General features: G+C 38.4%; 3 protein-coding genes across 3 annotated transcripts in view; 2 read left to right on the top strand and 1 right to left on the bottom strand.

Moving 5' to 3' along the window:
* Positions 1-56,543, top strand: part of LOC115220250 (cleavage stimulation factor subunit 3) — a 139,716-nt gene extending 83,173 nt beyond the window's left edge. Inside the window, exons 4-21 of the mRNA XM_029790342.2 lie at positions 32,837-32,869; positions 33,518-33,615; positions 35,319-35,420; positions 36,051-36,177; positions 36,793-36,951; positions 37,786-37,867; positions 39,564-39,673; positions 43,359-43,475; positions 43,784-43,858; positions 44,898-45,041; positions 46,383-46,485; positions 48,755-48,824; positions 50,280-50,376; positions 50,622-50,726; positions 51,827-51,977; positions 53,293-53,387; positions 54,883-54,943; positions 55,708-56,543. Of these exons, the coding sequence (XP_029646202.1) occupies positions 32,837-32,869; positions 33,518-33,615; positions 35,319-35,420; positions 36,051-36,177; positions 36,793-36,951; positions 37,786-37,867; positions 39,564-39,673; positions 43,359-43,475; positions 43,784-43,858; positions 44,898-45,041; positions 46,383-46,485; positions 48,755-48,824; positions 50,280-50,376; positions 50,622-50,726; positions 51,827-51,977; positions 53,293-53,387; positions 54,883-54,943; positions 55,708-55,913 (1,935 nt within the window). The 3' untranslated portion in view covers positions 55,914-56,543. The remainder of the gene's footprint in view (positions 1-32,836; positions 32,870-33,517; positions 33,616-35,318; positions 35,421-36,050; positions 36,178-36,792; positions 36,952-37,785; positions 37,868-39,563; positions 39,674-43,358; positions 43,476-43,783; positions 43,859-44,897; positions 45,042-46,382; positions 46,486-48,754; positions 48,825-50,279; positions 50,377-50,621; positions 50,727-51,826; positions 51,978-53,292; positions 53,388-54,882; positions 54,944-55,707) is intronic.
* Positions 56,544-63,585: 7,042 nt separating this feature from the next.
* Positions 63,586-70,259, bottom strand: LOC115220467 (WASH complex subunit 3). The gene is made up of 6 exons (XM_029790596.2): positions 70,096-70,259; positions 67,802-67,966; positions 66,831-66,950; positions 65,954-66,088; positions 64,592-64,656; positions 63,586-64,454 (listed from the first exon to the last, which is right to left on the bottom strand). The coding sequence occupies exons 1-6, from the start codon at positions 70,144-70,146 to the stop codon at positions 64,358-64,360; spliced, it is 633 nt and encodes a 210-aa protein (XP_029646456.1). The 5' UTR covers positions 70,147-70,259; the 3' UTR covers positions 63,586-64,357.
* Positions 70,260-70,846: 587 nt separating this feature from the next.
* LOC115220352 (transportin-3) lies at positions 70,847-135,730 on the top strand. The gene is made up of 28 exons (XM_029790460.2): positions 70,847-71,282; positions 96,860-96,949; positions 98,391-98,432; positions 99,863-99,934; positions 100,683-100,756; positions 103,974-104,037; positions 106,173-106,265; positions 108,213-108,356; positions 109,688-109,762; positions 111,594-111,694; positions 113,836-113,911; positions 114,512-114,574; positions 114,728-114,874; positions 115,931-116,038; positions 117,327-117,424; positions 119,644-119,780; positions 120,788-120,979; positions 122,317-122,408; positions 123,292-123,377; positions 125,529-125,589; positions 127,535-127,675; positions 128,259-128,375; positions 128,737-128,831; positions 129,650-129,806; positions 131,146-131,313; positions 132,311-132,423; positions 133,878-133,934; positions 135,430-135,730. The coding sequence occupies exons 1-28, from the start codon at positions 71,166-71,168 to the stop codon at positions 135,434-135,436; spliced, it is 2,787 nt and encodes a 928-aa protein (XP_029646320.1). The 5' UTR covers positions 70,847-71,165; the 3' UTR covers positions 135,437-135,730.
* Positions 135,731-136,349: the final 619 nt, after the last annotated feature.

Raw genomic sequence — 136,349 nt, 5'->3', positions numbered from 1 at the left:
GCGCCTTGTTTCCCTGGGCATGGATTCACTGAAGCTCCGGCGTTTGGCGACGGACTTGGTAAACACCCACAAAGTTATCAACCGCCTCACCAACAACAACACTGAACACCTTTTTGATCTCCATGTGTCTAACACACGTGGACATGCCTACAAAGTCAGAAAACAATACAGCTCCCATGACTTTCGGAAACATTTTTTCACGCTCAGAGTTGCTGAAGCATGGAATAAACTGCCTGCGTCAGTTGTTGACTGCCATGACACTGCATCTTTTAAGGCCCTCATGCTTTCCGAAATCCGCCGAAACTACACCTGATTATATATACACTTTAGATGAGTTGTAGTGCACCTGAGCACTGTACACAATTATTATTATTATTATTATTTAATCCATATAAATAAATGCCTATGTACAGACTAGTATAGCTTTGAACATGCCATATTGCCAATAGGAAAAAATGGTTAAGCAAGTGATGTTTCCATTATTGTGTTCAACCCAAGCCTGTATATATGTGTGTGTGTGTGCGCGTGCATGCGTCTAATCATAATTTAATGTCCATCTTCCATGCTGGTATAGGTCGGACGGTTTGGTTGGATGGTTTGACAAGATTCAACAAACTAGATGGCTGCATCAAGCCCTTGTTTTAGCATGTTTCGACAGTATAATATTTTGTTCCTAACACTGATAATTTTACCTTCTGAGTTCAAATTCTGCCATGGTCAACACTGATCATTTTAGGTGTTTTTTTCTATGGTAGTGAGGTCGCTAAGTAACTGAGGACAAAGAAAAGCTATAGAGAGGCAGGTGTCTTGCTATTAAGGAGATACATCGCCACACCATATATTGGGTTCGGTGGGAGTAGTTGGAAGGAAGATGAAAGTGGTGGTGACAAGATGTCAGAGCATCCCCACATGATAAACAAAGATGAGCATAAGAGAGGATCAGGAAGGGTAGGTAGGGAATTTCACAGGAGTGGTTAGAGAAGGGGGTTGAGGGGAATCTAATGAATGATGAACAAGAGTGAAGGTTTTGGTTAATGGTAAATATTAGTATGGAGGAAGGTGGCGAGCTGGCAGAAACGTTAGCACGCCGGGCAAAATGCCCAGCCGTATTTTGTCTGCTGCTACGTTCAAATTGCTGGGTTCAAATTCCACCAAAGCCGACTTTGCCTTTCATCCTTTCTGGGTCGATTAACTAAGTACCAGTTACGCACTGGGGTCGATGTAATCGACTTAATCCCTTTGTCTGTCCTTGTTTGTCCCCTCTATGTTTAGCCCCTTGTGGGTAGCAAAGAAATAGGTACATATTAGTATGGGGAGATAAGGTAAAAGATATCGGAGCAGCTCAGAAAGAAGGAGGTGATAAGTGGCAGGACAGGAACACTGGTGAATAGTAGTATAAAGAGCCTGTAGATAGATGAGAAAATACGAAGATAATGTGAATGGTGAGAGAGTGGAGCGAAATAGATGTCAGATGTACATAGAAATCGCTAGGGTGAGTGGAGGGCCAAGGTTTGTGTGTGTCAGGGCATTCAGTGGACTGCAGATATGAAAGGGTATTGAGAATGACAGCAGATAAGGGAGTGTATTAGAAATGGGGTATGACAGTCCTGAGATGTAACTCAGAGGAGAGGAAGAGATAACTGGAGGTAGAGAAAGGAGAGGCTGAAGGCCGATAGAGTGGGAAGGGAGGATAGTGAGAATGGGAGATGGATTTTGAAAGGGAGTAGTTCTAGGGATAATGGGAGGTAACTGGTAGGGGAGTGAAATGTGTACAACAGATTCTGTTCTCATATTACTGCAGCTAAATAGTGCTGTGGTTAGAAGGGTGGAGGGATCGGTGTTTGGAAAATTAGAGTTGGGGAAGGAGGCTTGGCAGGGATAGATAGAGTGCAAGGCCTGGTGAGTGTATGGACTTAAACATAATGTATATAGGATCTTTCACTGTGGTGGATGGCTCTTCTTTAGCACAAGGAATCACCAATCCTCTTAGTCTTCTGTCATTTCTCCACAAGGCTCAATATGTTCAGATCAGCCTTCACTACTTTGTCACATGTCTCCCTGGGTCTCCCTCTTTCACAAGTCCTATCCACTAAGTTATTGGCTTTTTATACAACTATCTGCATCTATATGCATTACATAACCATACCAATGCAGTCTTCTCTTTTGCACACTACATTTGATCCCTCTCATGCCTGATTTTTCTCTCAGCACATTTGCACTGTCATGCATGCACACAGGTATTGCACATCCAACTGAGCATACTAGCTGTGTTCCTTTCCAGTCTTTGTATGTTTTCTGCAATTCAGAATCTATGTCTTTCTGCTATTTATATGCAAGCAGCATACCATGTCTTTCACTGAGAGAGAGAGAGAGAAACATTTTATTACCAACAAAAGTAACTGCTCTCTGAACTTTCTCCTGCTGGTTTTTATTATAGTAACTATACTTTCAGCATATCCTCCTCCTCTGCTAATTAGGTCACTTAATTTGCAATATATTCTTAATATGTATTGCTCTTGCACTTCTGCCACATACAAAATCCATGTTCTCTGTTAACCTGCTTATGATTCCACTTCACCTCTCTGTGTACACCATATGGAATTTCTATCTATGTTTTTCCTTTCTATCGAGGTGGGCCATTTTTGAAAAGTAGGTAGTCCACTGAGGCAGTGAGCTGGCAGAAACGTTACCACACCGGGCGGAATGCTTAGCGGTATTTCGTCTGTCGTTGCATTGTGAGTTCAAATTCCGCCGAGGTCGACTTTGCCTTTTATCCTTTCGGGGATGATTAAATAAGTACCAGTTACGCACTGGGGTCAATGTAATCGACTTAATCCGTTTGTCTGTCCTTGTTTGTCCCCTCTGTGTTTAGCCCCTTGTGGGCAATAAAGAAATAGGTAGTCCTCTATATTTTTCTGTTTACTAGAATTTTGGTCCTTGCTGAGTTAACTTTTGATTTCAGTTTTTGCTTTCACATCTGGAATTTTTTCCTCTGTTTCTACTTCAGATTCCACTATAAGAATGGCATCATCAGCATATAGCATTTCCTAAGAGTATCAAAGCTTAAATTCCTCTGTCATGGCATGGAGAACTATGATCAGTAGGAGGGAACTGAGAACTGAACTTTGGTGAACTCCTACCTGTACAGTTAATTCATTACTGTACTCATTGTTAACTCGCCTTGCAGACATCACTCCTGTACATGGCTTGTATGGTTCTCACAACCTTCCTCAGAGACCACCAGACCAAGGAGTGAAGGACCCTGAGAAGGTTTTCTTCTGGTCAACAAATGCTTAGTACAGTGGCTTACTTTCAACTAGATACTTATCTTGCAGTTGTTTCACTAGAAAGAGAGTATCAGTAATACTTCTTCCTGGTACCGAACCAAACGGTGTCTCATCTAGTCTAATTCTTTTTATTGTTAATTAGGTTATAACTCTTTCTGTAACTTCGCTCAAAATCAATGGAAATTGTAGTTGTGATACCAGTGCCGGTGGCACATAAAAGAACTATCCGAATGTGGCCATTGCCAGCGCCGCCCCGACTGGCCTCCGTGCCAGTGGCACATAAAAAGCACCAACCGATCGTGGCCATTGCCAGCCTTGCCTGGCACCTGTGCTGGTGGCACATAAAAAGCACCCACTACACTCTCAGAGTGGTTGGCGTTAGGAAGGGCATGAAACACTGCCAGATCAAGATTGGAGCCTGGTGCAGCCTTCTGGCTTCCCAGACCCCAGTTGAACCATCCAACCCATGCCAGCATGGAAAGCGGATGTTAAACGATGATGATGATGATGATAATAATACACAAACATGCGCGCACACACACACTGTTTTATTCTTTTACTGGACTAAAGTATTGTAATGATACAATGGATTATGTAGTCTTAGGTACACTAAATATTTGACAGGATGGTCATTAGTGGAACGTCTTTGATCAGACTTATGATCTATGGCTGAAACATCAATTATTTGATATTCACTGAATGCTATTATACATCATTTCATTGTTGTTGTTTAGCCTAAGGTTAACCTTGTACAGACCTGTGTTCAAAAACATCCTAGTTGTGAGTATTCTACACCATTTTTCTGTCCAGGCATCTGTGACAACATTATCTGCTGTGCCATTTCCTTCTTTCAAGATTGTAGGTTGCGCTTTCAGAGAAATTTGGTTGCTATTTCAAGCAGATTTAATGGCCACATAAAGCATTTACTTTGTTGGATACTAAAGTATTTTTAATGCATTTTGCACTTCACTCATGCATGTGTATTGTTTTATGGCTGAGTAGAATAAATGTGCATCCATTTTATTTTAAAACAAATTCATTGTTCAATTTTTATGTAATAAAACTGTTAAGAAAACTGATGATTGTGTTGTAAGATATTTAACACTTTCTTTAAGTATGTCAGCCATGGAGTAGAACAGTTTGAAAATTGTTGATGAAGAGACTCCCTTGTTGGCTCATGGTTTCTATTGTAGATTAAATTGATGCCAAGAGCAGAGGTTTTAGCATGATATTTAACAGATGTGTTACTCTTGAGTCAGCGGGTAAGTGTAGTGTTGTGGGTACATTGGGGGGTGCAGACAACTAATGGTAGTAGTAAACTGCAAGTATGTTGGGCAGACAGTAACAGAGAAAGCATGAAATTAGAGAAATCCACAAAAACTTCCACACTTCCTAAAAATGCTAAGTTTTACTATTATTTCTAATGGAATCTCATGGTGGCTCTCTCTCTCTCTCTCTCTCTCTCTCCTCTCTCTCTCTCTCTATATATATATATATATATATATATATATATATATATATATATACTGTGTCAATGAGTGTGGGTGGGGCTGAAAATTAATGGAATCAAGACGAAGTAACTGGTATAAGCCAGGAAGGACTATGAATGTAGAGGGGAAGTGACTAGAGTTGGTTGAGGATGTCCTGTATCTGGGAGCAAAAATTGGGAACACAGAGGGTGATATGATTGAGAGGGAAGAGCAAAGCCTGTGTGGCATGCCACAGTTTGAGATCCGTATGGACCTGAAGATCTGTGTCTTCATTGCTGCTGCTGTGGAGTCGGTGCTGTTGTATGGGTCTGAGACTTGGACACTGACCAAGAAACTCACTCAGATGGTGGATGGGTGCTACTCGAGAATGTTGAGGACGGCTCTGAACATGAGGATGAAGAACTCAGAGCTGTACAAGAGCCTCTCAATAGTTACCTAAAAAATAACACGGAGGAGACTGAGGTTAGCTGGACATGCTCACCATCATCCAGAGTTGATATTGCACTCACTGCTTCTGTGTGGGCCTATGCATGGACACACTAGAAGAGGTGGCTGAGGATGACATATGTTGATGCCCTAAGGACAGACACTGGTCTCTGGGAGACACAGGACGTGGCAGTGATGATGAGGAACAAAGACCGCTGGAGAGAACTCGTCCATGGATCTCGGAAATTTTACCTACCTGTTTTTTCATAAGCAACACCCACCAGTTGATGAGGATTTCTGCTTTTTTTGTTTTTTGTCTCTCTTTGGCTAGTCATAAGTTACATCCACCAATGGAATGAAATTATTTGATTGGTGTAAAATGGTGTGTGTCCTTAAGGTCAGTGGATCTGGCTAATAGTACTTTAGTAATGTCCTGCCTGAAGAAGCATCCGCCCAAGCAATAGATCTAAAACTGTATTCAAATACATAATTATTGAGGCTAATCTTAAATAATGTTATATGAATATGAAAATAGCAACCTAATGATGGTGTGTGGTGTAGAAACTTACATTGCAATGCATAATTCAAACCTATGAATTTCCATCCGTGTGACCGTTGCCAGCTTCGCCTTACTGGTTCTTGTGCCCCGTGCTAGTAGGGTGCTAAGAGCACCATCCAAGCGTGATCGTTGCCAGAGTGGCTAATCGGCTTCCATGCCAGTGGAACATAAAAGGGCACCATTCGAGCGTGATCCTTACCAGCATCGCCTTATTGGCACCTGTGCCGTTGGCATGTTTAATGTGCCAGTGGCACATAAAAGCACTCACTACACTCTCGGAGTGGTTGGCGTTAGGAAGGGCATCCAGCTGTAGAAACTCTCCCAGATCAAGATTGGTGCAGCCATCTGGTTTGCCAGCCCTCAGTCAAATCGTCCTACCTATGCTAGCATGGAAAGCGGACGTTAAACGACGACGACGATGATGATATGTTATTATTATATATATCCTAAACTAAAAGGAGTTCCACATGTATACCCATACCATTGGATTACCCCAAAAGATGGAGTTAACATGTGGTAACTGACAAGAAGCATAGGAGCTTTTAAGAGCACATTACAAAGCAAACTCTGTGTGGATGGAAATTTTTTGACTTTATTAATGTCCTGTGTCATATGTTTCTGCATGTTTGTGAGGACATTTTCACACCCATAGGATATTATTAGATATCATTTATAATATCTGTGAATTTTGAGTATGCCACCATTACATGTGTATGCTTCCTCAGAAATTTGCATTCATATCTTTTTACTAGTCATGTAGACCAGTGCTTTTCAAACTTTTTGCTGGAGCGGAACCCCAAGGAAACATTCCACTGGCTCGAGGAACCCCTGTGCAATAATTTAATAGTCTTATGCACACATATCTGCACAGGAGAATTAAAAATTACTGCCGATTTTAGCAGTTTTGTAACTTCTTGCGGAACCCCTGGACTGTATTGGCGGAACCCTGGTTGAAAACCACTGATGTAGACAATTACCATTTTACACCAATCAGGAAGCTCCATTAAATTTTTTAGGTTGTTACTTGTGAATTGTCACAACTTATCAAAAGGGGGGACAAAAACAAAAGGGAAAAAGAAAAAGAAAAAACTTTGGGCATTACTTGTGGTTCGTCAAATCATGGGGAGAATATGCATGTATGTATGTAAATAAATACATGCATATGCATAAATGCACATATGTGGAGGTGCAATGGCCCAGTGGTTAGAGCAGTGGACATGCGGTTGTAGGATCGCGGTTTCGATTCCCAGACCGGGCGTTGTGAGTGTTTATTGAGCGAAAACATCTAAAGCTCCCCGAGGCTTTGGCAGGGGGTGGTGGCGATCCCTCCTGTACTCTTTCGCCACAACTTTCTCTCACTCTTTCTTCTGTTGGCCTGCTCGCTTAGCCAGCGGAGCGGTGTCATTTGAGCGTGATGCAGTCCTTCGACTCATCATGTCCTTGTCAAACTGTGCAACCCATGCCAGCATGGAACTTGTATATTGTGATTGTGTACCAGTCATTTATTGTCAATTAAAATGTTGTTTAATTACTTTAAGAATTTGACATTTTTTCTTGTGAGCTTATTTCCATTCACCAGTTTCTTAAAGTGAATGGTTGAAGAATGAGAAAAATCTCACATTTCTTTGAAATACCATAAATAACAAAGTAATTAAACAATATTTTAAGTTATTAATTAACTATCAGCATATGATGGTAATATTATTTCATGTAGACAAAGAGAATTTATCCAATACCTTCAGAGAATTTCCTGCTAAATTAGTCATTTATAACTTGTTTTTACTGGTCTGTCATTAGAGGACATAGACAGCAGTACATTTAACCCATTTGTTACTGTATTTATTTTGAGATGCTCTGTGTTTCTTTCAATTACTTTAAATATAACAAAGAATTTAGTAAAATAACTTAGTTATCATTAAGCCAGTGTTAGGGACATAAATTGTGACTAAGGTTTGGTGGAAGATTTTAAATCAAAACTTATGAAAACACGACATTTATACTCAAAGCCAGAGCCGGTTTCAGCCGGGTTGGTAATGAAAGGGTTAAGTAAAAATAGAGAAAAGATTTAATTTTGTTTCCTATTAACCTTCTGGTATATTTTGTTTGGGGTTTTACATTTGACCAATAAAAGATTTGAAGGTCACAGCTATGGCTTCACAATTTTGGGTCCAGTCTTACGCCATGTGTCTTCTATTAATAGTTCTGGACCAAACAATGCCTTGTGAGTGGATTTAGTAGAGAGAAACTGTGCAGAAGCCCATCGTGTGTGCGTGTGTGTGTGCACGCCTTTGTGTTTATGTTTGTCTCCCTACCATTTGACATTCAGTGTTGGTTTGTTTATGTCCCCATATCTTAGTGGTTTGGCAAAGTACTGGAATTGGTTTGCTTGATTAACCTAACTAGGCTGTGCTCCGGCATAACCAAAGCCCAGTGAGTGAAATGACTAAAAGCGTAAATTCATTAGGTTACATAAGTTGCCAACGTATTCCTTTAATATGTCAATATAATTAGGTATAATTTATATAAATATCTAATTAGATATGATTTGTGTAAATATCTAATTAGATATATTTTATATAAATATCTATTTAATTAGATATGACTTTGTAAATATCTATTTAATTAGATATAATTTATGTAGATATTTATTTAATTAGATAGTTTTGTAAATATCTATTTAAATTATAGAATTTAGTAAGTTTTAGTAAGTCAATACCTCTTAACCTCTTTTCTGTCCTTGACTCCCTCCATTCCAGACTGACCAAATTAATTCTGAATTTTCTGACATATTTATCACCGGCCCCTTGGGGGGTAAATTTACTCCTGTGTATGAGGCTCACTCTCTTTGGTTATTTCAAGATAAAATGTTGATTGAAGAATTTTGATAATTTATTAAAATATCTAAATTGTTAATTTAGCTGAAAGAAATTAATTTTGTCAGGAAAAACACATTTTTTTTTAGTCAAATTTATAGAAATGACTTTTGTCTCTGACTTGTAAATAAAATGAGATTTTATTTAAATTTTTACTTTAGTTTGATTTCATTTTATCTTTCATTATTGAGGTGGTGGGTATGATAAACTGACTGAAGGAAAGTTATTTGAGATAGTACACCACCACCACCACCACCACCACCACCATCATCATCATAATGATGGTTTCAAATTTTGGAGCAAGGCCAGCAATGGCTCTCATGGCTTCTGATCTTAATTGATTGGAAGTGTTATCATGTACATATTTTGTTTTGGTATAAAAGATGGGCCACAGCAAATATTCTGCCCAATACTACAGATTTACTTGTCAGTTGCTTGACCATAACCAGTTGAACATGTCCCTTAGTGGCTGACAATATGTGCATCTCTGATCACAAGCACGAGTATTAGCAGAGCATCATAGCCATGCGTTGAGAGGAAATTTTGGGAGATTTGAATAATTGACCTCTGGAAACATAGGAGCTTCATTCAACATCCTTTAACCACCCTTATTCAGAGGCCTTTTGAGCAGGATGGGCTACTCAACCTGAAGAAAATTCCAACTGGGCCCCCACCTGCAAGGTCATGCACTGCATATCTTGATATGAGATCACCATGTTGTGCACATATGGTTGTGATGCATGTGCCTGGTGTACCCTTATCAGGTATGTAATCATGGTGGGTATATTGGGTTTTGTATATTTGTACCCCAGTATCATTTTGATGGCATGCGCTGCTCTCTAACTCAATAATAATAATAATAATGGTTTTAAATTTTGGCACAAAGCCAACAAGTTCAGTGGATGGTAGTAAGTCAATTCCATCAACCCCAGTGTTTAACTGGTACTTATCATATCAACCCCAAAAGGATAAAAGGCAAAGTTGACTTTGGTGGAATTTGAACTCAGAAGTTAAAAACAGGCAAAAAATGCTGCTTACCATTTTGTTTGGTATGCTAACAATTCTGCCAGCTTGCTGCCTTTATTTTTATTATTATTATTATTATTATTATAATAATAATAATAACAACAATAATAATAATAATAATATAAATAATAATAGTTTCCAATTTTAGCAGAAGAAAGGATATTTTTTGAACCCTGAAGGAATCAAAGGAAACTTGACGCCAGTTAAATTTGAACTCGGAAAATATAGAGCCAAAACAAATACTGTGGAGTATTTTTCTGAAGTTCTAATGATTCTGCTAATTTACTGTTCTGATGATGATGACGATGGCTACTGCTGCTTCTGCCAACATGAAAATCTGTTTCTAAAAATATATTTATCAGTGGTTCTGTGCTGTGTGTTGTGTTTAGACTTTGAGTGAAAGTACATAAATCTGTTGTTTGAAATAATTTGGAATTATTGAGAATGGTTTGGCCAGATTTACAACTTAACATCATTGATATCATCATCATCATCATCATTTAACATCCGCTTTCCATGCTAGCATGGGTTGGACGATTTTGACTGAGGGCTGGCGAAGCAGGCTCCAATCTTGATCTGGCAAAGTTTCTACAGCTGCATGGCCTTCCTAACACCAACCACTCCGAGAGTGTAGTGGGTGCTTTTTACGTGCCACCAGCACAGGGGCCAGTCAGGCGGTACTGGCAATGCCCTCGCTCGAATCTTTTTACACCGGCACAGGTGCCAGTAAGGCGATATTGGTAACGATCACGCTCGAATGGTGCCCTTTTATGTGCCATGGCATGGAAGCCAGTTGGCTACTCTGGCAACGATCATGCTCGGATGTTGCTCTTGGCACCCTACTAGAATGGGCAAATAATGTATATTACTAATATATGTTAATATACAGTACTGATGGCATTGGAATTAAAAAGCATTACAAGTGAAGAGTTGCTTATTTAGTGGCATCAAATCCACATGGCAATGCTATAGAATATCAAAAAATCTTCAATGGACTTTTTGTATGTTGGTGGTGTAGGTGTTGTCATCATCATCATCGTTTAGCGTCCGCTTTCCATGCTAGCATGGGTTGGACCTCAAAATAGCTATTTATTTCTTCTCGCCTCTGAGCTGACATATAAAAAGGAAGTCTTTATGTGCCATTGCCCAACGTTTTAGAAAGAGTAGCTAAATCATCCTCAAATAACACTCTTCTGTCTTAAAAATTGGTAAGAAGATAATTAAGCAGGTAACACATATATAGGTGTAGGAGTGGCTGTGTGGTAAGTAGCTTGCTTATGAACCACATGGTTCTGGGTTCAGTCCCACTGTGTGGCACCTTGGGCAAGTGTCTTCTACTATAGCCTCGTGCTGACCAAAGCCTTGTGAGTGGATTTGGTAGACGGAAACTGAAAGAAGCCTGTATGTGTATGTATGTATATATATATATATATATATATATATTATATATATATATATGTATATGTATGTATGTGTGTGTATATGTTTGTGTGTCTGTGTTTGTCCCCCCAATATCACTTGACAACTGATGCTGGTGTGTTTACATCCCTGTCACTTAGCGGTTTGGCAAAAGAGCCTGATAGAATAAGTACTAGGCTTACAAAGAATAAGTCCTGGGGTTGATTAGCTCAACTAAAGGCGGTGCTCCAGCATGGCCACAGTCAAATGACTGAAACAAGTAAAATAAAATATATGTATAAACAAATAGATAAATAAAAGAGAAAACTTGGATATTTCTAAAAAGAAACAAAATCTTTTGTTTTTCTGTATTTGTCTCTGATTGCCTGGCCTTACATTAAGAGTTCATGTGTTAATTATATTTTAGCTTTAATTAAAAAAGAAAGAAGTTATTTGTTTACAATATTTGTGTTTCTTTGTTAGATCAGTTACAGCTCTTGCATTTTCTCAATACAATTGAAAGAATTTGGTGGGCGTTTGATTTGTCCTGACCAGAAAATATTCAAATGAAACAATGTGGAATTTCCATTCTTGTGAGTGTGGAACAGTTGAAATCTTGGTCACTTTCAGCTTGCTTGAACATTACCATTTCCTTTGTTTCAATGATTTGTAAAATAGAAAAATATGCAAGATTGTGTGAAACAGGAAAAATTTGATTATTGAAATAATAATAATAATAGTATTAATAGTAATAATAATAATTAATAATAATAATAGGCACAGGAAAAGCACCATCCGAACGTGGCTGATGCCAGCGCCGCCTTGACTGTCTTCCATGCCGGTGGCACGTAAAAGCACCAACTGATTGTGGCCATTACCAACCTCCCCTGGCACCTGTGCTGGTGGCATGTAAAAAGCACCCACTATACTCATGGAATGGTTGGCGTTAGGAAGGGCATCCAGCTGTAAAAACACTGCTAAATCAGACTGGAGCCTAGTGCAGCCTCTTGGCTTCCCAGACCCAGTCGAACCACCCAACCCATGCTAGCATGGAAAACGGACATTAAACGAGGAACAATAATAATAATACTAAAGACCAAGATTAGGTGCCTGGCATCTGGAATATCATCAGACACTCACTGCCCTCTACTAGTCGGGCAATACAGTTGGTGAAGGTTCTTTTCTAGTAATATATAGAGATTTTGTGGTGGGTAAGAGCAATTTTGGAAGACTTTTGGGCCTGGTACTGCTATGGATAACTGGCCTGGCAGTGCTACCAAGGAACATGACCAGTTTGAGATAAATTCTACAGGCAGGAAATGCTGTCAGGTAGGATTGTCTGAGTTGCATACAGAATGACAAAACCATTCTGCATGCACTCATGCAATGCCTGAGTATTGCTGACTTGTGGAGTTGTGTCAAACAGTTGTTATCATGTGTTGGAAGAATCTGACTATTGGTCGAATCCATTGTGAGGATTGCCTAACCACTCACCTTTAACAAGGCAGGGCAGGCAGTGTTTCTCAGTCAAGTGGCTGTGGTGAAAGAGATTTTGTGGTGGGTGAGGTTGAAAGGATTGAGGAAAGATAACTTCCTCTTTGGTCAAGCTCTTATCAACCTTTTTACGTTCTACTTGGAAAGTGAAAGTGGAGAGAGAAATGCTACCTCCCAGTAAATTTGTGAGAGGAGTGACTGTGGCAGAAATGGTTAAAGTGAATTGTATGCTCCTATAGATTGAAGAACAGCAGGTGGGAGAGGGGCTGATGCCTTTGGTGGTCAGGTTAATCCTGGGTCTGTGGGGTTCTTTGATTGGCCCTAGTTGGAGTTTCTCTTGTATCAGGTGGACTGCATCATTCATGTTATCACATACTTTATATACTGTGTATTCTTTTATCGCATTTCATTATCTTTTCCATTTCTTTCTCCCCATTCTTTATATAAATCCCCACACAAATTTCCTATCTATTTGAAGCCCCCCTCATCTATATAAAAGAAATAATAATGATTTTATGGTTAGAACAAAGAACACTTGTATTTTATGGTCTCCCCAAAACTCACAGAAAGTTTGAAAAATTTCCTCCAATGCGCCCGATTTGCAGCAGATATGAATGTTGTACAGTCAAAATTTTGGAGTGGCTGGATGGCTTCTACTCTTTGTAGCAAAAAGATCAAGTTCCTATATTCAAGATACTTTTGGTTTTGTGTCCAAAATTAACAACTTTTCTAAGAACTGAAGTAATCGTAAACTGTTTTTTGGTAACCATAGATGTTTCTTCACTATATCCCAATATTGACCACGATGAAGGGGTTGAAACATGCATTAATGCCTTCGAAAAACTGTAAAACAAAGGTATTTCATCTAATTTTCTCTGTAGGCTATTGAGGTTTGTGTAACAAAGTAACATAATGAAGTTTGGACTAAAATTTTACCACCAGTTGAGTGGTTGAGCTATGGGTACCTCCATGGCTGTTAATTTCGCTAATGTTTACATGACGAAATTCAAGACAGTTACTGAAGACATTCAAATCCTTTCATGGTCATGAACCAATACTCTGGTCACAGTTCAGTGATGATGTCTTTTTGGTCTGGGAACGATCACCGGATAGTTTAATTGACTTCTTGCATTTCTGTGACTGTTATGCTAAAAACTATGGCTTTAAGTCTAGCATAAAATTTACTTCTAGTTTTTCAAAAACTAGCATTGAATTTTTGGATACAAAAGTTAAGTTTTCTGGAGGAAGAATAACGACAGTTATTTTGCAAGCCCATGTCATCTCACATTTACCTCCACCACCACTTCGATCATCCACGTCATATAATTCAGTAAAATTCGAAATCCCAGTTTTTGCGGATGAAACGTATTTGTACTGATACAGGAGATTACTGGAAACATGCAAATGCTTTTGTATACCATTATGTCAAACGTGGTTACAGTGAATCATGATTAAAAGAAATTGCAAATGACATAGTGCTAGTGCATGCATATACAGCTGCATGCGTGCGCACATACACGTGAGTACTGTCCAAATCTCTGACTAATCACATACAGCTAGCTGGCATTCAATTGGCGTATCAAGTTTTACGCTTTTTGATTGGGTTTTGGATAGAAAATTCACAAAAGGTCACTTCTATTGATTTTTTAATGGCTTTGCGTGGTGACTGGGGAAATGTAAAGATGTGCACGACCACCCTTGGACGGTTTTGAATGACCATAGAAAGTGCGAGCCCTCTAACTAAAAAATTGTGGATTTGTATAAAGGACACGCACATAGACATTTTGCCGTTTATATATAGAGATTAGCTAGGAAAGTCAAACTTCCATGCATAATTTTTGCAACCAAAGTAAAATTTGTGATAGAATTCCTTAAGTGATTAATTGGCACTGAAATTTTGCTGGTATTTCAAAAGTGTTACATGAAGGTTAACAGCATATTGCAGAAAATATCTTCATTTTAAGCAAATATTCTCTCAGCTGCCTATTGTAGCCTTTAGACAGAATAAAATATAATAGAAATATTAACCATTACCTCTAACTCCAAGAAAATTACCATTGGAGTTTCTGAACACTGTACCTTGAAAAACAGCTGCAAGAGAAGTAAGCTCTGTTCATTGTTAAACAACATGAGTCAAGTAAATTCCATCATGAATCAAAACAGAAATGTTATGAATTATATGGAAGGTGGAATGTGTAAAGATTCACATTTGGTGTACACAGCAGAATGCACCATACACACCTTGATTTATGTTATTTGTACAACAGAACAATTAAACAAAAGATTCTATGGGAACAGGTATGACATCAGGCACAATAGCAGTAGTTTGACAGAACTTGCCAAACATTTCACATCAAGCGGCTGCAATTTTGAGGAACACCCGAAAGTACACATTCTCAGAGAATATTCTGAATCTACTACACTTCCAATTTTCAAAATGTATGAGGACAAATATATTTGTGAATTACTAACATCATCACACCCTGGAGGAATGAATAAAACGACAGGTGAATTTCATCACATTTACACCAAACTGTTTAACTAAATATTCTTCTTTTTTCTTTCTTTTTCCTTTTACCAGTTACAAAACTGAAAACTGATGATGTCATTCTATCAAAATAAGAATGCAGGATTTCCTGTTTAGATTTTGAATTTCTGTGTTTCTACAGTTGTTCTTCATTTTATATTTTGAACTTGAAGACAGACAGACAATCTGTTGAAATATCGTTCAAACCATTAAATAAAACAATCTATTTCAAATCACATCATGCTCTTCTTATTTTCTATTATTATTATTTTTATTGGCTTTTCTTCTTTCAATTTTGTTTCCATTTCTTGCTGAGCCCCTTTTTATGACTTCTAGGGCGGAGAGATTCGCTATATACATTGATAGGTCATTAAACTAGCCACACCAGGTTGTTCATTTCCAAAATGAAAAGAAGTTATGTGAAAAGAAAAAAATTATAATACATGGGCGGTAATTATTCTCACATCAACAATGCTTTTCTCAAAACATGTGATGTGCCAGTTAAAACAATGCTTTGTACTTCTTGCCAAGATAGTAAGCCAGGGATCACTCGCAAATAATTTTCACTTCCTTTTCTGATCATTCTTAGTGCTCCCACAATCACTCGCATTGTAACTTCCTTGAGATGCCACATTTTTTTCAATTTCAATGAGCAAATCTTCATATTTTCTAAGCCTGACAAATTCTTTTGCTGAGATATAATAATCACAAGGAATACTCATGTTGATAAAATAAACAGACTTTATTGTTTTTGGCATTTACAGCAATGTCCAGTTTATTAGCTTTGATGGTTTGGTCTGTATGTACTGGAAAGTTCCAAGGAGTTGTTACATTTTCTCCCTCAGTTACAACCCCAGGGTGGTGATTATACCACTCGTTGGTAGTTTGATCTTATAATCTTGACATATTAACCAGTGTAGATATTGGTTAACTGTCATGTCTTGATTTGTACTCCACTGGTGCTAAGCCTTTACATACACAAAATTAGGGGGTCCACTGTTTCAATCACATCATTGCAGAATTAGCATTTTGGATCTACTCCATTTTTCATCACATTGGCTTGGTCAGTAAGCTTTGATCTTGAGCAGCTATGATGCTGCCTTCGGTCTCTGCCTTTAACCCTAAGCTCCATAGCCACTGGTGGGTGTGCTTCTGGTCTACATTTGCTTGTTTGCTACAGGCCACATATTTGCCATGCAGAGGTTTCTGTTTCCAGCCGTCCCATTTGCTTTTGCACTTTTTTTCTTTGCCATTGATTTCATCTTCTTTGCAACAACAGTTGCTGCACATCTATCAGGTTCTTTAGCAAGGGTATCATGCATGGGGTCAATAACAAATTTTTTGCTCTCCTTTATGACAGAATGCATCTTCTTATGCCTCTTGTGATTTTCAATGAGTCTTAGCATCCAGTCGTTTGTTTTGTAAGATATTAGGCCAGTTCAGTTGTAGTGATTTTGTAAGAGATTTGAGAAGGTAAAGATGATCTGTGTTTGTCTTTGGGTGGTGCATCTTTTTACAATTCAGCAGCTTGTGTATTTTTCTGTCAATTTCTTTACTTCACCTATATTCCAGTTCAACACATTGTCGCTTTAAGTAATAACTGGAACTGCTAAGGAATTTATGGCTTACATATTATTATTATTGTTTGGCTTTTGCACATGTTGACTTCAAGTCTCACCATGAGACCTCAAGAGACAACAAGTTAGAAGTTCGGGTTATGACTAGGGTATCATATTTTGGGTTTTACACAGAGTATTGTTCTAGAGAATGTCTCTCAAATCATAAGTAAATTATAAATTTGTTTTATATATATATATATATATATATATATATATATATATATATATATATATAAAACAAAAAGTTAAATTCTGAGCATGGAGTGACCAATGGTTTCATATCCATAAAAGCTACAGCCTTGTGGACAGCTCATCAGACTCTATATGTATTTTAATACTTACTGCTCTATTCTTAAGAGTGTGTTTTTCTGATATATGTTATATTGACTATATATACAGTGCAGGAGTGGCTGTGTGGTAAGTAGCTTGCTCACCAATCACATGGTTCCAGGTTCAGTCCCACTGCATGACACATTGGGCAAGTGTCTTCTACTATAGCCTTGAGCCAACCAAAGCCTTGTGAGTGGATTTGGTAGATGGAAACTGAACTGAAAGAAGCCCATCGTATATATGTATGTATATAAATAAATATATATATATATATGTATGTATATATATGTATGTATGTGTGTGTATATGTTTGTGTGTCTGTGCTTGTCTCTCCAACATTGCTTGACAACCAATGCTGATGTGTTTACATCCCCGTAACTTAGCGGTTCGGCAAAAGAGAGTCCTATAGAATAAGCACTAGGCTTACATAGAATAAGTCCTGGGGTCGATTTGCTCGACTAAAGGCAGTGCTCCAGCATGGCCGCAGTCAGGTGACTGAAGCAAATAAAAGAATATATATATATATATGATGATGATGACATATATGTATATATATATATATATATGTATGTATGTATATATATATATATATATACATGAGGAGGTATCGAAAAGTTCCTGGACTAGTAATGTTTAATAAAAAATAATCTTTTTTACACAAGTTATAACATCATCTCTTTCAAAATAGTCACTTTACGCAACAATGCACCAGTTGCAGCATTCCTGCCACTTTTAGAATCTGGCCTGGATATCATTTTCTGTAAACAAGTTGAGGACCTTCTGTGATTTGCTCATGATCTTCACGATGGTGTTAAAACGGTGACCTTTGAGCTGCCTTTTCATCTTGGAGAAGAGTTGGAAGTCTGCAGGTGCTAAATTTGGTGAATTGTTTTTTGGCTAGAAAGAAGTGAAGAGAATATGATGATAGGGTGCATGGGGTCATCATGAAGAATTTAATTCTTCATGATCCACAGATCTGGTTGCCTTTGCCAACTGTCCTCCTTCAAACACTTCAAAACGTTGTTGGTTGTCCTCTGACAGTCCTCAGGCACCAGCTGATGAATTTTCTCCACATTTCTGGGGGTGATGCTTGTGGCAAGTCTTCCAGGTCACTCACCGCCTTCCAGATCACTCTTTGTCTTCCAGATTGCTCATTGTCTTTCAGGGATGTTCTTCTGCTTTTGAAATGCCCATTCCACTCAAAACATTGCGTATGACCTATTGCCTCGTCACTGTAAGCTTGCCAATCTATGCTCAATGTCTCCGCAGCAGACTTCCCAAGTTTAACACTAAATTTGAATTTACTCTCTGCTCCAACTTCCTGTCTATGACAAAAATTGCAGACTAAAGCCTACATGTGATCACAAAAACACAAACTTCACAACTTGTGAAGTAAATACAGTGATGTCACTCAGCACACTGCCTGATGAGGTCACTGCTAGCTCTCACTGCACACGGAATCTTGTGCTGCCATCTATTGGCATGCTACAGAACTAGTCTGGGAACCTTTTGATACCGCCTCATGAATATATATATATATATATATATATATATATATATATATATATATATATATATATAGTTTAAACACAGACCTCGAATCTGCTACTTTCTATATAAATTCCCTACTGGGAATGACCAACTTTAAGAAAATCTTACATTGCTTATAAACTTTACATTTGGATGGACTCATATTAAACTCCTGTTGGACTTTTGGATTTTACTCAAAGGAGATTGGAATATTACATATATATACCATTATGCCTATAAAACGGATTTATGAACTCAATAACCATACATGTCTTACGTCTATTTTCTTTCCTCCACCTCACTCTCTATTTGTATCATATCCAAACTAACTATGACTTAACTTTTCCTCTCACACCGTCTCCGATGAAGGGATATTATTATTAATTAATATTCTAGAAACAGCTGTAAGACCTTCTATCTATAAATGCCCTAATAGCTGTACAGCCTTGGTTTTTTTTATCTCATTACGAAAAAGTTCATATATACACACACTGACATAGAACCAACGTTGAACCCTTTATTCGCAAATTACCGAATCTGGAACTTATTCAGCATTACCTGACACCTTTGGGTCTCATTGACACCATTATCTCTTTTATATATATATATATATATATATATATATATATATATATATATATATACACACGCACACACATGCTTGAAAATATTTGAAAGATAAGAAAGCTGTAAATAAAGGTATCAAAAGATAAAAAAGCAAACCAGCAACTTTTCTTTTTGAGGAGGGCTTGGTGGGAGCACAGCATTTGTGCCACCACCCAACAGAGAAGAGAAATGGTTTAATCAACATCAGTAGAAAATGTGAGTGAAATATGGCTCCAGCTGGCCATTGCATATTGTCAAATCACATTTTTAGTGAGTATTTTACAACTATATAACATTAACATTTACTATCATGTAGTAGTAGTAGTAGTAGTAGTAGAAATAGTAGTAGTAGTAGTAGAAATAGTAGTAGTAGTATTAGAAATAGTAGTTTAACCCCAAATTACCCTTAATTGTGCAAACTTATCAAAAATCTCATTCATAAACTAATCATTTTCTCTGAGGTTCTCTTGGACTATATTTTGTAATATGACCTTCTTTGTATGAGATGGTTGAATGTTACTTGGGGAAGATTTGGCTATTGTTTCTAACCGGTTGAATGGCAACCTTATTGATTCATATTTACTGCTATGTTTTAGTATACTTAGCTTATTATAGAGATTGCACACTGGTCAGCAAGTGATTTTTAGATGGGAATGTTAAGTTAAAAAACTGGTTTAATATTGGGAAAGGAGTTTGACAAAGGAATGTTTTTTTCTCTTGTCTGCTTTAATCTGAAAAGTTGATAGAGAGTTAAGTAGATGATCTTGGCAGGACAGGTGTATGGATCAACAGCTAGTAATTAAATAAACTTCATTACACACTCAAGCAGATTATTCTATCAAATCTAACGCTTATTTATTCACATTATTTTGAATTTATCCTGCATTGTGTTGTAGCCTTGAGATTTTGATTATGTGGTTGTATATTTTTTAAACTAACATTGTAGGGTAAGTGTGAGAGGCAGGATCTGGCTAGTTTAAACATATAACAGGTAGAATATTTTGGTTGGATATGGCTGGTTGAAATGCTAAAGGAATATACATGTGTATGTATGTATAATGTGCATACATGTATGCTCTTTTACTTGTTTCAGTCATTTGACTGTGGCCATGCTGGAGCACCGCCTTTAGCCGAGCAAATCGGCCCCAGGACTTATTCTTTGTATGCCTAGTACTTAATCTATCGGTCTCTTTTGCCGATCTGCTAAGTTACGGGGACGTAAACACACCAGCATTGGTTGTCAAGTGATATTGGGGGGATAAACACAGACATACATACATACATACATATATATGACGGGCTTCTTTCAGTTTCCGTCTACCAAATCCACTCACAAGGCTTTGGTTGGCCTGAAGCTATAGTAGAAGACACTTGCCCAAGGTGTCACGCAGTGGGACTGAACCCAGAACCATGTGGTTGGTAAGCAAGCTACTTACCACACAGCCACTCCTACACCTGTTTATATATTTCACTAATGTATATCAGCAAAAAAAGTAAATTTGTGATAAGAAAACTGAAAAACCATTGCTCTTTGAGGTAAAGTTCATTACCATACTTGTTCCATACTGTGTTACAGCTACTCCCCCGTTACTGTCACCATCAGATGGTTTGTTTTTCACCTGTAATTTACTCTGCTTTTATTCACTCTTAGCAATATAAAAATAAAAACTATACAAAAATAATATTTTTCAGGTTTTTGTTTTTCATTATAATTAGGTTTTCTTGGGTAAAAACAACAATCTCTTCCTTGTTTTTTTTTTTTTTTGTCTTTTAGTTGAATGAAAAATATTTCCTGATTGAGTAGCAATCAGTTTGGTTTATTTTGAATGCTATGTTGCTATATTTTCGGTGTAGGAAACTGTCAAAAGAAACAAGATATGAAGAACTCTGTGTGTGTGTGTGTGATCTGCCTACAGGTTGTCGTAGGTGGTGGTGGTGGTGGTGGTTGTGCTGCTGGCAAAGAAAGAGCAAGTATCTGCTGTTGCATATAAAATATCTGACCTTCCAACAGTATTCCTGTTGAAAGGTTTCAGTATTCATGACATTATTTCTTGCTTTTTCAAGAGGAAATAAATATTTTGATAAATGATGTAATAACTGAGTGAAAGGAAGAATGTGTTTGTGTCCATCCAAGTTGTTGTGTTCAGAACGTCATCGTCAATGAAAGCCGAGGATGGAATTAAGATTTGCATTTTATGCATGACAAGTTATTATTGTCCTGTTGATGACAATGATGATGATGATGATGATTATGGACATTACAGCGTTGACCTCTGCTGCTTGGATACAGTTATATCTTTGTTACCATAGTTACAAACCACAGGGAATATTATATTTCATTATTTTGGGAGTCTTTGAATTAAATAGAAACAAACTTAATTAATCAATGTGTCAGTGAGGGAGACTATTTGGTTATGTGATCTGCTAGAAATAGCAGTCAAATCTTTAATTCAGATCCTGTTTATTGTCTTTAAGAAAATGCCATAATGTATTTAGGACTACACTGGATAATGTAGTCCTAGATATATATATCTGAAAAGACGTTTAATCTGTCTTTATTTTATTATGAAATCCAGCAAAATCTCTGAAATAGTTTAGTTGTAAAGTAGTTTGATATTAGTGAGTAGTGGGAGATAGATCTGTTGTTTTTAATTAAGATTTAGATAAGAAGGTGAGGTGGGATGGGGAAGAGGGTTGGTAGTTTAATTATATGTGTATATCATCATCATCATTCTTTAACATTCATTTTCCAATGGGTTAGGTGGCTTGACCAGAGCTGGTCAGCTGCACCAGGTTGCTTTTTCCAGCTGGAAACCCTTCCAGATCTTTTCACTTTGACCGGCAGATTTTAAAAATAATTTCTTTGTAACTAAAGACATTTAAGCTCCATATACTGGTAGAATGTGTTACATAAAACATCTTTTTCTCTTGGCTTTCTTGAGAAAATTCTGTAGTTTGTAAGCTATTGTTTACACACTACAGCAGAAATTGTATTCACCTCAATAGACGTCATTGATTGGTTGAAATTGCTGAAATGCAAGAAATTAAACAACAAATATCTTACAAACTACAGAATTTTCTCAAGAAAGCCAAGAGAAAAAGATGTTTTATGTAACACATTTTACCAGTATACGAAGTTTAAAAGTGTTTAGTTACAAAGAGATTATTTTAAAAATCTGCCGGTCAAAGCAAAAAGATTCACCCTTCCTAACACCAACCACTTTACAGTGTGCTTTGTGCTTTTTATGTGGCTTTTTGTAACTTTATTTAATGCCCCCATACAAGTACATACATTTGTGTGCCTGTGCGTATATTAATCATCTTAAGTTGACTGGGACTCTCAAGTTTCACCTCAGTGGCATCATCAGCCTATTGTTTGGGGAAACTATAGCGGTGTAACTAGAACTCCCAGTGAACTGGACTAGACAACACAAAAATATATCTACCAACAGTAATTTTGCTCTATCAATCATCATCATCATCATCATTGTTTAACGTCCGTTTTCTATGCTAGCATGGGTTGGACAGTTTGACCGGGGTCTGGGTAGCCAGGAGGCTGCACCAGGCACCAATCTTGATTTGGCAGTGTTTCTACAACTTGATGCCCTTCCTAATGCCAACCACTCCGTGAGTATAGTGGGTGCTTTTTACGTGCCAGGGGAGGCTGGCAACAGCCACGATTGGTTGGTGCTTTTTTCGTGCCACCGGCACAGAAGCTAGTCAAGGCGGCACTGGCATCGGCCACGTACGGATGGTGCATTTTACGTACCACCGGCAGGTATGACAATGTTTGTCATAAAAGTAACTGAGAAATGGTCTGGATTGGATTAACAGACTACATGGTAGGAATGTGGAGCAACCAAATATATATATATAAACAGAGTTGTGTAGTGAGTAAATATGCTTTGTCTTGTAGTCCAGGGTTTAGTTTCACTGTACAGCTCCCTGAGCAAGTGCCTTTTACTATAGCCTACAGTTGACCAATATCTTGTGAGTGGAATTGAAAGGAAATTGTGAAAAAAACCTGTTGTATGTATGTATGTATGTGCATGTATATATATATATATATATATATATATATATATATATATATACATAGGCATAGGAGTGGCTGTGTGGTAAGTAGCTTGCTTCGGGTTCAGTCCCACTGCATGGCACCTTGGGTAAGTGTCTTCTACTATAGCCTCGGGCTGACCAAAGCCTTGTGAGTGGATTTGGTATACGGAAACTGAAAGAAGCCCGTCGTATATATATATATGTTTGTGTGTTGTGTTTGTCCCCCCCCCCAATCGCTTGACAACCGATGCTGGTGTGTTTACATCCCCGTAACTTAGCGGTTCGGCAAAAAGAGACCGATAGAATAAGTACTGGGCTTACAAAGAATAAGTTCCGGGGTCGAGTTGCTCGACTAAAGGCGGTGCTCCAGCATGGCCGCAGTCAACTGACTGAAACAAGTAAAAGAGTAAAAAGAGAGTATATATATGTATGTATGTGTGTGTGTGTGTGTGTGTGTATAGATAGATAGATAGATAGCAATAAGAAAATGGAGGGGATCAAGAGGTGGTTCGTCAACTTTTAGACATATTATGTCAACTTATTTATTTATTTACTAAAATGACAATTACAAGACTATACATACATGCATAACATATGCTTTACATATAATATATATTAATATATAAAGATACCAGTAATTATTAAAATATAACATACAGGAATATAAATTGGGAAAATAACTTACAGCTGTTTCAGCCAAGAGGCAAAAATACCTCATTCTACTTTTATTCCTCCAGTAGACTGAAGTAATAAGTAGATGAAATTGAGGTACTTGGGTATTTCTCTAGGTTTCGTCAGAGATTTTATAAAGTACATAAGGTTAAGTTATAAAAAAATGTAAATAATGAATAAATACACATTTACATACTTATACGTATACATATATAAATATATATAAATACATATATCTACACTTAAATGTACATACATATTTACATTTATAAGCATACACAATAATCAATTATTATTATTATTATTATTATTATTATTATTATTAGATGAAACACCTAAGTACCTCAATTTCATTTACATATTTACTTCAGTCTACTGGAAGAATAAAGGTAGAATGAGGTATTTTTGCCTCTTGGCTGAAACAGCTGTAAGATATTTTCCCAATTTATATTCCTGTATGTTATATTTATATATTAATATATTTTATATGTTATACATGTATGTATATTTCCAGTTTATCTCCCAAATTTTTCTCGGACAGTACTGATGGTATAGGACAACGGGAAAACTGTTCAATATCAAAAGACTCTGTGCCAACACAAAAGTTCTGCATTCTCACCACGTTGAGTTCCTGTATGCAGATGATTGTGACCTGTTGGCACATTCCCAGAAAGATATGCAGCACATGCTGAATGCGATTTCTGCAGCATGTGCAGCATTGGGTCTAATGACCAATCTAAAAAAAAGGCTGTTAGAATGTTCCAGCCTGTTCCTTCCAAGATGTATGTGGAACCTTTTATAACTCTGAATGGTCAAAGGTTGGAGACTGTGCCTAGATTTATTTATATATATGTGCCGGTGGCACATAAAAAGCACCATCCGAACATGGCCGATGCCAGCACCGCATTGACTGGCTTCTGTGCTGGTGACATGTAAAAAGCACCAACTGATCGTGGCCGCTGCCAGCCTCCCCTGGCACCTGTGCCGGTGGCATGTAAAAAGCACCCACTGCACTCATGGAGTGGTTGGCGTTAGGAAGGGCATCCAGCTGTAGAAACACTGCCAGATCAGACTGGAGCCTGGTGCAGCCTCCTGACTTCCCAGACCCCAGTCGAACCGTCCAACCCATGCTTGCATGGAAAGCGGACGTTAAACGATGATGATGATGATGATGTACACACATACATACATACACATCAGTGAGAAAACTGAAAAACTTGTTCTTTACAAAGTCCACTGGAATGGTTGTTCTGTTGTAAGTTACAGCCATTTCCATGTTTGTTTCTGTTAGAAATGCGGTGAACCAGTGAGTGTACTCTAACAAATGGTTTGTGTGTGTGTGTGTGTGGAGTTGTTCTTGCTAATGATTAATTTTAATTAACGAGAAATGTTTTTTGTAAAGCATGTGGCATAGCTTCCATCTAAATAAACACATGAATAGTTTTGAAAGATAACATGTCACACAAGTATATTTCCACTTGATACTAAATTAGGACAAATAGAAATTAAAAAACAAAAACTAGGCAAGAGAAAAGTGCTAATGGTCATGTAATTTAGAACAATAATCAACCTCTCTATCCATGCCCATCCCCCACTAAGACTGCATTGTCTAGTGTGTCATACATTATGATTTGAAGAAGTTATGACTAGTGTTTCCAACAGAATATACAGCAACTGTCTCAGCTTCATCGTTTAATGTCCGCTTTCCATGCTAGCATGGGTTGGACTATTTTGACTGAGGGCTGGCGAACCAGATGGCTGCACCAGGCTCCAGTCTTGATTTGGCAGAGTTTCTACAGCTGGATGCCCTTCCTAACACCAACCACTCCGAGAGTGTAGTAGGTGCTTTTTACATGCCACTGGCATGGGGGCCAGTCAAGCGGTACTGGCAATGACCTTGCTCGAATCCTAATACCAAAAACAGTTTCCTACAGATTGTGTGGTTGTTAGAGAGACACAAAGAGAGAGAGAGAGAGAGGAGAGAGAGAGAGAGAGCAATAATGACGTGTTATGCTTAGTGTTATTATATCATCAAAGACTGACAATCTATGTTTACGTGTACCAGACATGTGTCAACAAATTCTGTTCATTCTCTTTCCTGGTTTTCTTTTAACTAGCGTTCAGCCTATGGAGTAAAGTATTAGCTTCTGTTTTTCATGTCAGATTATGAAAATGATATTGCTATGAGAGGCAGCAGCTGTTTCAAATAATGCAGTGTGTGTGTGTCTATCTACTTACCTGTCTACCTACCTACCTTTCTTACTTCCTAGGTGTGGATGTATGGTAAGAAGTTTGCTTTGCCACCACATTGTCTAAGATTCAGTCCCACTGTTGGCACCTTGCGCAAATGTCTGCCACTGTGGCTCTGGGCCAACCAAAGCCTTGTGAGTGGATTTGTTGAATGGAAACAGAAAGAAGCCTCTCATACGTATATGTGTGTGTGTGTGTGTGTAGATGTGTTTGTTTGTCATCCACTTTTGCTTGATAACTGATGTTGGTTTGTTTACATCCTTGTGACATAGTGGTTTAACAAAAGAGACTGATAGAATAAATGCCAGGCTTTAAACGAAAATAAGCACCAAGACTGGTTTGTTCGACTAAACCCTTCAAGGTGGGGCACAAGCATGGCTGCAGTCCAATGATTGAAGAAGTAAAAGATAAAAGACATCTACAAAGGTGGGGGGACTATGAAAGAGGGATACTAGAGCTGTAAGGTCGACTTTGCCTTTCACCCTTTTGGGGTCGATAAATTAAGTACCAGTGATGCACTGGGGTCGATGTAATCGACTTAATCTGTTTGTCTGTCCTTGTTTGTCCCCTCTGTGTTTAGCCCCTTGTGGGTAGTAAAGAAATAGATACTAGAGCTGTGAAATCTTGCAAGCAATAATTTCAACTCTTCTCATTAATAACTGTATTGTTTCTTTCCAGGTATACTAACGTCTGACTGTTCAAAGAAGACTACAAAATTTACTAGTAGTCTTAGAAATGGACAAAATTTCACATTGTGGTGTTATCAAGTCACTGCAGAAAAAGGGTTTAGCCCACAAAGGCATTCCTACTAATATGCTTGCTATATTAGGGGATGATATTCCTGCTTTATCAATAGTGCAAAAGTGGGCTGCTGAATTTAGGAGGGGAATGGAAAATCTTGAAGATGACCCAAGGTCGGATGTCCTGTGACAGCCACCATTGAGGAAAACATCAATCATGTTCACTACATGCTGATGGATGACAAGTGATTGACTATAAATCAAATAGTCAATGTCATTAGCATATCCTGTGAGAGAGTTGAGAACATTCTGCACAATGAACTTGGCATGACTAAAGTCTCTCTGCTCAGTGAGTGCCACATCTTGTGACACCTGTTCAAAAGAGCATCAGGTTGACCACATCTTGGGAAAATCTGACATTGTTTGACGCGGATGCAGTTGATTTCCTTGAACATTTCCTAAGCCAGGATGAGTGTTGGCTTCATTACTTAGAGTCAGAGAGAAAGAGACAATCCATGCAGTGGACACACACCCCTCACGCACCTGCTCTGAAAAAAAACCCAAGGTCGTTTCATCTGCAGAGAAGGTGATGGTCTCGGTTTTGGGGGATGCAAAAAACATTGTGCTACACCATCAATATTATATAATTTACTGAGGCAATTATGAAAAGCTATCAAGATCAGATGCCCAGGAAACCTGATGAAAGGAGTCTCATTCCACCAGGACAATGCTCCAGCACACAAGTCACTGGTTTCAATGGATGTGGTGTGTGGCTGTGGCGTTGAACTGGTTGATCAGCCTCTCTATTCTCCTGATTTGGTCCCATCTGATTATCATCTGTTCCCTAACATGAAAATACACTTGGCTGGGAACCAATATTGCAGTGATAATGATGTCATATCTGGTGTTAACGACTTTTTTGATCAACAGGATGGAAGAAGTGTGTGGACTGCAAAGGGGACTATGTTGAAAATAAAACCACATTTGGTCGCATAACATAAGAGTATCTTAGTCAGCCTATGAACTTTAAGCTAAGCGCCACCTTGACTGGCCTCCGTGCCGGTGGCACGTAAAAAGCATCAACTGATCGTGGCCATTGCCAGCCTCGCCTGGCGCCTGTGCTGGTGGCTCATAAAAAGCACCCACTACACTCACGGCGTGGTTAGTGTTAGGAAGGGCATCCAGCTATAGAAACACTGCCAGATCAGACTGGGCCTGGTGCAGCCTCCTGGTTTCCCAGACCCCAGTTGAACCGTCCAACCCATGCTAGCATGGAAAGCGGACGTTAAACGATGATGATGATATATCTGCATTTATATCTGTCTGTCTGTCTAAGAAACCTATTCTTCTCTGGCCGTTTTCTCTTGCACTTTACTCCACATCCCCTAAAATGAAGTTGCTCTTCATGGGGTTTGTAATTTTGCAAGCTGCATGAACCTCACTGGTGCTGGTGGTGTGAAATAAAGCACCCACTACAATCTGTAAAAGGGTTGACGTTAGGTAGGGCATCCAGCTAATGCAGACACTAAAGCATGATGCAGTCCTTAGACCCATTAGATCTTGTCAAACTGTCCAATCTTTGCCAGCATGGAACATGGATGCTAATTGATGATATTTATCTATATATGTGTGTGTGTGTGTGTGTATATATTGGGTTGGTGCATAATTATTGCAGCTTTTTTTCATCAAATTTTATTTGACAATAACAGTATTTAACAAAAACATCATTTAATGACGGTCTGGCCGTCTGCCAAGCAAATGGGAAGCAGTAATTGAAGGAGATGGTGAATATGCTCCGGAATAATCATTTAAAGACGGTTTTGTTACATGCTGTTATTGTTTTTGTTGAATAAAATTTGTTGAAAAAAAAGCCGCAATAATTATGTACCAACCTTATTTATATATATATATAGGCGCAGGAGTGGCTGTGTGGTAAGTAGCTTGTTTATCAACCACATGGTTCCGGGTTCAGTCCCACTGCGTGACACCTTGGGCAAGTGTCTTCTACTATAGCCTCGGATTTGGTAGATAGAAACTGAAAGAAGCCCGTCGTATATATTTATATATATATGTGTGTGTGTGTGTGTGTGTTTGTCCCCTTAGCATTGCTTGACAACTGATGCTGGTGTGTTTATGTCCCTGTTACTTAGCGGTTCGGCAAAAGAGACCGATAGAATAAGTACTGGGCTTACAAAAGAATAAATCCCGGGCTCGAGTTGCCCGATTAAAGGCGGTGCTCCAGCATGGCCGCAGTCAAATGACTGAAACAAGTAAAAGAGTATATATATATATGAGCTGTTTCCCAATGCTTGCATAGGTCCAGACTCCTGCGATCAACCTCCACCTCATCTTCCTTTGTCTTTCTTGGCTTTCCATTTTTGGAGCTTCCTTTCTCTCAAATAATTTGGCATTTCTTTACCCAATCATCCTCTACACACGTTCATGCTAGTGGAGTTTTGTCCCTTGTGAACACATCTCTCTCTCTCTTGCACGCGCACACACACGTGCTAGGTTTTTGATGGGGAAATTATATTTCTGAAATTTGGCAGACGTTCAATGGTATGCACAGAATTAACTCCCTTTGATCCAGTCACGCCATTGTTTTCCCCAAAACTTTTGCTTAACTGAAACAAATATTTATGTAAAACACACAAATAAAGAGTTAAACATTAATCGAAATGTATGTCAAAGACAGGATTTTCTTGCTTCAGCTCCATTTCAGCATCCACACATACATTATGCATGCATGCACCCATCTCTCCATCCATTACACATTAACAGTATTTTACAAGATTTTTCTTTCATATCTGCTAAGAAGTGTTGGTTGTGTTTATTTTAACAATCGTTTTTATATTTGGCTGCTCTTTCTATTGAAGTAGAGCCAAACTGAGCAAAGTTCACACTAGAGCGGCTAGAGTAATATTTGAACCTATGATCATGTGGTTTGCAGTCCTTCACACCTTAGTTCTACATTTACTGTTTCCCATTTCACTTTGTCTCTCTAATCATTAACTTTCACGATGAAAATATGAAAAAATACTTTACACTTTGTGTACGAATTATACACTGTTATGGTGCACTTGTCTTCACAGTACAAAATTTGCCTAGCATGTAGTGCATTTGTTTTCACTGTACAAGTCTGCACTGCAGTGGCACATCTATCATGTATACATGGAGTGTGTACAAGTCTGCACTATTGTGGTGCATCTGTCTTCATAGTGCTTTCACAGTTCAAGACATGCACTAAAGTGATACAGTTATCACATACATGCAGACTGTGCATAAGTATGCACTGTAGTGACGTAGCCATCCTGTACACACATTCTAGATTATACTTTTCTTATACAACAAACCGTTCCCATCTGTCTTTTCTACTAACACAGTCTCTATTTTCCTAGATTTGTCTATTCTGTACCACATCCATCTAAACTGTTTGATATATCCATCCAGCACTCATCAGTTCCTGCTATGAACCCTCCCCAGACTTATTGCTTGTCATGTAACCCAATCTTTCCTCCTCAGAACTGCACATCCCACTGGAGCACTTTCTCTCCTCATGTTATACATCATCAACTAATATTCTGCAGAAATTCAAAGTGGAAGTATTGGTTATATCATTGTCACCAAGTTATCCATTCAAATAATACCTCTTCATACTATGACACCTGCTCCATATTTTTGGATTGATTAAACAGGAGAGAAGGTATTTTGTTGCTAACTTTTCATTGTGTCACATAACTTCAGTTTAAAAACTAGCTGCATTATATGAAATTTGATTGTGTTAATCTAGCATCATATCCCAAGGTATGTTTGTTTCATATTCATTTTAAGATTCTGGAGCATTCACCTTTTGTTTTAAGTTTTAACTGTTTTTGTATAACCACAGATCAGCTCTAACTGAATAAATCACAATATCCAAAGAGCCCTTTCTTTACTATGATAGTAAGGTAGAATTTTCAGGAAAAGTTGCCTACTGGTTTATCAAGATCTCATGAAGTACTTAATGCTCTATTGTACTCTTAATCACAAATGTGTTAATTGTTAAGTGATAGGCACAAGTGTTCCCTACTACATGGTTCTGGATTCATCCCCACTGCATGCCACCTTGGGCAAGTGCCTTCTACTACAGCCTTGGATTTGGTAGACAGAAACTGAAAGAAGTCCATCACACATGCATGCACACAAACACCAACACACACACACGTGTGTGTGTTTTTGTGTCTGTGTTTGTCCCCCACCACTGCTTGACAACAGCCACTGGCATGTTTACATCCCCATAACATAACAGTTCAACAAAAGAGACCAATAGAACAAGTGCCAGGCTTAAAAGAAAAAGCAAAACAAAGATAAATACTGGGGTTAATTTGTTTGACTAAAATTCTTCCTCGTTGGTGCCCCAGCATGGCTGTAGTCTGGTGACTGAAACAAGTAAAAGATTATTAAATGTCGAGAGACTCAAATGGTTAATTAGAAAGAATTAATTGGTGAGACAGATGGACAATTAAGTTAGCGTTATTAACAAACTAAATGAAGGGAGTATTATGTGGTGAGATAAGATTGTGTTAGTCATTGACTGATATTGTTTAGGTTCTAATCACACTAAAGTTAACTTCCCCCTTTCACAGTACCAGTCACATACCAGGGGTCAATATAATTGTTTTAACAGGTGGGAAACAACTTTGGTTATTTTTCAGTCTTATTGAACTTCATTCATTTTGCTACCCCAGTCAGTTTCTGGCAGTTTGGTAGATGGTTGCGGAGTAGACATGCTGATGCTGTGTTGTTAAGTCAACCCTAAATGAACAGACCTATGATCAGTGACATTCCACCCATGGCCACCTCATACTTTATTTAAGTGTACATTAGACTACATAATCCACTATCTTTTTATCTTTTACTTGTTTCAGTCATTAGTCTGTGGTCATACTGGGGCACTGCCTTGAAGAATTTTTAGCTGATCGAATTTACCCCAAGGTGTTATTTTTTCTTTTAAAGCCTGGTACTTATTCTGTTAGTTTCTTTTTGCTGAACTGCTAAGTTATGGTGATGTAAACACTGACACCAGTTGTCAAGCAGTGATGGACAACAAACACAGACACAAAAACACACATATACAATGGGCTTCTTTCAGTTTCCGTCTACCAAATCCACTCAAGACTTTAGTTGGCCCGAGGCTATAGTAGAAGACATTTGCCCAAGGTGTCACGCAGTGGGACTGAACCCGGAACCTTGTGGTAGGGAAGCAAGCTTCTTGCCACACATCCATCTTAAGTGTGGTGTAGTTTAAGAGAGATTTCATTGCTATCTCTAGCAGATTGAGCAACCTAGTTTGAGGTTGGAACAGAAGGATTTACACTAATTGTCTTCATTTACTAATTACTGGCAACTACCTCATTAGATATGATAGGCTTAATTACTGGCAACTATTTTATTATATATGATTATCTTAATTACAAGAATTACTTCATTAAATGTGATCATTTTAATTAGTGGTGATTTCCACATGAAATATGCTTGTGAATCTTAACAGCTCCTAAGCCTTCCACCAAAAAGTGTGATGGGTGGCTGGAGGGGCTTTTAGGGGGTTGCTTACATTTTTCTATAGTTTTGAAATTTAAAGAATTAAGTAAACCTGGTCGAAGAAATACATAAAAATTATTTTAACATGAATCCTTTAAACTATTTGTCCAATACAAATGCACTTGGTTATTTTTGATTCTATTATGTTGTTTAAGCCACAGACCAATTTGAATGGAGTTGACAGGATTTCTTGTAAAGAGGAATCACTAAAGGGAAATAACTCAAAGTTCTTTCAGGTTGCTACTGTTTGCCTGGTGTCTTTGGACTCAGTCTAGAAGTTAAGAATAATCCAATTATTTCCTCCAGGCAGCTGTTTTTATACTTTTTATATCTTCATCAGTCCATTTATTTTCCTTTTTCATGTATTTTTCAGATGAAGGCTAAAAATTATGAAAGAGTTGAAAAAGTAAGTAACATTTCATTTTTCCATATTTGGAATTGGTAAACACTTAGAATATTCCTGCTTATAAGTTTCTGTCGGGTCAATCACTGGTTCCTTGTATTTACAATGGAACCACAACTGAATGTCTGTGTAATATATGTGCAACAAATACTGCACAGCTCTTTTTATGTGAAGACATTAGATTTTCAATTTACTTGTCAATATTTATCATCATCATCATCATCGTTTAACGTCCGATTGATATCCTCAAATGTTAACATTGATCAAATAGATTTATTGATCTGAGGTCTTCACTGCCTTTCCTCCTTTTAGGGTTGATAAAATAAAGTACCAGTCAAGTACTGGGATTAATGTAATCAACTTGTTCTCTCCTCTCAAAATTGTTGGCATTGAATCTTGCAACAGACTGGTCACTTATACATCATAAATCTTGGTCACTCATACACCACAGAAGCTAAGTATCTGGCCTTCTGAGTGATAGGGATTGAGAAAATATAAAAAAAAGACACACATGATGTTGGTATCTCAAAAGTTATCAAAAGATTAAATAGATCTTTTGATATCTCAGAGGTTAATATTGATGTCTCAACTTTGCTTTGTATGTTTTTTAAAACAACTCGTTTTTATTTTTTGTTTCCCTTTCTGTTGTAGCTTTTCCAGCGCTGTTTAATAAAGGTTCTGAATATAGATCTGTGGAAGCTCTACCTCTCATATATAAAGGAAACCAAGGGAAAGTTGCCTTCTTACAGGTAAGAAACAAAAATAATTAACAAGTGATTCATAATGAAGTCAATATTATATTTCAAATGAAGGTAGTGAACTAACAATATCATTAGCATGGCAGGCAAAATGCTTAGCAACATTTTGTTTGCCTCCGTGTTCTGAGTTCAAATTCTGCTGAGGTTGACTTTGCCTTTCATCCTTTTGGGGTTGATAAAATATGCACCAGTTGAACACTGTGGTTGATTTAATTGACTCAGCCACTCCTTCAACTTGCTGGCCTTGTGCCAAAATTTGCCATCATGATACGTAGAAACTCCAAGCAATGTAAGATATGGCCTGGACCGTGATTACCAGCATGAACGTTTACTAAAACCATTAAATGGTTAACTACTTTTTGAAGTCTGACATCCATGTTGGTAATCACGGTCCGGGCCATATTTTACTATTGCAATGGAGCCCAGCAATTTCCTTAAAGAGATCAGTTTTTCTCCACTTACGAAGTCTAGCTTGTATTTGCCTCCAGGAAGCTATTGTTCGATTTCTCCACATTAGGACAATGAAATTCATCACCACTGACATTGCCACTACCAGCTCTTACTGCATCTAACACCGACAACAACATAATTCATCCTTGCTCATGTCAACTCACTAAGTGAATATGACTTAGCGTTCCTACAGAAACCTTCATTTACCTTATACGATGTTTAATGTTGTTTCACATTCATGTTAAATTATGCAGCAATCTTATGTTCTCTTCATAAAGCACTTGTATGAACTGGTATGTATTACCAGTTCTTTTGGTAGAGTAGATTTTTGCTATTCTTGTTTATGTCTCTTCAAAGACATGTATATTCTAATAAGTCACTTCTTAAATTTCGCACCTCTCTTGTTCAATAAGCAACAAGTTCAACTTGCAAAGCTGTTTATTTTCTCCTTTCGGTTTTTAATGTTTATTTTAGTGGGTTACCAAACTATCAGTTTGGTCTCCTGGCTAAAACGGTAATGACAAGTTTTAAAGTTTGTTTGACATTTTATAAGTGTGAAAGGGATTAAAATTTCAATACCCTGTATCAAAGGTTCTGACAAGAATAGGCAGAAAATCAGAGCTTGAGACGAGAAGACACTTTCGACCAATCAGAATTCTGTTTACGTAATTAGTTTGATCGGTCACCTTCCTCTGTCGGTTGAGTAAAGTGTCATCCAAGCTGATCTTTATTGGTAATTAAACTTATTTTGCAACACTTATGCATATTTATCAGCTTTGTTTCTGTTGATCAGAATTATCAACAACTTTTCCTGTGATTGTGATTTGAGAAGACATACAGAAGTATGCTAAAGATTGGACATAATCTCTTGTGGGCAAGAAACGTAAAATAAAGTTTATTATAAACAACACAAACTCTTTGTAATTTAATAGCTTTCAATGTGGTACCTGTTAAACAGAAATTATTTTATTTAATGAAAATTTAATAAAATCTAATCATAAGTAAGTGAAATTATACTAAATACAACTAATTTGAAAACCTTTTCCCTCTGGCCATATCAGCAATTCTGAAAACTTTTGGGTGCGAATTTTACACAAGTAGAAGCTTTCTTTTTTTATAATTTTTATCCTGAAAATCACCTGTGTATATTACACAGGTGTGCAAATTACATGGGTTTTTATGGTAATTAAATTAATGTATTAACTTGTCATCATGTATTGTCAATTAATATTTGTATATTTCAGAGAAAAGATGGCCCAAGCCTATGATTTTGCCTTAGATAAAGTAGGAATGGATATTATGTCATACCAGATTTGGGTTGATTATATAAACTTCTTAAAATCTGTGTAAGTACCCAACTTCTTAAACTACATAATTTTCATCAAACTTCTTTTTCCAAGTTAATGCTTCTTACATATATTTTTATATCAGTATAATATTATATACTCCAGTACCCTAGGAGTACACTCCTAGGGTTGATGTAATTCTCTAATGCCTCCGTGTTAAATTAGAAACAAGTACGTGTTCAAATTCTGCTAAGTTCAACTTTACCTTTCATCCTTTTGGGGTCGATAAAATAAGTACCAGTTGAGCACTGGGGTTAATACAATTGATTAAACTCTTCCCACTAATATTACTGGTGATGTGCCAACATTTGAAACTGTTACTATTAATTTTATTGAGGCAGCAGAACTATCAACCATTGTAACCAATCAGTTAATTCAATAAAAACAAGTTAATTAAAATTATAACTAGGAACAACATAGAGTGGTTCCTCTTGTGAGGGACAAGTTTGGTGAAAATTGTAGTTTCTTTTTTAGTGTGTTGTCACCAATAACATTACTAACAACTTAACTGTTTATCAGAAATACAGCCTATTAGTCAGCCAGGCACACTGTTGTAACCAAGTTATGTACTTTGAAATATTCTTCAATCCAGTTAGTACTGATAAAGGTGTGTCTGTTTTTTTATTTCAGTGAAGCTGTCGGGTCGTATGCCGAAAACCAACGTATAACAGCAGTTAGGAAAGTCTATCAACGAGGTGTCGTTAATCCAATGATCAATATTGAATTGTTATGGAAAGACTATAATCAATATGAAACAGTAAGTTTAAAGTTTGATAAAATAAAGAAGATACTTCCCATTGGACATGTCAGGCTCTTCAAGAGTTCTTGACCATAACAATTGAAACTAATGAAACATAATGTTTAAAAAAGTTCATGGAATCTGTTTACAGTCGAGGAGGACTTAGCCGGTGGGAATCAAGTGGGTTTTTTTCCTCTCATTGACACAGCAGACAATGAAATACTTATCTATTGTATTAATGTATTAACGGTGGGATGGAGGTGAGGTGGATCGTAAATAATCAAACTCTTTACGTCAGTAGTTGTGGTTTCATCGCTTGTATGGAGCATCATTGTTTAATCGTTTAATGTCTGCTTTCCATGCTAGCATGGGTTGGACGAATGACTGAGGGCTGGCAAACTAGATGGCTGCACCAGGCCCCAGTCTTGATCTGGCAGAGTTTCTACAGCTGGATGCCCTTCCTAACGCCAACCACTCCGAGAGTGTAGTGGAGTAACTGGAAAACAGTTTTTTTAAGAAAATTAACAGTTATCACACAAAATATTCTGTTCAGCTGTATCCTTAGAAGTTTTTCTCTTTTTTGCTTATAAATTTATTTAAAATTAAACTTGATTTCTTTTCATTTAATTTCAGAATATAAATCCTTTAATTGCTAAAAAGATGTCAGAGGACAGAGGCCGTGATTATATGAATGCGCGACGAGTTGCCAAAGAGTATGAAGCAGTTACGAGAGGGTTGAACAGGAATTCCCCCTCGGTACCCCCACAAAATACCCCTGAAGAAGCAAAACAGGCAAGTTGTCTAATTTAGTCCATCATAGCTGAGAAAGTCATCTGGTTTGTTTCATATGAAGAGGAAAATGTGGATTACCCTATGAAATTTAATGGAAATAGTATAAGCAAGACTATTTTTGAGCCACTGAGGATCTTTATACATAGGTGCAGGAGTGGCTGTGTGGTAAGTAGCTTGTTTACCAACCACATGGTTCCGGGTTCAGTCCCACTGCGTGGCACCTTGGGCAAGTGTCTTCTACTATAGCCTCGGGCCGACCAAAGCCTTGTGAGTGGATTTTGGTAGACAGAAACTGAAAGAAGCCCGTCGTATATATGTATGCGTGTGTGTGTTTGTTCCCCTAGCATTGCTTGACAGGCGATGGTGGTGTGTTTATGTCCCCGTTACTTAGCAGTTCGGCAAAAGAGACCGATAGAATAAGTACTGGGCTTACAAAAGAATAAGTCCCGGGGTTGAGTTGCTTGATTAAAGGCGGTGCTCCAGCATGGCCGCAGTCAAATGACTGAAACAAGTAAAAGAGTAAAAGAGTATAGTTTATATGGCTTTCACAAACCGTTCACCTTCTTGTTATCTTAAAAAAGAATATCAGAAAATCTAGTCCTGAATATACTGTATCTAACAAAAATCTAGCGTCCGTGCTAGCAGGGTGCGAAGAGCACCATACGAGTATGATTATTGACAGAGCGGCTAACCAGCTTCCCTATCTGCTCCCAATTGACCTCACCCAGCACCAAGTCCACACTGAAGTAAAGAGGAATAAATATCTTTCTTCTATCTTTTTTGTTAATTTTTTTCATTTTGTTCTATTGTGATATATTTTTTTCCCTATTTTAGGTTGAACTCTGGAAACGTTATATAGCTTGGGAGAAAAGTAATCCTTTGCGGACTGAGGATCATGCATTAATTACAAGACGCGGTAGGCAGCTTTGAGTCATTTTATGATAAAATTGAAAGAATTTTAATATTTACATCATTACGTGTCATTTCCATATATTTGATCTGTGAAGGCCAGAACTGGTCTTATTCCTGGCTCTGTTTAAAGTACCACCCTGAGTTGGAACTAGTCATCTTTAGAATGTGCATTAATGGTAGTAAGGCTTTTATTCACCTTGTCCACAGACTTATCTACTAGGTTCTTAGTTCAAATCCAGCCTGGTATTGTGTACATCTAGGATAAGATACCTGTTGATGACTAGGGATCAAACTGAAACACACCTCCTCTTCTACTTCCTCCTCTACCTCCTCCTGTACTGCCTCCCTTCCTCCTTCCCTCTGGAGGGATTGCTTTAAACTTAACAAGATTAAAGGGCTCTGTAGAGCCCTATGTCTCTACTCACTTGCCAACCATTTTACTGAATCTCAAACCTGGGTGGACTTTAGGTGTAAATCTTTTATAAAATTGTTCACACCATTATCTATCATGTTTACAGCTGTAGGTTCAAGTCCTCCAGGCAGCCTTCAACTTTTCCTATCCAAGATAGTTCTTCAGCTCAATATTTACTTGCAATTATTTATATCAAGTTTCACTGTTAAAAATGGTTTTAAAAAATTATAACTTAGTAACAAAATAAACAAGAAGTTTTTTTCTTCAATTTTTAAAAATATTGTTTTCTTTAAATTTATGAATGTATTTTTTTGTATCCAAAAGCTGTTTTTAATTGGTTGAGTTAATAGAATGTCGATCAAAAAACTGAACTGTTTTATCCTGCCCCTGGTTCCTTCCACTCACATCATATCACTTCCCATATTTACTGTCCCTCTTTCAGACCCTTGATTTTCTCATCATAGATTTGCTCAATGAGAACAACAATCCTATCTCTTTCTGTCTGTTTGTCCCTGTCTCTCTGTGCTTCTTTCACATTACTGATCTGGGACTTAATAATACCAGTTGTGTCTCACATCCCGAACTCTACACCAGTGTTTCCTTCCCAGAACTAGGTATGATGACCTACAGTTGTTAAAACTGAACATTTCTACATTGGTCTCACCAATGCAGGAAAATTTGTAAAACTCATGGACACCCCTCCACCCTCATCATCATCATCATTTAACATTTGCTTTCCATGCTAGCATGAGTTAGACGGTTTGACTGAGGGCTGGCGAACCAGATGGTTGCACCAGGCTTCAGTCTTGATCTGGCAGAGTTTCTACAGCTGGACACCCTTCCTAATGCCAACCATTCTGAGAGTGTAGTGGGTGCTTTTATGTGCCACCGGCACGGGGCCAGTCAGGCGGTACTGGCAAAGACCTTGCTCGAATCTTTTACACATGCCACCGGCATGGGTGCCAGTAAGGCGATGCTGGTAAACAATCACGCTCGAATGGTGCCCTTTTACGTGCCACCGGCATGGAGGCCAGATAGCCGCTCTGGCAATGATCACGCTTGGATGGTGCTCTTAGCACACTACTAGCACAGGGCTCGAGTGCCAATTCCTATATACCTCTATTTCTATATGTTCTTACAGTGTTTTTTCCCTTTCTCTTTCTCTCTCACTGTTCCATCACTCGTGTTTGCCTCTGAGCATTGTCCTTTGTGCCTGTATACCTATATTCCTATATACCTGTTTTCTTTTATGCACCTATATTCCTCTCTTCTTTCTTTGTTCCTCCAGTAATGTTTGCCTACGAGCAATGTCTTTTATGCCTTGGCCATCACCCAGACATTTGGTATGAAGCTGCATCTTTTCTGGAACAAAGCAGTAAGCTCCTCACAGAAAAGGGGGTAAGTTTTTAATTGGTTATTTAATTAATATAAAAAGACCTTAATTAGATTGAGGTGTCAATGCCAGTCATTGACATTTTAATCTCTCATTTAGTCTCCATATTTACACTGTCACTTTATTCCAATGCTAACATAGATTATTACTAATGTAGCTCTCTGCTGTTAACAGAGATTATTATTAATATATCCTTCTGCTGTCATAGATTATTACTAATGTAGCTCTCTGCTGTTAACAGAGATTATTATTAATATATCCTTCTGCTGTCATAGATTATTACTAATGTAGCTCTCTGCTGTTAACAGAGATTATTATTAATATATCCTTCTGCTGTTAACAGAGATTATTATTAATATATCCTTCTGCTGTCATAGATTATTACTAATGTAGCTCTCTGCTGTTAACAGAGATTATTATTAATATATCCTTCTGCTGTTAACAGAGATTATTATTAATATATCCTTCTGCTGTCATAGATTATTACTAATGTAGCTCTCTGCTGTTAACAGAGATTATTATTAATATATCCTTCTGCTGTTAACAGAGATTATTATTAATATATCCTTCTGCTGTCATAGATTATTACTAATGTAGCTCTCTGCTGTTAACAGAGATTATTATTAATATATCCTTCTGCTGTTAACAGAGATTATTATTAATATATCCTTCTGCTGTCATAGATTATTACTAATGTAGCTCTCTGCTGTTAACAGAGATTATTATTAATATATCCTTCTGCTGTCATAGATTATTACTAATGTAGCTCTCTGCTGTTAACAGAGATTATTATTAATATATCCTTCTGCTGTTAACAGAGATTATTATTAATATATCCTTCTGCTGTCATAGATTTTTACTAATGTAGCTCTCTGCTGTTAACAGAGATTATTATTAATATATCCTTCTGCTGTCATAGATTTTTACTAATGTATCCATACATGAGAGAAATTTTTAACTGAAATTCCTTCAGTCTGCAGAGAAATATTTCTTATGACAAATGAATTCCAGTAAGAGCACATAGTAAGTAAAACTTGCGGCATGGTTTCAATACATCATCATCATTATCATCGTTTAACGTCCGCTTTCCATGCTGGCATGGGTTGGACGATTTTGACTGAGGGCTGGCAAACCAGACGGCTGCACCAGGCTCCAATCTTGATCTGGCAGAGTTTCTACATCTGGATGCCCTTCCTAACACCAACCACTCCGAGAGTGTAGTGGGTGCTTTTTACGTGCCACCAGCACGGGGCCAGTCAGGCGCTACTGGCAATGACCTCAATCGAATCTTTTTACACATGCCACCGGCACAAGTGCCAGTAAGGCGACGTTGGTAACGATCATGCTTGGATATATATTAGTTTATCATTTGCGTAGGAAGCTCTGAAATTCTTACTTTTTCTCAATTTCCTGTAAGTCAGACTGCCTCATAGTCCCAGCAGACTGAATGGGAAAGTTGCTGCCCTGGACAAAGGTGAGGGAGATGCACTGGAACAACCACTCTGACTCACAGGGCTTTGCACTTTGGATAGCTATTCCTACCCAGATAGCAGTGAGCAGGGATATGGCCCAGGGTCCATATTGTGTCCTTCAGCAAGATACTTTATTTTCTGTTGCTCCAGTCCACTCAGCTGGTGACAAATGAGTAGTAACTATATTTCAGAGGGCCAGCCTTGTCACATCGTGTGTAATGCCAAATCTCCCTGAAAACTACAAGAAGAGTATGCATGTCTGTGGTGTACTCAGCCACTTTCATGTTAATTTCATGTTGTAATCAATGGAGTGCCAATTTTTTCTTTAAATTTTTCTTTTTATCAAGATAAATAAATGTGAAGAAAGGTAACCCAGCGACAGATAAGGGAGAAGCCACCAACTGGATTTGATCCAGGCATGCCTTAATCCAGACTACCATCTTCCATGTATTCTATTGGATCCATAATAATAATGTATATGAATGACAGAGCACAATAATCGAATATAAGAGAAATCTGATGTGGAATTCATGAGAGGTGACTGCACTGGGTTGTGAATGTGATGTGTGGTGGAGGATAATGGATTAATAAAGAAGAGCCCGTCTTCTTCCTCTCTTTCTCTTCCTTTCTAGTTCCTCCTAAGAAAGACCCTTTCATTAGCCCTCCTAACAAAGAACCTTTCATCAGCCCTCCTGACAAAGACCCTTTCATTAGCCCTTCCTGCATGTAACAGTGCAACTTCCTGTCTCTCCCAGCCAGTGTTATCAATTTTCTCTCTTCACCACAATGAGAAAAACTGTGAGGGCTTGTAAGTAGCTGCTATCATTATAGAAATGGTAGGAGCATTCACGGAAGTAACTGGAGGAAACGGTGAAATACTTCACTGTTTCAGCAAACTGTATTTGTGTCTTGTACTAGTTCCTCTCTGAATATAACCACAATATTGATAATATAACGACAACAATAATTGATGCAGTACCAAGCAGTGGCTCTCATGGCTTCTGCTCTTAACTGACTGGAAGTGTTATCATGTACATGTTTTGTCTTGATGTAAAACATGGGCTACAACAAATATCCTGCTACATACCACAGATTTGCTTAACCAGTTAAGCATGTCCTTTAACCCTTTCGTTACCAACCCGGCTGAAACCGGCTCTGGTTCTGTAGTATAAATGTCTTGTTTTCATAGGTTTTGAATTAAAATCTTCCACCAAACCTCAGTCACAATTAATGTTCCTAACACTAACTTAACGATAACTAAGTTATTTTGCTAAATTCTTTGTTAGCGCCGCCCCGACTGGCCTCGTGCCGGTGGCACGTAAAAAGCACCATCCGTCCGTGGCCGTTTGCCAGCTCCGTCTGGCACCTGTGCGGGTGGCACGTTAAAAGCACCCACTACACTCACGGAGTGGTTGGCGTTAAGAAGGGCATCCAGCCGTAGAAACACTGCCAGATCAGACTGGGCCTGATGCAGCCTTCTGGCTTCACAGACCCCAGTTGAACCGTCCAACACATGCTAGCATGGAAAGCGGACGCTAAATGATGATGATGATGATGATGATTTAAAATAATTGAAAGAAACATAGAGAATCTCAAAATAAATTCAGTAATGAAAGGGTTAATGGCTGACAATATATACCTCTCTGATCATGAGCAGGACTAGTGGGGGAGTATCATAGCCATATGTTGAGAGGAATTCTTTGAGATTTGAATAATTCACCTCTGGAATCATGGGCACTTCGTTCATCATCCCTCAACAACCCTTATTCAGGGATCATTTGAGTGAGATGAGCTACTCAACTTGAAGAAATTCTAATTGGGCTCCACCTGTAAGGTCATGTACTGTTTATCTTGATACGAGATCACCATGTTATGCACATATGACTGCGATGTATGTGCCTGGTGTACCCTTATCAGACAGGTAGTCCTGATGGGTATATTGGGCTTTGTATATTTGTACCCAGTGTCACTTTGATGACATGCTGTTCTCAGATCCATCCCAACAATAAAGGCATTATGAATAGCTGTAAATAACAATGACCAAATAGAACAATGATAACAACAACAAAATGGGTTCCAAACATGATGGTGGGACAACCACTTCAGATGATTTGGGTATACTGCACCCAACCCAAAATTACCCTGATATACAAAAAAAAATAACAATGATAATAATAATTATAAAATGTTCTTTATTTTTTGTGATTTTAAATTCAAGGACCAAAATGCTGGGAAAATCTTTGCTGATGAAGCTGCTGCCATCTATGAACGAGCAATCACAACACTCTTGAAGACAAATATGTTGCTGTATTTTGCATATGCAGATTTTGAAGAGGTATTCATCTAAATTGCTTGCTTTAACTCTTTTAATACCATCTGTCTCTGTTTTAATGATACACATCTGCCAAATTTAAATCTTACACCATTACACTGCTAGAAAGACTCTCCTCCAGACGCTTTTCTGCTAGCCACTTGATAATGACAATAATGACAGGATGGTCATGGCTAGAATACCTTCAGTCATAGGTTTGCTCCATCAGTATTGACCTGGAGTTAAACAGCAATAATTCTTTATCAAATATTTTAACTTTTTAAATAACATTCATCAATAATTTCTTTCATAATAAATGTTTTTCCTTTCAGAGTCGTATGAAAAATGACAAGGTCCATTCAATATACAAACGTCTACTGGCTATTCAAGAAATTGATCCAACACTGGTAGGATTCCTTTTGTTTATATTATTGTTTACTGTTTTATATTGTTTGTCTTTTCATATTGTGCATGGGAAAATTTTAAAATATGGCGATGTACCCCTCCCCACTGTGATGAAAGTTCACAATTGCACTCAAATTTCATGGCATTGAATGAAAGAATGAAGGCGGTGAGCTGGCAGAAACGATAGCACGCCGGGTGAAATGCATAGCGGTATTTTGTTTGTCGTTACGTTGTGAGTTCAAGAAATAGGTATTGAATGAAAGAGAGGCAAATTTTCTTCCTGGCAGCTTGTTACTTGTTTAAATATTAAGAATGAAATACTTGCTGTGGAATTGAACTCAACATGGAAGACTTTGCAGTCTGGTACAAACATTCAACTGTTTCAAACATATCTGAAATAATACAGTTCTATATTTAAGAGATGAGGAATTATTTACATTATTTACATTTGACGGATATTTGTCCTCATCTTGTTTGTTGTTAACACAATGTTTTGGCTGATATATCCTCCAGCCTTCATCAGGTGTCTTGGGGAAAATTTCGACCCTGGGGCATATGGTGTAGTGGTTAAGAGTGCGGGCTATTAACTCCAAGATCCCGAGTTTGATTCCAGGCAGTGACCTGAATGATGACGGTGGTGGTGGCAGTGGCGGCGGCGATGATGATGTCAACAACAATAACAACAACAGCAACATTGAAAAATACCTTAGGAATGAGAACCCAGGTTTGAAATTTCCCCAAGACACCTGATGAAGGCTGGAGGGTATATTAGCTGAAACGTGTTAACAACAAACAAGATAAGGACAAATATCTGTCAATTGTATATAATGTATATCTGAAGAAGGAGAAAATTATTTTCATTGTCATTCCCACATCCCTTTCATTTTGATGTTGATTTTTTTATTGTTTTTTTTTTTTTCACATACCTTTGTTACATGTCTAATTTTATTGTGACCTTTTGTTGAAATTAGTGTTCTTCGTAATTACGAGAAAACAGAAACTTTTATTTTTCTCTCTTGATTTTTGTGTTGTATTAAACAGGCCTACATTCAATACATGAAGTTTGCTCGAAGAGCAGAAGGAATTAAAGCTGCTCGCCTTGTCTTTAAAATGGCTCGTGATGACACTCGGACTCGCTTCCATGTCTATGTATCGGCTGCACTAACGGAATATTATTGTAGTAAGGTCAGTGGTTTTCTGATATTCCATCAGTTCAGAATATTTTAAAAATCATTTTTAAACAACAATAGACTAGGACCTCCATCTGTTCCTGTGTTTTAGACTCTGTTTCACTGAGTATCTCCAGATTTTCTACTGCTTCCTATACTTAATTTACTAGCCAAGTTTGAACTCAGAATCTTGAAAGGAAAAAATGTGTGTGTGTGTGTTTGAATCATCATCATCATTTAACATCCGTTTTCCATGCTAGCATGGGTTAGACGATTTGACTGAGGACTGGCAAACCAGATGGCTGCACCAGGCTCCAATCTTGATTTGGCAGAGTTTAAGATTGGAGCCTGGTGCAGCCATCTGGTTTGCCAGCCCTCAGTCAAAATCGTCCAACCCATGCTAGCATGGAAAACGGACGTTAAACGATGATGATGATGATGATGAGTCACTGAAAAATAATCTGGGGATCATCTAATTGTAAAGTAACAATTGCAAAACTATTTATGATGCGGTTAATGTCTTGAAATTGCAAAATATTATTATTGAAGAATTCCTTCAGCCAAGACTTCAAGACAATATGAAGAGGTGCCCCAGCATGGCCACCATAAAATAATAGAAATCAAATGCAGTTTCAACTAAATTTCAATTCTACATTTATATACATTCTGGAATATATTTATTAATTACTTCCATAGCTTTCTCTGACAATTGAGGACAGTTTAATAGCATTACCATACTCTCATAAATTGTTGGAGCTAATGTATCTGGGCGCAGATAGAGACCCTACTCCCAATCCTTTCACTGTTGACTGAGAGGAGCACCCAGAGTATGACAGCTGGTGGTGGAGGGAGGACTACACCAACGCTCAGCTGGTACTCATTAAAGTTCACCAGACTGGAGCAATGTAAAACGAACACATGCACTGCCTTGCCTAGGCATTGAACCAACCAGGTTGTACACCTTCACTGTTAGATTATGAAAAGCCTCAATAAAAATATTTGACTTTTATCCAGCTATAATGGATTTAATTCATTGCAGTGTATCTAGAATAATGGTATTTTTGTTTGAGTCATCGATTTATCAGCCATTCCTTATGACACATATGCACATGAATACATGCACACACACACACACACTCACTCACAAGAACAAACCCAAACACATACACATAGACACAAATACATGCACATACATACCCCGCTCTCACACGTACAACAAGCTTCTGTACAGCCTCTGTCTCCTGAATTCTATTCATAAGTTATATTACCTAGTTTGTTGTCAGTTTTAATTTTTAATCTTTTATGAAACATGTTTGTTACAGTTCTGTGTAATTTGTAAGATAATATTTATTTATAGGAAAAAACTGTGGCTCTGAGAATATTTGAACTAGGCTTGAAGAAATATGGAGAAATCCCAGATTATGTTCTTGGCTATGTTGATTTTATGTCACATTTAAACGGTAAATACTTTCATTGTAGCACATTGCAATTCACATTTTTATTGTCTCTCATTGTATTTCAATAATATCTCTTACATTGTACACACACACACACACTCACATACTGTATTTGCTGACATAAAACACATAGCAGCATTAGAGGGGAACCCTATTTTACAAGTATATTTTGTAGAGAAAAAAAAATTTGGTATGTTTCATTTTACAGCTATTGAAAGATATTCTAAAATAGTTTTAGTGTGTAACAAAGTCTAGAATTGAAACCTTACAGTTTTAGTAACTAGGTTCAGACTACACTTAGATTAGGTAATGTGCCCTCAATACCAACCAATCAGCTTGCAATTAACCAAAGCCACAGTAGAAGAAAATGTATGATTTCTGTGAGCACTTGCACTGGTGGCACATGAAACATTCAAACAAGGTCGTTGCCAGTGCCGCTGGATTGGCTCCTGTGCAGGTGGCACATAAAAAGCACCATTTGGGTGTGGCCATTGCCAGTACCACCAAACTGGCTTTCGTGCCAGTGGCACATAAAAGCACCCACTATACTCTCGGAGTGGTTGGCATTAGGAAGGGTATCCAGCTTTAGAAACTCTGCCAGATCAGATTGGAGTCTGGTTTGCCAGACCTCAGTTAAATCGTCCAACCCATACTATTATGGAAATGATGATGATGATATACTGGAATGATGCATGAAACCATAAGTTTGTCTTTAATAAACTACATTATACAAGTACCGTATTTCAACAGAATCTTCTTTCAGTTCAGCTGAATAGTTGTTTATATTTTGGTCATGAGAATTTCTATACAAGATGTAAAACTCGTATTTCTGGCTGTGATGCTTTGTGATGCAGCAATCAGCTGCCAGAAAGGTGCACCACTGCCATGGTTCTGTTGCCATTCCCTCATTGTGAAATGGCTGATAAGCAGAGGAAAATTTAACAATTCTTTCACCTTTTTAGGAGAAATTTCATTTAGATAATTAGAAAAATATTTCTTGAAGGTAACACAGTCATTAAATAATAAAAGACGCATGTGTGGGTTATGTATGCCCAGGGAAGGAGGTATAGATGGGGTGATGTGACCTTTCCACATAACTGCCAAAATACTATAAGCAATTTTTCATAAGTTTGTGCTGACAGGCTGTGATATCTTGGCTGGTTTTCAATATTCTATTATCAGTAATAGTTATTGTATCTAGTGGAGTTATGTTTATACAGTTCCCTATCCTACAACATCTGTAATATGGCCACGTTAGATGCAGGGCAATTTTTTTTTATACATTTAAAAATAAAAAATAAATGCAAGCAAATATGTTATACACACCCACATACAAACACATATAGTGGAAGTACAACGGATTACCAGAGGAGGTTGTGGCTCTGAATAGTAAACATAAATAAATTTCTGCTGCTGCATTCCATCTGAAAATCTGATCCATGATCAATCTGATCAATTATAATTTTTAGTTTAATATTTGTAATTTTTCATTGATCTGATAATCATACAGAATTTCTACCTACTCTTTTTCTACGTGTCAAGCAAGGCCATTTTCTTGCAGGATATCCTGTCTTCTTCCCTCTTTTAGTCTTTGCTAAATTAATTTTGAAACCCTTCAGTTCCAGGTTTTGTTCTTTATATCTGGAATTTCTTTTCTAATATATATATATATATATATATATATATATATATATAATTAATCAAAGGACATACTAAGTATGTCTACCTGCTTGAAACAACAGTCAAAACCCTTATTAAATCGCCAAAAATACACTGGTGAAAACTACAGAAATCAAACGAAGGCAAAATCAGGTTAAGAAAATCTACTAACATACATTTAAGTATTTGGACTCACGTGGACTGGTTTCTGCACTGGTAAAAAACCTTAGCTAAGAAGCTAAGGTTTTATTTTACCATTTTTTGGCGATTTAATAAGGGTTTTGACTGTTATTTCAAGCAGGTAGACATACTTAGTATGTCCTTTGATTAATTTTAATCCCTCGGCTATTTAATGCTATTTTTTGGCCTGCTATCACCTGTGTCATTGATTCTGTTATTATCATTTTAAAAATAGTTATATTGGATAATAATAGAATTAATGACACCTTCGTAAATTAATATATATATATATATATGTATGTATCTGTGTGTGTATGTGTACATATATACATATGTATATGGGGATATATATGTATGTGTGTGTTTAATGTATGCCTCGTTTCCAGAGTTTTTTGTAATTTCTATTTCTTTTATTATTATTTTTTATTCACAGAGGATAACAATACTCGAGTGCTGTACGAAAGAGTTTTGTCTTCCGGTCAGATCCCTCCAGAAAGATCTAGGTAATACTTTCTGACCTTCTCTCTCCCTCTATACACACACCATGCATACATGTGTGTGCATGTACACACACACACTATTATCACTTATTTGTTTTCCTTTTCTGTGCTGACATAAGTCAGGCAAGTCGATTCTAACACAGTTTGCATGGCTGTCTGTTGTGCTTGTTTGTCATGTGACATAGCAACCAAAAAAACCCTCTGTGTGTGTGTGTGTGTTTACCAGTGTGAACAGGTGTGTTGTGTCTCGTCAAGTGAAAAATGATAATTTAGGAAGAATGAGAGGTAGATTGTAGAATGAAGAATCAATCTTGGTAAGATTTGAAACCAGGAATGTGTGATATAGAACCAAATATGTTGAAGTTTACAGTTTTAGTGAACATAGGGCATCCAGCTGTAGAAACTCTGCCAGATCAAGACTGGAGCTTGGTGCAGCCATCTGGTTCGCCAGACCTCAGTCAAAATCGTCCAACCCATGCTAGCATGGAAAGCAGATGTAAAGCGATGATGATGATGATAATGATGAAGGTGATTGGTTTTGGTTGAATTATGTTCTTGTCTTTCTCAGCATGGCTAACTGGAATGTCAATTGTTACACAGGGAAGTGTTGTTATTTGATTCTAATATTATATTAATAATTTAAGTTACCATAATTAGTTTTGGTGAGATGGCAGAATCGTTAGCACACTGGGCAAAATGTCTAGCAGCATTTTGTCCGTCTTGATGTTCTGAGTTCAGATTCTGCTGAGGTTGACTCTGTCTTGCCTCCTTTTGGGGTTGATAAGTACCAGATGAACACTACGGTTGAGGTAATCAACTTAAAACTCTCTCCGAAATTGCTGGCCTTGTGCCAAAATTTGAATGCAGTGCTGTGAGAACTCATTATGGTAGTAAACAATTAACTTGACTATTGTGTTTCATGCATATACCATCCCTGAGTAATTTCTCTCAGTAATTTATTCCCTAAGCCCCCACCTCCCCATCATCATCATCATCATAGAAATCTTCATCATTTTATGTTTATTTTTCTATGCAGACATGGGTTGGCTAGGTCTTACCACTCATCACAGTTCACAGTACAGATCAATGGCCAACTTTGTTGCTGTTTTACCATGTGGACTTAGTGTATATTATAGCATTATCATTGCAGCTGGGTTAAACAGCTCCTCCTACTCTCTGTCAGTTCTTATTCAGAGTTACTATTGTCTTTGACAATCCACTTGTGTGTGGTGACCATGTTTCATGTATGTTTTTTTATTAAAAAAAATTTTTTTTTGAACTTTGGAATAAAAGAAGACAAATTTCTTCTTGTTGCATTTGAAACTCACAACTGAAACTAAAAACCATAAGATATTTGGTCTGATATTCTTTAACTCAACTCTCTGCCCCTGGGGGTAATGTAATGTATTTCAAGCATTTATTTAAATATTTTTATTATTATTTTTCTTTTATCAACAGTGAAATCTGGAGTCGATTTCTTTCTTTTGAGTCTGAAGTTGGAGATTTATCAAGTATTTTAAAAGTAGAAAAGAGAAGAGCCGCAGCTACAAATCAGGTATTTATCAGTGTCAAGTTGTAAACTTCTTTGTGTCATCAAAAATTCTTGTGTTTGAGATTCTTGTGAACCTTCTTTCTTCTATGAATATTATTTTGATCAAACCATCCAATTGAATTGATGTTTCACAGCAGAATACCTGTTGTAGAAGAGACTCGTTAAGTGTGTGTATGTGTGTGTGTGAGCTTTGGAAATGTTTCAATAGGAACCCTGTTGACGCTGTGTTAATGTGGTTATGATTTCAGCTCCAAGAATTTGAAGGGAAAGAAACGGCCCTGTTGATTGATCGCTACAAATACATGGATCTCTACCCTTGTTCACAGATGGAGTTGAAGGCTTTGGGTTACAGAGTAAGTGTCAGTTTTTAAACTTTTGTCGCTCATCATCATCATCTTCATTATCATCACATCACCACCAACACCACCACTTAATGAAAACCACACTAACCAATATCACCATCAGCACCCTCACCACCACCACAACCACCATCACTGGCACCGCCTCCTCCTCCTCACCCTAGTTTCTGCTCACTTTCTTATATGTAGACGGATTATTTCTGATCCACCAGCTTACCTCAAATGTGCTCGTATAGCATTAAAAATGAAGGAAGTTGTGTAGAATATACTCCATAGTTTATGGAGTATACGCCATAGAGATCCTGGAATTAAGTTCATTTTGTAGACATAAACCCTCATTTCTTTTGAAGAATTAGAAACCTTGATGCCTCTGTTAATTAATTGTATATTATTAATTATATGCTAACATCTTCCTTTCTTCCATTCATCAAGCATTTACACATCAATAATTGATTTTGTAATTAATTTTTATATTTAAATATGGAGAGAAATTTCTGTGTCAGCCCTTTTCTCTTCTTTTCAGGCATTTTTTGCTATTGTGTGTGTGTGTCTGTCTAAAACCAAGGTACTACATAAAAAGTGCTTGTGATGGTGTTACATAAAAAGTCCCTGGTGCACTCTGTAAAGTTGTTGGCATTAGGAAGGGCATCCAGCCATAGAAACCAAGTCAAAACAGACTGTGGAACCTGGTGCAACCCCAGGCCTCGCTAGTTCCTGTCAAGCTGTCCAACCCATGCCAGCATGGAAAACGGATGTTAAATGATGATGATGATGATGATATATATCATCATCATCAAAAGGCAGTGAGCTGGCAGAAACGTTAGCACGCCGGGCGAAATGCTTATCAGTATTTCGTCTGCTGCTACGTTCTGAGTTCAAATTCCGCCGAGGTTGATTTTGCCTTTTATCCTTTCGGGGGTCGATTAAATAAGTACCAGTTACACACTGGGGTTGATGTAATTGGCTTAATCCGTTTGTCTGTCCTTGTTTGTCCTCTCTGTGTTTAGCCCCTTGTGGGTAGTAAAGAAATAGGTATATCATCATCATCATCGTCATCATCATCATTATTATGTATATACCTCTTTGTTTTGTAGAACTTTTCTTCAATGCACGTAGCTCAAGTCCCTTCAACTGGTGAATGTATTCCTCGGAACTGGAATGATGAAGAAGATAACAGAAAGAGACCAGAATACCCCAAACCTGACCTTGAACAAATGCTGCCTTATAAACCTCGACTTTTACCTCGTAAGTTGATTAGGGAAATTGAAATTCCTTCTTTGAAAATTGCCCTTTTTTTCCCCCTTTTCTTTGCATGAGTCTTCATTGAAATCCACAAAATTGTTTTGTTTTAATGATTGTCTCTTGGTTGTTGCTGCTCAACCCCAGGTCAGTTCTCATTTGAGTATATATAAGGATCTATTCCAGAACTTGAAATTTTTCTTTTTTGTTTTCACACATAAGTGTATCTAAGACTATATTATCAAATGTGTTCTTATTTATGTGATGTGAAAAATTGGTTAAGCTCCTTCATTTATTTTTATTATTGTTTTTGTATTACCAAGTGAACTCAAATTGAAGAGATATATCACCGAGGCACTGAGAAAGGGTGTGAGTGAAATGATAGACTACTGAACACATTGTTGGTCTTGAGTTCAAATTATGACCTAACTTTGAGCCGTGGACCTAATTTAGTTTAGGCTTCTTGGCCGTACAACAGCAACAATAGGTTCCACTTCTATTAACCCTTTAGCATTTAAACTGGCCATATCTGGCCAAAATATTCTCTGCTTGTTTTATGCTCAAACTGGCCAGCAATGATATTCTAAAATTACACTTACCCTGCAATGATATTCTAAAATTAAGCAATCACATCATCAAAATCTTGAAGCTTTGAAATAATGCTTGATCAATTCAATATCATCATCATCATCATCATCGTTTAACGTCCGCTTTCCATGCTAGCATGGGTTGGACGGTTTGACTGAGGGCTGGCGAACCAGATGGCTGCACCAGGCTCCAGTCTTGATCTGGCAGAGTTGCTACAGCTGGATGCCCTTCCTAATGCCAACCACTCCGAGAGTGTAGTGGGTGCTTTTACGTGCCACCGGCACAGGGACCAGTCAGGCGGTACTGGCAACGTTGAATTTTTTTTTTTGTACATGCCAATGGCACAGTTGCCAGTAAGGTGATGCTGGTAACAATCCCGCACGAATGGTGCCTCCTACATGCCACCGGCACGGAACCCAGTTAGCTGCTCTGGCAAGTTAGCTGCTCTGGCAAAGTTAGCCGCTCTGGCAATAATATGAATGAATAAGCATAAAAATGTTAAAGGGTTAAACTGTGGTTTAATTTTTGGCTGTAGGAACAGCATCTAATTACTCCAGTGAACTTATAAATCACTGTAACGAACCTCCATACTATTTTGCTTAACTGTGTCAGATGGTTGTTGGCAGATGTCTGTCAAAAAAAATTAAGAAAAAAATATATATCAAACCAAAAAGCAACAATAAGAATCCTGCTGCTTTCTGTTGACTTTTGAACTGTTCTCTTTGTTCTTCAGCTTCAGGTGCTCATCCCATGCCAGGTGGAGTTTTCCCTCCCCCACCAGCGGCTGCACACCTCCTTACCTTGTTACCGCCACCAAATTGTTTCCATGTAAGTTGCTGATCTTATTTGTTCTTGTGACGTTCTTAACGATATATATTCACCGAGTCTCTAACCTCAATAGTCGTCAACTTTTACTCCACTTGCAATAGAAAACAACTAAGATTATTGTCAATGAAGGCCAACATAAGATTACTCTGATGACGACGATGACGGCAGTGATGCTGCTGCTGCAGCTGTCATTATCCCCTTATAGCAAATGAAGAAATTATTTACTATTATTTTAATGAATGCTTTCATTACACTTTACCATTTCGTGTACTTTAGGTAGTTTGGTATGTGCAATGTTTTGTTTTTACCATACCAAAGATAGACTGTGTCAAGCAGTGCTGTTATATAATTAATGAGGTATTGTATGTAATATACGTATATATGTATGCATACATACTTGCATGCATATATATATATATATATATATATATATATATGTATGTATGTAATCAACTAGCCTCCTCCCCTGACTTGCTGGCCTTGTGCCAAAATTTGAAACCAGTGGATTGACAGAATCAGAAAAAGCAAAAGACAAAGTTCCTTGTAATATCCGACTTGGCCTCTTTACATTATAAGTCCACATCCGACAAAAGGAAACCTTACTTTTTTCATCCTTCTGAGTTTGATAAAATAAATTAAAGACAAGTGGTCCCTCCTGCTTCCCAAGCCGTGTAGGACCTGCTGTAGACATGCGTTCAGTTATTGTTGACCAATTCACTTAAATGATTTGGGTTGAGCCAAAATGATAGTAGAGGATATGTAATCTGGAATTAAACCCCGATTCTGTTATATTACAAAGTGAACTTCTTAACCTAAGGGGTCTCTGTCTACAAACTGTATCTCTCCTCCTTCACATTCATGTTTTATGTCTTTCTGTCTCTCTCACATGTCAATTCTTATAACTCTATTTCAGTATGTATATATGTGTATATAATATATATATATATATATATATATATATATATATGAGGGGGTGTTGAAAACTTCCTGGCTTTGGGTAAAAGAAAGTACAGGAGGATCAGTTAATTATGATTTTATTCAACATATTCCCCTCTCAGATTTGTACACTTATTGCAACGGTCCAGTTTTTCTCAGCCCTGCAAAAGAACTCAGAACGTTGGGTCTCCAGAGGCCTTTCATGATACCTTTAAAACCAGGAAATTTTCAGTGCATATGAGTAAAGGTACGGCAAAGGAATGAACAATCATTTTATGAACTTCACTTGCTTATGTCTGAAACTGTAAGGTGTAACTCAGGCACTCAGCTATGAGTCCACCACATCTCATAGCAGAAACAACTGTAAGCTAATGAAGTTCATAAAAGGATTGTTTATTCCTTTGTCATCTCTTTTCTTATTACCAAACTGCACTTGACTATCACTTTGTATATTGAGTTCTACACCAGGTTATCAATATCACAGCACCTAAGCAAAATATTAAAACACAGTATATATATATATTTCATATATAAATCTATAAATGTTTCTATATTTCAGGGTCCCTTTGTTATGATAGATCAGTTTATCAAACACATCACAAATGTCACTTTACCTGACGGTAAGTTCCATTATAATTCTTCATTTTTATATTTCTTTATCTTTTTTGCTTTATTTGTTTCTTATTAAATTATTTCTACATTTTATTCTGTTGCATTGTTAGACTGTAATTATTGTATTTCATTAATTATTAATTAGCAAGATTCAGCTCCCATCCAAATTCTTGGTTGAGTGGTTTAAAATATTTCGTTTTTATAAGTAAGCCTGAGAAGGCAAATATGATGATAATGCCACAGCATGGCTACAGTCCACTCAATAAATCAGTGGTCAATCGGTGGAATTTATCACCTTTGACATTTAGTTCCATCGGTCAGTGTTTTCTTCATCCTCCTGTGCCCCTCTTCAATCCCTCTATATATAAACGGCAAAATGTCTGTCTGTGTGTGTGTCCTTTATACAAATCCAGTTTGACCAGGTTGGCCAGCTGGGAGGCTGCACCAGACTCCAGTCTGACTTGGCATGTTTCCACAGCTGGATGCCTTCCCTAGTGCCAACCACTCTGAGAATGTAATGGGTGCTTTTATGTACCACTGGCACAGGTGCCATCTGCATGATGCCAGTGTCTGCCATGACTGCGGTTTTACTGGACTTGGTGGGTCTTCTTCTCAAGCCTGACATAATGCCAAAGGTCTCGGTCATTTGTCATTGCCTCCATGAGGCCCAACACTTGAAAGGAGCTTTTCATGTGCCTCTGGTTTTGGCTACTTTGCTTCCTTTGCCTTTTTATTTTTATATTAAAAAAATTTTTTATGTTTATCTTTGCAGAACCTGTTGTTATAGAAAATGGAATGGAATCTTCCAAGATTGACCCTGGAACCTTAATATCAATAGAGATTGCTACAGGTGTGAGGAAACGCAAAGCAGAAATAACCACAGAGGTTGGGGAAGAAAGCGATGAAGAAAATTCTGAGATGTTGGAACCCCCACTTCATGACATTTATCGCAGTCGACAGCAGAAACGAGTGAAATGAGAACCTCCCTCCTGCTAGCCATCACTTCATCTCTTGTAAACTTTATTGGCAACTTGCTAAATTCTATCTCATTATTGCTGGCAACTCACCTGCTCACTTCACCCTCATTAACAACTCATGTCATTTCCAGCTTAGCCTTTTCTAAACATCTCCTAAAACTCCATCTAATTTACACATATATGCATGTGTGGTGTGTGTGTGTAATATATATTTGTATATATACATATGTGTATGTATGTATAATTTGTAGCCGACATTTTGTCAACATTTAATGTCATTTTCAATCCATTTCTGTCTTATCATCTCTGTTGACCCCACTTTTTTTTTTTTGGTTCCCCTCAAATTTATCTGGGATCAGTTTTGTTCAGCTTCATCTCCATCTTGTTTCTGATGCGCATTGTTTGCCTCAATCGCTCTGTGTCTAATCCTCATTGACAACTGTTACTCTTGTCTAACTTACAAACACACCAGCTCATCTAACATTGTCGTTGTCATCATCACCATCAACATCATCATCATCTTCAACACCATCATCATCATTTGATATTTTTGGCCAGCCACATCAAACCTTACTGGTTTATTCTTTTTATATTACTGTAAAGAAAATTAAAAAAACAAAAAAACAAAACACAAATTCAATATCTCCATTGTGGTCAAACCTGCTTCCTCTGGGATCTTAGCAGTTTGTTCAACACATACATACATGTGTACCTGTGTGTATGTATATATATATATATACATACATACATATATATATATATATATATAAATAATTGTATGTATGTATTACTGTCACTTGAAAAGAGGATGCTAGAACTGAATTTTTTATGAAGTTAAACATACTACCTCTTTAGGATGACTGACTTTGACCACTGCTGCTGCTGCTGTGTGTGTGTGTGTGTATGTGTGTGTGTGTGTGTGTGTGCATGTATGAAATAAACATGGGCTACTGTGATCAGCGAGCTTGGATGGATTGTTTCATTGTTAATGTTGTTGCACATTAGACACCAATAAAAACAAAACAGCCTCCATACCTTTTCTTTATTTGTCCACCCCACTTCTCAAATCTCCACCTCACCCCCCCAAAACAACTACAAAGATTTTTTTTTCCTGCTTGCTAGCATTTAAACAGTACGATCTTCCAAAGACCATTATTGAGTGCATGGGTGTGTGTGGGGGTGAGTAAATAGTGGTGCCAAGGTTCAATGATGGATTGGTCACTGAACTGGAATTGGAATGTCTTGCATTCTTTAGTTTTGTCCCTTCTTAGATTCTGCTGGAGGAAGGCAAGGGAATCGGTTTTCCTTTCACTCACCCCTTCTGTGGCTTGATACAATACCAGTTATGTATTGGGATTTATTGAGTTGTTTGTGTGTGTGTACATACATATATATATATATATATATATATGTGTGTGTGTGTTTGTGTGCCTACACATAGATATATCCTCTAGGTACAATAATTGACTTTGTGCCTCCTCAGAAGTATTCCTTATTAAATATTCAGTTTACTTTTCTCAAACTCACCCCCGCTCCTCTCTATTTCTTTTAAGCCAACACTACTGACATTATTAAAGTTTATTATTTATATTTTTTCATATTTCGTCTATATTAATTCTTCCTTTATGATGTGTAAATCAAAAGACATTCTCTATAAGAGGTTGGTGATAGAGATGACAGAGACAGTGGAACAATGGAACAAATATACCCGACAGTATTTCTCTGTCCTCCACTTTCACTGAAAAATCTTCTGGGCTCAACTTGGCTCGTCATCCACAGATTTGCAATGGAATTTACTCCACTTCAGTCAACTCTACCCACGATATTTTACAAATTTTTGGTATCCTCTGCCAATCTTCTATGGTAACATCCCTAAAGGAAACAACAATAGATTTTTTTTCAATTTCTGCATCTTCCCAACAGTCTTCAATTTTACTCACCTCCTTTGAAGAAATCTCTGAGAAATTTTAATGAAATGGAAAGATTGATTTTTCAACTTCGTTATCTTAAATTAAATGTAAAATCCTCCCATCTACCTGTCCACTTGGCACTAAATTGATTTTCTCCTCTTTTATTTTTTTCTGAAACGAAATTGTTTCAACAGAATGAATTTATTTTGTTTTCTTTTTACTTTAAATGGTTCCAAATTGGAACCCTTTCCCTTTTGTTACTGATGCTCTTAGAAACCTCATGAGCATCACAGAATCCTAGAATTGCTACAACATTGTAAAAACGACCTTGTGATATTTCTTTCAGTTCTTTACATTCTGGATTCATTTCCAGCTTGGGTCAACTTTGCCTTTCAAAACCTTTCAAGGTTGATAAAATAAAGTACCAGTCAAGTACTGGGGACGGGTGGGAGGGTGGATTGATGGCATTGACTTACTCCCCTTCCCTCAATATTACTGGTCTTCTACCTTAATTAGAAACCATTATTATTATTAAGTGCTATGTTGGCAGAACTGTTAGAGCATATGGGGAGGGGGGAATGCCTTGCAAATATTTCTTCTAATTCTTTATATTCTAAGTTCAAATCCTGCCATGGTCAACTTTGCCTTTCATCCTTTCAGGATTGACAAAGTAAAGTACCAATCATAAAGTACTAAGGGTGATAGTATGAATGAAACCCCTTCCCTCAAAATCACTGGCCTTGTGCCTGAATCTGAAATAATAATAATAATGATAATAATTATTATTATTATTATTATTCAAAGGCATTCTGTTTGGTGCCCTAATGACTCTGCCAATTTTTGGCCCTTTACTACTACTTACAATGCTTCAGTCTATTATGAACAAAAAGTCTGCTAGTCACACCCTTCATAGGGAGGAAGAATAAAATATTTAGTTGATGTTGAGGTGGGGATGACCATCAGTCTCATGTGTTAAGTTTATGACCCTTTTAGAAATAAGTGTTCTTGTTTGTAATAATTTCTTATTAAATTCTATATTTTTTTAAGGGGCTGGGAGGTGCTTTCCATAAGCTTTAAATGAGATCTCCCCCCACCCCAATTAACTGTGGTTAACTCTATTATTTTAATGTCTTTTATACTTATTTAAAATCCAAACAGAGCAATATTTCTTTATGTTAACAAGTTCATTGTCTGGCTGACCTATCCACTTGTTCCTTTTTTTTTTACATTTTATAAATTGTCCATATGTAAATATTCATGGATTCATTGTAATTTTGAAGGAAAAAAAAATCAACAGATTATAAAAAAAAAAGTTCTGCTGGTTTCATATTCTGATGGAATAAAAAAGTAAAACATTCAAACAAATGGATGATATTCGGTTGTTGTGTTTTTGTTTCGTGTTACACTATTTAACCCTTTAGTATTTAAACAGGCCACATTTGGCCCAAATATCCTGTTTTACATTCAGAAAGGTAAGATCCAGCCTCTCACACATATCCTACAATGTTATTCAGGAAATACATAATCACATTATCAAAGCCTCAAATTAATGTTTTAATGTACGATTAATTCAAAACCATGTGAATAAATAAACATTATATTTGACAAAGTAATTTGAATGCTAAGGGGTTAAAATCATGTTTTTATGATTTCAGAACTATTTATGACTGGTATACATTGCATAATTAAAAATCAAAAGGATCTAAGGGAAAATTTTTTTTTCAACTGATCAACGGATGAAGTCTAATAGACTGAAACATGTCCATAGTTGTTCCCCCTTGCCTGTGTCCTTCCCTTGTAAACTTACTTGGAGTGATATATTTTTGATTTTCAGAATTTATAACTCATTGTCTTTCCAAGTCATTAACAATTGCCGCTAGGTCTTTATCCTGTTTCTCCAATCGGAAATTTAACTTCAAAATCCATTGCATACAACATTCAGTACATTACTTGTACAAGTTGATGTCCCTGGCCCATTTGAGTTGCTTCCCTTTGGGCTAATTATATATTTTTCGTATTCAATATTCTGTCATTTTGGCCTCATTGAATCTCTTCATTGTTGACAGGTCACCTGGATCAGTGCTGGCCTTGGGCTAAACAATCACAGCATTTCTTTTTCTTCCTTCCATTGATAAGGCCATTCCCACCCCCACCTTGTTGCCCCTGCCTCTGATATTTATAGGTTGTTTAGTGGTGCTATGTAAATGAACCAATGTAGACATTCATGTGTATAGGTGTACTTATGTGTATAAAATAGGTGCAGACGTGGCTGTGAAGCTTGCTTCCTGACGTGATTTTGGGTTCAACCCCACTTGTAGTACATTGGGCAAGTGTCTTCTACTGTATCTCTGGGCCGATTGAAGCCTTATGAGTGGATTTGCTAACAAATTGTCATATATATGTATAACATTGATACTAATAACCTGGTGTTACTCAATAAACATGCTTCAGAGAAAAGTGTGAGTGCAAAACACAGTAAGAGGTTTATATAAATAGCAAGGTAACAGGAAATTTATGTAATGAACTTTAATTAGCCTACAGCTGTTTCTGCTATAAGCTAATGAAGTTCATTACATAATTTCTTGTTCCCTTGTCATTTATACCATCTTGTGTGTGTGTGTGCGAGTCTTATTTTGACATTGTCTGATAGTTGTAAACGAGTGTCGTCATCATACAAGCAGTTTCATTCATTTGCAAGATTTTGTGAAAAGACTTTTGGCCATGGGGAAATATTACCTTGCTTGGAAACAGGTGAGGATTGGCAACAGGTCTGGCTGTAGATTTTATGGCCTCTGTAAACTCTAATTCATGCAATCATGGAAAAGTGGACATTAATACAATTATGATATAATGAAAGTAAATTGCATTAATCATTAATTATATCAATGTTGATAAAACAGATTTACAGTTAACCCTTTTGATACTCACCCAGCTGAAACCGGCTCTGGCTCTGTGGTAAAATGTCTTGTTTTCATAAGTTTTGAATTAAAATCTTCCATGAAACCATAGTCACAATTTATGTTCCCAACACTAGCTTAATGATGACTAAGTTATTTTACTAAATTCTTTGTTATATTTAAAGTAATTGAAAGAAACACAGAGCATCTCAACAGAAATATGGTAAAAAAAGGGTTAATGTTCTAAGATTTGTTTCCCTTTAATTCTCGATGGACCTGTCCACAGAGCTACAAATCGAGTGTTAGGTTCAGGAACTACAGAAGGTTACCATAAGTTCTGTAGAAGCGGTTACTTTGTGTAAAACCTTGTAAGAATTTGTAGTCTTTTCATATTCAAGGATTCAGCAAAGACGTTCCAGCCATGACTAGTTCATCTGTTTAAGGGTATTTAAAACTACGTTTTCCACTGTGTTTTTACAGTTTTTATGTGAGGGAAATTTGGCTACTTTTTCAACAAAATCGGATGACCATGTTTGTAGTAGTCAGTTCCCAAATCCACAATGTTAGACCTGCACACCTCTAGAAATTTCATCTTCAGCTGGTATAGCTTGATCAGATTCATGAGACACTTAGAAATTTTATATTTCTAATTTTGGTGATCAGTGAATAGATTTCACTGAAAATATATATATTTGCAGAGGCTTGGCAAACATCTCAACTAGCAGGACTGGCTACCCTAGACTGATGACGAGCAAGACTCAGAAACCAGCATGTCTCTAGGTGCAGGCCCTCGCTAGTGGGGGTGCTTGTCTCCCCTTCGCTAATATAAGGACACAGGAAATGTGTCAAGGCCGACAGGAAGCGTCGATGCTTCCTGGGGCTAAATAGCGGTGGTGTGATCCCCTTTACGGAACTGTCACGTTAAGATGACAGTATACAACCGCTCTATCGCTCCACCACTGCTCATATCTCTCTGAGATATTTAGAAATTTAATATTTCTAATTTCACCCCTCTCTGTTTTCTACTAAAAGTGAGTTAACAAATCACTCAAGTTTACAGTGCTACCTCATGATAAGTATATTACAGGTGAGCTATTTAAGAATGAAATATCTTGGCCCTGGACAAATTGCAGTTCTACTGAGAAACAACATTGAACTTTTGTCTTACAATCAATTATTGGATGCTGAATATAAATTAGAAATCTTAACTCTTTAGCATTCAGATTGTTCTGTGGCAATATTCCATGCTGGTGGCACGTAAAAGGCACCAACCGATCGTGGTTGTTGTCAGCCTCCCCTGGCACCTGTGCTGGTGGCATGTAAAAAGCACCCACTACACTTATGGAGTGGTTGGCGTTAGGAAGGGCATCCAGCTGTAGAAACTCTGCCAGATCAGACTGGAGCCTGGTGCAGCCTCCTGGCTTCCCAGACCCCGGTTGAACCGTCCAACCCATGCTAGCATGGAAAACGGACGTTAAATGATGATGATTCATTTTGAATGAATCGTGCCTTATCTTGTAGTCTTGAGATTTTGATGGGGTAACTTAATTGTTACAATGATATTGTAGGGTTGGTGTGAGGGGCCAGTTTCAACATAAAACAAACAGAATATTTTGGCTGGATATAGGGGCCAGTTTAAATGCTAAAGAGTAAAAATAGCAATTTATCTTGAAAAATAATACAGCTGGAATAAGAATTTCATGTCAAAGAGAGAATCAGAAACAACCAAAATAGAATTTCAACAAAGAATAACAAACGAAAAAATATAGTTTTTAGACTTTTGCGATTTTGTTTCCAGAGATATTTATACAATGTGTCTGATATAAAAATATAGGAATGGAACAACAACAACGAAGAGAACAGGAATATTTCTGTACAGTTTCCTTTGCATCTTGGCAGCTTCAGAGGAATATTAAACGAACCCTGTGGAACTCAGAATATCAACAGTTGTAATATTCCAGGATATTTTAGTTGGTGCTCTCGTGATTTGCCCAATCCACTGCCCTTAATAATAATCTCTTACATAGACACACAGTCTGAAATCTTGGGGTTAAAGGCAGAAGTGACAATATTGATCCCCAGTATATGACAGGTAGTTTATCAACTCTGGAAGGATGAAAAGTTTGACTTCAGCAGGATTTGAACAAAGTGTCACAACTAAACAACTGACGCTCTCCTGCTTCCGTCACTCCACCACGACCACCACTTTCCAATATAGTCATACGGCTACACATTTCAGACAGGAGGGACTACAGTTAATTAAAATCCCTATAATTAAATGAAACTTATCCCCACCCTATTTTCTACATATATAGGGATGTAACAAATAACACAAGGTATTAACATAGGTATAAGGCCTGAAATGGTGGGGGATAGGGTGTCAGTTGATTATATTGAACCCAGCACATGACTGGTACTTTATTAACTTCAGAAGGAAGAAAAGCAAAATTAACCTTACTGAGATTTGAACTCAGAACATAAAGAGTATTTTGTCAATCCACTGTCTTTAGAAATAAGAATAATACTTTCTACTCCAGGCACAAGGCCAGAAATTTTGAGGGGAGCAAACTAATCAATTACCTTCCAGTGCTCAACTGGTATTTATTTTATCATCCTGAAAGGATGATATGCAAAGGTGACCTTGGTGGCATTTGAACTCAGAACACGAAGACAGATGAAATACTAAGGAATTTTCCCATCATGTTAACAATTTTACCAGTTTGCTGCCTAAATAATAACAATAACGATTTCAAATTTTGGTACAAGGCCAGCAATTTTGTGGGAAGTGGGTAAGTCAATTATATCGACCTCAGTGCTCAAGTGGTAGTTATTTTATCAATCCTGGAAAGATGAAAGGCAAAGTCGACCCTGGTGGAATTTGAACTCAGAACATAAAATAAAAGCAGACAAAATATCACTAAGCATTTTGCATAGTATGCTAATGATTCTGCCAGCACACTGCCTTAATGATGAAAATAATAATGATGGTTTCTTAAGTGGGACGAGGCCACAATTTGGAGGAGGGCGAGGGTTTAACACCATTAGCCCCAGTTCTTAAGCTTGGCGGGTGAAAGGCAAAGTTGACCTCTGTGGGATTTGAACTCAGAATCAAAGATCCAGAATATGCATTACAAAGCATTTTGTCTGATGCCCTAATGATTCTGCCAATCTAATGCTTTTAGTAGTAGTAGTAGTAGTGGTAATAGCTGTTTTTTACATTGGCAGCGAGACAAATATATTTGGAGAGGAACACAGGGTTATATTGACCTCACCTTCACTCCCCAGTATTTGCCTGGAATTTACTAACCTGTATGGGATTTGATGTCTTAAAGGGAATGAAACTAAATACCAGAGAGCAACTTGTGTGGTGCTCTACCAATTTTGACCAGTCACTCTCTAATACTACTTCTACTATTACTACTAACAATAAGAAACTGCCAAGAGGTTTACCATATATGGCATAGCATATACGACAAAGAAATAATAAAATGAAAAATAAAGTGACATTTTCTCCAAATCCTTGCATGTTTTTCAAACCAGTTCAATGTGGAGGGTGAGGCATCGTCTACTTTGGTATATCATGGGTCAGTAAAGATCAGAATTATCACAAGGTCGGTGTATTCCGCCTGCCCGACAATTTAATCACTGAAGTCATCGCTATCACTAGAATCATTGTCTTTGCTGGAATCGTCATCATCACCACTTCCACCAGGGGGAGCTGGAGCCTTTGGATCACTGAAATGACAAATTGAAGTATTTTAATTGCTTTAATTAATTACTAAACAAAATGAAAATTTTTCACAAAATTATTTCAATTCTAAACAATGGCAATTTTTTGTAATGCACTGATGTGAATGTATGAGGGTACTTACTCTAATAAGCTTGGATTCAGCCCTTCCTGTTGCATTTTAATCTTGACGGCAGGTTCTGGAACTCCCTAAATAGGCAGAAATACCAACAGTTATTTCAAAATACTGTTTGTTTTTCTCTTTTTTAAATTTATTTCATTAACAGCAACTTTGAGGAACATTTCTGTATAAAAAAAGAGCTTGGTCAGTCAAATTTTAGTTTGTGTCTTACAGACTAAAGTAGAGTGTCTGGGGTACTGTGGTCAGTGCAGTGGTTGGGCTACAATGTCTGGTGTGCAGTATCTTGTATTCAGAGGCTGGTGTCTGGGAGGACGACTACAAGGTTGACTTGACAATTGTAGAATCTGACTGGGAGTTTGATTTGTTAGATATCTAATCCTTCATGTGAAGGCACATGGTTCAGTGGTTAGAGTGCCAGGCTCACAATCATGAGGTAGTGAGTTCGATTCCTGGATTGGGTTGTGTGTTGAGTTCTTGAGCAAGACACTTTATTTCACATTGCTCCAGTTCACTCGGTTGTAGAAATGAGTTGTGACGTCATTGGTGCCAAGCTGTATTGGTTGTCTTTCTCTTGGACAACATCAGTAGCAGGGAGAGGGGAAGCACCTCATCAGATCTACTCTTGATCCATCTTTTACTACCCATTACACTCTCTAGTATTGGTTCCAAGATAAAATGCATCCTCTAAAGTTAGAAAAGGCATCCAGCCATAGAAACCAAACACAAAATAAAACCTTCAGGGTAAGATGTATATTTCTTTACTACCCACAAGGAGTTAAACACAGAGGGGACAAACAAGATCAGACAAAGGGATTAAGTCGATTACATCGACCCCAGTGCGTAACTGGTACTTATTTTAATCGACCCCGAAGGGATGAAAGGCAAAATGGACCTCGGCAGAATTTGAACTCAGAACGTAACGGCAGACGAAATACCGCTAAGCATTTCGTCCGGTGTGCTAACGATTCTGCCAGCTCGCCTTCAGGGCAAGATATAGTCTATCAACACACCTAGGAGAAGCAATGATCCATCCAACCCTTGACAGTTATGGAAAGTGGAAGTAAAACAGGTACAATGATGACACACATCCCATCTTTCTATATACATATACATGAGCACCATCCGAACGTGGCCGATGCCAGACCCCTCTGGCACCTGTGCAGGTGGCACGTAAAAAACACCCACTACACTCGTGGAGTGGTTGGCGTTAGGAAGGGCATCCAGCTGTAGAAACACTGCCAGACTAGACTGGAGCCTGGGGCAGTCCCTAGCTCCCCAGACCCCGGTCGAAACCGTCCAACCCGTGCTAGCGCGGAAAACGGACGTTAAACGATGATGATGATGATGATGATATAATATACTCACAACAGATAACATCTTGAAATATTTCATGTATCTTGGATCTTGAGAAACAGTTTTTTGGGGTTCCTCTGGGGTTGCTGGTGGAGCAGCTGCAGGTGTTGCTGGTGTTGTTGGATCTGCAGCACTTGGTGTGGCTTCCTGCAATGACACAAGACCAAATACATCTAAGAAAAAGGCTAACATAGTAGAAGGACAAGTTGGACTCTGGACAGAAATAAATTACTAGTTTCCAAGATAGAATTAAAGAGAAAAGATCCTAGGTTGCTATGCTGTTGCTTAGCTGTAGGTCAGCCTTGATTGAGCAGATTTGTGAAGAGGAAGGTTCCAACCATGGCCATCTCATCTTTTATATTTAAGACTACATAGTTCAATACATTCTTCTTTTTTTTAAGAAGACAGATCCAGCATCTAATTGTAGCAGGCTCATTCATTGATTGAATGGAGACAAGTTGTTATCACAACTAGCCAGATGATGGTATTAAAGAAGGATTTCTTGAGAAACCTGGACCAGGGTCTCAGGTGACCATGAAGTTAAGATACAAATTACTCTATGGTACTCCAAGAAAAAATAATATCTATGGTACCTTGTGAGAAAACAATGTATTAATTTTGAAAAATTTTTTATTATAACATTGGTTTCAAATTTTGGCACAAGGCCAGCAATTTTGGGGGAGGAGATAAATTGATTGCACTGACTCCAGTGCTCAACTGTTACTTATTTCATCAACTCTGAAAAGATGAAAGGGTAAGTTGGCCACAGCAGAATTTGAACTCAGAACATAAAGTTGGATGAAATGCTGCCAAGGCTTTTGCCTGGAGTGCCAACAGTTCTGCTAGCTTGATGCCAAAAATTTGATATAATACTAGAGTGAAGACTTACCTTTGTTGTTTGTTGTACAGGTTCAGTTGGTTGCGAAGGAGTATTTGCTACAGTAGATGGAGAAGATGTACTCTCTGGCGTTGGTGCTACTACGTTTTCTAAGCCAGGGATGGAGGATAACTTTAGAAACGAACAAAAAGTAAAAATACAAAGATGAGCATATTTCATTTTTACATTAAACTCAAGGATTACAGGGATTAATGACAGAAATGATTTCTAATCAGATGAGAAACAGAAAAAGTTCTCTTTGTGTATCTGAATATGAAAGATGATACCAGTGGACACTGCAATTGAGAGGAGTGAACTGTCAGAGTTCACCAATTATAATATTAAAAAAGTCTTGAGGATTTCCTTGCGAAGACCTGTTGAGGCAAGTGAAATTGAAATCAAAATCGATGACTGGCATCCGTGCTAGCAGGGTGCAAAGAGCACCATACGAGGGAGATCATTGACAGAGCGGCTAACCAGCTCTGTGCCAGTGGCACATAAAAAAAGCACCATTCGAGTATGATCATTACCAGCATCGCCTTACTGGCACTTGTGCCGGTGTTAGTAGGGTGCCAAGAGCACCATCTGAGCGTGATTGCTGCCCGAGCAGCCAACTGGCTCTGTGCCGGTGGCACGTAAAAGACACTATTCGAGCGTGATCATTACCAGCATCGCCTTACTGGCACCTGTGCCATGTGTAAAAGATTCGAGTGTGGTCGTTGGCAGTACCGCCTGACTGGCCCCCGTGCTGGTGGCATGTAAAAGCACCCACTACACTCTCGGAGTGGTTGGCGTTAGGAAGGGCATCCAGCTGTAGAAACTCTGCCAGATCAAGATTGAAGCCTAGTGCAGCCATCTGGTTCACCAGTCCTCTGTCAAATCGTCCAACCCATGCTAGCATGGAAAGCGGACGTTAAACGATGATGATGATGATAAATGATACCTCATCTCTGAAAACCAAATCAAATTCTATAAACACTTACCTTTGCTTCTAAAATATTCATCATGATTTCAAGCCTTTGAATACGATAAGACATTGTTTCCAGTTTTTCTTCACAAACACCAGAGAATTTGTTCAAAAACCGTACAGTATGTGTGATGAAATGGTTGAGGAAAGCCAATGTTCTCTTTTGATAAATGGCTTCACACTATGAAAGAAAAATAAGAAGAAACATTAACAACAACGTCTAGTCTGTTAGCTGATACATGGTCAAAACATGGACAACTGAATTAATAGTCATTGGCAACAAAGTTTTGTGCTTATACTTGGAGGGTGGAAGACGGGGGGTGTGTGTGAAGGAGAGACTCAAATGTTTAGTTTATCAATTTTTTCTTCCTCCAGCTACAATTGTACCTGTAGACTGATTTCAATGAGATATAAAACAAGCAGCACCACTAGTGCCATAGATGCTTAGAAGATAATTGATTATGACACCAGTATATGACTGGTTTTATTTTATTGACCTTGGCAGGACTTGAATTCATAACACAAAGCAACAAATTCGAGGCATTTTTGTCCCAAACCCTAAAAATTCTGATACTGCATTATTAACAGGTGTTTTGCTGCAATCCCCTGCAATTCCATGGATATAACTTGTGGAGGGGTGTACCCTTACACCGATTAGCTTGGGTGGTATGTTTTCATTTGAACGAGGAGGTCAACGACATCTAAATGGGTGGGGAAGTTAACAACGTTTTCAGGTTTTGAATATTTTGTTAGGTCTAACGCCATCGTCTGGATTTTGGGGTGGATTAAGCAGAATTCCTTCTTTTGCAAATACTTGAACCGTACTATTCTGACTTGTTCAATCCCTAACCACGTTTTGTCTGTCGATATTTGAGATGTACCTTGGTGGCAGTAACGCCACCAGTCTGCTGGTGGTGGTCCCTCAATCTCTAACAAATATATCTCACTGATTAAGAAGTAACTTTTCCATAAGATTAACAATACAAACATTTAAAAAAACTGAATAATAATAATAATGAAATTATTGTATAAAGTGCTCAGGTGCACCACAACTTGTCAAAAGTGCGTATAAAGTATATGCAGTAATGTACAAATGTCTGGGAAGTGAACAGTGTATGAGTCAGATACATGCTTGTTGCTGTTGTTTAACCCTAGGTCTGTAATGATCCAGCAAGCTTATACTAAATATTGCTCCACCCATGACTCTACCATTTATTTTGAAGAACATGGTGTATCTGGGACAACATATTTCAAGGTGGTAGAATGTAATTTAGAAGAGTCTTGGCAGATATTTCTAACAGTTTGTGTGACAATGTCGAGACTCCCTTCTCGTTCATTTCCAGTACATTTTTAACATCATGGTTTAAGTTTAACTTTGAAACTCAGACTAGCAAAGTGAGTCAGTGCCAGTTAAAATGCAGATGCAAGTCACCAAACCACAATCAATAAGTTGTCCTGTCCCTAAATGTATAAAATCATTCTCTACTGTGTTTCGGAACATAAACACATTATTCAAAAGTACATCACGACATCTGGAGTTGCCAAGTTTTGTTTTTGTTTATGTCGTAAATTTGCTGCAACACTGAAGACAAAAAACAACAGTCGGACCAGAGACGATTTGCCTCTCACTCAGTCCAATTACAAGTCATAATAGTGAATCCTCGTGATTCATGACACACACATACATGAACCCATATAAACTTGGTCAAACGTATCAGTTTATCGGGCAGTTATATTTAAACCCTAACAGTAAACAACTTATTTAGCTGTCTGTCTGTATGTATGTATATTTGTATGTATGTATGTATATATGTACGTATGTATATATATATATATATGTTTGTATGTATGTACGTATGTATATATATATATATATATGTATGTTTGAATGTATGTATGTATATATGTACATATGTGTATATATATATATGTATGTATGTATGTTTCCGTGTTAACAAAGGGGGAGGTGGAACGATGGAGTATCGAACTGGCTGACTCTTATGTTAAATTAAAAGAGAAACCAAAAAAATCAACATAAAACGATCGATCTAAGCCAGTCCTTCAATCATACAGATTTATGATTTAACCTTCCAGTCACAACCATTCCGTATGGTTATATCTTTACAAATAGGACTACATTATCTTGTATGTTCTTGTTTTATATAATGCAGAAGAATGATTTCAGTAGATGGATCAATCCCTGGTTTTGGTTTAAGATACGCCTCTTTTAAGTGGGAGGAACGGGATAAAATTACATCGACATTAGAGAAAACAAGGAAAAATGAAAGAAAATAAAGCTAATATATGGACCTTTGTATAATCGATACCAGTGCCCACAAGGGGCAAACCGTCCGAATCCATGAGTAATCGGTTCTGTGTGTGTTTGGTGGCGAACTTTCCAAAACATCAGCAACTGACAAAACGAAAAGTGAACACTTCGAGGCGGAAGTGACCTCTGACCTATTAGATACGAGGAAAAAAAAAAAGAAGTTCATTCCGGGCAGAAACTGTTTCTGACAAATAAAAATAATTCAAAAAGAAAATTCGTGAGATTAAGAAATAATATGGGAACTTGTGTACAAATGTTATGTGATAATAAAGTATATTATATTAAATTTTGGATGGACGATCCCAATAAAAGTGCACATACCAACACAAACCCCTCTTTCTCTATTACACACGCTTATACCCCCCCTCAAATGTATATATATATATATATATGTTCAGGGAGAAAGAGAGATTAAACGTGTTCAATGATTAATAAATCACTTCCTGTTATTAACAATAGTTAATTAGAGACCCCCCTCCCATTACCTAACATGGATAAATTGGAACATAATTATATTTTATTATTAAAAAAAATGATTTGTCTAAATATGTAGAAAAAAAGGGACTTTTTGTTGATTTTAGAATTCCACACTGTGTTATGAAAGCGATTGTTGTAATCAGTGAAGAGAAAAGTAAATAATTAAAATCTGTTTAATGGTTGAATTAATACAGTGAAGAACCATCAGTTATGGTCTGAGTTCAAATTCCTCTGGGATTAACTTTACCTTCCATGCATCGTTCCGAGGACTGATAAAATAATATGTAAAACTACAATCAGTGGGGAGATTGGGTTAATATTCCCCAAAAAAGTATTCTAGGAGAGAAGGAAACGGAGTTATTATTAAAGGCGACTAAAGACTAAAGATTAATAAAAATTAGTGCGAACCGGTTTACGACAGTTGGGTGTTAGCAACGTCGATCGGTTTATGGCAGTGGACTTCCGGTTTCTCGTCGAGGAACCTCAGTGTTTTGGGTGAGACGAGCGACGAAAGACCGAGGGAAATAACAACAACAACCATAATTATTAGAATAATACATCAATCAGTCAAAGGATGGAGTCCCCGCCGCCCTTAGAGACGGTGCACCAGGCACTTCAAGCTTTGTACAACAACCCAGACGTTAGTGGCAAGGAGAATGCATCTGTGTGGCTGGGAGAACTTCAAAGATCGGTAAAAGAATAGTTTTTTATCATCGTCTTCCCATATATTTATATCCCTATACATACCCCCACACACGCATAGACCGTGCCACGGGGTGGTCCTGGCTGTAATGGCTCGCATCCACGCGCACCCATCCACGCGCGAACGTTTATATATACACACACGTGTGTGTGTGTGTATATATATATCGACACATATACACACACACAACAGATGAAGCTGGTTATTACACATTCCTCTTATGTCATTCTTTCCCCCTCCTCTTCTCTTCCAACCTAAAAATTCCATCACTTTTCATGTCAAACTTTCAGAACATTTTCATTTCCCGCCGAGACTTCAAACAATTAATGTCGCCGTTCCTCACATCCCAATTATCCGTCAATATCTTCTCTCAAAGACACTCTCCGCTTCCAAAATTGATTTATTCGGTGTTTATTATTCGTTCATCTCAACTCCATCCTTCTCTGTCCTTATTCCAAATTCCCATTTCTCATCTTCTTTCCTACTCAACACCGTCTCAAGCTTCCACCCTTACATAAATATACTCAACGACGACTTCGACCCCTCAATCTGTTTCTTACTGTTATTATTTAGATTTGAAAATAATTTCTGACCACATTATGTCATGATAACTCCAAGAACAAAATTATTTACCATTTTTAAGTGGGTGTGCGGCACTCACGTTATACACCCAAAATATACAACCGTTATGCATGCATGTATGTATACACACACACACACATGTATGTGTGTTATATACTACATGTTCTGGTAAACCTAGTTTTGTAACATGTAATTTGTAACAGAAGCACAAAGTCACAATTTTGGTGCGGGGAATCGGGTTTGTTGGTTTAATTGACCCCTAAGTACTTCAGGGCAAGACATCCGCCCGTCTCCACCCCAAAAGCCACCCTTTAAAAACAATTTTGAGTCTTTCCTACTTCAGTTATTTTATAGACCTCGGAAGGATGAGGGACAAAATTTATCTTGGTGGTACTCGAAATAGTTTATAAACTTCCATTTCAAGCCAAAGAGGGGAGTCTCTATGCAAGTAGCTCGACCGTCTTCGAAGAATTTGTAAATGTACATTAAACAAGTCTTTTACAAAAGGAAGGACACTCTGGACTACGTATGTGGTTTCTATACACTAGCTGAAGAAAATAGGCGGCATGGTCACGGCTGGAACATTTTGGATTAATCTGGGCTGAATTGAGAATAACCTCACTGCATCTCTATCCAGCTTGTTTCTTCATCTTCCCGTCTGTCTATGACCTGTTTCTCTTCTATATCTTTGTGTATCTATCCTACCTTCCTGAAGCTCGTCTGCTTCTCGTCCACCTTCATTACATCTGTCAATCCGGATTCATCAATTATTTTACTTATTTGTCTCTCTGTCTCTCTCTATATATATGTAACCATCAATCTGACTGCTGTTACTCCATCTTCACTCTTCTACGTTCTTTACACGTTCCAGCAGAGCCATTTCTTCCTCTTTGACCCACGCATGTTTATTAGTTGGTATCGGAGTCCTGCAGTGATGGGGTTTGAACTCCCAGCTATCTTACATTGAAATGACAATACATGTTACGAATGTAAATGGGACCTGCTCCTGTCAAGAAAGATTTGGGTCTCTCCGCAGTCACTTACCCAGCTGAAAATAGCAACTAAATTTCCTTTAAATCCCATCCTGTCATCGTAATAAATGATGGCCATATTGGATCTATTGCAGTGGATGTTCTATGTCTTTAATTTCCTATCATCGCTGACCTGGGGTTAAACAAATAACAAATGGTGTGCCCGCGCATCTGTTTACTTATTGATGCAACAATTAATTGTGCTGGAGTTAATTTATCAGCTGGAAATGAATTTTTGTTTTTGTTCCATGTTGGAACCGTTTAAATTTCCTTATGTTGTGAAAGTTGCAGAGAAGGAACCTGAATATTCCAAACTCTAGAAATCCTCGAGCATCGCGTAGTTTAAACCCTAGAGTAGCTTTGTTATTTTCCAAGACAGTACGATGTGGCTGGAAGTAGAGTTGGCTGTTATTTCTAGCAGATGATCAGTCACATTAGTTCCACCCTTGATATGCCTGGCATCGCGCGCGAGCGGGGCGGCATCGTTGCCGAATAATAACGGATACAAAACTTTGCAGAATTCTGATGAGTTAAGTTCGGAGCGGGGGTGACGGTGTTGTATATAACCCCACTGGGCCCTTATCAAGCAGAATTATTTTTTGTTGCTAATTATCTATATGCATGCAAATTATCGTCTCTTATTAATTATCTGTACACTGACAAATAAATATATTGTCTTCCTTCGTAGGTCTTAAAGTCTCAGTTTCTCTACTAGTACATGTATGTATGTGTGTGTGTTTTTACGTATATGTGTGTCTAGTTATTGAAAGAAAAATGGTGAACATTCTTTCAAATAATCATTATTTGCGACTAGGCCACACCTATTTGATAACAAGCCAAGTTTGCCATCTCCACTAGCCTCGTGTGTGCGTGTGTATATATATATACACACGCCTGTGTATTCCTTTAACATTTGTCAAGTTTAAAGTATCTCAAATTGCTGTACAGCTGAGCAGCATCAGGGAGTGAATATTTGTAGGAAAAATAGTTGATTGTTCACATTGAGAACAATCTTTGGTACATTAACGTCTATTACAGAAACCCTTATGTTTTTGCTGTCTTTTTTCTCTAAGTTTTGTCAATTTCCTCCTTTTTACATTCTATTCAGATGTTCAATTCCAACTATGTTTGTCTTTTTTTTTCTTCAGATTTCTAACACTTTGATCTGCTTTCTTTTCTCTCCATTTTACTTCCACATTTTTGTCTCCTTTTAGTTTTATCTCTCTCACACACATGCACACTAATATGTATATGTATATAGATATATGTGTGTGTGTGTATATATATATAATATATATATATATATATAATCTCATCATCGTCGTCGTTTAACGTCGGGTTTTCCGTGCTAGCACGGGTTGGTCGGTTGGACCGGGGTCTGGAATCTTAGATTAAGTCCTACCCAAGTCGGCATGGCCTTTTATCCATTCTGGGTTGATAAAATGAAGAACCAATCAAGTACTCAAAATTGTTGGTTGTGTACTTAAAACGGAATCCTTTATTATCGTTTAGAGTTACTTTAGGCAGAATTGTTCGCATGCCAGGCTAAATGCTTAGTGGCATTTTATCTGTCTTTACGTTCTGAGTTCAAATTCTGCTGAGGTCGACTTTGCCTGTCATTCTTTCAGGGCTGATAAAATAAGTACTAGTTGAACACTGGGGTCAGTCTTGCTGGCCTTGTGCCAAAATTTGAAGTGAATATTTAATGTTACCAATGGTGGGTCTGTGTTTAAGAAAAGTTATTGGGTTACTTTATAAATTTTGTATTTTTTCCCTACTGTGTTCATGTGAAGTGATTTACATATGTAGAGTTGAGGGACTGTTTTGTCTCCCATTTGGATGAGAAAAAAGACTAAGCGTGGCATCCGTTGAGGTGGTAGTAAGAAGATGCTTCCGCAGAGGTGGTAACACTTACACACTAAATGAAATTCTTAAAATTGAAAGCAAAATTAACAGTGGGAAAGTGACAGACATTCATGCCTTGACACTTGAAAACTTTTATTGTAGTTTTGCTGGGCTTTGACAAGCCAAAAAGAACCACAGGACATATATTGGTTTTTCAGTTCTCCATTCACTTCTACTCACTGTATACATTGAGGAGTCATCGAGAGATCTTTCTGCTACTATTTTTATTTTTTTCTTGCTCTACATGATTACTCCTATTATCATCATCATCGTTTAACATCCGCTTTCCATGCTAGCATGGGTTGGACGATTTTGACTGAAGGCTGGCGAACCAGATGGCTGCACCAGGCTCCAATCTTGATCTGGCAGGTTTCTACAACTAGATGCCCTTCCTAACGCCAATCACTCCGTTTGGAAGGGCATCCAGCTGTAGAAACTCTGCCAAATCAAGATTGGAGCCTGGTGCAGCCACCTGGTTCGCCAGCCCTATTTTCTCTTCTAAAATATGAGTTGTTGTGTTGCTATTCTACTGCAAGAAACCCCTTCTGGTCCTTTCTTTCATGTATTTGCTCACTTATTTCTTAGTATAACTGCATCTCTTCTGGGTTTGGAGTCCTGCAAGCTACATCGATTGTGTTGGTGGCATGATAAAAATATCTAGTACATACTCTGTAAAGTGGTTGGCACCAGGAAGAGCATCCAACCTTAGAAGCCATGCCAGAGTAGACACTGAAGCATGATGCGGTCTTTAGACCCATTAGAAACTGCCAAACCATCCGATCCATGCCAGAATGGAATAAACATTAAATCAACGTCATTGCGATCATTTAATGTTTGTTTTCCATGCTGTCATGGGTTGGATGGTTTGACCGAAAACTGGTAAGCCAGGGAGCTGCACCAGGTTCTGATCTGATTTGGCATGGTTTCTACAGCTGGATGCCCTTCCTAATGCCAACCACTCTGAGAGTGTAGTGAGTGTGTTTTACATGCGACCAGCATGGGTGTCATTGTCCTGACACTGGCATCGGCCACAACTATGGTCTCACTTGGCTTGACAGGTCTACACAAGCATGGTGCATCACCAAATGTTTTGGTCACCTGCCATTGCCTCCATGAGGTCCAACACTCAAACGGTGCATTTTATGTGCCACCGGCACGGGTGCCAGTCAGGCGGCACTGGCATTGGTCATGACTACAATTTCACTTGGCTCAACAGGTTTTCACAAGCACAGCACATCTCCCAAAGTTTCATGGGTGCTTTTAACGGGCCAGTTACGTGACACTGGCATTGGCCAAGACTACGCTCTTGGCTTGACAGATCTTCTCAAGCATGGCGTATCGCTAAAGGTCTTAGTCGCTTGTCATTTCCTGTGAGGCCCAACATTTGAAAATTGTGCCTCACCACGTTGTCCCATGTTTTCTGGGTCTATCTCTTCCACAACTTCCTTCCACCGTTAGACTGCGACACTTCTTCACACAGCTGTCCTCATCCATATGCATCACATGACCATATAAGCACAGTCCTCTCTCTTGCACATCACATCTGATGCTTCTTATGCCTAACTTTTCTCTAAGGATGCTTACACTCTAAAACGAATAAATGAACTAAAAAACACAAAAGGAAGGGTGTTTTCAAATCAAAACTGTATAAGACACAATAGGAAGCACCAAGTTTTGATGGAGACACTGGTGATTGATAGTCATCATCATTTAGTGTCCACTTTTCCATGCTTGCTTGGGTTAAATGGAATTTGTTGAGACAGATTTTCTACAGCCAAATGCCCTTCCTGTTTCCAAGCAAGGTAATATTTCCCCATGGGTGAACTTGTTTTCTTGGAGGATTCAAAACAAACATCACTACTTATATGACAGTGGTGCTTATTTATACAATTATCAGACGAAGTCAAGACATGTGAACTTAAGTGCATGCACACGAATATACATATACAATAAGCTTTTTTCCATTTTCATCAACGAAGCCTGCTCACATGTATGTTAGTGAGGGGCTACAAGAAAAAACCTGTGCCTAAGATGTTATGCAGTGGGACTGAACCCAACACCATATAGTTGGGAAGCAATTCTTAACCACACAACCATGCAGGTACTAAAACAGAAATTATAGAACTCTGGCTGGAACGACAGCAATTTTATTACAGCATGAACCAAGGATGGGAGATGCTTCTTGTCACCCTTCAACACAGTACGCAGTATAGGAAGTGGTGGTCAGTTGGATTTAGGGGATGTTCTCACCCAACTTAGGTGGCAGCTTCTTAACCATGTGTGGGTGGATTGCTTCTATTTGTATTTTTGTGTGTGCTCTCAGTTCCACTCAATGTGAAACCCCTTTTTTATTCCTTCTTTACATCTTTCCCTCCCTTATACAGTGATCTTGACCATCTACTCGCTTTCCTCCTAGCCCTTGTGCTTCTTACATATATACATATGCTTGGCAATTTCAAGGTATCATAGTCTTACAAAGAAGGTAGTGATGGTATCCTGACTAAGAGAGAAGTGGATACTATAAGCCCTGGTAGATGTACAAAGTAGTTAGCTTTTAGAATACCTATTTCTTTATTACCCACAAGGGGCTAAACATAGAGGGGACAAACAAGGACAGACAAACGGATTACGTCAATTACATTAACCCCAGTGTGTAACTGGTACTTATTTAACCGACTCCGAAAGTATGAAAGGCAAAGTTGACCTCGATGTAAATACACCTGTGCACATGCATATGGCTTCAAAAGCGGGAGGACACATTGGCTACTGTTTTGTTTTCATGTTGTGGTTGTTGTAACAGTTCAACTCAAAGTTGGCTCTAATCGCTCAGGTGTGATTCATACCACTCCAATCAAGACCATCCCAACATTTTCACAAACATAGTGTATCTAGGACTTCATTGTCCAGTATGTTTTAATAAGATTGTAGAATGTCATTTGGAGGGGATTTCATCATCATTGTCATTTAATGTCTGTTTTCCATGCAAGCATGGGTTGGACAGCTTGGCAGGAACTGGCTAGGTCAGAAGCCACACCAGGCTCCATAATCTGTTTTGGCTTGGTTTCTATGACTAAGATGCTCTTCCTAACAACACCAACCACTTTACAGAGTGTAATGGGTGGTTTTTTACATGGTACCAGCACCCACACCAATGCTTTCTATATGGCACCTTGGTTTTAGGATCTCAGGCTGCTAATGCTTGCAGTTTGTGCAACTATGTAGAGAGTATCTCATTGTCTCAGTTAGTGGAAGGGTGGTACACATCACTTCTAATGACACCACCTAAAGACTAATGTGGGGGTGTGGAGCTAAGGTTGAATGTAGAAGCTGAGTCCTACATACCTATTTCTTTACTACCCACAAGGGGCTAAACACAGAGAGGACAAACAAGGGCAGACAAACGGATTAAGTCGATTATATCGACCCCAGTGCGTAACTGGTACTTATTTAATCGACCCCGAAAGGATGAAAGGCAAAGTCGACCTAGGTGGAATAGCTCAACGCCTACATATCAACAAAGGAAACAGCTGGGTGGTCACAGCTGGAAACTCTTAACCTTGGCTCTGGTTTCTTGGTACTAAGCAACATTTTGTGCATATGTGATTATATAATAGAAAATCGTTAGGTTGGCTTTTTCTGTTAAATCAATGGCTGAATTGATTTCTTTAATTTAGTACAGGCTATGGATTTGGAGGTGAAGTTGTGATATTCATGCCATTTCCCAGTGATATTTGCATTGTTTGTCAGCCTTGTTTGTTTATGTTGTATGTTTGGTTTTGTTTGTTTCTTTGTTGTTTATGTCTCCCACCTTTGCAGGTCAGCCCTGATTCAGTCGCTCTTTAAGCGAAAGTGCTCCACCCATGACCATCCTGTATTTTCTATTTAGACATAGTGTACCTAGGACTACATTGTCTAATGTACTCTTCGTTGCTGAGCAACAGAGTCAGCTTGATTCAGCTGACGTGTAATCATAAACAGATTCCAGTTGGGGGAGGTCAACCTGTATTTTATATTGTCATAGTGTATCAAGGACTACATTTTCGAAGATGAAATAGGTGCGAGTGTAGTTGTGTGGATAGGGAGGTCACTTCAAAACCTTGTGGTTTCAAATTCCATCTCACTCTGGCACCTTGGACAAATGTCTTTTATTGTAGCTAGTAAGTGGAATTGGTAAATGGAAACTACGGAAGCTCTTCTTGTGTGTGTTTCATTCATTCATCATAATTTTCCATGTTTCTATGGGTTAAAATGGATTTCTATGGCTAGATACTTTTCTTGTCACTAGCCCATAACCGTTTCCAAACAAGGTAATATTTTCTCGTAGCCAGATATGTTTTCACAGAAAACTGGAAACAAACAGCCACATTTGTACGATGATGATGATGCTCATTTGCAACTATCACATATCTAGACATGAGTACACACAAGTATACACATATGCATACATATTATATAGATAAGCACCATCCGTACATGGCCGATGCCAGTGCCACCTTGACTGGCTTCCGTCTCGGTGGCACGTAAAAAGCACCAACTGATTGTTGGTTAGGGTTAGAAACACTGCCAGATCAGACTCGGCCTGGTGCAGCCTCCTGGATTCCCGGACCCCGGTTGAACCATCCAACCCCTGCTAGCATGGAGAACGGACGTTAAATGATGATGATGATGGGCTTCTTTTAGTTTCTGTCTACCAAATCTGCTCACATATGAGATTTTTCTCTTTTGGTAAATATTGCAGTATTCTAACACAACATCCACTTTTAAGTGGTGATTATTTTACTTTGGAGATTAAGACTACCTCTGTTGTTCTCCCCCCCCCCTTCTCTTTCTTTCTTCCTCTCTCTCTCTCTGGTTGACTTTAGACAGCATTCATCCTCAATGCTGCATCTCTCACTAATGCCAACCAGGCCTGGCGATTTGAGGCTAACGACCACGTGATCTCCAACCACTCCTTATTCCAGCAGTGAACGCCATAGACATGGGGGCCTAGGTTGGGTTCCAGATCAGCCTTGACTGTCATCAGCCAGGTTTTTCCTTGTCCACCACATCGCTTTCGCCAACCCTAAAGGGAAGCTGGGGCAATTGCTTCATAGATGAATTCTCCTGGTTGACGACAGAGGCCATGACCCAGCCAATACAGACGTCTCGTTAGGATGACTTGTCGGAGGATGTGATTCTGCACTGGTGTTGCAACAAATTGTTGGAGACAAAGTGATGCCATCGGACATTTCTCTCTGGTTAGGTAACCATGTACCTCCTCTATATTAAGACACCTGTTTCTCTCTCTCTCTCTGTCACACTCTAACCTTTTGTTATCTGACACAAGATCACCTCTTCCAATGAACCTCTTCCCTCTCAAAAATTCCTTGTCTTGCAAGTTACTTGGTGACCCTGCCAGTGCTGGTGCCACATTAAAAGCATCCAGTCCACTTTGTGAAGTGGTTGGCATTTGGAAGGGCATCCAGCTGTAAAACTCATGCCAAAACTGACCTCACCAGGTGGTGTTAGAAAGGGCATCCAGCTGTAAAAGATATGCCAAAACAGACACAATATAGTCTTCTACCTGGCCAGCTCCTGTCAAACCGTCCAACCCATGCCAGCATGGAAGTGGATGTTAAATGAGGATGATAATAGAGAGAGAGAGAACTCCTAAAACCAAAATGCCATGTAAAGAGCACCTAGTACACTAAAATGGTTGGTGTTAAAAAGGGCATCTAGTCATAGAAACCAAGCCAAAACAGTTTATGGAGCCTGGTGCAGCCTCTGACCTTGCCAGTTCCTGCCAAGCTGTCCAACCCATGCTTGCATGGAAAACAGACATTAAATGACAATGATGATGAAATCCCCTCCAAATGACATTCTACAATCTTATTAAAACATACTGGACAATGAAGTCCTAGATACACTATGTTTGTGAAAATGTTGGGATGGTCTTGATTGGAGTGGTATGAATCACACCTGAGCGATTAGAGCCAACTTTGAGTTGAACTGTTACAACAACCACAACATGAAAACAAAACAGTAGCCAATGTGTCCCTCCTCTTTTGAAGCCATATGCATGTGCACAGGTGTATTTATGTATCTTTTATCCTTGTTTCAGTCATTAGACTGGCCATGCTGGGGCATCGCTTTCAAAACTTTTAGTCAAACAAATTGACCCCAGTACTTATTTTTGTAAAGCCAAGTACTTATTCTATTGGTCTCTTTTGCTGAACGGAAAACAGACAGTAAATGTTGATGATGATGATGATGATAAAAAATGTATATGTATATGCACACATGCATATATGCCTGTGAATGTTTGTTTACGTTCTGCTTCTTTGCATGAAACTATTTGATCAAACAGGATGTTGGCATCCACCGCTTGCTAGCTTGGACAGAAAGAAAAAAAAAACTGACATAACCACCAACCGATCGTGGACGTTGCCATTCTCCCCTGGCACTGTACCGGTGGTATGTAAAAAGCACCATCCATACGTGGTTGATGCCAGCACCACCTTGACTGGACTCCGTGCTGGTGGCACGTAAAAAGCACCCACTAATCGTGGCCGTTGCCAGCCTCCCCTGGCACCTGTGCCAGTGGCACGTAAAAAGCACCCACTACACTCACGGAGTGGTTGGTATTAGGAAGAGCATCCAGCCGTAGAAACACTGCCAGATCAGACTGGAGCCTGGTGCAGCCTCCTGGCTTCCTAGACCCCGGTCGAACCGTCCAACCCATGCTAGCATGGAAAACGGACGTTAAACAATGATGATGATGAAAATGAATGCATGGGATGTAATTTGAGGCAGGATTCACTGCTATTTCTAGCAGATCTTTAGTGTTATAGTGTGTCCGGGAGTGAGAGTTGCAGCATGTGAATGACAGGAAATAATTATTTCAATAGAGCTCTTCTGTTAATAGAATGGTGTTGGCAGCAAAATGGTGAAGTGGCCACAAAAGTATATTCACTGCAGCATTTTAAACATTTCATATATGTGTGTGTGTGTGTGTGTGTTTAGTAGAAGCAAGTGTGACTCGAGTTGAGAGTTTCTTGTGTTGGCACTTATCAAACTCTGTTGCTTCTGCTAAATGTACTCAGATTTTGAGTACTGTTTTTCCTTTTTGCATCATGGTACTTATATATATGTGTGTGTATAGGCGTAGGAGTGGCTGTGTGGTAAGTAGCTTGCTTACCAACCACATGGTTCCGGGTTCAGTCCCACTGCATGGCACCTTGAGCATGTGTCTTCTAATATAGCCTTGGGCCAACCAAAGCTTTGTGAGTGGATTTGATAGATGGAAACTGAAAGAAGCGCATCATATATGTGTGTGTGTGTATATATGTTTGTGTGTCTGTGTTTGTCCCTCACCCCAACATCGCTTGACAACCGATGCTGGTGTGTTTACATCCCTGTAACTTAGCGGTTCGGAAAAAGAGACCGATAGAATAAGTACTAGGCTTACAATGAATAAGTCCTGGGGTCGATTTGCTTGACTAAAGGCGGTGCTCCAGCATGGCCGCAGTCAAATGACTGAAACCAGTAAAAACGTAAAAGAAAATATATGTATGTGTGTGTCCCTGTTTAAGAAATGCTTTCAAAGCCATATCTGAATACACAGATGTATACCTACATTCTCATGGACATACACAGATATAAAAGCAGGGGCAGAAAAGTTCCTGGCTTTGGATAAAAGAAAATACAAGAGGATCATATTCCCCTCTCAGATTCACACACTTTTTGCAGCGATCCTTCAGTTTTTCTAAACCTTGTAACAGAACTTGGAAGGTTGGACTTCCAACCAGCCCTTTTGCAATACCCTTAACCCTTTCGTTACTGTATTTATTTTGAGATGCTCTGTGTTTCTTTCAATTACTTTAACCCTTTAGTGTTCAGGTTATTGAATCAAACATAGTGCCTATTGATTCCCATTGATTTGAATTAATCATGCATTATCTCATATCTTCAAGATCTTGATGGTGTAATTACTTAATGTAGAATAACATTGTAGGGTAGGTGTGAAAGCCTGGATCTGGTCAGTTTGAACATAAAACAGATTAACTATTTTGGCCGGTTTAAATACTAAAGGGTTAAATATAACAAAGAATTCAGTAAAATAACTTAGTAACCATTAAGCTAGTGTTAGGAACATAAATTGTGACTAAGGTTTGGTGGAAGATTTTAATTCAAAATTTATGAAAACAAAACATTTGTACCCAGAGTCAGCCAGGTTGGTATCAAAAGGGTTAAAAACCAGGAACTTTTCAGTACGTATGTACATACGTACATACATACACACACACATGCACACACATAAATAAAGTTAATGGGTCCTCTGTCAATTCCAACTCTGCTTAACCCAGTTCAATCAATTGGATTGCCTCCTTATTTAATTAATTAGTGGTTGAGTATTCCGCAGATGTGTACTCTTAACATAATCCTCAGATATAATTAATGTGATGCAGTGTGTAACAAAGTTGGATCTTTAAATTCCAGGTTGTCAAATGAGTTACCACAGTTTCTATCTCTGGTTGACCTGACACTGTGATAGAAGATATTTACCCCCAAATGCCATGCGGTGGGGGTCAAAGCCAGTGTCACATGATTCTGGGGCAAATTTCTTAACTGCTCAATAAGACATGCATACACTCAGGTGTCATCATCATCATCATTTAACGTCCACTTTTCCATGCTTGCATGAGTCGGATGGATTTTCTATGACTGGGTGCCTTTCTTGTTGCCAGCTCTTATTTATTTATCCTTTAAAGCAAGATAACCCTACCTATCCTATTATATACTCTTGCCTCTTAACACCTGGCATAAGCCACCACCCACAATTCTACACCATTCTCAATCAAGGGATTTAGCTTTGTAAGCTAATGCTGGAGATATGAAAAAGGACACAATACATTCTGTAAAGTGGTTGGTGTTAGAAAGGACATTTTGTTAGACCCCATGCCAAAAACAGACCTTGGAGCTTGACACAGTTCTCTGACCTGTCAGATCCTGTCAAACTGTCTAACCCATGCATCATCATCATCGTTTAACATCCATTTTCCATGCTGCACGGGTTGAACAGTTCAACCAGGGGGTGCACCAGGCCCCAATCTTGATCTGGCAGAGTTTCTACAGCTGGATGCCCTTCCTAATGCCAACCACTCCGAGAGTGTAGTGGGTGCTTTTTACGTGTCACCGGCACAGGTTCCAGGGGAGGCTGGCAGTGGCCACGATCGGTCGGTGATTTTTACGTACCACCTGCCTGCATGGAAAATGGATGCTAAATGATGGTAGTGGTGATATATGTGTATGTGTGTGTGTATAGGACTTTGTTTCTCAGTGAAACTAAATGCATATAAATGAGACTTTGTGTGTTTATTTCACTTTTACATACAAGTGTGTGTGTGTGTGTAAAATTGCAGTGCAAATGTCAATGGAAACCTCCATTCTAGTGTTGACTTTCTCATGCAAAAAATGTTTGCTCTACCTTAACTCTGCAACTCTGAAGATGGCTACATGCATGGCTGAGGGCTGAGCTAATGTTTCTACTTTTTCCTTGGTGGATGACACCTTTCTTATATTGATTAAACAGTTTGTGTGCAATTTAACATAAGATTGCCTGCCAGACATCCTCCAATCTTTTATTCATTACACATGCAATAATAGAATGGTATGTTTTAGCTATGCGCACACACATACACACACTCTCTCTTTCTCTCTCTCTCTCTCTCTCTCTCTATATATATATATATATATATATATATATATTTCTTTACTACCCACAAGAGGCTAAACAAGGACAGACAAATGGATTAAGTCGATTACATCGACCCCAAGGGTGAAAGGCAAAGTCGACCTCGGCAGAATTTGAACTCAGAATGTAATGGCAGACAAAATACGGCTACGTATTTCACCCGGTGTGCTAACGTTTCTTCCTAACGCCAACCACTCCGTGAGTGTAGTGGGTGCTTTTTACGTGCCACCGGCACAGGTGCCAGGGGAGGCTGGCAATGGCCACGATTGGTTGATGGTTTTTACGTGCCACCGACATGGAAGCCAGTCAAGTCAGCACTGGCATCGGCTACATATGGATGGTGCTTTTTAGGTGCCAGGGTAGGTTGGCAATGGCCATATCGGTTGGTGCTTTTTATGTGCCATTGGCATGGAAGCCAGTCAAGGCAGCACTGGAATCAGCCGCATACGGATGGTGCTTTTTAGGTACCACCGGCACAGGTGCCAGGGTAGGCTGACAACGGCCATGATAGGTTGGTGCTTTTTACGTGCCACCGGCACGGAAGCCAGTCAAGGCAGCGCTGGCATTGGCTGCATACGGATGGTGCTTTGTACGTGCCAGGGTAGGCTGGCAACGGCCACAATCGGCTGTGCTTTTTACGTGAAGGAAGGCACCTTGGAAAAATTTGCGAAAAGAAGACATGGCTGTGTGGTTAAGCAGCTTGCTTCTCAACTACATGTTGGGTTCAATCTCACTGTGTGGCACCTTGGGCAAGTGTCTCTTATGGAGCCTATCAATGTCTTGATGCCTTCTGAGTGGAATTAGTGTATAGTAACTGTACAGATTTCCATGGTGTGTGTTTGTGCATGCATGCGTATGTGTGTTAATGTTTGGATTCCTTGTTTTGCATGTTTGCTGACATTCTCTGTCACCAATCGTCCAGTGGGTTCTATGCATTCAAATGTGGATGGAATAAAAGGTTCCTAGCTTGTAAAACGAGAGGATTAACAACAAAAAGGGCATAAAGCTGTAAAAAAAATATTTCGATCCTAGCATGAGAAATTGGATATGGAACAAATGAATGTTGTTGCCCTCAGTATTAGCAAAGCTTTTCACTGTGGTGAGCAAATTTTCTGCATGTAAACTTTATAGTTAATTGGGCACTAATATAGTTGATAGAGCAAGAGGAAAACTTTTAATTAATTTAATTATAATTACACTGAAAGTGATGACACCACTCATTAGCTAAATAATTAATACTGATTAAAAAAGAGAGAGAGGGGGGAGGCCAAAGAAACAATCTTAAAATTGAATATTGAACCCAATAGAGATGAGGTGAGTTAGATATTTACTGGTAACTGTGAATGTTTCACTATTGTTAGACCTCATCAGCGAAGGGTTATCTCCCCTGCTTTATATTATTACCATAAATAACCATTTAGAAAAATGTGATTCTCTTCACTAAGAACAAAAGCAAATAAGATTTTTTTGGCTAACAACTATATCATGTATGTTAGCATATACTTTACTGCTAAGTTTGTAAGCAGCAGGTGACCCTTGGTATTTTCCCCAGGTAGTATTCCGGAAGCTATTTATTGCTGTAAAACCTATATATGTATATATCACTTGTCATTCTCAGATCTTGCAGTAATGGTTAGACTAAATTTTGCTGATAAGGTCTAATAACATCAAAACATATCTAGAGTTATCTCTGTGCAGCTAAACATCAGACTTAATATGGACTACAGCTGTCCGTATTTTAATTACAACTTCATCCTGGGTCCCTTGCATTTGTTATTTTTTTTGTAGTGGTGGTGATGGCAGCGGCTCCAAAATTTAGAAATTATTGTCGTTAATAAAGCTGCAATTTTAATTAAAATTCCTTGTATTGATTAATTTGCGCGTGTGTGTGTGTGTGTGTGTGTGTGTGTCCAACAACGTTTCTGTATAGTTTCCAAATACTGCCTTATCACTGTTCAGAAATTGTTATAAATAGCTAAGTATAGAAGCATCATCATCACCACCACCACAGTTATCATCATCACTATCATCAACATTACTGTTTATTCAGTGATGTTATATATAGCTAAGTATACATCCTCATCGACACCAACACCACCATCATCATCATCACCATGCAATGGATGTTTATTAGTTAAGTCCGAACCGATGTAGATTCGGTGGTAATTGAGTTTCTAACTTGTTTGGTTGTTGATGGTGTGAAGCTGACTGACTGACCTCATTGAGAAGCTGGATGTTGGAGTGGTGGCTGTGGTGGTGGTCGTGGTGTAGTAGTTCTGCTGGTTAGTGACAGTAGCAGCAGCAGTAGTAGCTTGGTGGTAGTAGTAAAGGCATTAGGAATGCTGGTGGATGAGGATGGGGTGAGGATGAATCAAATGATGGTGATTAAATAGTAGATTAGGTAGTAGTAGTAGTAGTGGTGGTGGTGGTGGTAGGGGTGGTAGTATTGTAACACTAACACTGCTACTACTACTACAATCTTCATCCTCTGCCAATCTCCCCCAACTTTTTTTCCCTTGTGTAATAGACACAAGAAAATCGTGCCCGTGTGTGTGTGTGTGTGTATTGTGTAAAGTACTGAGACAGTGTGTGTAGGGATAAATTGTGATAAATGCGTAACTTAGTGGTTTAGCAAAAAGGCCAATAAAATAAGTAAGTACCAAGCTTAAAAAAAAATGTACAGGGGTCGATTCATTCAACTAAAAACATTTCAAGGTGGTGCCTCAGCACGGTCACAGTCTAATGACTGAAACAAATAAAAAGAAAAAACTAAAAGATAAAGAAAGATGTGTGTGGGTGTGTATAGTTAAGGGGTTTACTTTGCAGCCACAGAGTTCCAAGTTCAATGTTTGTATGTGTCATTTTGGACAAATGTCACCTACCATAGCCTTAGGTTGACTGATGTCCCATTCCATGGCACCTTCAGCAAGTGTCTTCAACTTTGGCATGAGGCTAACCAAAATAGAGTAGATTTGGTAGACAGAGCCTCAAAGAAGCCCATTCTGTGTGTGTCCCCTCCTTGTGTTGACTACATGTGATAGTTGTAAACGAATGTCACCATCATACAAGCAGTGCTATTAATTTTCGATATTCTGCAAGAGCATGTTCAGGTATGGGGAAATATTACCTTGCTTTGAAACAGGTGAGGGTTGGCAACAGGAAGGGCATCCAACCATACAAAATCTCCCTCAGAAATCTCTGCCCGACTCATGCAAGCATGGTAAAGTGAATGTTGACCCTTTCCTTACCAACCCGACCAAAACCGCCTCTGGCTCTGTAGTGCAATTGTCTTGTTTTCATAAGTTTTGAATTAAAATCTTCCACTGAACTTTAGTCACAATTTATGTTCCCAACACTAGCTGAATGATAACTAAGTTATTTTACTAAATTCTTTGTTACATTTAAAATTAATTGAATGAAATACAGAGCATCTCAAAATAAATACAGTAACGAAAGGGTTAAACAATGATGATGTAGAGGGAGAAAGGAGAGGTTGGGGGTGGATCCTTGGCTGTCACTTATTTTACCTCCATCATTCTCTTACCATTATACCATTAACATCTCAACTAGCCTACACTTGTACCCTCCCTCACACCATTACCGATTCCTACAGCTCAACGCTCCTCTTTCAAACCACTCTCTTTCCACCGAATATTTGTACAAATTGTCATAATCGCTCCTTTACTTGCAATTAGGTAGCTACTATTTGTGTGTCTCTCCCATTACACCCTGCTGTTACTGTCTCTCTCTTCAGTTCTCCTTTACTCTTCTCTCTCTCTCTCTCTCTCTCCCTCCTCTTTCACATTACCAACCCAGTCACTCTTTCCCCTTCTCATACTTCTCCTTTCTCCCTTGCTCTCCAGTTTATCTTAAACATCACCATCTCTTTTGACTACACGTTACCACTGTTTTAGTCTGTGATAAAAATGTGGAAAAGACCTGCAGGTATCCCTAAGGGTAATAGTGGACAGAAAAAGAGGAAAGTTGTTGAGGAAAATGTCAACAGCAGTGTCTGAAACATGGGAGACTGGCATAGGAGGAACCCCAACTAAGAAACATGATGCAGATGGTTGATGAAGTTCTGAAAGTAATTAACATAAATTAATGGAAATAGAAAAATCTAACTGGGATTAAAAAGAGAAAATCTTTCCCGAGTGTTGATTGAAGTAGATCTGTCAGTAGCAGACCATCAGTGAATATCTTTTATCATTTACTGTGCCCATGCTGGGGCACCCCCTTGAAGAACTTTTAGTTGAATGAATTGACCCCAGCACTTAATTCTCTTTGGCCTGGTACTTATTCTATTGGTCTCTTTTGCCAAACATTGCCCTGGATGAATGGAGACAACATAAGCAGTGAAGAAGATCCTCTTCTATGTTGCAGAGTATAAGGCAACTTCACTTGTGCTGGTGCCATGATAAAATGTATCCCATGCATTCTATAAAATGGATAACAAAAGGAAGCATAAATATTGTATGGTTGAGTGGAATTCTTTAGTCTTGTTTCTCAAAAATATGCCCAATACATTCTGTAAACTGGTTGGCGGTATGAAGAGCACCTGGTCATAGAAAGCATGCTGCAGTATGAAGTACAAGTGAGATGTGGTCTCCCAGCCATGCCTAGGAAGGCAATAACTCCAAACTGACTTGGAGGGTGGTGAACAATTCCAGCATAGGTTGGGTGTGAAATGATGATGATAAGTGCATATGTATGAATTGCCTTGTTAAACAAAACTACCTTATGGCATTTAGTGCCTTTGGTGAACTTTAGCATTTGATAAATATCTTCATCATCATCATCGTTTAACGTCTGTTTTCCGTGCTAGTACGGGTTGGACGGTTTGACCAGGGTCTTGGAAGCCAGGAGGCTGCACCAGGCTCCAGTCTGATCTGGCAGTGTTTCTACAGCTGGATGACCTTCCTAATGCCAACCACTCTATGAGTGTAGTGGGTGCTTTTTACATGCCACCGGCACAGAAGCCAGTCAAGGCGGCGCTGGCATTGGCCACGTTCAGATGGTGCTTATTATGTGCCGCCAGCACAGGTGATAAAATAAGTACCAAGTACCAGGCAATTCCTGAAGTTGATTATGTAACTGTATGTGTGTGTTTGTGTGTATATATATGTTTCTGTATTTGTTTTGCAAGATTCTTGATGGGAAAATCGTGTGTTGAAACAGATATTATTATACTGGGAGATGGTCATATTTTGCCAATTAAACACATGCACTATAATATATTCGGTCTTCACTTCAGCTCTAATATTATTATTTTAGTTTCTTTGTTAAAGTTCTATCATCACACATCCTGTGAGATATTCAGTGACCATCCCACATGTCTCTTGTTCTGCTTATTCCATTTTGTCTTGGAAAGAACTGATAAAGAAACTAAAAATAAGCTGAAGTGAAGGCCAAATATACAGTGCATGTGTTTCATTTGGCAAAATATGACCCTCCCCAAATATAATAATAAATATATGTATATGCCGAGCACCATCCGAGCGTGATCATTGCCAGAGCAGCCAACTGGCTCTGTGCCGGTGGTACGTAAAAGGGCACCTGTGCCGGTGGCATGTGTAAAAAGATTCGAGCGAGGTGATTGCCAGTATCGCCTGACTGGCCCCGTACTGGTGGCATGTAAAAAGCACCCACTACACTCTCGGAGTGGTTGGCATTAGGAAGGGCATCCAGCTGTAGAAACTCTGCCAGATCAAGATTGGGGCCTGGTGTGGCCATCTGGTTCGCCAGCCCTCAGTCAGATCGTCCAACCCATGCTAGCATGGAAGGCGGACGTTAAATGATGATGATGACTGTCCACTGCTACAAATGTACCATTGTCTTTATAATTAAAATGTCTTTATAATTAGTTTTCAGTGATCAAAGGGTGCTTTAGTCACCTGATTGAATTAATAATATCACATTTTAGAAGTACATTGTATAACAATTATTTTTGATCACAAGTTCGGCTGGAGGATGAGTAGAACAGTTATCCAGGAATAAATCTTACACTTGACATTTAATCCTGGTTTCTTGCTGCTACTAAACATTTGTAAACCAAAAGTAATACAGTCGTCACCCGTCTCAAGCCAGTGATGGTGAATATCTTTCCTGATTGATGATCAATAAATGTCTTAGCACCACAAATGCTTAGATATTTAATGTCAGGGCTTTTCTTAAAAAGCATTTCTGTTACCAGCCTTCTGAATATTCACACTTACCTTCAGGCAAGGCCATGTGGTTACGAAGATCACTTTGCAGACATGTGGTCTTGGATTCAATCCCACTACATGGCTCCTTGGGCAAGTCCCTTCTGCTATAGCCCCAAGGTGACCAATGCTAAAAGAGTGAGTTTAGTTGATGGAAACTGTAGTCAAAAGCCGTTGCTATAACTACTGACATTAAACTAGTGACAACTTAATTGGTCTAGGCAGTCACTCCTAACAGGTGGTGGCCTGATTGCATGACCCACAACAGCTGGTCATTTCAAGGCAACCTTCCAAGCACTTTATGGAATTTTTTCACTTCTAGTGCTTCATTGACTGAAAAATCTTTTGGATTTTGGACATTTGGGGATTTCAGAGAGAGGATTACCAACCTGTCTTTATGTGTTCTCAGTTATATTCTTACCTTTTGGGTCAATGAAGCAAATGAAAGAGACTAATCTATAACGATCAGCTCCCTAAAACTGAAAGAAGTCATCGTCACCATCATTACTTATTTCTTTATTGCCCACAAGGGGTTAAACACAGAGAGGACAAACAAGGACTGACAAATGGATTAAGTCGATTACATCTGCCCCAGTGCGTAACTGGTATTTAATTTATCGACCCTGAAAGGATGAAAGGCAAAGTCGACCTCGGCGGAATTTGAACTCAGAATGTAACTCCAGTGAAGCTAAAACAGAATTTAATGTATGCAAAAAACAAAAAAAAGGATAAATAAAATGTGAAGTTGGAATAGCAGTGTTTTTAATATTTTATCTGCCAAACAACCAGCAAGTGGCATTCAAATGATACCAGTTTCACATGGTCTGTAGGTTTACACACACACACACAAGTAAAAAGGTCAAATGCTAACGGGAGAAAGTTTTTATTTTATTTTATTATTTTTTAAAGGAAGAAAGACTAGTTGATGCCTTGTAGAGTTCTTTGAATAATGTACTTGAAATAATGACCATCAAGTTGATAATAATATTATTTCTCTTTGAAAAGTCACTGTTGGTTGCCAATTGTAGATATTTGGGTCAAAATTATGTTGGTTGAATTATGTCCCTGGTTTCTGCTAATAGCCATTACTTTCTCCCCACCCCACCCCACCCCCATCCACTTCAGCATCATCTGAATGCTGTTATCACTCTCTTCTGTCAGATGTTGGCTTTTTATGATTTGATTTGACAAGAATAATCTTCTGATTTCTATGTCATAACTATCAGTTCAGTGACATGTATGTTTGTGGCTATGTGTGTGAGTGTGTGTGTGTGTGTTTATTTGTAAATGGTGACTGGATGTATGTATGTATACGTTGAATGTAGATGTGTAGTTGTGTGGGTGTGTCTGTGTTACTGTGAAAGTATGACTATTTAAAGAGTATGTATAATATATAACAATGTACTGCCTGTGTATACGTGTTGTGAGAATATGTGGTTGTATTTCACTGTGTGAGCTGTGACCCTGCATATTTTTGTAGAAGCCTGAGTAAACACAGGTTGTACAAATCTATACACAAACACACACACACACATCAATTACATGTTGGTGCTTGTATCTATAATCTGTATATTCATACATCTGTATTAATGAATATATGTATATATATATAAATCAATAAATGGTGGGGTTGTGTTGACCGCACGTGGAGAAATGATAGGAGAGGAAAAATTATAAAAAGGCAGAATGCTAAATTGAAGGTAAATTTTTATAAAAATGGGTGTATAGAAAATTAAAAAAATAACACCCATTTTTATTAAAATTTACCTTCAATTTTGCATTCTGCCTTTTTATAATTTTTCCTCTCCTATATATATATATATATATTAGTGCATGTATTAACTTGTATGTTCTTATGTTTCTGTGGGTGTATACATATACTTATGATTGTGTATATATATCTTAATGCTAGTGTCTATAATGACTTGTGTGTGCTTACATCTGTGTGGGAGTATACATTAATAATTTTGTGTAGATATGTTAGTGTTTGTCCCTATGACAGTTTGTATGTGCTTACATCTATATATGAGTATGTGCATATATGTTGGCACATGTGTCTATAACTAGTATGTACATACATTTATAAGTATATGTAAACTCCTGCATATATAATTAGTATGTGCATGCATGTATGTGTGTGTGTATATTATACATATATATATTCATACATTTATGAGCATGTTTATGTTATGTCTATAATAACCTATAAGTATATACATCTTTGTCTATATATGCTTGTAGTCATGTCTATAGTAACTGTATAGGTGCATATGCATACATTTGTGTGTATATCTATTCGTGTTTGTGTCTACAATAACCTATTTGTATAGACACCTATGTAATCAATGTGGCTGTATATACATTTGTGTATAAGTGTGTGTGTTTGCAGATATACCACTATGTATAGACACTGACACCACTGCATTGATATGCAGTTGCTGCACCTTGCTGCTATTGGATATTTGCATTTTGTTTAACTGTAGGCTGACCCTGATCATGTAGACTTATGATCAAAGATGTTCCAGCTGTGACCACCACCTCTTTTATATTCTAAACCATAATGTCTAACATGTTCTTCTTTTTTTAAGATGGTTGGATGTAATATGAGGGAGATTTGCCTGATTTTAAAAAGTGGGAGTTCTGTGCAAATATATGTAGCTTGTAGCAGCTTCAGAAGCTATGATGGCTTGTCATGTTAAAGCTGTTGAATCTAACTAAAGTGCTGTGCATGGTGACTTGTCTGGAGACGTGTAGCATGATTTAGCTGTAGAAATTCTGATGGCTTGTAAAGCTGTTACCTCTAACAAAAAGGGTGTCTTGTTACTGCTAGGTAAACTTTGAGTGACTCTATTACAATGTGATTGGTTACAAAAGCCAGTCAACGACAAAGCATTGATGAAATGGGGGACATGTCTAGGGGTGTATAGCTTGTGATAGCTGCTAAAACTAATGATTTCTAGCTACAAAATAGTTATTTCTGATAAAAATAGTTTAAGATATAGTAGCTCTGTTTTCAATATATTCTGCTTGGTACCAAAGGTAACAGCATTTTGTCAGGGTGGGACCTAGAAGATTAGATATGTTGTTTCTTTTATATTTAATACACAGCAGAGTCCATTGTTGGATTAGTCCATTCCTTGAATAATGTTGAATTATGTTGTGTTAGTATCAATGAATTTGTCTCTACAGTTTTCAAAAAGAAATGTAAACGTATCCATTTACGCATGCTCTCTCATATACATGTACCGTTAAGGGAGTTTTTTTATTAGGTCACACAACCTGAGGCTGTGAAGTCAATATACACAGTCTTTGACCCCTCCCATTAACTCCTTAATGTGTTCTACTACTGGCTCTGACTCTGTTCTTGTCAATTCTAATAGGCCAGTGGCAAGTTCAAACTTGTAAACAAGCCATTCACTGTGTTTTGTCATGGAGAAAATTCCTTGCAGTAGACAAATGGTGTAAATACATTTAACCCTTTTGTTACTATATTTCTGACCAAAATACACCCCTTATGTGTTTCAATTAATTTCTAACGTAATCATAAATTTAGTCTGGTTTCATTAAACAACTATAACTTTTTTATTTATCAATATATTAATGTGAATTTTGGAAGATAATTTAATGAAATGTTCTCAATCAATTCTATACTATAATTTTTGTCACAAAGTGACTCTAATTGCAGGTAGATACAGGTAAATTCAACAAAATATAAAATTATTAAAATTTTGTTCAAACATCGCTATAGAAAATGGGTTATTAGCTAATATTCAATTGGGTATACAACAAAATTTTACGATAGAATTTGTTATTCTGGGTAACTTTCTGATACCCATAATAATATTTATGGCAAAATAGTCTTAATTCCATTTAAGGTTGTGGGAAACCACTAACTATCCTTTCTTTCGCTTTGTTTACATTTAGCGTAACGGTTCGTTTCCGCCGTAATGATTTCAAATAGGCTCATTCGAAAAAGTAAAAAGAAATAGTCTAAGGCTTTACTCTTCTGAGAAAGTCTGTGGCTTGGTCCAGTTTCTTCAGAAAAATCACCGAAAGAAACAGTTTTAAAATTTTCACTCCATTCAGGTGCCAATTCATTTTCTTTATCGCTGTCGGAGCTCTCGGATTCACTGTTTTCACTTTCGGAAAATGAAACATCAGATTCATTATCAAATACCACGTGCTTTTTTTTTTTCAGTCATAGAGTTAGATTTATGAAGTTCTTCAGTAGAAAATCCTTCGAATTCTGACTCGCTGCTTGATATAATGAAATTCGTATCCATTTTTTGTCAGAATTACAAATTTTGAAAACACTAGGAACAAATTTCGGAAAAAAATCTCCCAAAATTCACGGAATTAAAATTACACTTCGATTTTTGTACAAAACTGTAGTTGAACTGTTTACGAAGTATAATACGTGTTTTCACGAATGTACTAAAGAGATTTGCTCTGATATTCTCATTTAAATATGAATAGGTAAATACGGGCGGTTTGGTCACATTAACCAAAATTTTTTTTGGGCGGTTTTGGGCAGTTTGGTAACGAAAGGGTTAAATCAGCTCACAGACTGTGAGATGCAAGCATTTCAGAATGGTTACTTCCTCTTCCGTTACAGAACCCAGATGGTGATGCTGCAAGCTGATAAGAGAGAGACAATCTCTCTTATGTTGTTCTAGTCGTTGTATGTCAGCTGGTATCACTAATCAGTGGAGTTAGAACTTGTCACTGGCAGAGTCAAACCGGTTGATAACATTGCATTTATCCACTGCTTACTGCTCCACCTTTGACTCTTCAGTCTATTGTACCATTCACTCTAACTCAATTTATGATACCATTTCTGATTCTAACCCCTTAACCCTTTCGTTACTCTATTTATTTTGAGATGCTCTGTGTTTCTTTCAATTATTTTAAATATAACAAAGAATTTTTGTGAGATAACTTAGTTATCATGAAGTTAGTTTTAGAAACATAAATTGTGACTAAGGTTTGGTGGAAGATTTTAATTCAGAACTTTTGAAAACAAGACATTTGTACTACAGGGCCAGAGCCGGTTTCAGCCGGGTTAGTATCAAAAGGGTTAATTATTGATTCTGATTCCTTCCCTTTCCCTTCACCCTTCCCCACATCCTGCACCAATAGTGATTCTATCTTCGCTACCTCACAACTATAAATCTGTTCTTTTCATCATACTTTTTTATACCCCCTCTATGCCTAGAATTATCCCAAACTTTCTCCTAGAGGTAATATTTGTCCCCACTTAAATGTGGATGTACTGTTAGAACAAACTATACTGTGGTAGATACTATGGAAATTGTATGGTATCTAGTCTTGAAAATTTCAAGACAGCCTCACTTGTGTTGGTGCCACATAAAAAAAAAAGGAAAAAAAAACTACCTGTTATTCTCTGTTAATTGGTTGGTGTTAGAAAGGACATCCAACTGGTAGGAATCATGTTAAAACAGACCTTGGAGTACAACGTTTCTCCGACTTGTCAGATCCTGTTGAACTGTCTAACCCATGCCATCATGGAGAGCAGATGTTAAAATGATGATAATGACTAATCAAATACAGTATATAGGGTCAATGCAAATCAGCTGGCCACATTTTTCACCTTGTAACCTGTTAAAGTTTGGGTTTAATGGCTTGACGTCAACTGTCGTCAACCGGGAGAATTCATCTACGAGGCAATTGCCCCAGCTCCCCTTCAGGGTTGGCGAAAGCGATGTGGTGGACAATGAAAAACCTGGCTGATGACAGTCAAGGCTGATCTGGAACCCAACCCAGGTTCCCATATCTATGGCGTTCGCTGCTGGAATAAGGAGTGGTTGGAGATCATGCGGTCGTTAGCCTCAAATCGCCAGGCCTGGTTGGCGTTTGTGAGAGATGCAGCTTTGAGGATGAATGAAGCCAGCTCAACCCACCCTGGGTGAATGCTGTCTCAAGTCAAGTCAATGGCTTTAACTCTGGTGTCTGTATCTTTGCTTGTAGATCCACTTGACCAGGAATAGCTTGGTGCTAAACAACAAATTCTTTGTGTTTTTGTAGTGGGGTGGGGAAGAGATGTAGTTTCATTATTCTTTAATTTTCTTTAATTTCTTTCCTTTCCTGTAGGTTTTCGCATGGCAAGTTGCGGACCAACTTCTGACTGTCAATCGAGATCTTGAATCCTGTTATTTTGCTGCTCAAACAATGAGGACAAAGGTTTGTGTTTTAAGACTTTCTATTGTACCAGTCAAATACTGGGGTCAGTTATTTTTTTACTATATTTCCCATCAAAAAGACATTTACGGATTGGTACCATTAATGGTAGATGAAATGATAGTTGAATTTATCATTCCTATCTACCGGGGGGTCAGTAGAATACCCACTATCCAAGAACTTGGGTCAACCATTCAATATAATTATATAAACCCAATGGTTCTTGATCTCATCCACACCATGATTTCAGTCCTGTAACTATATATATTGTGTCACTAAAAGGTGTTCGTAGTGACCAAGACCTTTGGAAGTATGCTGTGCGTGAGAAGACCTGGCAGGACAAGTGAGACCATAACCCGTGGCCTCTACCTGGGATGTAGCCAGTCCACTTATGCATACCTGTCCTTCTTGGGACACAAAACTCTGCTTGCGAAGACCTGTTGAGGCAAGTAAAATCGAAATCGATCAAAAATCGATGGAAATTGTAGTTGTGATACCAGTGCCAGTGGCACGTAAAAGAACCATCTGAACATGGCCATTGCCAGTGCCACCTCGACTGGCTTCTGTGCCGGTGGCACATAAAAAGCACCAACCGATTGTGGCCATTGCCAGCCTCTCATGGCACCTGTGCAGGTGGCACGTAAAAAGCACCCACTACACTCTTGGAGTGGTTGATGTTAGGAAGGGCATCCAGCTGAAACACTGCCAGATCAAGACTGGGGCCTGGTGCAGCCTCCTGGCTTCCCAGACCCTGGTCGAACCGTCCAACCCATGCTAGCATGGAAAGTGGACGTTAAACGATGATGATGATGGTGGTGATGATGATTGTACGGTAAATGGGAGAAGCCAGATCTGCCTGGCTTGAACATAAAGCAGGCAGAATATTAGGGCAGGATATGGCTGGTTTAAATGCTAAAGGGTTTAATATAACCTGTTGATTTGGTATTTTGGTTGGTTTTACACATTGATATGTTTCCTCTCAAAAGGATGGCTGAACAAATCTTAGATTTGACTCTGTAATATTGTTTGCCCTGGATATTAGGAAAAAGTAAAATATGCTCAGCCACACATACACAAATGCCTCTGTGGTCGAGAGACCCTTGGCGATTTGCTTTGCTTGAGCCAAACAAAATCGTAGTCTTGGCCAGTGCTGGTGACACGTAAAGAGCCCACATGCCGGTGAGAGGGGAAAGGCATCTGTGCTGGTGACACATATGGAGGCACCTGTGCCAGTGACACATAAAAGGCACCCACTACACTCTTGGAGTGGTTGGCATTAGGAAGGGCATCCAGTCGTAGAAACCAAGCCAAAATCAGACTGGAGCTTTGTACAGTTCTCCGGCTTACCAGTTCCAGTCGAGCCCTCTAACCCATGCTAGCAAGGAAAACGGATGCTAAATGAAATGACGATGTGTGTGAATAATGCCTATATTTTATTTTACAGATACAATGTTTCTTTCATGAATTACCAGCATCATCACACTCAGTAAGTACACCTTTTATTAGTAACCTCATCGCAATAAGTACCCGCTTTACTAGCTACCTTATTCATTTTTGTGTCCCCTTCTTGAATCCCTATATGTATTTCAGGACAACTGCTGGTGAACCAAGGCATAAATGTACACCATTTCAAGATCATATCTTTTATCTTATTTGTTGGTGTTAGGAAGGGCATCTGGCGTTAGGAAGGGCATCCAGCTGTAGAAACACTGCCAGATCAGACTGGAGCCTGGTGCAGCCTCCTGGCTTCCCAGACCCCGGTCGAAACATCCAACCCATGCTAGCATGGAAAACGGATGTTAAACGATGATGATGTTTCCGTCATTGCCTTGAGGAATTTTAGTTGAGCGAATTAACCCCAGTACTTATTATATTTTGTAAAAGATGGTATTCTGTCAGTCATTTTTGCCAAACTGCTAAGTTACAGGAACATAAACACACCAATACTGGTTGTCATGCAGTGGTGGGAGACAAACACACACACATATATGCATATATGATGGACTACTTTCAGCTTCTGTCTACCAAACCCACTCACTGGGCTTGGGTTGACCTGAAACTATGGTAGAAAGCACTTGCCCAAAGTGCCACACCCGAAACCCTGTGGTTGGGAGGCAGACTTCTCACCCCACAGCTAAGCCTGCACCTGTATTTCTCACAAATAAACGATTTTAGTTAATTTGTCCACATCAAGACTATAAATAGGTTTAATCTTTTAGCATTCAGCTCACTCTGTCAAAAGTATTTCTTATTTATTCACATTATTTTGAATTATCTTGTAGCTTTAAGGTTCCAATGATGTGATTCTTCTAATTCCTGACTGGGCTAAGGAATTGTCACCATTTTATGTCACTTGGTTAGAAATGGTGTATATCACTAAACAGCAACAACATTTGTTGTTGCTGTTTGTTTGTTTGTTGAGCGAAACGGTCTTCGTCCCAGAGCAGTGGGAGAAGTCCGAAACATGGTCCTTTGCTCTTCGTAAGACCCGCAGAAGAGAAAGCAAGTCAACCCCCGACACCGAGAGCATCGACGGATGGATGAATGCGCATCCAGGCTCAGCGGTTGTGTAGGAAGTCGGGGACAAGAAACAGGAAGAAAGAGTGAGAGAAAGTTGGAGCGAAAGAGTACAACAGGGGTTGCCACCACCCCCTGCCAGAGCCTCGTGGAGCTTTAGGTGTGTTGTTGCTGTTTAGTGATAGCTCCAAGTTATCTCTAATTCAGTAAACTCAAGCTACTCCAGCCCTAATCCTATTGTCTTCTTACATAGGCCCTCATAGCCAAATGTATTCCTTGTTTCATATGATGTTAGAGTGTGATGTGAATGAGTTTTTTTTTCCTTTTTTTTTTTTTGCTGCTATTTCTAGAAGGTTGAAGTGGCTTGTGTTTCAAGATTGATTTTCATTTCTATTTCAGTGTTTAAGAGATTCCTTATTAAACCATGCCAGTAAAATAAATCCAGAAACTGCGCCTGTGATAGTAACTCAGGTTGGTATATCTTCCTAACATTTAAATGATTGGTTTTACAACTTATTGTAATATCCTTAATCACCTTGGTTGTAATGTTCGTCTCTTTTTCTCAGTTTTACTTGCACGATTTCAATGCTTAACCCTAACCATTTTGAGGAACTGTCTCTCAGCAGCAGTATCTTACCCTTTACCCGATTGTGGCAGGATAATCTCGCTTCTTTATGAACTATGGTAGTGTGTTCTAAAATGTAATGCCCTGTATTCTATTGATTTAATTTAGATTGTTAATGACTGATTAGTGGACGTGTATGGCTTAGTGGTTAGGGTGTCGGACTCATGATCGTAAAATTGTGACTTCAATTCGTGAACCAGGAAATTTGTTACCTTTTTCTGACTACTGAGTACTCCTATCACTTCTGCCACTATCACACGACCCTCCTACCAATTATTATTCATACCTCTGTTGCTCACACTTCTTATTCTGTAAAGAGCTGGAGGAATGAGCAGAGACATGGAATTGTGAAGTCCCTTCAGTCATGATGAGGATACGGCTGTCCTTCTAGTGCTAGTGCCAGGTAAAAGACATCCATTACATCCTGTGAAGTTGAGAGTACCTAATTGTCTTGTTGAGGGCATGGTTTATCACTAAATGACCTACCTGTGTGAGCTGACTTGTTCAACCCATACCAGAATGGATAAGAGATATAAAATGACGAGAACTACACACACACAAATCTTAATTTAAAAACATTTTTTTTTTTTACAGTTATCCCTTGCAGTTGCTGATCTTGCATTACAAATGGGAACATGGAAGCGAGCGGTTGTGGATTTGATCGAGAGGTTGGTATATACTTTCCTATTATTGCTACTACTAGCAATGTCTTCTAGAATCACCTTCACAGTTCTGTGTAACCCACCTGCCTGATATATATATCTCTAGTTTCACTGCTATATACATACACGCTGTGTGTGTGTGTACAAATACACACAGGCATATGTATACAGACTCTTAAAAATACATGTGCACATTTATCCCCATTTATGGGTGGACTATCTATATATCTAGATACACACATATATACATCACCCCCACATACACATTTATTTTCAAACATATAACTCTGCTTGCGAAGACCTGTTGAGGCAAGTGAAATGGAAATCAATGGAAATTGCAGTTGTGATCCCTGTGCCAGTGGCACGTAGAAGAACCATCCGAACGTCGCCGTTGCCAGCGCCGCCTCGACTGGCCTCCGTGCCGGTGTCACGTAAAAAGTACCAGCCAATCATGGCCCCTGTGCTAGTGGCACATAAAAGCACCCACTACACTCACGGAGTGGTTGGCGTTAGGAAGGGCATCCAGCTGTAGAAACTCAGATCAGACTGGGTCTGGAGCAGCCTCCTGGCTTCCCAGACCCCGGTCGAACCATCCAACCCGTGCTAGCATGGAAAGCGGACGTTAAACGATGATGATGATGATGTATACTTATACATGTGTCTATACATCTAACTATATTCAACAACACAGATATGTACATCCATAGCATAGAACATCCATGTAAATAAGGATATATTAGCACACATGCATACTCACACATATCCACACATACACATAAACAATTACACCTATGTTTGTGTTTACACACACACAGCAGGCATTAAACCTTTAGCATTCCAATTTGTCGAATATTCTGCTTATTAATCCACATTGTTTTGAATTAAACATTCGTTATCTCTTAGCTTTAAGATTTTGATGATGTAATTGTGTATGTTAGAATAATATTGTAGAGGTACAGGTAAGAGGCTAGGGCTGAACATAAAGCAGGTAGAATATTTTGGCCAGGTGTGGCTGGTTTAAATGCTATGTTCCTTTTGCAATTCTACTCTCTGCTCCATCTTAATTAGCCCTTTGATTCAGTACCATCAAGGCCTCTCTTGTAACTATTCCTAGGGGATTCTTAACAGACTTGATTTATTATCACATCTTACATTCGTTGGACCACATTATATGTGTGTGTGTAATATAAATTAGAAATGGAAGCAAAATAATAAAATTTTAATAATTAAATGTTGCGGAAATGTACTTGCATAGCAGGTGACTTGATCTGAGATCGTGTGCTGAAACAAAAACAATTGCAGTGTGAAAGGTGTTTATAAGCTATTTAAAAACATACAAAAACCATTATATTCACTTCAACATTTAAATTTAATTTGTTATAATATTTTTGTTGCTTTGAAACTGTGATCTGTTCACTGATGGAATTTTGTTAGTGAACAGATCACACTTTCAAAGCGACGAAAATATTTTGACAAATTAAATTTAAATGTTGAAGTGAATATAACGGTTTTTGTATGTTTTTAAATGGCTTATAAACATTGCAATTATTTAATAATTAAATAATTTAATCATTAAATGATAAATTCAATTCAATTTTACTATTTCTAAAGAAACAAATGACAACTCTAGTTACAGCTGTTTTCACATCATTAAACAACAGATTTTTTCCAAAAATTAAAAATATTGTTTTAAATCCAATGAGGTTTCATCAGACGGACATATCTTTATTTTTTTGCAAAATATTGTATTTGTCTCTGTTCAAATACGTTACTGGCCACTGAGTTACTTCCCTTAGCTGACTGTTGTTTAATTTATGCAAATAATCTAGACCATAAAGTATGTTCTACTATTTTTTGTATAAGCCTGAGTCTCTTGGCTACTGAAAGTAATATCAGACAATTGTCATGCAGATGATAACTATAGAACCAGAAACACGCGTCCACAACTGTCCTCATATCTCTAGACAAGAAGCCTGTCTTTTTCTTTATGTCAACTTTGAGGAATTCTTGAATCCCTAGATTATCTCCCTTCTCAAGTGGAACCGGTCTTAATTGGTAATTATGATACATCCACTAGAGCCAGGGATAGTTTTAATGAATAAATAATGTATTTGTTGTGGTTTCTCTGTTGTTCACAAGACCATACATTTATCCATGTCTTTCCCCTGCAAATATTACAGGCCAACAAATCAGTCATCATTCTTAAAATTCTGACTTAATTTAATGACAGTAAATTATAGCAGGTGTCTATTGACTGGAGAGTGTCATAACCCTAAGCAGAGGCACAAGGCAGTGCCAGTGACAGGTAATAAACTGGTGACTTCTTGGTTGTTTCATTGGTAACCCATTGATTTTTTTTTCTGAATGTTTTGGGTTTTTTTCTTTACTCCAAGACTTTCTTCTGTCTTTTAGTTATTTCTATTTTATTTGTCAGAAGTTCAAATCAAAGCCAATACGATGTACTTTTTTTTTTTATGTAATGTCAAATTTGGTTCATCTAAAGACACAGTGTGTGTCTTTGAGATAATGATGTTTGATGAATGGCCACATAATGATAATAATAATAATAATAATAAAGTAAGTAAGGCAGCAAGCTGGCAGAATCATTAGCATGCTTAGCAGCATTTTGTCCATTTTTATGTTCTGAGTTCAAATTCTACTGAGGTTGACTTTACCTTTCATCCATTCGGGGTCGATAGAATAAGTACCAGCTGAGCACTGGGGTCGATGTAATTGACTTACACCCTCCCCTCAAAATGTGCCAAAACTTGAAACCATTAATAATATTAAGTTCAAATCGGAGCAATATGTAATGTTTAAAACTTCTTCAGCATTAAAGGGCCTTCAGAGAAAAAATTGTGTTAGTTATATCTATATCAGGAGTGCAGGCGTAACTGTGTGGTGAAAGACCTCTCAAAGACAATGAAGGAACCATATGTGATCCTACTGAAATCTTGTAAGTGAAATTATGAACAAGCTATCTGTAGATGGTTATTGAATGGAGTGTACCTGGGTCTGTTGACCAGTTTAGCAGCACCAACTGGCCCTTAGGTACTTTTACTTTGTCTTAACTTTTAGACTAGGTCTCTCATCTGAGGATCTTTTTGCTACCAGTGTCAGAGGCCCTGTAATAAACAGTTTTAAATGTTGTTTTTCATTAAGCTATAAAAAAACAAACAAAACTAATTTTCTAAATTGAGTGATTGATATTTTTGTTGTTCAGATATGGACAGAATGCACAACAGCTTCCATTTCTACTGGAAGTGCTGACAGTATTACCTGAAGAGGTAAGGTTTTCTTTATTCTTTATTTTACTTTATCACTGAATACTGTATGACATTTGTTTAAACTTAGCATTGATGTTGGTAGGTTAGTGTTAATAATTATAATAATAATAATGGAGTGGTTGGCGTTAGGAAGGGCATCCAACTGTAGAAACTCTGCCAGATCAAGATTGAAGCCTAGTGCAGCCATCTGGTTCGCCAGTCCTCAGTCATTCGTCCAACCCATGCTAGCATGGAAAGCAGATGTTAAACGATGATGATGATGAATAATAAGAATTCCCTTTCTGAAGTGGACAAAGGTCAAGCTGCAGAACTTGGATGGACAAACTAGAAATCTGTTTGCAATGCACAAAACATACCACCATAAAGTGATACTGACAAGTCTCCCCACCTCCCACCACAGGAAGGAGGCAGAGGATTACTAAATACAGAAGACACTTAGTACTATGATAGATATTTGGGTTGAAAAATTATGTTGTACAGAGTAAAGAAAGGGTACTATTGGTTGCTGGAGATGCCCCCCCACCCCCCACCAAAAAAAAACTACTGCAATTGTTGGGAGAATACAAGAAGAGAAGAAAGAACAACACATCAATGAAAAGAACATTGGCTGATGGATGAAAATCTGAAATGAGAGACTGAGACTGAAGCACTAATTATAGCTGCTCAGGAAATTACCATTAGGACAAATCAGATGTAGGCAAAGATCAACAAAACTCAGTCAGACAGCAAAAGTAGAGTCTGTAGGAAAGGAGATGAAAGTATCAAACATCTCTTGAGTGAATGTAGTAAGCTAGCATAAAAAGAGTATAAGCACAGGCATGACTGTGTAGGTATAAGAGTGCATGGGGATGTTAGCTGAGTGTGTAGCTTCCAAATAACAGGAAAATGATATGAATACTAATCTGAAGTTGTGACAGAGAATGAAAATTACAGAATCTTAAGGGGCTTCCCCGTAAAGACTGACCATACTATTAATTTAAGACAATCATATGTGATTATAGAAGACGAAATAAACAAACAGTGTAAGGTCACAGTCTTTGGAATTCCCTCTGTTGACAGAAATTGTTACCAAAGAAATTGAAAAAAACTGAGAAATATTAGAACCTAGCTGGATAGTGAAGATTGTGGAAGACTAAGGCAACAATTATTCCTGTGGTAATTGGTGCATTTGGTGCAACACCATAACTTTTACAGAAGAGATTGAAAGACTTGTATTGCTGACCTGCAGAAAAGTACCATTCCGTACTCTGCAAGAATCCTTAGTGAGGTCTTTGAGATTTGGGACTTGTTGCCACCGAACCTCAAGATAACATTCCTGCTAATTAAATAAACATGTTCAAGCTGCTGCTGCTTCTTTTTGATGATGATGATGATGATGAAGCAGTGGTAGTAGTAGTAGTAGTATATGGGCCTAAAGCAATAGAGAAGACCCTTGTACATAGTTCTGTACTGTGGGGCTGAACCTTAAAGTACAGGGTTACAAACACAGTAAAATCATAAACGCTGCTAAATGTATTTAGTACTCTATGTATATGTTTATGTGGAGGCGCAATGGCCCAGTGGTTAGGGCAGCGGACTCGCGTTTTCGATTTCCAGACCGGGCGTTGTGAGTGTTTATTGAGCGAAAACACCTAAAACTCCACGAACCTCTGGCAGGGGCTGGTGGCGATCCCTGCTGTACTCATTCGCCGCAATTTTCTCTCACTCTTCTGTTGGCCTGCTTGCTTAGCCAGCGGGGTGGCGTCATTTGAAGGCTAAAACAATGCAAAGTGCATTGTGAGCAGCGATGTGTAGCAACATCTGATAGCCTGGTCAGTCACGGTGATATATGTTTATAGACACTCTTGGCTTCCCTCTTTCTAATCTCATTCATTAGGCTTTGAGACTTTGTTCCTATGTTTTTTGGGTGATAGACATAACCTGTTTTGCCCAAAATGCTGTGGAGTGGAATCAAACCCAAAAACGTGGGGTCGGGAAACAAACTTCTTAACCATACAGCCACTCCTGTAAATTATTATATTTCTTTACCATGTCGTAGTGATGTTTAACTAGTGTTAATATTTGGTGTAATTAAATTATTATTACTATTCTATTATACTGACATTTCCATTTCCTTTGATTCTTTCCTTCTGTAGATCGGTAGTAAAGCTCTACGTCTTGGTGCCAACAGACGGATGGAAGTCTCTTACGATCTGCTCAAAACCTCACCCGTTGTTGTACAACTTCTAGTAAGTATCTAATCATTCATAATTACAGTTTTATTCTCTTGTTTTTGTCATAAATTAATATCGTCCAGTAGAGCTAGCCTATGATTAAATGTATTACAGCCATAGCCACTAATCTATTTTTGTCAGACATAGTCTACCTTGGATTACATCATGTACTGTATGCAATTGTTTAGACAGTAAGATGTAATTTGAGAGAGAGAGATTTCACTCTCTGTAGCAAGTAAAGTAAACATTTGATCCTTGAATGTCTAAATGGTGTCCTCATCTGTTGAAATATTGAGGTCTGCTGTTTGGTCTGAGGGTGACTCTATTCAGCCAGCTTCAGGATCACCTTTCAGTAGCACACACTTAAAGGTTATCTTGTGTAGTTGCTGCCTTGTTAGTTCATGCTGTGCATCAATTAATTAATACGTTATATGATGTGTAAATATAACGTGAAGGCGCATGGCTCAGTGGTTAGAGCGTCAAGCTTATGATTGTGAGGTTGTGAGCTCGAATACCGGACTGTGTGTTGTGTTCTTAAGCAAAACACTTTATTTCACGTTGCTCCAGTTCACTCAGCTGTAGAAATGAGTTGCCAAGCTGTATCGGCCCCTTTGCCTTTCCCTTGGATAACACTAGTGGCGTGGAGAGGGGAGAGCGGTATGCACGGGCGACTGCTGGTCTTCCATTAACAACCTTGCCTGGACTTGTGCCTGGGAGGGTAACTTTCTGGGTGCAATCCCATGGTCTGTGTGTGACCGAAGGGGGTCTCAGATGTATAAATGTGGAAAATGTTGGCTTGTCGAGCCCAGTGCGTAACTGGTACTTTATTTATCGACCCCGAAAGGATGAAAGGCAAAGTCGACCTCGGTGAAATTTGAACTCAGAACGTATCGGCAGACGAAATACTGCTATGCATTTCGCCCGGCGTGCTAACGGTTCTGCCAGCTGGCCGCCCTATTCTCAAGATATAACGTCACCATCACTGCAGTACTGATTCACAGCCAAGTGTTTTTTTCATGTTGAGGAACAAATGATAGTTAAATAGGACTAACTCAGGAGAATGGTGGGGGTGATCAACCAGTTCAAAGACACAGCCTTGCACAGTAGCCATTGAAATGAGGTTTTTGTGTGCTGGAGAGCATTGTCCTCATGAAACAAGATGCTTTTCATCAGTTTTGCCTGGTGTTTGATCCTGATGGCCTTTTGTAACTGCTCCAACAAGTTTGCCTTATCACTCTCCATTGATGGTGAAGATAACCAATAAATACAATAGCTTTTGTATCCCAAAAAAACTATGGTCATCACCTTCCCTGCAGATAAAACTACTTTGGCCCTCTTTGGGGCAAGTGAAGAGTGGGTATTTCCACTGCATGGATTTTCTATTTGTCTCTGGCTCAGTGATGAAGCCAACACTCTCCCTGGGTGAGGAAATGTTCAAGGAAACCAGCTGGATCTGTCTCAAATAATGCCAGATTATCCTGTGATGTGATCAGCCCTGTGCACTTTTGATCAGATGTCAGAAGACATGCTACCCACGAAGCAGAAGCCTTTGTCATGTCACATTCATTGTGCAGGATATTCTCAACTCTCTCATGGGATATGTTAATAGGCTATAAATCGCTTGTAGTGAATACAGTCAGTGTTTTCCATTTTGGTGTCAGTTGCCGGACATCCAGGTCCTAGGTCATCTTCAAATCTCTCCCTTTCCCTTCTAAATTCAGCTGCTCACTTTTGCACTGTTGATAAAGCTGGAGCGTCATCCCCTAATGTAGCAAGCATGTCAGCATGATTGTCCTTAGGGGCTAAATCCTTTTTCTGCAGTGACTTGATTACATCATGTCAAATTTTGAAGTTGGTGTAAAATGATGATGCTGTATTCATCATATTCATATATATTCTTGTTCTGTATTTGTTGATGGCAAATTTTTTTCTCTTTGTCTTTTATCTTCTTCTTCTTTCCAGACAGCATGTATAAAAAATAACCAGTATGAGACCCGACTTCAAATGAAGATTTTCCGTTGTCTTGGGAGTTGGTTCAATATAAATGCAGTTTCACAGGAGGAAATTGTCAACTCAGCAGTTTTGCACACAGCATTTCATGTATTGGTAAGTATCTTAGATGTATAGCTCTTCCATCAAGAGCATCTCTCTATATATAAACGGCAACATGTCTGTCTGTCTGTGTGTGTATGTCCTTTATACAAATCCATAATTTTTCAGTTAGAGGGCCTTCACTTTCTATGTTCATTCAAAACCATCCAAGGGTGGTCGTGCACATCCTTACATTTCCCCAGTCACCCTGCAAAGCCATTAAAAAATCTGTAGAAGTGACTTTTTTGTGAATTTTCTATCCAAAACACAATCAAAATGCCCGAAACTTGATACGCCAGTTGAATGCCAGCTAGCTGTATGTGATTGGTTGGAGATTTGGACAGTACTCGCATGCAGCTGTATATGCATGCACTAGCACTATGACTCGGCGTTGCTGGGTCATAGTGCTAGTTAAATATATTTGGTATGAATAGCTTTCCTGGAGGTTTTTGCCATCCCTGATGAGTGGTTGACATGCCCAAACCACCTGAGTTTGCATTATTTACTGTGGTAAGAAGTTCCTCAAAGGCCCCTGTTGCCTGCCTTATTCTTCTTTTCACTTCCTCATTTGTGACTTGATCTCTCTATGATATTCTCAAAAGTCTCCTGAAACATTTCATCTCTGAAGCCTGGATCCTTCTTTCGATGTCTGCTGCCAGTGTCCATGTCTCTCAGGTGTGCAGGAATATTGAGATCATTAGTGATCTCATTAGTTTAATATATAGTTTAATAGTTTAATTCATTAGTTTAATTAGTTTAATATATAGTTGAGTGAGTGTATATGTGTTTTTTGAAGTGTCTGTTTATATATGTGCGTATGTGTAAATGCACGTGTGTTTGTAATTCTATTTTCTATGTATCTTTCTAAATAAACATATACACTCACTCAACTATATATTTTACACAAACATTCACATTCCTCCCTTTTACACGCACACACACACATACTCACACAGAGTTGAAATGCTGTTTGATTTTTGTTTCACCATTGACTTTTCACAATCCTACTTCCATCGGTGGATCACCCCTTCCTTTCTCATTCATATGTTGTGACGGAGAAATACACAAGGGTTGAGGTGCTGTTTTTTTATTTATTTTATTTATTTATCTAGTTTCAGCTCACGAGCTGTGGCCATGCTGGGGCACCGCCATTTAATTTTTGATCTTTTTCACCTTTTTGTTCCCTTTTTTCTATGTAAAATCCTACAATTAGCTGTCCTTTTCGATGGCATGGGCTCAGCTAGTAATAAAAAGTAATGATAATAAGCCAAGCCTTGTAATGCCTAACATTATTTACGTTTCTGTATACTGGTTGTTTTAATGTGTGAATTTATATTGTTTTGCAGTCGGTCAAGGATTGTCCTTCCAATCTCCACGAAGCTGCGGCTGATTGTATCTGTTCAGCATTGTGTAGCGTAGAGGTAAGATTTATTTACATATCTGCTAAAGGGTTAAACATGGGTGCACACTTCATGGCAACCAAACCAAACAACACTTCCTTGCTTGACAACACTTTTCTACTTCACAGTTCAATGGCTAACAATAGGAAGGGCATCCTATTGTAAAACTAATAAATGGGTTAACACTGTTGCGTACATAAAATGAATTTGGAAAAGAAATTTATTTTCAGTGGTTTTGGAAACAAAAGTGAAACAATAGATTTCGTTTGTCATCTTTGTGATATTCTATATGTATTGAGTGAACCTTTAGGTTATGTTTAATGGTTTTTGTGAGATGAGATTATGATCGTTACCAGCATCGCCTTACTGGCACCTGTGCCGGTAGCATGTGTAAAAGATTCGAGCAAGGTCGTTGCCAGTACCGCCTGACTGGCCCCGTACTGGTGGCACGTAAAAGCACACACTACACTCTTTGAGTGGTTGGCGTTAGGAAGGGCATCCAGGTGTAGAAACTCTGCCAGATCAAGATTGGAGGCTGGTGCAGCCATCTGGTTTGCCAGCCCTCAGTCATATGCCCAACCCATGCTAGCATGGAAAGCGGATGCTAAACGATGATGATGATGAGAGTTAGGATGCCCCCTTGCAAGAGATAGACTGGTCCGAGTAAAGTATAAATAATAACGATCCAAGTGAGTTCGGAGTCGAGTGAAGTTCGTGTCAGTTCGCAGTTAAGTGGGAGGGTGTTGGTTGGTCGGTTAGTTCACAAAGAATATTGATTGTTGGTTCATAAAGAGATTTGTTAGCTCGTTACATTGTTTTTTACTGTTGTCTGGTTATCCTATTTATTGTACGTAACCAATTACATTAGATCTGGTGACGAGGGTTTCAAAGCTCACGTAGGTTATTTAACAAGTTGTTTGTTATACAACTTGTTAAATAATGGAAGACCTTATTAGCTTCCATTGCACAGTTGCAAAAGCACCAAGAAGAGTTGCAGAAGCAACTATTACGGCAACAGCTACAACAATTACTGGGGCCATATTCAAAGAAGTCCAAAAATAAGGTAAATTCATCTTCACCAGACAGTGTTTCGAGCTCGCTTAATGAATTTAGTTATTAACCCAGAGGAGAGTATAATTTTTGCATCGTACTACAGAAGGTACAAGGAGATTTTTAAGCAAGATTGCAAATCATGGTCAGATGAACAAAAAGTGAGTTTTTAATTGTGAAAATTAGCTCTGTTAGAGTATGAATGTTATTGTAATTTCATGTTGCCTCAAAAACCCAGTGAAATTTGTTTTAAAGTAACGATAGAACTACTGTCTAACATATTTGGTGATAAAAAAACTTCTATTCAACACTCAAATGGAGTGTTGGAAGTTGTGAAATTTCGAAAAACTTGTTTAGTGAGGGGTGAAACTTTTTTTTTTTTTGTGTGTGTGTGTGTATATATATATATATATATATATATATATATATATATTTTATATTCCCCTCCCCTTACCAAAAGCTGAACAGTCATCTCCCTTGCCCACAACAATAATAACCAATTACCTCCCCCTATTTTTGTACTTGTAAATATCACACACAACATGGACAAACATTTCTTCTTAAGAAAATGCATATTCAAATAAGTAAACCATAATATCATGAATAGGGAAAGCGAAACCGGTCGATATATTAAAAATTATATTAAAACTATGTAATGTGTGTGTGCTTATCTTTTTTAATTTCTTATATATATATATATATATAATATATATATATATATATATATATATATATATATATTTACACACTTAGATATTTCTTAACTTTTCCTTTTCTTTAACAACATTCATTAATTTTCCAGGAATTGGGAAAAAATCTGGATTTAGCAAAAGCTCTGTTCCAAGGTGTTTTAACTTTGCAAGAAGCCTACCACATATCGGTGGCACAGGAGGACGCTGACAAGTATGTTAGAATTTTGGTTATATTTTTGTTGTTGTTAATACCATTAGTTACATATAACTAAGCTTCTGTTTTCGTCTTGGATCAGCTGTATCTTAGGAAATAAGAAATTTGAGGGCTGTGGTTCATGGACGGTGGTCTTGCAGGAATTGGGGTGGTGGGTAAAAGCTGCCCTGTTTGTTGGGGTGGGGAGTGATTTTTCTGCCAGTGTTGTAGGCTTTGTCCTTTGCTTGGATTGTTACAGCACAGCTACAACTGAATCTCTTGGAGAGTTGTGGATTTTGGTTGCCTGTGACATATGAGCCACAGTACATCGGCTTGATGCCAAGATGGCAGCCCCATCGTCCGACTGCTCTGCAGAGGACCAGTAACTTTCCCAGAAGAAACCTCAACTTGTTATGTTACTGACTAGAAGAAACTAGACTGACCGACATCAGAATGGACCCGTGCATGCGCCTGAAAAGGATGCAGAGGGGCTGGCATGGGATCGCTAGCGATGGAGAGCACTGATGGACTTGGTCAGCTATACCCATGATGACATCTCTGGGACCGCTTAGCTGGGATGACCCCAGCTCCATCAAGCAAGAGCATGAAGTGAAGTGATGCAAAGTGGTATATGGAGGAACATACTTATGAGGGGCTGCCCCTGAGGGGTCAGTGATGATGCTATTTGCCACCAGAGATAATTAGTATTGTCTAACTTGAAGTACTATGAGGTCTGGGGAGTGAAAGGGCCATTATGTAGCATGAGGATGTCTGGTGGTGGTGGGAGGTGTCATCATGATGAAGTGGTCACATGACCCACTAAATGTAAGGGTGGTCTAGGAAGGGTTGAAGTTAGAAGTAAGCAAGAGAGAAAGGGGATCAGGGTTGCATGTTGAGGATGAAACTTGTTGTGAAGTCAAAATAATACCTTGTCAGGAGGAGCATCGTCTGAATGTCTGTGACAGCAGTCTTTACTGATGCCACATATTAAAATAGTGGTATGTTGTGTTTACCATTCAAAGGTGTGACATGGGACTTGACTGCATGTAAAATAGAACTGCATTAAACTACTGCTAAACCGAGGTCACATAAACATGTTCATGTATGGTACATGTAGTTTTGTAGTCAGTCCCACTTTATGGCCCTTTCAGTAAGTTTTTCTCTTCCACACCTTGGATTAACAATGCTAGTTCCCATGAGTGAAATTTGTTGGGGAATTTTGTGTGTATGTTTCTATTGATGCTGTATGGGGTAATGTGTTGCAAGTTCTCCTTGTTTTAGCTGCATGATTAGCCCAGAAGAGATTTTTTGTATTTATCTGCTTAACGTAACAGTCATGATTGTAAATTTGTAACTTTCACTATTACAATTAAATTATAAATTACATTGGTTATTTGTAAGCTTGTTCTCAGGTTTACATGTCTGCAGTGTGCTCTTAATAAGGAGATTTTTTATCTTACTGTTGTTTGTAATATATTCCTAGTATCAGCTTACAGTTTGGTGTTACGCATTTTGTGTCTCGTTTTATGAAATTTTTGATTATGGTTTCGTCTGATCTCCACTTGACATGCATTTGATTCAGATATTACACTCTATATGTGTAATATGTGTATTTTTAGTACAGATACTTATATGAATAAATGTTATCTATCTGTACCTTTTCTCTTTCTGTCTTTTTAACTATATAATTGCAGCGTGGAAGGTGTTTATAAGCCATTTAAGAAACACACAAAAACTGTTAGATTCACTTCAACATTTAAATTTAATTTGTCAAAATATTTTCGTCGCTTTGAGACCGCGACCTGTTCACTGACAAAACTCTGATGCAGCACGGAATCTTGTCAGTGAACAGGTTGTGGTCTCAAAGCGACGAAAATATTTTGACAAATTAAATTTAAATGTTGAAGTGAATCTAACGGTTTTGTGTGTTTCTTAAATGGCTCATAAACACCTTCCACGCTGCAATTGTTTTCGTTCCAGCACACGATCTCAGATCAAGTCACTCGCTATGCAAGTACATCTCCGTAAAAAACTATATAATTGTCCCCTTTCATTGTTATTCTGGTTTTAAGCAAGCATATTCCCAATATTTTCATTTTTACAAATGTTTTCTTAAGTAAATCAAAGAATTTCACAGAACTCTGCTTTCATTTTTCCAGAACAATCAATTATTGTAGAATTTTTGCAGAAATGGCTGAATCTTTTTTACCTGCTATAATTTCTAGTCCAAACCAGGTAAGTTAGATAAATTGCTGTTTCCTCTCAAGTTGTTTTTCATAAGCTCATTTTAATAATGGTCCTTAGTGGGTTGTCATCAATTGATAGTCTGTGATATTCCTCTTCCTCAAAGCTCTTGTCTCTTCTGTAAAATTTTTGAAACAAGAGTTGAACTGTTGGACTCTATGGTTGTTGACAGCCTCCTGGCTAAATGCTAGGTGGATATTGTGTTCTAGTTTGATCTTATATGATAAAATTTGTTTGAATTTGCTTGTAAACCATTAGCATAAAATGAGTGAAATCTTTGCTTTAAAATGATTAATTACATGAACCACAATTGGTTTGGCCCCAACCTAATGGTATTAATGGCAGTGGAGGGCTGGCAGAATTAGTAGAGTGTTGGGCAAAATGCCTTGCAATATTTGTTCTGGCTCTCTGTTCTGAGTTCAAATCTCACGCTTCATCTCTCTGGAGTCAATAAAATAAAATAAAACATCTGTCCAAGAACTATGGTTGATGGAGTCATCTGTTCTCCTTCCCTAAATTTAGGCCTTGTACCTATTTAAGAAACAATTATGATGATTATTGTTGTTTATTTATTTATTTCTACTTTTGCAGGGTCTTGGTGACTTTACATCCTTAGATCTGCTTTTAACGTGTGTAGGCCATCACTTATATGAAGTAAGTATAAAGCTTATTGGGAAAGTTTTTGTTAGAAATAATAATAATAATAATGATTCTAGAAAATTCTTTTATTTTGGGGTCTGAATGTTCAGTGGTGATTCATGGTTTGTGAAACATTTTCAAGAAAGTTTCATGTTTTATTTCTTGCAGGTTGCAGAAATCACTTTCAATTTTTGGTATCGTCTTTCGGAAGAACTCTACCACAAAAATGATTCCCAGATGAATGAAATATTCCGTCCCTATATTCAGAGATTGATTGTAGCTTTATGTCGGCATTGTCAACTTGAACCCGATCACGTAAGTCCAGCATCTGTTGGAATAGTTGTATTAAGAAATGCCAGGTTACAGAACACCATCATCATTGTCATCATTTAATGTCTGTTGCCTACGCTGGTATGGGTTGGATGGTTTGAACTGGGCTGGCACACTGGAAGGCTGTGCCAGACTCCAAACATTTTGTCTAAATTCTTGCTCAACTTTTGTTCTAAGGAAGATGTTTTGCACTTGTTAACTTTGTTTATATTATGAGATTTAAGATGAGGTATTTCTAGCTTTAAGATCATAACTTCAAATGTTGTAATATCTACATCATCATCATCATTTAATGTCCGCTTTCCATGCTAGCATGGGTTGGACGGTTTGATTGGGGACTGGTGAACCAGATGGCTGTATCAGGCTCCAATCTGATCTGGCAGAGTTTCTACAGCTGGATGCCCTTCCTAACGCCAACCACTCCGAGAGTGTAGTGGGTGCTTTTACGTGCCACCGGCACGGGGGCCAGTCAGGCGGCACTGGCAACGACCTCACTCGAATCTTTTTACACATGCCAACGGCACAGGTGCCAGTAAGGTGATGCTGGTAACGATCCCGCTCGAATGGTGCCTCCTACATTCCACCGGCACAGAAGCCAGTTAGCCGCTTTGGCAACGATCACGCTCGGATGGTGCTCTTAGCACCCTACTAGCACGGGACACAAGTGCCAGTAAGGTGAAGCTGGCAATGATGTTAAAAAAAAATCAAGGAAGGACATTTTGGATGAAGTGCTGGGGAAACAAAAAAGCAAAGTAGTCATTGGCTGGAACCCCCTTGAGAGTATACTAGGGGGATAAACGACGAGAAACTGGATCCAATGCTAAAATAAAAGTTGACTTCAATAACTGATGTTTTGTAGATTAGGTTGTTTTGTAAAAGTAAAATATCATTTAGTGGGATGGTCATGGCTGGAGCCTCCTTGTAAAAATAAAAGAACATTTGATTTTTAAAGCAAATTGAATTTCTATGTGTGAACCAAGGAAATGTCTAGTAAAACCCCCAATATTTTTGTTCTTTATTTTTTTCTTCTTTTTATTACAGGAAGGTGTCCCTGATGAGAGTTCAGATTTTGGAGAGTTTAGAACGAGAGTCTCTGAATTAACGAAGGATATTATATTTATTGTTGGACCATCAGTTTGTTTTACACAGGTAGTAACTAATTGAGAATTTTCTTTACACCAGTATTTTCCACCAATAAACACAGATGAACATTTATATATCTTAATTTCTTTAACACCAAACTAAGAGAACCTCTGTTGTTACTCATCTTGCTAGAAATAGCCATTAAACCTTCCAAATCACACCATATTGTCACAAAGATTGGATAATACATTTATATACAAGTTTAGCTGAGTCAGTCTCTTTTCTATTCACAATATCTACATCAGAAACTTTGCTGTGACTTTCCTATAAAACTCACATGAACCAATATGGAAGACTATTTGGTTATTCAGCCTGACATAAATAACAAATCCCTCTCAAATTGCACCTTATCATCATCATCGTCGTTTAACGTCCGCTTTCCATGCTAGCATGGGTTGGACAATTGTATGGCTGCACCAGGCTCCAATCTTGACCTGGCAGTGTTTCTACAACTGGATGCCCTTCCTAATGCCAACCACTCCATAAGTGTAGTGGGTGCCTTTTACATGCCACCGGCACGGGGGCCAGTCAGGTGGTACTGGCAATGACCTCGCTCGAATCTTTTTACATGTGCCACCGGCACAGGTGCCAGTAAGAAAAACAGGAGAACACATTGGATAATGTAGTCTAGAAAAAAAAAGATGGAATCATGACAGCCGGAAAGCCTTTTTGTATATGTGCCTTTGATTTGATATCACATGCTAATTGTAAACAAACATTTGTTTACAATTAATGCTTTCTCTTTGAAGGCCGAGAGAGAAACAATTAACAACAACAGCTTTCTACTGAAGTAACCAACTTTTAAAAAAAACGACAGCACAAAATTACATTTACGGAAATCTTACTAAAAGTCAGGAGGATTTGAATATGAACTCAAACACACTGAGTTAATGTGACATTTGTTAATATCGCAGTCCTGCCTCAGGTGGCAAGCTGGCAGAATTGTTAGCATGGCAGGCAAAATGCTTAGCAGCATTTCATGTCTTTATGTTCTGAGTTCAAATTCCGCTGAGGCTGACTTTGCCTTTCATCCTTTTGGGGTTGATAAAATAAGTACCAGTTGAGTACTGGGGTTGATCTAATTGATCTACCCCACTCCCTCGAAATTGCTGGCTTTGTGCCAAAACTTGGAAGCTGTATCACAGTCCTGTCCCTGGTTAGATGGTGTATACCATTCACAAGTGAAGTACTTCATAATAATACAAACATATTAACTTGCTTATCCAGTAACTGTGTTTTTTTTTTTGCATTGAACTTTTGTTATAAAATAAATTTCTAAATGTTTATTTTCTAGATGTTTACAACTCTGCAGTCACAATCCGTTAGCAGTTCCTGGGATATTGCTGAGGCAGGTCTGTTTCTGATGACTGCTGTTGCCAAAAATGTTTCTCCGTAAGTAACACCTCTAAATGGTCTCAGTTATACTAAGAAACTCAGTTGTATGTAGGTTTAACAGTGTAACTATTACTATGTAGTTAAGCATTTTGGTTAACAACTATATGGTCTCGGTTTCAATCCTACTGTGCAGCAACTTGGCCAGATGACTAAACCAATGGTTTGTGAAAGGAATTCGGTTAACAACACTTATGTCAAATCAATCAAAATCGATGACTGGCGTCCGTGCTAGCAGGGTGCAAAGAGCACCATACAAGTGTGATCTTTGATAGAGCTGCTAACCGGCTTCTGTGCAAGTGGCACTTAAAAGGCACCATTCGAGCGTGATACTTACTGGCACTTGTGCCTGTGTTAGTAGGGTGCCAAGAGCACCATCCGAGCGTGATCGTTGCCAGAGCAGCCAGCTGGCTTCCGTGCCAGTGGCACGTAAAAGGGCACCATTCGAGCGTGATTGTTACCAATGTCGCCTTACTGGCACCTGTGCTCGTGGCATGTGTAAAAGGATTCGAGCGAGGTCGTTGCCAGTACCACCTGACTGGCCCCCGTGCCGGTGGCACGTAAAAAGCAACCACTACACTCTCAGAGTGGTTGGCGTTAGGAAGGGCATCCAGCTGTAGAAACTCCGCCAAATCAAAATTGGAGCCTGGTGCAGCCATCTGGTTCGCCAGCCCTCAGTCAAAATCGTCCAACCCATGTTAGCATGGAAAGCGGATGTTAAACGATGATGATGAGGATGATGATGTGGAAGCTTGTCAGGTAGGTGGTAGATTTACTCCCTGTTTGATGCTACCATCTGGTCCTTGGGTACCTTTACCGGAATCTACTTTCACACAAACATTTGGGCCGGGTGTCTTCTCTGAAGACAGTTTTCTTCTTTCCCTCACATCAATCTCCTCTTACTGAAGCAGGCGCGCGCACACACAGTTTTAATGCTCACTCTCCTATACTTGCATGGATCAGACAGAATTTTCTGATGCAGATTTTCTATGACCAGAAGCCCTTCCTGTTGCCAACTCTCGTCTGTTTCCAAGCAAAGTAATACCCTCACAATCAGATGTTTCCACGGAGGATTGGAAACAAGTGACACTGCTTATATCATTATCATCATCGTTTAACATCCATTTTCCATGCTGGCATGGGTTAGACGGCTTGACTGGGTTCTGGGAAGCCAGGAGGCTGCACCAGGCTCCAATCTTGATCTGGCAGAGTTTCTACAACTGGGTGCCCTTCCTAACGCCAACGACTCTGAGAGTGTACTGGGTGAATTTTTATGATCCAGCGGCACAGGAGCCATTCAGGGTGAGAGGGCTGGCATCGACCATGTTTGGTTGGTGCTTTCTACATGCCACGGGAGCCAGTCGGGCAGCGCTGGCATCAGCAACATTTGGATGGTGCTTTTTACGTGCCACCGGCACAGGAGAAAGTCAGGGCAAGGGAGTTGGCATTGACTACGTTTGGATGGTACTTTTTGTGTGTCACCAGCACGAGAAGTTGGTCAGGCAGCACTGGCAACGACTCAGGCATTGTGTACCAATATTGATGTCAAGAGATGACATACACACGCACATGCATGCGCGCATTAAGCTTCTTTCAGTTTCGGTCTACCGATTCCACTCACAAGGCTTTGGCCAGCCTTGGGCTCTAGTAGAAGACACTTTCTTACTGAAGGTGCTGCTCATTGGGACTGAACCCAAAACCATGTTGTTGGAAGCAAACTTCTTAAGCACTCAACCATTTCTACATTTGTGCATTTATATTTTAATATGTCCATGTACACCTCGAAATAAGCAACAAGTTCTTTTACTGCGGCCATGCTGGGGCACCATCTTGAATTTTTAGTTGAATGAATCAACTCTAGTACTTATTTTTTTAAAGCCTGATACTTATTCTATCAGTTTCTTTTGCCAAGCTGCTAAGTTATAGGGATGTAAACACACCAACACCAGTTGTCAAGTGGTGGTGAGGGCCAAATATATACGCAAAGACACACACACATGTAGAAGACACTTGCCCAAGGTCCCGCAAAGTAGGTCTGAACCCAGAACCATGTGGTTGGGAAACAAACTTCTTACCACAACATTAGCACATGCCCTTTCTTACTGCCCCCCCTCTTCCTCATACACACACACACACACACACACACATTCACTCAAAAAGACACCCACACATGCTCTCACACAGTCAAACATGTAATAAATCTCTGTTGGAACTTTCAGAGATGAAAATGATGTCCCCCAGGTAATTGAAGCTATGTTGTCGTTACCAGCTGACTGCCACGTCGCGGTCAGGTATACCAGTATCCAGTTAATTGGAGAACTCTGTGAATGGATTGAGAAACATCCTCACCTTTTAGGTAAGTTTACACACCTTCATCTTTTCCATTAATTTTTTTATTTACTATTGCAATAGTGTTGGTGGTCCCAGAAGCTCAGCTTGATTCTGCCTTGCTTTGCCCTAATCTATATTTATTGATCAGTTGGTATTTCAGCTGTTATATTCATTTTCATTATGTATAGGATGTCTTTATTGTTTACAACTTATATATGGACTCTTCTTGTAAAGATTGCACTAAGAGAACTGACTGCTACACTTTTAGAAACCCTTTAGCATTTAAACCGGCCATATCCGGCCAAAATAGCTCTTCTGTTTTATGTTCAAACTGACCAGATCCAGGCTCTCACACCTACCCTACACCTTTACCTTTGTAGCAGCTGACTATGGTGCTGCTACACCAGTCATTTGGTATGACTCCTTCATCTATCACATGATTGACTATATGGGTGACTGGGCTCTAGCTGACACTGCCAGACATTTTAAGCATCTCTGTGGTGATTCCTGAGGGGTTGGGGCTTTCCCTGTCTTCATACCCTTAATTGCTTTATCTACCAAGATACTGTCCTTTCGGATAGCTGATCCCTCTGTTGGGTCGACATACGGCTGGCTCTCTTTCTCTCATTCATTTTCTTCATTTAGCAACCTTTCACAGTGGTATCTCCAAGTCTCTCTCTTTGCAGCCCCATTAAATGATAAGCATTACTAATTGGAAACAGTGTGAATAAATAAGCATTACATTTGACAAATGTCTGAATGCTAAAGGGTTAAATCCTATGGGATTAAATTTTTTTAATATTAAATAAATGAATATTTACAAGTTAACCATGAATTAATCCTACATGTGAGAGACAACTCATGCCATGTTGTACAGATCAGTTCTGTGCTACAGTTACTGCTGCTGTCTAATAAACACTTTATCCACTTCCAGACATCAGCCCATCTCAAAAAATATCCCATCCTTTCAACTCTCCACTCATTAATCAAAATGTTTACAATGAAGCTAAAATTAAATGGTTTTCTCTTCAGATCCTGTTCTACAGTTTCTCTTAGCGGGTCTCCAACAGTCTCTCTTGGCATCAGTGTCTGCAACTGCTCTCCAGAGTATCTGCACTGCTTGTCGTTCCCAAATGAGAGAACACTTTGATGGCCTTCTTCAGATAGCACAAGCCATGGATTCTTTTAATTTATCCAACGATGCTGCCATTGGCCTGCTTAAAGGTAATCTTGCAAATGTTTTACATATATTATTCATTGAAGTTCATTTCTATTCTCTGGGCTTATTGTTTGATCCTGCAAATATTTTTGTTTTATTCTTTCACTGGTTTTTTCGTTTTGATCATTGGGCCATAGCCATGCTGGAGCAAAGCTCCTGGGGATTTTTGTTTAGCTATTTAGCTTTTTCAAAACCAGTAGCCGTCTTACTGAAAGTTTACCAGTTACCGCCCTTCTAGAAACTTAACTACTGGGTATTTTACTCTCTCTCTCTCCCACACACACTTGCCTCCCTCAACTCCTCATGGAGTTGTATGGGTGTCGTTATGCAGGCATATCTTAAGCATTTTAAACCTAGCAAGGCCCATCCCTCTCTGAGAACAAAGGAATGTGTATGTGTGCATATATATATATGTGTGTATGTATGTGAGAAACTTCTACACAACTTCTGTCTACCAAATTTCACTCTCAAGACATTGGTCAATGTGAAGATACATGAGAAGACCTCTTACCATGGGTTATCTTAAAGTGGTGGGTAGGATTGAACTTAACCATGTATCATCAATGTAGGTTTGGTTTCTGTTTTATTTGATTCAAAAATTTCCACTTGCAATGGCTCAACAGTTAAAATGTTGAAACAATCACCATCATCATCATCATCATCATAAATTCAAACTTCACTCCAAGCCATCATTTCACTTGTTTTAGTTTGCTCTGAAACTCACATTTGATCTCTAATTGTAGTCATTTCATTCTATTTATGAGGTCAATTTTCTTTTCACTTGTCTCCTTTTTAAGTTACAAATTTACTCTCTAATTCATTACAGGGGTAGTTCTCCACCCAACTAACTTAGTTAACTTGTCCTCATCACATTACCTGAGAAAGAAATCTGTCACAGGTGTGACAACAGATTTGTTCAAGAACAATACGACTTTTCTTTTTTTTTTTTATGGTTGTGTGTGGAAGGGGGCTATGTCCATGCCCTTGATACTTCTGAGATCAGTAATTGATGTCCTTGAACAAATAGAGGATTGTCTTGGACTGGGAGGGAATTCCAGAGATAAGGTTCTGAGAAAGTTTGATGAACACAATGTAGGTGACGAAATTAGAGATGAGTGCATCAGGTGGGAACTGGTTGGTGACATTATGTGACCCACCAGATTCAAGGCAGGGATAGAAGCCACTGTAGAAGTGTTACGATTGGTAGGGTGAAGTACCAGTTATATACTAGCGGGTGGGGGAGGCAGCAATCTGATCAGCTGTTCTCTTCAAATTTGTGAACTTTGCCAGTGGTTGAAATTATTGTTAACTAACAATTGTTTTTACCCATTTTCTCCCCAAGGAACTGCAACCATCTTGACTCAATTACCGTATGAAAATGTTGGAGAAGGATTGAAGAAATTGTGCTCTTTTCAGTTGACTCCATTAAATAAGGTAAAGTGTGATGATATCCTCCTTCCTACATCTTCTCTCTCATCATATTTTACGTTCTGAGTTCAAATTCCGCCGAGGTCAACTTTGCCTTTCATCTTTTTGGGGTCGATAAATTGAGTACCAGTTATGCACTTAATCCGTTTGTCTGTCCTTGTTTGTCCCCTCTGTGTTTAGCCCCTTGTGGGTAGTAAAGAAATTGGTATTTTATGTCTGTATTAATGTAGCAGACACTGATTCAGCTGCTGTCCACCACTGAGATCCAATGAAAGAGAATTCAGCCCAGTTGTTGAGAGCAGTATTCATGAGGATGATGATGGTGGTGGTGGCACTGCTGCCGCTGGTTGCCATTGCTGACACCTACCATTGCCATCACCGCCTCTGAAACTAGTTCTTGTTGTTTAGTCTCAGGTCAGAATAGATTATGAAATATCCAGGAAATAAAGCAAAATCCTTATATTGCTATAAAAAAAAAACAGAAAGAAGAGAGAAGACCTGAATTTCACAAGATACAAGACAAGTAAAAAGAGGCAGGGAGTAATTTTTCATCATCTTGATACAGGCACCATCTTTAGTAGTGGTGCTATGATAATATGATCCCAGGCCACACTATAAAGTGATTGGTGTCCAGAAGTAAAAAACCATGTCAAAAACCAAAAATACTATAATAACTAAGATTGTTGGCTTCCTTTGTTATCAGAAGGTCCACTACAAATGTCCAGATGCTGTCAGAGTAGTCCAGTCTGTGTCAGCAAGGGGAAACGAATATAAAATTATGTTCCACTCCTTCTTAGACTTTCTACAGCACCACTTATTTTTAATTATGTTCCATTTGTTACTGATTTATCATGATAATTATTAAAATAATTCTATTAAATTATTGCAGCTAATTAATGAAGGAGAGGTCAATGTAAAGCAAGGCAGTAGCCATGACCCAACACTTTGGTTGGATGGGTTAGCAGCAATTTTCAGGTAATTTAATCCCTCACTCTGATATCCTAAATTAACAGCCTTTTTGTATTTCCTGTTATTGTTCTCCAGCTCCTCCCGTACCTTCCTGGGCCTCCACCTTCCTCATATCCCAGTCAGTACTTCATTATACAGCTGTCATCATCCATACACATCACAGTCTGCTCTTTACTCTGATGGTGAAGCTCTTTTTTTTTGCAAGCAGGAGTAACAGCTTCATGAACTTTCTCTAACCAGTTTTTTTTATTTTGGTTACTATGGTTTCAGAACACCTACTCGCACTGCTAATTTGGTCCCCTTGGTAACAGAAGCTAGCAACTACTTCTATGAAATCGACAGAGTGACAATGATTTTTAAAGTCTCAGACTGTATCTGTTGAACTCTCACTGGTTTATATAGTTTTAGCAGATCTCATCATCATTTAACGTCCGTTTTCCATGCTAGCATGGGTTGGACGGTTCGACCGGGGGTCTGGGAAGCCAGAAGGCTGCACTAGGCTCCAGTCTGATCTGGCAGTGTTTCTACAGCTGGATGCCCTTCCTAACGCCAACTACTCCATGAGTGTAGTGGGTGCATTTTACGTGCCACCGGCACAGGAGCAAGGCGAGGCTGGCAACGGCCATGACTGGTTGGTGGTTTTTATGTGCCACCAGCATGGAAGCCAGTCGAGGTGGCGTTGGCATCGGCTGCATACGGATGGTGCTTTTTACGTGCCATCTACATATGTTAAATCTTGTCAAGTGTGAATGTCACAATATAAGGTATTCCATCAATATAATGTATCCAGAATGGTTGATGATAAGAAGGGCATCCACTCTGTAAGGTGATTTAGAGTTAGGAAGGCCAGCCAACCTTAGAAACCCAGCTAAAGATGAAATGTAAGAGCAAAATGGGGTTCTTGAACTCCTCAAGGAGGACAGTGACCTTAATAAGAACTGATAAATTCTTGTAGTTTTTAATATTTTAATTTTGTTAGTATTTTTAACTGGAGCTTGGTGGCTCCTCAGTTAACGGTCAATGGATAAGGACAGCATTAAAGAAACTGAAGTATGCAAATAATTGGTTAAATGGTTGACTAGTTGACTGATATATAATAGTATAAGAAATGCAATAAAGCCAGTGTGGGCATGATGACTCCTAAGATACAGTGATAAGGCAGTATTTTCAGCTTGAAAATTCCCTGTTTACATGCAATAAGGATATGTGTGTGTTGTGTTGTTTATGCTAAGCTTTCTTTGTGGATGACAAATTTGTTATTACAAGATGTCCTTTAACTCGTTATGATCTCTTCTGTGAGTAACAAAGCATTCGAGAGAAAGAGATGCATAGAGAGTGTGACAGTCTCGTCTGATGTTCTAATTACTTTAGGTATTGCGTGAGTGACAAAACCTGCATAGTAACAGAGTGTAGGAGACCTTGTCTGATTTTCTGCTTGGGATTGCCATGGAATCCAGACATTTTGCAGACATTCTCTGATTAAGTGTTTAAAACAGCTTTTTATTACAACTTTGGGATCTTTTCGGTTTGAACGGCAGTTTTTAACATAATTTCTAGGTAACTAAACACTTTTAAACTTCGTATACTGGTAGAATGTGTTTATAAAACATCTTTTTCTCTTGGCTTTATTGAGAAAATTCTATAGTTTGTAAGATATTTGTTGTTTTTTTTTCTTCAATTTCTTTAATTTCAACCAATCACTGACGTCCATTGAGGTAAAAAAACATTCTGTGCCGTATGAATATGTCCCTCGTTTAAGAAACAGATTAGGTTTATTTACATTTGTGAAGAACAAAAGATACCCTTCCCCCCACCCCTAACTCTAAAATAGATTGAAATGCAATAGATCGATACTAGGGTCATAATTATGGGTGACAATTTCATATGACACCGCTAGAAAAAACTGCCATTCAAACCGAAAAGTTCCCAACTTTGTCTTTATAGTGACAAAGGTTAGATGCCTTGAAAGCTTCTAGAATGTTTGAATGTAGTGTCAAGAAGGAAAACGGTGGTTTCTGACTTGCTGCTGAGGTGGGGTCAAAATGGACAACTTTATTGGCTGGTTTATTCTACAAAAGTTGCAATTTTTTAAATTCTTTATTTCCTACTGAAATTGTTAAGAGTGTCTTACTAATTGCTTTCTTATTTTATTAACAGACATCTTAACCCATCAGTTCCAAATGGTCAACCTCATCCTTGCCAGTCTGTCATTCAGGAGGTAAACACATATTTTCTCATTTAATAATAATTAGTATTAATGAATTTACAAGGGTGGCGAGCTGGCAGAATCATTAGCATGCTGGGCAAAATACTCAGTGGTATTTCAGCCATCTTCAAGTTCTGAGTTCAAATCCTGCCAAAGTCAACTTTGTCTTTCATCCGTTTGGGGTCAATAAAATAAGTACCAGTTGAATGCTGAGACCGATGTAATCAACTTACCCTCCCCTCCCCCCAAAATTGCTGGCTTTGTGCCAAAATTTGAAAGGAATATAAAATCGAATAAAATAGAAATATCTACTGAATTTTTTAGTTTTAGTTTTCTCATAAATTTTTTAGTTTTAGTTTTCTCATAAATTTTAGTTTTCTCATAAATTTTCTTTGAAAAAAAAAAGGATTAAAATTTCCATGAAGGTGTTGGACAAGTCTTTGTTATTGAATGTAATAAATTGTATCTTGGCCTTAATAATTGTGAAATGTCTACTTCTGGCTAAAGGTGATGATTTATTGAGTTTCAGGTCCAGTGTGGGGTAATATACTTTTGTCCTGGGGTCAGCTTTTGAGGAAAAGGTGTTAAGTAGTTTATAAGTGTAACATCAGTAACACAGATAATGATTAATAATTATACACGTGTTAAGGTGGCAAGCTGGCAGAATTGTTACCGCACCGAGAAAATGCTTTGCGGCATTTTGTCTTGTCTTTATGTTCTGAGTTCAAATTCTGCCAAAGTCATCTTTACTTTTCATCCTTTTGGGGTCGATAAAATAAGTAGCAGTTGAACGCTGAGGTTGATGTAATTGACTTGCCCCACCCACTGGAATTGCCAAAATTTGAAACCAATAATTATACACACATGAGTGTCACCCATGCTGTTGGCACATAAAAGGCACCCATGGCGATGACACGTTAGAAGCACCCATGCCGGTGACATGTTAAAGATACCTGGTACACTCTGTGGAGTGGTCGCCTTAAGAAGAAACCAAACCAAAACAGACCGGGGCCTGGTGCATGCTTAGTAGTTCTAGTCAAAGGGTCTAACCCCTGCCAGCATGGAAAACAGATGTTACATTATGATGATGAAATATACATATATATAACCATCATCATTTTAACGTCCACTTTGTCATGCTTTTGCATGGGTCAGATGAAATTTATTGAGGTAGTTAATCTGTGGCCTGATGTCCTTCTTGTCACCAACCTTCATCTATTTCCAAGCAAGATGAATATTTCTCCATGGCCAGGCATGTTTTGTTAGAATATCAGAAATGAATGACATTCGTTTACAACTATAAACACAATGTAAAGACAAAGAGACACATAGATGCGTACACACATATACACATACATAACGGACTTCTGTCAATTTCCATCTACTCACAAATTCACTCAGAAGGCTTTAGTTGGCACAGAACTGTAGTAGAAGACACTTGCCCAAGGTGCAGCACAGTGGGATTGAACCTGAAGCAATGTGGTTGGAAAGCAAACTCCTCATACCTGCACTTATACATGTGTGGCTGTGTGGTTAAGAAGTTTGCTTTTCTAGTCTAGTTCCAGGTTCAGTTCTACTGTATGGCACTTAGGTATGAGTCTTCTATTATATCCACAGGCCAACTGGAACTCTGTGAGTGGATTTCGTAAATGGAAACTGAAAGAAGCCTGTCGTGTAATATCTGTGTGCGTTTATGTCTCCTTGTCTCAATAGTGTACGATACCTGTTTGTTTCCCGTCTTCTGTGAAAAATCTGTCCAGTTATGAGGAAATATTACTTGGGAATAAGTTAGGGTTGGCAACAGAATTGGCATCTGCCCGTAGAAAGTCTGCATCAGTGAATTCTGTCTGACCCATGCGAGCACGCAGAAGCATATGTTAAAACCTTGATGACTTTATGTGTGTGAAAAAGATACTGAGATAGTTATTTTTCTTTATTGTTTCATTTGTGAAACCAGATATTTCCAGTTCTGTCTCAAGCTTGTGATAAATACCAATCAGATGTCCGTATTGTGGAACGATGTTGTCGCTGTATTCGCTTTGCCATTCGTTGTCTTGGTAAGAACTCGGCATCTGTTTTACAACCATTAGTAACTCAGGTAAGAGTTTGTTTGTTTGTTTTTTTGTTCCTAAGGACCTTCAGATGCTGTCTTTTAAAGCAATAGTTATTTCATTGTTAATTTTATCTGCATGCTTTGATTTTCTAGCCTAAAACCATTTCAAGACATTTCTAATGAATAGACAACTTATGTAGTACAATTAATTTTCAATCTAATTATATTTGGGCATTAATTAAACTATTTCTGACTTTCACTATTGCTGTTTGCCAAATTTCACAACATTCGTTAAAGACTTTGATAAAATTTAAATGAGTCGTTTCAGTTTAGTTGCTATTAAAACGGCAAAAGGATTATTATTATTATCATCATCATCAGTAAGGTGGCCAGCTGGCAGAATTGTGATCACATTGAACAAATTGCTTAGCAGTATTTTGTCCATCTTTATGTTCTGAGTTCATATTCCACCAAGGTCAGCTTTGTCTTTCATCCTTTTGGGGTCGGTAAAGTAAGTACCAGTTGAACACTGGATCAATGTAATTGACTTAACCCCTACCCTGAAATTGCTGGCCTTGTGCCAAAGTTTGAAACCATTATTATTAATTATTTTTTTCTCCCTTTGCAGATGGTTACTCTGTATCAAGTCCATCAACACTCCTGTTTTCTTTATCTTGGAAGTATTTTAGTTGATGAATATGGCACAGACCCTAATTGTGTCCCTGGTTTATTGAATATGCTGCAAGTAAGGACAACAAACTCGATATTTTATTGAAATTGTTCTAGTTTTTTTATTGCTAGTTATTACATACTCCCTGGCCATTTTTGCAGTTTCAATGAATGCGTTGTTTGAAGATAACTTTAACATGAAGTAAATAGTTTCTAAATCTCCATGACTCTTGGCAGATTGAATCCTACATGAATATACATGTGAAACAAACTTACTTCACAACCATGTCTCTTTTAACTTACTTATGATGCTACCATTTTCTCATTTGTTTCTTTCGCAAGAAATTACAAACATTCAGGTTATTTCCATTTTGTTTATTAATTTTTTTTTCAATATGTATTTTACCCAGTGTTTTGTTTTTTTTTTTGTTTTGTAGGCATTTTGTACGCCGGCCTTCAAACAACTTGAAGAACATAATGGTCTTCGCAACCATCCTGACACTGTCGACGACTTATTTCGTCTTTGCCTCAGGTTTGCTCTCTGAAAAACTTTTAATTATTCTTAATGGTTTCAAGCAGGAAGGGTTACGACAGCCTTGACCCTTTTATTGTAGGGCCTAATGAAGAAGAAAGGGTTGGGGAGGGGTAGGCGCTTAAACCACGACTCTTAGGGTTGCCGCAGTAGGATAGATAGAGTGGTCTACAGACTGGAGACTTGAGCAGTGGATGAAGTTCACTACACAACAAAAGGTACAATCCTTCTGACAGGTGGTGATAGAGTTGGTGGAAAACTGGGCAGTGGATAAGGGCCACTACACAGTACATGTAGCCCCTCTGACAGTCTCCCACACAGTTTCCTGTTTAACTGGTTTCATTCTTTAAACTTGTGTTGCTGAAAGACTTGCTGAAGAAGATACTTGCTCAAGGTATCATACACTGAATGTTGAACTCAGAACCACAAGATTGCTAAATAACCTTCTTAACCACACACACTTGTCTTTTATTTTCCCTGGAATTCTTCTGTCACTCACTTTGAAAACACTTCCTGTCTTTTTACAACAAAACACAAACAAACTTATGGTTATTGTTGTTTAACTCCAGGCTAACACTGACATTGCAGGCCTATGATCTGAGGCATTCCAACCACGACTATTCTGCCTTTTTTTTTTTTTAGAAGCATGTCTAGGACTATGTCACCCAATATTACTTACTGAGGAAGAGATGACTGTTATTTCTAGCATTTTGAGGGACTAGGTAGACCCCTGTAGCCAAATAAACCATACTACCCTTGTTTGTAATTATTCCCAAACTTGTTTGTTTCATTGATCACATGATTCCATTCTGATTCAGGTTCGTGCAGAGAGCACCTGTTGCCTTTTTACAGTGTCAGATGTCTAAGGCTATTCTCTGCTGTTCAATAGCAGCATGTTCTCTTGATCACAGAGATGCTAATGCATCTGTGATGAAATTTCTTGAAGATTTAATTAACTGTGCAACAGCAAAAGAAGTAAGTCAAATATTTTACTTTAAAAAATCCTTTTATTTATTATTATTATTGTTGTTTTTATTATTACCTTTATTATTAATTAGTCCAAAGTGGTGAACTGGCAGAATTGTTAGCATGGCAGGCAAAATGCTGAGCAATATTTTGTCCATCTTTGTGTTTTGAGTTCAAATTCTGCTGAGGTTGATTTTCCCTTCATCCTTTTTGGGTTTAGTAAAATAAATACCTATTTCTTTACTACCCCTAAGGGGCTAAACACAGAGGGGACAAACAAGGACAGACAAATGGATTAAGTCGATTACATCGACCCTAGTGCGTAACTGGTACTTATTTAATCGACCCCGAAAAGATGAAAGGCAAAGTCAACCTCGGCGGAATTTGAACTTGGAACATAGAGACAGACGAAATACCGCTAAGCATTTCGTCCACCGTGTTAACGATTCTGCCAGCTCGTAAATAAATACCAGCTGAGCACTGGGGTTGATGTAATTGTACTTGCCCCTCTTCCAAGCTTGTTGGCTTTGTGCCAGAATTTGAAATCATCATTAATTAGTCCTGTTTAATCAGACTTATGATTAAAAGGGATCCAGTTTTGCTATATATAGTATTGTCTATGATTGCATTATCTAATATGACCTTTGACCTTTTTTGAAAGGCAGAAATGTCAAAGTGAACCAGGCTGGGGAAAATACTGCTTGGGCTGTCAGGACAGTATGACCATCTGGATAAGAAGTCTACTGTTTACTGGTACAGGCATAGTTCTATGATTAAATCCACTTCACAGCCACATGTTTCCGCTTTCTTTCTGCTGCGGTCAACCAATATCTTGTAGGTGGAACTGGTTGATGGAAATTGTAAGAAACCCATTATGTGTGTGTTATTTCATTGTCTGATATGCTGTGTAAGTATTGTCACCATGTAGACGGCATCGTTATTGACATCTGCTGTGAAAACATTATCATCATTTATTGTCCATGGGTTGAACGGTTTGACCAGGGCTGGTAAGCTGGAAGGCTGCGCCAGGCTCCAGTCTGATTTGGCATGGTTTTCTATGGCTGGATGCCCTTCCTAATGCCAACCACTCTGAGAGCGTAATGGGTGCTTTTACATGCCATCAGCATGGGTGCCATTTGTGTGACACCAGTATCTGTCACTTCCCTCATGACCAGACAGAAAATTGGAAATAAAAGACACTGTTTGTATCATGGTGACCCATGCTTACAACTATCACATGATGTCGTGGTTGCTATATATGTACATGTGTGAAATGTTCTATTATATGACTGATATTACTAAATGCTATCTAAATATATGAGTCTGTTTTTGTTCCTTTTTCTTTCAGCATAAAGATGACTTTGAGACACGACGCACATTAGTCGAAGACTTACTACGAGAACATGGCCAAACACTAGTGCACTCTCTCCTCAATACGGCTGTCTATTGTCTTCCTACTTACATGGTCTCAGACGTTGCTGATGTGATCTACGAATTGATGCTCTTCGACAGACCGGTCAGTTGCTCTCCTTTATCTTGCTCTTGTTCAGCCTCACTCAAGCAGACGTAGGACCAAAGATGTTCTGGTCATAACCATTTTTATATTATAGCACATCTAGAATTACTTATCCAGTATGTTCTTCTTTTAGTAATTTTAGGAAGATCTGGCTGCTATTTCTATTAGGTGATGCGGTCATATACTGGCTGCTTCCTTGTTTTAAGGAGCCAAACTTGTAGGTTTGTTTTTCCTGTTTCTGATTTCTTTGAGGGTAGATACTTAATCATTTTCAAAATTTAAAAACCAGCCCCCCAGCACCACCTACAGGCCTGCCAAATAAGGAGGCTTGCTTGAATTCTCTCAAAAAGAAAAATTAACCTAATTAAGGTCAACAATTAGCAGTGGTGCAGAGACTTAAAAATCCTGCATTTGTGTTCAATCTTTAGCTCTTCCTAACCCTTTCGATACTAACCTGGCTGTGGCTGGCCGAAAAATATTTTGGTTCATAAGATCAACCAGGCCAAAGCCGGCCGAGAGTACCCATTGTTATTTAAATGTGAATTTAAGCACAAATCTTGTTAGTACATTTGTGAAAATATGTGATTTCACTTTGTAGATAGTTGAATTATAGTATCTGACATTACTTGATGTGATATCTGAACTCAGTGAATTTTGGGAGATTTTTTCCACATTTTTTTGGCGTCGATTTTTGTATTCAACTTTGAGAATGGATAGGAGTTTCACGCTATCAAGCAGTGATTCCGAATTTAAAGGTTTTTCAATGGAAAATATGGAGATATCAAGAATCCCAAATTTGTTGGCGCCATTGAGAGTGTGGTATCATAGATAGAGTACCAGCTGAATACTTTAGCTCTTGAGTTCTAATCCCAGTGATTGACATATGAGAAGAAAATATTTCATGATGTTACTGAAGTAAAGCTGTTGTTGTTGATGAAAATTATTATTGTTTTCTATTTTTTAAGCTATTTTTCTCTTTGCTGTTTTCTACTGCTAGACCTTCTGTCAATGGCTGGAAGTTACACTAAAATCTTTACCAACTGAGAGCAGTGGTGGTACCATTACGGCCACCCATACACAGCTTACAGAATTTCATAAAGCTGTTACAAGGTAAGATTTTAGTCATTTATTTTGTGTGTTGTTGCTTTTTAACCCCAGGTCAACTTTGATCAAGCCGACCTTGTGCCAACCATGACCAACTGGTCCATTTTTATATCAGTCACTACATTGTCCAATGTAATTTGCGGGGGCATTCAGCTGTTATGTCTTGCTTTGTATGAGACTCCTTCATTAGCTTGTTTGTGTGTGTTCCTAAACACATTTTCTTCTTCCTTTCTGCTTTTCATCCACTCTCCATATTAGAATTGTTTTTTTGATATAAATTTGTACATTTGCATATTATTTTGAGTAATTGATTTCATGCTTTGGTGTCTTTACTTGCTTCCTGCTGTTAACCACTCAGCTGTAAAGTAAGAGATGGCACCTTTTGTCAGCCAGGCAAACTGAAATCTGTAGTGCTAAGTGAATAAAACAAGAATTTGGCTCAGTAGAATAGTGGCTCAGGAAATGGAATAACATTCTTGATGGTTTCATTTTATTTGTTATAGTTTTTGTACTTTGGTGATGTTGGAGAAAACCCTTCAAAAGTGTCTATTCTCAGAATCCTCATCATCATCGTTTAACATCCATTTTCCATGCTAGCATGGGTTGGACGAATGACTGAGGGCTGGCAAACCTGGTGGCTGCACCAGGCTTCAATCTTGATCTGGCAGAGTTTTTACAGCTGGATGCCCTTCCAAACGCCAACCACTCCAAGAGTGAAATATCCTTATTTCATCATCATCATCATTTAGCATTTGTTTTCCATAGAGGCATGGATAGAATGGTTTGACTGGGGGCTGGTAAACTAGAGCTGCACCTGGCTTGGTTTCCATGGTTTCCATGGTTGGATGTCCTTCTTAACACTAACCACTCCACAGAGTATACTGGGTGTCTTTTACGTGTCATCAGCATGGGTGCCTATTATGTGTAACTGGCACAGGTGCCTCTTGTGTCACCAGCACTGGTCGCACCTACGATTTCACTAGGCTTCATGTGCCTTCTTCAGCAGCACAGGGAATCACCAAAAGTTTCGGTCACTTGTCATCACCTCTGTGAGGCTCAACATCTCAAGGTCATATTTCACCACTTCATCCCACATCTTCCTGGGTCTACCTCTTCCACAGATTAACCTCGGTTGGACATAAACTATATTCTTCTTTACCTAAATGAAGAGAACTCAAAATATTGATGCACCAATTTGGCTAAAACCACAGAAATGAAATTACATCATCATAGAGAAACCCATATCTCCATTGTTTTTATTATAATAGAATGTCCTTCAAGACTTTAAGTGTTTATCTGGAACCCCTGTGTTCTGAGTTCAAATCTGTCACTTCTGCCACTGTGTTTTTTGTTTTTCCATTTCTTGTCTAAAAGTTAAAATAATTTTTCTTAAATCTTCCATCACAATTTCATTCGATGCCTTTTTTAATATTTTACATTTTCGTTTCTCCAATTTGCAGTGCGGAGTCTGTAAAACAAGTGTGCAATGCTGTGAAAGAATTTGCCCGCCTCTTTCGGTAATCTACTTAATAATAAGAACTAAATCAAAGACATTAAATTCCTCTGCTTCAACACTGACAGAAAACAAAGTAAATGGAACATAAATGAAAGAAATCTGAAAATATTTTTAAATAATTTTTTTTTTACACCGTTCTTTCACCTTCTTCTGACATCTTTGAGAATTTGGTGACAATCTGAAGAAAATGACTGAAGTTGGCTCTTTTTTTTTTTTTTTCTTACGGTATTTACTGGATGGTTGTCTTCAACAGTTCCAGTCTCCATATGGTGAACAACTACAACAACAAATAATCTTAGTTTCTGCAGCTGATTTTGGAACACACCTCTCAGACTTTGAAGGGACTGGTTTCTTTTATGACATGCAAGGAGAACAGATGTGTGTGTGAGACCTGTATGTATGTTTGTGTGTGTGTGTGTGTATGTATGTGGGTTGCGTGATGTGTGCCTATATGGATTATCTCTAAAACTAAAACTTTCATTTATTCTTTTTGTGACATTTGACCTCTCACATTTCACACCCAAATGCTCACCCCAAACTATTCTTCAGTTTTCTCTACCAGCAGAACATGTGATTCTTTTTCTATTTTTAACTATTTGTCTTTTAAAAACAAACCCCCAAAAACTGAATTTTACCTTCAATATTATTTTATCTAAATTCGTTTCTTGCCTACTGTTATCATCGTCACAGGTCTATCGCTTTTTACTGTATGTATGTTTGTGTGTGCATGTGTGTGTGTATGTATATATATATATATATATATATATATATATATATATTACATAGACCAGACCACAGAGACTAGTCAGTTCTATCCATGATATAAGAACAAATTGTCGTACTGGACATCAAACTTCCTGGCAAGACCAGATGCAAAGTGTAGCAGTAGAAACAGACTGCTTTCACTCCAAAGTGGTTTACCACTTGCCACATGTAGCAAGACACATGAATGCTGGGACATATGGCAGTTGAAAGGGATTAGTGCCCCAAGGGCCAGGCTTGCCTGTCCTCTTTCTCCCCAACCAACCTGTTCTTATCACTTTTGTCATCTTAAAGATGGATTCCATGACAAGACTATGATGAAGGCAGTTGCCCCCCTTTGCCTCGACCGGGTCAAACTGCCTCACAACTGAGATTGGTCAAGAAAGCAAAAGTCACACTTTTTAATGAGGCCCTCTATGTATGTGGCTCTCCCCTGACCTAGCTTGACCTCAATAAAGTGTAGAGGCAATATTTAGTAGTCATGACCAAGACCCTGCTGGCTAAATCTAATTAAACAACAAATGTTGAGTGTGTATACATACATATAACGTATATATATTCCTGTATTTGAAAATCAGGTAAGAGTTAGAGACTGGATGGGCATCCAGCTGCAAAACAATGTCTCAATAATGTTTTTGTCTAACCCATGCCAGCATGGAAAAAAGAAGTGTCAAAACAAATGAATATATTTCTTTGAAAGTAACACTTCTCTTGCTGTTTCTGTATTTTCACAGCAACTGAAAACAAGGACCTGAATAGCAATGGAGAAAAAGATCAGCTTCAAGTAACTTCTGCTATGTGCAGTGAGGAAATGCATGTGCACACAGACATGCATACACACAGAGTTATATACACATATACATTTTTACACAGAGTAATCTAACTAATAGTTTAAAAAATAAGAAAAGGATAGAACAGTACTTGTTTTGCTAAACTGAAGGATCTGAGAGAGAAGAATGACTATTTTAGAGAGAAAGAGACACCCTAATACCCTGCAAAAACCACCCTTAAATAAAGCCAGTCTATTTCAAATTGGGTTGATTTGAGTGTTTTCTATTTATCCTGTCCTGTGTTCTTTATGCTGTCGTGGAATTCTACTTATTAACCCTTTAGAGACAGAGCCTCATTTGGAGTTTCAGTGCCAAGAAGACGGAGCCCTTTTCACAAGTCCTACAGAGGGCATGCACTTATTTTTCAAAAAAAATTATAAAAAATAAAGTTATTACTTTTCATATATAAAACTATATTCTTGTAGGAAATTGAATGAACTAATACAATTTTCTTTGTCATTCGACTTCTTGGCCAATAGATTGGCCCTGTTGTCTCCTAAGCATTAATATGTTTTTCATTGCCCAACTCTTATTACAGAATAACACTAACTTCAGGAAACCTGCCAGTCACCTATTCACCTACCGATCTGGTAGACACATTAGTCAAATTGACTACATCCTTGCCAGGAAACGGGAAAGATGGTTACTTATAAATGCCAAAACCTTCCCAGGTGAAGAATGCACCCCACAACTTAGATTTGTAGTTAACAGCTTCAGGATTGGGGCTAAATGGATGCCCAGAAGACGACCAGCATGGAGGAGAAGGGTCTGGAAGCTTAAGGATCCTGCGAATGGACAGAGATTTAGAGACGTATTACTTGAAG

This window comes from Octopus sinensis, linkage group LG16, assembly GCF_006345805.1.
Source record: "Octopus sinensis linkage group LG16, ASM634580v1, whole genome shotgun sequence".
NCBI classification, from domain to species: domain Eukaryota; kingdom Metazoa; phylum Mollusca; class Cephalopoda; order Octopoda; family Octopodidae; genus Octopus; species Octopus sinensis.
This window is presented reverse-complemented; position numbering and strand designations above follow the sequence as displayed.

Coding starts and splice junctions, on each gene's coding strand:
- LOC115220467 (XM_029790596.2), bottom strand. CDS start 70,146: ATGGATTCGGACGGTTTGCCCCTTGTGGGCACTGGTATCGATTATACA. Junction 66,951..67,801: donor TGAATATTTTAGAAGCAAAG/GTAAGTGTTTAT, acceptor TCGTTTCTAAAG/TTATCCTCCATCCCTGGCTT. Junction 66,089..66,830: donor CTGTACAACAAACAACAAAG/GTAAGTCTTCAC, acceptor GTGTCATTGCAG/GAAGCCACACCAAGTGCTGC.
- LOC115220352 (XM_029790460.2), top strand. CDS start 71,166: ATGGAGTCCCCGCCGCCCTTAGAGACGGTGCACCAGGCACTTCAAGCT. Junction 109,763..111,593: donor CAGCATTGTGTAGCGTAGAG/GTAAGATTTATT, acceptor TTAATTTTCCAG/GAATTGGGAAAAAATCTGGA. Junction 131,314..132,310: donor TGATGCTCTTCGACAGACCG/GTCAGTTGCTCT, acceptor TTCTACTGCTAG/ACCTTCTGTCAATGGCTGGA.